General features: G+C 47.2%; 2 protein-coding genes across 3 annotated transcripts; one reads left to right on the forward strand and one right to left on the reverse strand.

Moving 5' to 3' along the window:
• Positions 1 to 3051: 3051 nt before the first annotated feature.
• Positions 3052 to 89343, forward strand: LOC122381914. Its single transcript, XM_043366700.1, has 12 exons — positions 3052 to 3490; positions 52022 to 52067; positions 55894 to 56071; positions 56210 to 56335; positions 56714 to 56859; positions 61928 to 62039; positions 62519 to 62740; positions 68769 to 68901; positions 81674 to 81821; positions 87059 to 87183; positions 87453 to 87623; positions 88237 to 89343. The coding sequence occupies exons 1-12, from the start codon at positions 3052 to 3054 to the stop codon at positions 88353 to 88355; spliced, it is 1965 nt and encodes a 654-aa protein (XP_043222635.1). The 3' UTR covers positions 88356 to 89343.
• Positions 58652 to 60778, reverse strand: LOC122381931 (uncharacterized protein K02A2.6-like). Of its 2 annotated transcripts, none has more exons than XM_043366721.1 (3): positions 59906 to 60778; positions 59409 to 59572; positions 58652 to 58774 (listed from the first exon to the last, which is right to left on the reverse strand). In XM_043366721.1, exons 1-3 carry the CDS (start codon positions 60579 to 60581, stop codon positions 58733 to 58735), a joined length of 882 nt encoding a protein of 293 aa, XP_043222656.1. In that variant the 5' UTR covers positions 60582 to 60778; the 3' UTR covers positions 58652 to 58732. The 2 variants fall into 2 exon arrangements, with proteins under 2 accessions (XP_043222656.1, XP_043222657.1); XM_043366722.1 differs by having other exon boundaries at positions 59409 to 59569; positions 59906 to 60774.
• Positions 89344 to 144179: the final 54836 nt, after the last annotated feature.

Raw genomic sequence — 144179 nt, forward strand, 5'->3', positions numbered from 1 at the left:
GAATTTCAAATCAAAGCACATCATCGGGTAGCCCATAAACCGTAGTAACTTTTCTTACAAACCGCTTTTCGATATGTGACCCCGTTTGACCTCGGCAGGTCAAAATGGGCAAATAAACGACACTCAATACGTCGTAGCCCGGATTCAGCCCAGATTCGGGTCACCTCCGATCAAGCTGAAACGCACACACAATGTAGGCCATGACATGCCCAATCCACAGTCTAAGTCATTCGGTGGCACTCCCAGCCGTTTGACCTACAGAGGTCAGCAAATGTCACGTGGCCCAAATTTGCACAGCAGATTGTGGCCCACCCAGTAGAGCTAGAGCGCTAAAAATGGCACCAATCGACTCGCCAGCATCTAATCTTACTTTCCCAACACTCATTTGACCTCTCAAGGTCATGCGATGACCTAAGGTCATTTGTGGGCTATGTCGAAAATACAATTGCACAGCAGTTTTCGAGTAGAGGGATTGACCGAATTCCAAATTAAAGCACATCATCGGGTAGCCCATAGGCCGTAGTAACTTTCCGTAAAAACCGCTTTTCGATATGTGACCCCGTTTGACCTCGGCAGGTCAAAATGTGCAAATAAACGACACTCAATACGTCGCAGCCCGGATTCAGCCCAGATTCGGGACACCTCTGATCAAGCTGAAACTCGCACACAATGTAGGCAATGACATGCCCCATCCACAGTCCAAGTCATTCGGTGGCACTCCCAGCCGTTTGACCTACAGAGGTCAGCAAAGGTCACGTGGCCCAAATTGGCACAGCAGATTGTGGCCCACCCAGTAGAGCTAGAGCGCTAAAAATGGCACCAATCGACTCGCCAGCATCTAATCTTACTTTCCCAACACTCATTTGACCTCTCAAGGTCATGCGATGACCTAAGGTCATTTGTGGGCTATGTGGAAAATACACTTGCACAGCAGTTTTCGAGTAGAGGGATTGACCGAATTCCAAATCAAAGCACATCATCGGGTAGCCCATAGGCCGTAGTAACTTTCCTTAAAAACCGCTTTTCGATATGTGACCCCGTTTGACCTCGGCAGGTCAAAATGTGCAAATAAACGACACTCAATACGTCGCAGCCCGGATTCAGCCCAGATTCGGGACACCTCCGATCAAGCTGAAACTCGCACACAATGTAAGCCATGACATGCCCAATCCACAGTCCAAGTCATTCGGTGGCACTCCCAGCCGTTTGACCTACAGAGGTCAGCAAAGGTCACGTGGCCCAAATTTGCACAACAGATTGTGGCCCACCCAGTAGAGCTAGAGCGCTAAAAATGGCACCAATCGACTCGCCAGCATCTAATCTTACTTTCCCAACACTCATTTGACCTCTCAAGGTCATGCGATGACCTAAGGTCATTTGTGGGCTATGTCGAAAATACAGGGTGTAACGAAATTATCCGGACATCTTTCTTCGCGCTGTAATTAAGAAGCAAGACAATCTGATATTTTCTCTTTTGAATTATTATATAGCCACTTTTCATAAGAGCGCAGGTACAAATTTCTGGAGCATTCCAGCCACTGGGTTTTCCAGCACAGTGGGTTTCATGTAGAGCAGCGCCTTGCTAGCCTGTGCCCACAGTTGGGCGGCGCTGGTGGCGGGTGTCCCTTCATTCATCTCCTGCTGGACAATAGTCCATAAGATATCGATGGAATTGGGATGGGAACTATTTCCAAGCCATAGCCCGTTAGCCCAGAAGAAAAATAGGTCCTCTCGGCATCGCTTCTCATTCTGCTAGGGGACTTGAAGGTGGTGCGCCGCCCCGCATGAAGACTGCGCGGCTTGAATCAGGCATCAGTACGCGTTCAGAAACAGAGCCCTCCTGCGCCGTCTGGTTGAGTGGCTCCAACCAATCGCTAGCCAGGATGTTGCGCCGGTAATACTCGTCACTGATGTGGTTTCCTGTGGCGTCATGAACAGCTTGAATATTGCACAGCAGCTGAACATGCTCCAGGTTTGGATTTTGACCGGATGCTTGACGCCGGCGACGGCCGGCATGTTCGAGCTGCTGGCAGCCCACACATGACCGATTTGACGGTTCAACGGACATCGCAGCTCGAACAGCTTCCCATCCGACCAGGCCATCTCATTCATGTCTTCCTTCGACCAGTGGTCACGCCCTGGCCTGAGGCCAAAGGTGGTGGACTGGTTCTTTTCCCGTCAGTTTCATTGTCTTTTTCAGTTTGAAGGGCAGTAAAACCAAGCTAAAGAGCGGGTAACGGTGAATTATGATGTGGGACCTCTTATTAACTGCCTTGGTAAGAATTCGAGTCAGTTTGCGGATTAATTGGTGCCGTTTCCTTGTCGCTATCTTGACAACTCTCCTCACCACTTGGCAAAGGGCGCCTTCTGCGATCGAGGCCGGGCTGAGTCTGCCACCAAGTCCCAGCTTATTATGCCTGAGGCAGATGTGCTACTGGCTGCTGCTGATGTCCATCTGCTGACAGACCAGCTTCTGGCTCATGCCACCATGCCACCAACACGTAGCCTTACTACGAAACGAGAGACTGTACTCCCTTCTCTCCACTGCCTTAAACGAAAACTGTCAAATGAACCTGTCGGCGACTCGACTCTTACTCAGAACAAGAGTCATTTCGCAAGGTCAGAGGCCGCTTGCACCAAACTACCTAGCTAGGTAAAATCGAAAAACCGGTTTCAGAATAAGCTAATCTAAAGGTGGTAAATTTGTTTGCAATAACCCAATACATAACCCTACATGTGCTTGCTAAATTTCGCACGCAAATTGTTACATTTGAGACTTGGACTGGGTATACGATGCAAAATAATCCAAGCATTGATGCAAGAGGATTTTGGTGCAAGAGGCCTCAGGTCACTGCTGAGTTGAGAGCAGATACCAGAGGTATGCATTCATCCAATTTTCCAGCTTCTAACATTAAAAAAGAAACTTTGCGAGCAGATATGGCGAAAAAATAGATGTCCGGATAATTTCGTTACACCCTGTACAATTGCACAGCAGTTTTCGAGTAGAGGGATTGACCGAATTTCAAATCAAAGCACATCATCGGGTAAACCATGACACCAAACCTGCTTCCCGAACCACCAACAAATGACTCAGCACGAGAACATCAAAAGCCTGCCACTGACGCCCTGGCCCGTCGGATCCTCGGGAAATGTGCAGATGGCGACATTCGGGCGGCCCTAAGGCTACTGACCTCAGACGATACAGTTGCCGAGCCTGACGCCGAAGTAATCGCCGAGATAATGCTGAAACACCCAGCAGCTCCCAAGGACGAGCTTCTGCCGCCACCGCCCGCCCCATCAGACCCAGGGCCGCTCACGGTGACGCCGGAGGAGGTGGAGGCCGCTATCAACTCGATGCCTCCGGGATCATCAGCAGGCCTAGACGGCATCAGGCCGCTACATCTACGCCAGCTTATCTCCAGGGAGGCGGCTGAGAGCGGCCGCCGTCTTTTGCACTCCTTGACGGCACTCACCAACCTGGTGCTGGCCGGTGAGGTGCCGGATTGTGCCAGGGACGCCCTTTTCAGCGCCTCACTATGCGCACTCAGGAAGAAGAGCGGCGGATTGCGGCCCATTGCAGTCGGGAGCGTCTACCGACGCCTGCCATCCCGCATCGGAGCACGCTTCGTGGCAGACAGCCTTGGTGCCGAACTCCGTCCTGTCCAGCTCGGGGTAGGAACGCCCCTGGGCTGCGAGGCGGCGGTCCATGCAACACGCAGTTTCATTGAAGCCAGCCGACAGTCAGCTGCTCCACACGTGCTGGTCAAACTTGACGTGTCAAATGCTTTTAACACGGTGCGGCGCGACGTCTTCTTGACCCGCATTAGGGAGCGATGTCCGGAGGTGTACTAGTTACCTAGCCTACCAGGCCCACGGCTCACCCAGCCCACTCATCATCGGAGGGCAGACCCGACCCCCACCGGACACGATTTGGTAGCCGAGGTCTGTGACGTCAGCCGGGCGTGAAGTTTTCCCTTCACCATAGGCTTCACACACAAGCTGGCCGAAGTTCATGCCAGGATAGCCCGGCTTGAAAGTGCAAAAATGATTAAATTTTGCCCTCAATAGATTCATTGCTTCATTTTATAACTAAAAACGTCCGTTATTAGGCCTCAATGAAGGTAAGAAGTACTCAAAATCGAAGTTGAAGAAGATGCTGTCCGAGCACAATCTGGTAACATCACGTGACCTCTCTTAAGCAGAATGTATATAATTCAAGGATGTTATTACACGATTGCTGCCTAAAACATCATAAATAATACGCTTGTAACATTTATTGCTTCTGTTTAAGTCATAACATTGCAAAACGCAAAGTTTATCATGGCAGTCACGTGACCAAAGGTATAGCAGGGGTTGGGACAAGCACTCAAAGGATTTCAAGTTTTTTAATTAAATTATATAAGTTTCATGATGAAATTGAAAGAATGTATTTTTTTCCTAATGAAATACAAATTTTCGTATGTAAAATATTTTCCTTATGGGCGAAATTCTCCATATAAGAAATGTCAGTGACGTCACCAGGGCTTTACTCAAAACATCCGACCTACCTGTTTCTTATAGGTATCTTGGGCAGACCATCGCTTCGGCCTGCGGTGTCCTGCAAGGCGACCCGCTCGGACCGGCCGCGTTTGCTATCGCCTAAAAACTTTATATGCTTCAACTCACAATCAACCAACAAACATTTTGGCTATCTCGGATTTTCAACTTTTGACTCTCGTCGATCCGCATCGAAACATATGTACGTTGACCTCGAAAGGTCGATAGGTCAAAAGTTGACCTTAGGTCACGTGACCTAAGGATGTCAATAAGGATCAACAATGCATGTTTTTTTATAAGGCCAGTAATTTGTTGTTGTTTTTTTTTGGGGGGGGGGGCGTGGTAGCATGCCGGTATCCCATAAAATTTTTGTGGGACGGGGTGATGCCGGTAGCAGCCTTTGTGAGAAATTTTGCAACTCTTGTCATTAACATCCCAATAAATTTCATTTTAACTAGGTAAAAATGAAATACTTTCTCTTTTTGAAAATGGTTTCACCGGCAGGGTGACCGAAAATGTCCGATTTTTGGGGGGCCTGACCACCGATGACCGAATCGGTCAGCACATCTTTTCGGTAACCGATTGACACCACTAGTACTTATGGTGTGCCAATTTTTCTGGAGCTTGGGAGGGCACATTAATCTCGCGGGCGCAATAAGGGTACTCTCCCCTTGAGGTTGACATGGTCTCCAAGAGGGGTGTTTTTTGGTCTTGTTTTTAGCATCCCGTAGACGGTGATTAAAGGTAGTGTGCCAGCTTTCTTGGACCGTATGGAGTTAATGGCCCAGATAAGGAGAACCGGATTTTTAGAGCTTATCCATACCTTCAAAACTCATGGAAACGTCTTAAATTCTTCAAATTTTGAGTACCCCAGTGCGAAATTCGCCCCGACGGGTTGTCGGTCGTACCCCAACCACATTTCACACCACTATGAACAATAAATGCACACACTGAAATCGCTATTACCGATATGTTCATCCAATCAAGTTTCGATAAACCCGTTCATCATAATCTCCTGCGGTTTCGAACACGCCTGTTAGGTGGCTTCTGATGCTCGTCGAGGTCGGAATTTCCAAATACGCGTGGTGCGTCGGGCCGCGCGCTCTGACTTCGGCCAAGAAAAATGCGTCAGCTGATCATTGTCATTTCTGCCACTTGCGTGTGGTGAAATGGGGTCATAACTTATAAGACGGCTTTTTCATATCAATTATTTTACATAAAATCATATTTCAAACCATAAATAATGTTCGACAGCCAAATAAAAGAAACAATACCAATACGGGCTTACAGTTTAAGGCTCGACATTGTGTTGTCTACGATTAGACAGCTGATAACTCATTCCCGTACGTCGTATGGTCGTAACACTATAATGACCTTTGCTTATTGTCACAAGTGCGCCGCATTCGCGATTGTTGCCCGACGCCTGTTTGCAGGTGAGCCCACTACAGTTGTTATACATATCTAAAAACCGAAAAACTTTTAGGCGAAAAAGGCACTATTCCAGGCCCATTTTTGATTTTTTTGCGATATTAGGTAAAAACAGAAGCTTCTTATCCTAGGAAAAATAAAATGGGAAATCTTTCAAAGGTGGCACATTACCTTTAAGTCTTTTGCGGACTCTCCTTTTTTATTCACCTATGTAAAGCCGCTGTCATACCAAAAATGTTGTATATAAAAATACATGTAACCTGTGTGATGAGAAACCCCCTGTGTACATATACCAATCATGCCAATCACTCTGCATAGGTAGGTTTTGCATTTTCGCGAGTTTGACGTGCTGCGCAAACCTGTGTTACTTTTAGGTATTGTGTAGCATTGACAATATTTATCCAATTGTTATTCAGTGATACTGGAGCATTCTATTGTACGCTGTTAAAATTTATTATAGATATGACCTGACTGTAATTTGTTAGCCAGAGATCTCACAAAAATGTTGCACGCTATTTTGAAAGGATTTGAATTTGCTCGTCGACAATTCCGAAAATGTACATTCTGAAGACGACGCAAGTTGAAATATATCATAATACTTTTAGGACTTATTTTACTTCGTATATGAAGTAAGATAAAAACACCAAAACCACCCAACGTTTCGTGTTATTCACTTTTTCAAGGGTGATATTTATTTTACTATCAAGTCATTGCATCACGAGCATAAGGTCATTTTCTAACATCATAATAAGGTTTTATTACTGTTAAAGAGTTAACAATGGCTAGATCTGGGACAGACTGACAACAAGACGACAGATACTCAGACTGACACTCTACCACAAAATCAGCACAACAGAAAACCTTCCGAACTACATTGCAGCTTTACTTCCAATTTCCAAACACCAGAGCACAAGACACGGATAGAAGTCTCAGAAACGCTACTGCGCACACCACATCTCCCATCCAATTGCACACTTCATCCCAAGAGGCCCTAAAACATAAGGTTGTACGAAGTTTTCGACCAAAAATGTACTAGAAAAGCGCACGAGTCAAAGCTATTTCCGTTGTTTCTTTACAAATATGTCGCAAATAAGCTTTTTTTCTGTAATAAATCATTATTTTGAAGTTAAGCGTCCAGTTACTATTAATTCCATAAGCAAATACTTATTTTTATATAAAAGCCTAGCTTATATAGTCCAACTCTAGTTAAATAATCAAGTAGCTAATAAATTTTCCAGATGTGACACATATTGCGCACTTCAGACAAATGCCTTGCTAGGGCGTTGCTAAGGACTCTTTCGCATGTTTTGCTGCCAGGTTTTTGTTATGAAGTGAGGGAAGTGAGATATGGATAGGCTCTTTGATTTTTTCTGGTTTTCTAGGACCGTCTCAAAACTCTCAATTATTTAACTTGAAATACTTTTCTTGCTTTTTTATCCGAGGCTTTTTCAATAATTGGTAGATTCTAGCGTGGAAATAAAAGGGCGAGCAGGCCACAGGGGTAAATGCAAGTCGACTGATAGCGAAATAAAAGGTAGAAGTGTCTGTTCCATTATAAATTTAATGTGATGTGATGGAACATGAAGCAACAGGATCAGACGCAAGAACCACCAATTAACCTTCGCCCCAGTGGGGGGGGGGCATATGTTACCACCCTGTCGCGTTTTTTGCGTGTGAATAAAAAACCGCGGCGCGTAGCGCCGCGCCGCTTGGGGTAGCTTTTGGTACATCAATTTTGGACAATGTGTGAAATTTTTGACCCCAGGTCATGTCAGGTCAGGTCACCAGGTCAAGTTAACTGACCAAGCCTAAAAAAAGTTTGCAGTCATGTCCAGCCTGAAGTGTTTGTCAGAAAGGTTTCAAACTTGGTGGATTGCATGCTGTTATGGGCGCCTACAATTTGTATATCTCGGATTTTTTATATCCGTGACCTAAGGTCAGGTCAGTGGCGAAACCTTTCCATTACAAGTCAATGGAGAAAAATGAAAATGCCTCTAGATCCGTGTGTACGCATCGGAACAGTCCAAATATTTCAGAATCACAATGATTTAGTCCACTCGTGATGACCAAGGTGTCATTTTTGCTGATAGCCTCTAGACAGGTCATCCGAGGTCACTTGAGGCTACAAACAGTTTTTTGCCAATAACTCGCGATTGGAAAGAGATAGAACGCTGGGGATGGTCTCATTGTGTTTGCCTTGTTGAGACGCATCGACTGATATGCAGCACGACCTTTTCCGGTAAGGTCATGACCTTGACCTGAGGTCAAATTTTCAACTTGACCTTTCAAGGTCAAATTATAGTTCATTCGACGCGTCTCGGCGAGAGGAACACGATTCTGGCAATAGAAATGTCGTGGCTTTTTGTAGTCGAAAGTTATTGTCGAAAAACACTTTTCGTAAAAACAGCTATTTTTGGACTTTTTGCCCTCTGGAGGCCAAACCGTTGACCTGAGGTCAATATTGATAATGACCTTTTCAAAAGAAGAGTTCAAAAGCTATCGATTGCTTTTCCCTGCGTTATTCTAGCTACCATAGTTCCTGAGATAGCGGCATGTTTTCTGAAAAATATAATGACAATTGGCAAATTTTGACCTTTGATGACCTCTGGTGACCCCAATATTGCTCTAAGGTGAAAAATGACTGAAATACTTTCAAACGTACGCATTGAGAGCTATCGACTGCTTTTTACCGCGTCTTTCTAGCCCTCTTAGTTTTTGAGTTAGAGGTGGGTGGTAACATATGCCCCCCCTCACTAGGGCGAAGTTGGCTGAGACCGCCACTGGGGCGCGGGTTAAGAACCCAGAACCAGCAAGCGCCATGCAATCAAGAGCAGCCATGGTAACGTTTGATTATAAGCTTTCAGAAAACCTTAGAAGACGCCAGCAGACGGTGAGCAATCAAGAGATTTTACAAGACCATTAGTTACTTGAAAACGAGAGCCGCCAGGAAAATCGGTAGATTCTTCAATGGCAACACATTTCAACATCTATCTAGCAATGATTTGCACCAGCGAGGTGCTACCATTGTGTTTTGTGTCTGTATCCCTATAAACTGCTAAAGAAATATTTGTGAATAAATAAACAAACAAACAACCAACAAATAATGCGTCTTTTTCTACTGAAAGTAAGTCCTCCAAGTGGCAGGGGATGAATAATAGAAGGTACCTACCTAATTAATTGTCATCTATTCATTCAATTCATAGGCAATTCAGGGCATCGATCGGCAGCGCCCTTACTGCATGGTACTGCGGATCGTCAATGGGTTTCTTGATGACTCCGACTCTGACTCAGACTTTCAAAAATCAACTGACTTTGATATCAAATGTCGGCTCTGACCGACTCCGACTCCACAGCCCTAGCAAATCTGCGGAGGCAATGTATTTTTGGTGACTCTGACTCCGACTCTGGCTTTCAAAATCGACTCTGACTCTGACTCTGGTCAGAACTGTCGACTCGACCGACTACAACTCCGACTACGGAACCCTGAAAGGTCTGCGGAGTGGATCGAATTTCGGTGACTGACTCAGACTCCAGCTTTTAAAATCGACTCTGACTCCGACTCGACGACTCAGGTCAGAACTGTCAACTCCGACCGACTTCATGACTCCGACTCCGGAGCCCTACTGGCAGCTATCACGCCAGGAAGCTGCAAATCGTATGTTCCGTGGCGGTTTATGGCATTAAAGTCGATAATGCGGCTGAATCGCATTATGAAACACCCTTATTGGCTGCAAGAACCATGAAAGTTAGCGCATCACCACTGGAAAACGTGACAAGTTATCCATTAATTGGCCCTGGATCTGGATAAATAACATTGATGATCATATTAGCACATATTTACATCATCATCTATCTCAAGGCTGCCCTTCAGGCGGCTCTAAACTATGGCAATTTCCCTATCTTCAACATGTAAATGCCCTCGGGCGTCCTCGTGGTGACGTACAGGGTATATAGCAGACATGTGCTTGGATCCGAGAGCTGGATCTATGATCTCAGTGGATCTCTCGACAAAATAGAGGGGTTGGATCTATGATCCGAGTGGATCTCTCGACAAAATTCAGGGGTTGGATCTATGATCTGAATGGATCTCTCGACAAAATTTAGGGGTCGGATCTATGATCTCTGTGGATCCAGCGGGCAAAAATTTGTGGAGGACCTATGATCTGTATGGATCTCACGACAACATGTAGCCAATGAAACCCTTATCCTACATAATTGTACGCCTTACAGTGCAATACAATTGAGAATTATCACTTGTGGACATGGTTATTGGTTAAGACCACTTGTGATCATTAGGTATCATCATCAAATTTGAATTTAAATAAACAACATTTGTACTACATTTAAAATAAACCAAGTACATGCATATTGCTACTTTTTGTGACCAATTGTAACTTTTTCATGACAGCACTGATGACAATCTTATCAACAAGCTACAGCCACTTTAATTCAAAGAACAAACAGTACAGACAGATGCAGTGGCAGCAGGGCACTGCAGATTTTCATTTTGGTCCCATTCTTTCTGCAACGCCAGTAGGGCTAGTGCTAAAATGCCAAAATCTATGGGGGGCACTGTACCCTGGTGCCACCCCCCACCCCTGTTCTGCCGCCTATGGACAGATGTTAGGAAATCAAACCTGGAAGCCAAATAGGTCAGTTTTGTTAAAAATAATCCAGCAATCCACTTCTTCCAGGTATGAAATCCCAATCCAGAATGTTCATATGAGCTATTAGTATGTGCAACACAATTTCGATTTAGTAAAAATAGCAACCAACCTCTAATACTTTCCTAATAAAATTACAAGTTCAAAAATGGCATCAACTTCTTCAGATTACCTACTTTTGGCCACTTTTGGCATCGTGCCACACGTGTGGTGCCATGCTGTGCTTTTGTTATGAGAGAGCCTCCCAAAAAAAGACAAACGAAATTCACAGCTCACGTTTTGGTAATATGGTTTTATTGCGTCATTATCGTTTGACCAATGAAAAATCTTAATTTGACCAAGCCCGTCATGATTCCAAAAGATTCCCCGTAATAGGCCCTTTTAACTAATGACGTAAGATATTGTTATTCTTTTGAAAAATGAATAAAATAAAGATGCAAGGCGCACACCGCTCAGGGCCATATAATACCGTTTCAGCTTACGTTTACGTCATTAAATTCAACGCTACAAAGATGATATTCACAAACAATCGTATCGTAAAATTATGTGAGGCAGAAAAAATGAACATTCTTTAAAAAAAAGCACTTTTGAACTTCCAGTTTGATTTTTTATTTATTTTCATTCTCGAAGGTAGAACGCCTAGCTCATTTGTTATTTGAAATGACGTCACGAGTTCAATTTAGATACTGAATATTCATTTTACGGTAAATATCCAAGGCCATTACAATTGTTATTTCGCTTCCCATCGCTTCCGCAGGCTGTTGAATATTTTTATACTTTTGTTTGTTTATATCTCAGTTTATTTTATCAAATATTTCTTTCAATAGATTGAAATACCTTTACCTAACCAAGCCACATGTGTCAGTATCATCTTTTATTGTTTATCAATCAATTGTGGTAGCTGGGAACTGGAAAGTCTCATGGTTGTCTAATGCAAGATCAACGAGATTGTCTTATCAATATCATTATGTAGAACATGAATTGTGATGTGGTAGGTACCTAGTTATATATTGCTCATTAGTCATTACTTTGACTTACCTCTATGTTAATTGTTAATGCAAACTTTTCTGTTGGTATGTGAACTGTGAACAATCTTCATGTCACTCAATTCTCTTAACCCTCGCATGTGTGCGGCGTTTGCCAGCTTCTAATGTGTAGGGGGGGGGGGGGGGTCGGTTGGACCCCCCCCTTGCCGTTTGGCCCCTGATCGAGCTAGAGCTTCGCGGAAAAAACGAGCGTGTTGCCCGTGACGAGAGGAAGCCGATGATACCCAATTTTAAGGTCCTAGGTCATTGGTTGACCTTCCAGGTCAGGTCAATGACCCAAAGTCGGGAAAATCGGGACCTGTTATAAAGTCGTAAAGTGTGGCTGCTTAGGGGTTTTTCGGGGTGCTGATCACGAATATCGTGTTAGTTTTGATCACAGATGATGTCTTGAAGCATTTAGACCAGGTCGGGTCAGGTCAGGTCAGGTCAACCAGTAGGCGTCGTGACGGGTATTCGTAGTACGTGTCAACCGCCTCTGACAGCTTCGTAACATGTTACGAAGTCACCAAAACTACTTCGTAAATGTTCAAATGGTTGCTAAATTCGAATTCAGCTCCAAAAACTAGCCTAGAAACATGTAAAACTCGAAAAAGTGACCCGAGGTCACCCGAGGTCACCAAAGGTCAATGACCTGACCTGACCTTCAGGTGACCTTGACACACACGGGAGTAACATCAAATCACATGTTTGAACGTTTGAAACCACGAAAAGCTTGCAAACACGCGGCTAGTGCGAGCCGACATACGCGAAATCGCGATTCCGGCCAAACATGGTCTCGGAAAAGAGGTCACAGGTCAAAGGTCATTTGGGTCAGGGTCATGAAATTTTCAGGGTAGGTGTAAAATTGATCAATGTGAGGGTACTGAAAGTTTCGTCGCGATCGGCCGCTTTTTACGCGAGTTATTCGCGAAAAACCATGGGGGGGGGGTCCATCCGACCCCCCCCCCCCCCCCCTACACATGCGAGGGTTAAGTTGTGACCATCATGACTCATGAGCCTCCTTTATTTTGTATTCTGTATAATGTAACTGGATGCCTTTACTAATATGGTCTTTGTATAAGATTGTTTCTAACCATACTTTGGTATTCATAACTTCTTATGAAAGAAAGTTGTTAACATTTTGAGCACCTATGAGCTATGATCCCAATGGATCTCACGACAAAATTGGGGAGCCAGATCTATGATCCGAGTGGATCTAGCGACAAAATTGAAGGGTCAGATCTATGATCCCAGTAGATCTCTCGACAAAATTGAGGGGTTGGATCTATGATCTGAATGGATCTCGGATCGGGATCCATGGGATCGGATCTCAGATCCATTTTTCCGGATCCAAGCACATGTCTGGTATATAGAACAACGGGTACACCAACGACGCGGAAAGCGCCCATTTTACCTGGATGAGTTACATGGTAGGTGATATATTTTTTGAATATGGAAAAAATAGTGTATTCTATTCTGAAGAATAAAGCCAAATTCATAAAGCAGTTATTTTTAACCCGCGCCCTGGTGGGGTCTGTTTATAACGCGACCTGGTGGGGGGGGGGGGGCTATTTTTTGCCCCCCCCCTCGTATCTCCGAAACTACTGGACGGATCCGTAAAATTCAAACGGCGTTCGAAAGGCCTGTCAAATTTGTCGCGGAAAACCAAATTTCATTGACCTCGGGGTCACCGATGACGTCACAGGTCAGGTCAAAGATGAAATGTTTCACCGTTCACGGGTCATCTAGGAAATGCGCTATAACACCGAAGAAAACGCATTTTGTCGAGAATCAGCGATAGGGCGTCAGTTGCCTAGTACATATGTTGCTATAAGAGGTCACTGACATTACCAGGTCAGGTCACAGGTCAGGTCACCAAGGGTCACAGGTCAGGTCACATGAACCTAAACTAACTAAGGCTGTGCGACGCATGTTTTATGGCCAATTTTTCATTTCCAACTCAATGGTGTTGGTTATAAGACTATCAGGTACGGCTTAGGTCACTTTCTGGTGGAGGTCAGGTCAAGGTCAGGTCAAAAAAGGTCAAATTTCAAAATTGGTATTTTTGCATAAAATGGGTATTGATTCGATGCAGCTCGTCACGGGGAGTCTAATGGTGGTCTTTGTTTTGCGCTACGAGGTCTAGAATTGCTAAAAATTGATTTTGAAAATTTGACGTCATCAATTTTGAACAGTTTTTTCGCTATAACTTGGCCAAAAAAAGAGGTATTGATCTCAAATTTGGTATGTAGATAGAAGGCGGTAGGGACTATCACATATATTCCGGTTTTTTCGAAACTCAAAAAACTTTTTGGATTTTTCGGCTATTATAATCAAAAAATCTATTTTTTGATTTTTGGAGGTCAAAATCCAAAAATTTCAAAAATCCGAGATAGCAGTTTTGTAGCCCTGTCAATTCTACAGCTTTTATGTCCTAATCGTTTTTCTGTATTTGCAAAGCTATAGGCATGACAGCTCTTCCCGCGAAACCCTTTTTTCGGTCGAAAACGGCAGAACATGACGTCACTCTGACGTCATTTCCGGCCAATCTATCATAGCCTTTGGAAAAATTTTTGGTCACAGTGTGTAAAATTGATGTCCGGGAGGGTACTGAAAGTTTGGTGACGATCGGCGCAGCGGTTCTGGAGATATATCGAAAAGTCTGGAGGGGGGGCAAAAAATAGCCCCCCCCCCCACCAGGGCGCGGGTTAAGTTATATGTACCAGAAATAACATACTAACCATAGTTTAAAACTTAGTCTATAGTTAGTTGAAAAGCGTATAGTTGATACTAAGATGGAAGGAATCTATGGAGGACGGAAATGGCGCAGCGGTTTCATTCTTAAAACGTGTTCGCAAGCAGGATTTACGTAATGCTAGCGGCATCTATTAATGTAATCGGGGACGCTGATTGGCTGATCGAGTCCGTGAGCAGTATCACTAGTTTGAGCCAGTACAGGGTTGAGGCAATGTGCGCATGCGCAGGAACTTGTGCTCTCATGGAGGGGCTTTTGGTACCTCGGGCAGCGCCCAATGCTTTTTGGACCTGTTATGGCCTCTGCATCGAAAAACGCTAGATAAAAAGGTTGTAGAGGAAGCTTGAGGCTACCTTTCCCTACAATAATTTTGGCACTTTATCCTTTAGCTTACGTGTGAGGCTCGCTTGAAAAAGGTCGATTTAACATGGAAACCCTATGGGGTAGTAGTTTTTGAGCGCCCATTTGGCCTAATGCTACCAACTGTTACTGGCTACCCCTGGTGACGTAGGCATGGGAGTGCCAGGTTGGTAGGAACTAGACTTCGACGCCCCCTGCTTCATCCTATAAAGGGTCATTTTTGCCAACCACAACTTGACAATGGAACATACCTATTAAGAGATGACATCCAGCAACTCTCAAACAGCCACTTCAAAAAGGACATACGCCAGCAGCTGGGGGCTCCAGATCCACTAAAATTTTACAGAATTGGTTCCAAAGCGGGCAACACTTTCCACTCCATACTTCGTATGAATATGTCTCACTTAAATGCCCATCTCTTCACAATTCAAAAAGTGGACTCACCAAAATGTGATTGCGGGAATGGCAATGAAAACACTGATAATTTCATCTTCCATTGCTCAAAATACACATCCGAACGTAACGATCTATTTAATTAATCTATCCCAAACACTAAAATCAGACTTTAGACGACTCTGCAAAGCAGCAACATGACATTCTAATTTACGGCAGCGATCTCAACAGCTGTGACGGTATGGCAGTGGCCCTAAGTTTTCAAAACTTTTTAATTGCATCAAAGAGATTCGCTCAAGTGTAAATTTTTCACATTTTCCTCGGCCTGTAGCTTCTATTTCGGTCTCCGGAGAGGAACGGCGGGCGAGCGGCGACTTTAACTGCTGGTGAGCTGTGCCTTGGCGGCGGCCGCAGCCGTGTTTACATTTGTTTATGTATGTCATTCGACAACGCGCTTTGAGTTAAGCTTTTGCTTTTGCGCCTGTCTTATATTTTGTACATTATCAGCCCATATTTTTTGTTTAATAAACTTGGTTATGATGATGATGATGATGATGATGATCTGCGCTGACGTCACAAAGTCAAAGGGGGCAATCGAATGCATTAGCCTTTCTGAGTTCGAGTGCTTCAGACTTTGAAGTTAAATATTTCGAGTGGAGGCATTGCTCGATGTTGTGAGTACCCAAACCGGTAATAACTACACTCAGAAACAGTTAAGAACATTATGTAACGGAAGTTGGCACAGATTCAGCACAGATTCAGCACAGCACAGATTCGGTAGGGGAAAAAAGGCCCCGGTAGAGGGAAACCTTTATGACCCGTTTTCCCCTAGAAATGACGTCACAAAGAGGTAAAAATGGGTATCAATCGAAAGCTCTCGTTTACCCAGACACAGTCCTGCAGGAAAATTCCACTTTTTCCCCATAGGAAAGTTTGTACGGGAAAATCAAAATTTTGGGTCAATGGGGGGTCCCCCCCGATTTCGTTCAAAATCGGCACACAGGTGCCCCACCACCACCCGAGAAACTTTCCCCAAAACGGTCCCCGTTGCATTGACGTTTAAGGCCCGTAAAGCCCCCTAGACTCGTAAAATATACGTAAAATCGCCTTTGTACGGACAAAAAAGTGGTGCTATGGTAAAAATGGGTATCAATCGAAAGCTCTCGTTTACCCAGACACAGTCCTGCAGGAAAATTCCACTTTTTCCCCATAGGAAAGTTTGTACGGGAAAATCAAAATTTTGGGTCAATGGGGGGTCCCCCCCCGATTTCGTTCAAAATCGGCACACAGGTGCCCCAGCACCACCCGAGAAACTTTCCCCAAAACGGTCCCCGTTGCATTGACGTTTAAGGCCCGTAAAGCCCCCTAGACTCGTAAAATATCCGTAAAATCGCCTTTGTACGGACAAAAAAGTGGTGCTATGGTAAAAATGGGTATCAATCGAAAGCTCTTGTTTACCCAGACACAGTCCTGCAGGAAAATTCCACTTTTTCCCCATAGGAAAGTTTGTACGGGAAAATAAAAATTTTGGGTCAATGGGGGGTCCCCCCCGATTTCGTTCAAAATCGGCACACAGGTGCCCCACCACCACCCGAGAAACTTTCCCCAAAACGGTCCCCGTTGCATTGACGTTTAAGGCCCGTAAAGCCCCCTAGACTCGTAAAATATCCGTAAAATCGCCTTTGTACGGACAAAAAAGTGGTGCTATGGTAAAAATGAGTATCAATCGAAAGCTCTCGTTTACCCAGACACAGTCCTGCAGGAAAATTCCACTTTTTCCCCCATAGGAAAGTTTTTACGGGAAAATCAAAATTTTGGGTCAATGGGGGGTCCCCCCCCCGATTTCGTTCAAAAACGGCACACAGGTGCCCCACCACCAGCCGAGAAACATTCCCCAAAACGGTCCCCGTTGCATTGACGTTTAAGGCCCGTAAAGCCCCCTAGACTCGTAAAATATCCGTAAAATCGCCTTTGTACGGACAAAAAAGTGGTGCTATGGTAAAAATGGGTATCAATCGAAAGCTCTCGTTTACCCAGACACAGTCCTGCAGGAAAATTCCACTTTTTCCCCATAGGAAAGTTTTTACGGGAAAATCAAAATTTTGGGTCAATGGGGGGGGCCCCCCGATTTCGTTCAAAATCGGCACACAGGTGCCCCACCACCACCCGAGAAACTTTCCCCAAAACGGTCCCCGTTGCATTGACGTTTAAGGCCCGTAAAGCCCCCTAGACTCGTAAAATATCCGTAAAATCGCCTTTGTACGGACAAAAAAGTGGTGCTATGGTAAAAATGGGTATCAATCGAAAGCTCTCGTTTACACAGACACAGTCCTGCAGGAAAATTCCACTTTTTCCCCATAGGAAAGTTTTTACGGGAAAATCAAAATTTTGGGTCAATGGGGGGTCCCCCCCGATTTCGTTCAAAATCGGCACATAGGTGCCCCACCACCAGCCGAGAAACATTCCCCAAAACGGTCCCGTTGCATTGACGTTTAAGGCCCGTAAAGCCCCCTAGACTCGTAAAATATCCGTAAAATCGCCTTTGTACGGACAAAAAAGTGGTGCTATGGTAAAAATGGGTATCAATCGAAAGCTCTCGTTTACCCAGACACAGTCCTGCAGGAAAATTCCACTTTTTCCCCATAGGAAAGTTTGTACGGGAAAATCAAAATTTTGGGTCAATGGGGGGTCCCCCCCGATTTCGTTCAAAATCGGCACACAGGTGCCCCACCACCACCCGAGAAACTTTCCCTAAAACGGTCCCCGTTGCATTGACGTTTAAGGCCCGTAAAGCCCCCTAGACTCGTAAAATATCCGTAAAATCGCCTTTGTACGGACAAAAAAGTGGTGCTATGGTAAAAATGGGTATCAATCGAAAGCTCTCGTTTACCCAGACACAGTCCTACAGGAAAATTCCACTTTTTCCCCATAGGAAAGTTTGTACGGGAAAATCAAAATTTTGGGTCAATGGGGGGTCCCCCCCGATTTCGTTCAAAATCGGCACACAGGTGCCCCACCACCACCCGAGAAACTTTCCCCAAAACGGTCCCCGTTGCATTGACGTTTAAGGCCCGTAAAGCCCCCTAGACTCGTAAAATGTCCGTAAAATCGCCTTTGTACGGACAAAAAAGTGGTGCTATGGTAAAAATGGGTATCAATCGAAAGCTCTCGTTTACCCAGACACAGTCCTGCAGGAAAATTCCACTTTTTCCCCATAGGAAAGTTTGTACGGGAAAATCAAAATTTTGGGTCAATGGGGGGTCCCCCCCGATTTCGTTCAAAATCGTCACACAGGTGCCCCACCACCACCCGAGAAACTTTCCCCAAAACGGTCCCCGTTGCATTGACGTTTAAGGCCCGTAAAGCCCCCTAGACTCGTAAAATATCCGTAAAATCGCCTTTGTACGGACAAAAAAAGTGGTGCTATGGTAAAAATGGGTATCAATCGAAAGCTCTCGTTTACCCAGACACAGTCCTGCAGGAAAATTCCACTTTTTCCCCATAGGAAAGTTTTTACGGGAAAATCAAAATTTTGGGTCAATGGGGGGTCCCCCCCCGATTTCGTTCAAAATCGGCACACAGGTGCCCCACCACCAGCCGAGAAACATTCCCCAAAACGGTCCCCGTTGCATTGACGTTTAAGGCCCGTAAAGCCCCCTAGACTCGTAAAATATCCGTAAAATCGCCTTTGTACGGACAAAAAAGTGGTGCTATGGTAAAAATGGGTATCAATCGAAAGCCCTCGTTTACCCAGACACAGTCCTGCAGGAAAATTCCACTTTTTCCCCATAGGAAAGTTTGTACGGGAAAATCAAAATTTTGGGTCAATGGGGGGGTCCCCCCCGATTTCGTTCAAAATCGGCACACAGGTGCCCCACCACCACCCGAGAAACTTTCCCCAAAACGGTCCCCGTTGCATTGACGTTTAAGGCCCGTAAAGCCCCCTAGACTCGTAAAATATCCGTAAAATCGCCTTTGTACGGACAAAAAAGTGGTGCTATGGTAAAAATGGGTATCAATCGAAAGCTCTCGTTTACCCAGACACAGTCCTGCAGGAAAATTCCACTTTTTCCCCATAGGAAAGTTTTTACGGGAAAATCAAAATTTTGGGTCAATGGGGGGTCCCCCCCGATTTCGTTCAAAATCGGCACACAGGTGCCCCACCACCAGCCGAGAAACATTCCCCAAAACGGTCCCCGTTGCATTGACGTTTAAGGCCCGTAAAGCCCCCTAGACTCGTAAAATATCCGTAAAATCGCCTTTGTACGGACAAAAAAGTGGTGCTATGGTAAAAATGGGTATCAATCGAAAGCTCTCGTTTACCCAGACACAGTCCTGCAGGAAAATTCCACTTTTTCCCCATAGGAAAGTTTGTACGGGAAAATCAAAATTTTGGGTCAATGGGGGGTCCCCCCCGATTTCGTTCAAAATCGGCACACAGGTGCCCCACCACCACCCGAGAAACGTTCCCCAAAACGGTCCCCGTTGCATTGACGTTTAAGGCCCGTAAAGCCCCCTAGACTCGTAAAATATCCGTAAAATCGCCTTTGTACGGACAAAAAAGTGGTGCTATGGTAAAAATGGGTATCAATCGAAAGCTCTCGTTTACCCAGACACAGTCCTGCAGGAAAATTCCACTTTTTCCCCATAGGAAAGTTTGTACGGGAAAATCAAAATTTTGGGTCAATGGGGGGTCCCCCCCGATTTCGTTCAAAATCGGCACACAGGTGCCCCACCACCACCCGAGAAACTTTCCCCAAAACGGTCCCCGTTGCATTGACGTTTAAGGCCCGTAAAGCCCCCTAGACTCGTAAAATATCCGTAAAATCGCCTTTGTACGGACAAAAAAGTGGTGCTATGGTAAAAATGGGTATCAATCGAAAGCTCTCGTTTAACCAGACACAGTCCTGCAGGAAAATTCCACTTTTTCCCCATAGGAAAGTTTTTACGGGAAAATCAAAATTTTGGGTCAATGGGGGGTCCCCCCCGATTTCGTTCAAAATCGGCACACAGGTGCCCCACCACCAGCCGAGAAACATTCCCCAAAACGGTCCCCGTTGCATTGACGTTTAAGGCCCGTAAAGCCCCCTAGACTCGTAAAATATCCGTAAAATCGCCTTTGTACGGACAAAAAAGTGGTGCTATGGTAAAAATGGGTATCAATCGAAAGCTCTCGTTGACCCAGACACAGTCCTGCAGGAAAATTCCACTTTTTCCCCATAGGAAAGTTTGTACGGGAAAATCAAAATTTTGGGTCAATGGGGGGTCCCCCCCGATTTCGTTCAAAATCGGCACACAGGTGCCCCACCACCACCCGAGAAACTTTCCCCAAAACGGTCCCCGTTGCATTGACGTTTAAGGCCCGTTAAGCCCCCTAGACTCGTAAAATATCCGTAAAATCGCCTTTGTACGGACAAAAAAGTGGTGCTATGGTAAAAATGGGTATCAATCGAAAGCTCTCGTTTACCCAGACACAGTCCTGCAGGAAAATTCCACTTTTTCCCCATAGGAAAGTTTGTACGGGAAAATCAAAATTTTGGGTCAATGGGGAGTCCCCCCCGATTTCGTTCAAAATCGGCACACAGGTGCCCCACCACCACCCGAGAAACTTTCCCCAAAACGGTCCCCGTTGCATTGACGTTTAAGGCCCGTAAAGCCCCCTAGACTCGTAAAATATCCGTAAAATCGCCTTTGTACGGACAAAAAAGTGGTGCTATGGTAAAAATGGGTATCAATCGAAAGCTCTCGTTTACCCAGACACAGTCCTGCAGGAAAATTCCACTTTTTCCCCATAGGAAAGTTTGTACGGGAAAATCAAAATTTTGGGTCAATGGGGGTCCCCCCCGATTTTGTTCAAAATCGGCACACAGGTGCCCCACCACCACCCGAGAAACTTTCCCCAAAACGGTCCCCGTTGCATTGACGTTTAAGGCCCGTAAAGCCCCCTAGACTCGTAAAATATCCGTAAAATCGCCTTTGTACGGACAAAAAAGTGGTGCTATGGTAAAAATGGGTATCAATCGAAAGCTCTCGTTTACCCAGACACAGTCCTGCAGGAAAATTCCACTTTTTCCCCATAGGAGAGTTTGTACGGGAAAATCAAAATTTTGGGTCCAAAAGTCCATTTTTACCAAAGCACCACTTTTTTGTGCGTACAAAGGCGATTTTACGGATATTTTACGAGTCTAGGGGGCTTTACGGGCCTTAAACGTCAATGCAACGGGGACCGTTTTGGGGAAAGTTTCTCGGGTGGTGCTGGGGCACCTGTGTGCCGATTTTGAACGAAATCGGGGGGGGGGACCCCCATTGACCCAAAATTTTGATTTTCCCGTACAAACTTTCCTATGGGGAAAAAGTGGAATTTTCCTGCAGGACTGTGTCTGGGTAAACGAGAGCTTTCGATTGATACCCATTTTTACCATAGCACCACTTTTTTGTCCGTACAAAGGCGATTTTACGGATATTTTACGAGTCTAGGGGGCTTTACGGGCCTTAAACGTCAATGCAACGGGGACCGTTTTGGGGAAAGTTTCTCGGGTGGTGCTGGGGCACCTGTGTGCCGATTTTGAACGAAATCGGGGGGGACCCCCCATTGACCCAAAATTTTGATTTTCCCGTACAAACTTTCCTATGGGGAAAAAGTGGAATTTTCCTGCAGGAATGTGTCTGGGTAAACGAGAGCTTTCGATTGATACCCACTTTTACCATAGCACCACTTTTTTGTCCGTACAAAGGCGATTTTACGGATATTTTACGAGTCTAGGGGGCTTTACGGGCCTTAAACGTCAATGCAACGGGGACCGTTTTGGGGAAAGTTTCTCGGCTGGTGCTGGGGCACCTGTGTGCCGATTTTGAACGACATCGGGGGGGACCCCTCATTGACCCAAAATTTTGATTTTCCCGTACAAACTCTCCTATGGGGAAAAAGTGGAATTTTCCTGCAGGACTGTGTCTGGGTAAACGAGAGCTTTCGATTGATACCCTTTTTACCATAACATCACTTTTTTGTCCGTACAAAGGCGATTTTACGGATATTTTACGAGTCTAGGGGGCTTTACGGGCCTTAAACGTCAATGCAACGGGGACCGTTTTGGGGAAAGTTTCTCGGGTGGTGCTGGGGCACCTGTGTGCCGATTTTGAACGAAATCGGGGGGACCCCCCATTGACCCAAAATTTTGATTTTCCCGTACAAACTTTCCTATGGGGAAAAAGTGGAATTTTCCTGCAGGACTGTGTCTGGGTAAACGAGAGCTTTCGATTGATACCCATTTTTACCATAGCACCACTTTTTTGTCCGTACAAAGGCGATTTTACGGATATTTTACGAGTCTAGGGGGCTTTACGGGCCTTAAACGTCAATGCAACGGGGACCGTTTTGGGGAAAGTTTCTCGGGTGGTGGTGGGGCACCTGTGTGCCGATTTTGAACGAAATCGGGGGGGGACCCCCCATTGACCCAAAATTTTGATTTTCCCGTACAAACTTTCCTATGGGGAAAAAGTGGAATTTTCCTGCAGGACTGTGTCTGGGGAAACGAGAGCTTTCGATTGATACCCATTTTTACCTCTTTGTGACGTCATTTCTAGGGGAAAACGGGTCATAAAGGTTTCCCTCTACCGGGGCCTTTTTTCCCCCTACCGAATCTGTGCTGTGCTGAATTTGTGCTGAATCTGTGCCAACTTCCGTTACATAAGAACATTCCATGATTGGTTTACTCCGAAGTATCCGGCCAGTCTCAATTTCCGGTAAATGCTCTTGACACGGAGACATTAGATGCCGAAATTTCCAGAAAGCCAAGGTTTAGTATGCCGACTATCTCAATCAATCTCAACATCGATACAGCGACCTTCTTTGAGAAAACATTGGAAGTTTTTAATGGCCGTGCCCAGGGGGCGTCGAAGTCTAGTTCCTACCAACCTGGCACTCCCATGCCTACGTCACCACGAGGACGCCCGAGGGCATTTACATGTTGAAGATAGGGAAATTGCCATAGTTTAGAGCCGCCTGAAGGGCAACCTTGAGATAGATGATAATGTAAATGTGTGCTAATATGATCATCAACATGTTATTTATCCAAATCCAGGGCCAATTAATCGATAACTTGTCACGTTTTCCAGTGGTGATGCGCTAACTTTCGTGGTTCTTGCAGCCAATAAGGGTGTTTCATAGTGCGATTCAGCCGCATTATCGACTTTAATGCCATAAACCGCCACGGAACATACGATTTGCAGCTCCCTGGCGTGATAGCTGCCAGAAGGGCTCCGGAGTCGGAGTCATGAAGTCGGTCGGAGTTGACAGTTCTGACCTGAGTCGTCGAGTCGGAGTCAGAGTCGATTTTAAAAGTTGGAGTCTGAGTCAGTCACCGAAATTCGATCCCCTGCGCAGACCTTTCAGGGTTCCGTAGTCGGAGTTGTAGTCGGTCGGAGTCGACAGTTCTGACCAGAGTCAGTGTCAGAGTCGATTTTGAAAACCAGAGTCGGAGTCGGAGTCACTAAAATACATTGCCTCCGCAGACCTGCTAGGGCTGTGGAGTTGGAGTCGGTCAGAGCCGACATTTGAAATCAAAGTCAGAGCCGATTTTTGAGTCTGAGTCAGAGTCGGAGTCATCAAGAAACCCATCGACGATCCGCACTACCATGCAGTAAGGGCGCTGCCGATCGATGCCCTGAATTGCCTATGAATTCAAATTGAATGAATAGATGACAATTAATTAGATAGGTACCTTCTATTATTCATCCCCTGCCAATTGGAGGACTTACTTTCAGTAGAAAAAGACGCATTATTTGTTTTTTATTTATTGATAAATATTTTTTGAGCAGTTAGGGATACAGACACACAACACCATTGCTATTGCACCTCGCTGGTGCAAATCATCGCTATAGATGTTGAAATGTGTTGCCATTGAAGAATCTACTGATTTTCCTGGCGGCTCTCGTTTTCAAATAACTACTGGTCTTGTAAGATCTCTTGATTGTTTTCCGTTTGGCGTCTTCCATTCCAAGGTTTTTGAAAGCTAATCAAACGTTACCATGGCTGCTATTGATTGCATGGCGCCTGCTGGTTCTGGGTTCTTAATTGGTGGTTCTTGCGTCTGATCCTGTTGCTTCATGTTCCATCACATCACATTAAATATCTAATGGAACAGACACTTCTACCTTTTATTTCACTATCAGTCGACTTGCATTTACCCCTGTGGCCTGTCCGCCCTTTTACTTCCACGCTAGAATCTACCAATTATTGAAAAAGCCTCGGATAAAAAGCAAGAAAAGTAGGTATGTCAAGTTAGATAATTGAGACGGTCCTAGAAAACCAGAAAAAAAAATCAAAAAGCCTGTCCACCCCACTTCCCTCACTTCATAACAAAAACCAGGCAGCAAAACATGCGAAAGAGTCCTTAGCAACGCCCTAGCAACGCATTTGTCTGAAGTGCGCAATATGTGTCACATCTGGAAAATTTAGTAGCTACTTGATTATTCAACTAGAGTTGGACTATATCAACTAGGCTTTTATATAAAAAATAAGTGCTTGCTTATCGAATTTATAGCAACTAGTTACTTAACTTCGAAATAATAATTTATTACAGAATAAGCTTGTTTGCGACACATTTGTAAAGAAACAACGGAAATAGCTTTGACTCGTGCGCTATTCTAGTACATTTTTGGTAGAAAACTTCGTCCAACCTTATGTTTTAGGGCCTTGACCGTGCCGTTGTCCAGAAAACCCCCCCATGTGTCTCCATGAACGAATGTCTTGACGGTCCGCGGATTCGATCCACGCGCTGCACATCAAAAGAAATTCTTGCTAGCGATCCCCCGTCCAGGAGATTTCCCAACAACTGCGCATTTGAACGGCAAAATGCCATCAAAGGTGAACAAACATCCACTCTATCGCTGCACAGGGGAGCATTCATTCTGGCCAGGGCCCACAGTGGCCCTTTTTCAGAATTAGCACGCATTAATTCCCACATTACCTGAAAGTGGTGCAAGACATCACCACGTGATCAAGGACGTATTCCCTGCCAATGCAAAGACAAGAAAAGAAACGAACTGCCCAAGGAGATTCGGCCCAACAGCGACAGGCCGCTCGGCCCAAGATTTGGCGCACGTTCGCACGGCTCGCCCGCCGGCCCAGGCCGCTCCGAACGCAAGTGTGGCGAGCCCGCCAGCCGACCGCGCTGCACTGACCGCCAGGACGCCTCAGGGCGTCACGTGACCGCATCTGCAGCTGTTGCCAGCCACCGTTAATCGGCCCCGGCCGGGCAGCAACTAAGGTCAGCGCGACGCGAACAATACAAACACATAGGCGCTTTTGACGTTAGATCTTAAGCCGACCACGGGACTTGTGCGGCTTGGACATCAAACGCGACAAGAAATCGGACAGTTTTTCTTGAGCACAGCGTTATGCCTATATGACATTTCAATAAGCACATCTTATGGCAAAAGTCAAGCCACATTTAGGCGCCCACCAGGTGACACCAGCTTCGAGCCAGGTCAATGAGCTTAGTCGTATCGAATAGGAGCCACAGCCGCTCGCGGACTGAACTGGCTCACGTTATTCACCGTAGAAGCAAAATGGCGCAAAATGGCGCGATGCCCTTTGGTGGACATGGTCAGAAGAGATCGGCGATTCGAACGATGTATATTACGATATGTCCCAGAGTGTGTTACTTAACATAAAGCTTCATATGTATGCCGCCATCTCCAGTTAATAATTGTCCTGTTATTGTGTCCACAATATTCGGCAAAAGTGGTCTATTTGAGTTTATACAATGAAAATTGTGGTTTCTAGGGCTTCTACGTAAACTCAGCTTCACAGCCATGCCACTAATTTTTAATATTTTCTCACCGAAAGCCTTACAAATTGATGTTCATCTCACCCTACTTTTTAGGGTCCGCCGGTGGTGTCCGCGCGCCTCTCGACAAACTTCGATTTTGCGGTCAGTTTTACCAAAGATAATTATTTTTTAGGAGGTAAAAATGGCACCATCGGATAGTTTGGAATGTTTTGCACACGATTAGACTGCTTGTTTCTCAAAAGAAGAAAAAAAATATTTTGAATTTATGCGTGCTAATTCTGAAAAAGGGCCACTGTGCAGGGTTCATAATGTCCAGGGTACGATATGCCCAGTGTCGAATTGGCCAGTGCCATGAATGGGCCAGAGTTCATAATGTCCAGGGGTTGCATGGTCCAAATGCGGCCAACTGGCTGCAGATAGGGTATATTCAAAGAGGCCAGGGTTCATAATGTCCAGGGCACGATGTGTCTAGTGTTCGAAATGGCCAGGGTTCATAATGTCCAGGGCACGATGTGTCCAGTGTTCGAAATGGCCAGGGTTCATAATGTCCAGGGCACGATGTGTCCAGTGTTCGAAATGGCCAGGGTTCATAATGTCCAGGGCACGATGTGTCCAGTGTTCAAAATGGCCAGTGCCTTGAATGGGCCAGAGTTCATAATGTCCAGGGATTACATAGTCACTGAAAGTGACGTCATTATGTAAAAAACACGGAACCAGCTCAATGCGAAGCAGTGCAGTGCCGAAGGCAATGCCTTAGGAGAGATTACAGGCAATAGTAAATCAAATATTTTTAGGTTAAGTGGTTATGTATCTGGCTTCAGGCCGAAGGCCTGAAGCCTGATGCATAACCACTTAACCTAAAAATATTTGATTTACTATTGCTTGCAATCTATTCATGCGAGAAACTATTTCCTTATCCCTGGTAGGCAAACATCATTACCTTAGGTTAGGTTAGGTTAGGTTAGGTTAGGAAGTATCATTAGAATATATGACCTCCTCGGAAAATGACCAAATGAATGAAAATGATTATCTATTGATGAATAGATGATATTTCGGTCACAGACCTTCGTCTAAATCGAAGTCGTTAAATCGTACAAGGCAAAAGTAGCGAGTGAAATGCGCAACAATTGTCGATTGCCTGTAGAAAGTGAAAAATTCAAAATTCGTTTGTCTCGTGGTCGTCATGCAGGGCTAACATCACATTTCGAGGTTCGCATCGCTTTCGATCGTAAAAACGTATCGATATCAAATCGTACAACAATATCGAACAACAAAACATCAACAAAACATCTGATCATACACCCTAAAGATATCATGCACTTAAAAAGCAAAAATATAGCTACGCCCTAAAAGGTACACATGAGCAGAAGTTCGGTACAAACAGATTGGCAAAAGCATATTCATCTAAATACATGCTTGCTGGCAAGAGGGCGAAGCGCCGGCAAGACGGTGCAGCGCCTAGACCCACAGCGGGCCTCGTGATGGATAGGTCAGGCCCAGGCGGCTGGCGGGGGGGGGGGCGCGGCCGTCGCCGAGCAAAAGGTGTGCGTCATATATAGGTACACTGTACAACGTACATACATGTAATGAGGTACACATACATGGTGAAATATCAAAAAACCAGTAAAATATATATAACATCCACATCAAATCTAAAAATACAAAAATACAAAAATACAAAAATACAAAAAAGTCACACTACTCGCATGATAGGCCATGACGATCCCTGAATATTCAATGTCGGTGTCTCGCTCCTAATGAGTATGCTTTCAGCTATTTTCTGTCTGGATGATCCTGGGCTCTGTAAAGTATTCTAAGATGTAAGACATCTGAACCCGTATCAGTCAGTGAAACGTGCTCCTTCAGAAAGTGGTCACCGAATGGAGTGTTGGGGGTTCTATTGATAGCGTCACGTCGGTGTTCATTATATCGTAGACGGACTGGACGCATGGACTCCCCCACGTAAGTGGCATCTTTTCCCTCGCTTTTGCATATGCTACATTGAATTTTGTAAACAACATTCTTTTGTGTGCAATCTCCTTTGAAGTCAGACATGCACAAGTGACATCTCTGGCCCCCTGGACATTTGGGTTTGCATATGGCTGATTTTGTTAGGGCGTTTTTTAGTTTGTTTTCGTTTTTCCATGCTATATGTACGCGTAGGTTTGACTTTCTCACGATAGATTTGATTTTCCGTGATAGTTGCTCGTCAATGAACGGCAACGTTAAAAACCCGTCTATCTCGTCCGTCCCTTTCTTGTTTCCCCCTCCGCTCTTGTTCCGTGGCTCTCTACCCCTTCTTGACCTGGACCGTTCTACCTCTCTGAGAAGTCTCCTTAAAGGGATTATCAGGGTTTAAAAATTGAAAGGAATCGGCATAAATTTCCAATCAATGAACTCCCCAGACTCTGCCGATTCTAAAGATATGCATAAAATGTAAATCGGTACCAAAATTTGCGAGATATAGCCGTTTCAGAATTGACAAAATTGTACTTACTCACGCAAAACAAGTACTTGGGCGGCCAAGTTGGCCCATCGCTAAAATGTAAACAAAGAGCAGCCTTGGGAAATTTCGCCAAGGCCGCCGCACCGCACTGGCGATTTCCACAAGACTGTTTTGTTTTTGTCTGTTGTTTTTAGGGCCTTACAACAAGATTTCAGTGCTTGGCATTGGATTTGGATATGAACAAATTGAAGATTTGCTTTTCAATTAGACAGCAAGAGTTATCAACATTGCCAAAGTTATTATATGGGTGTGATTTGAATAGCTTGTTTGCTGATCATCAAAATCTTGATGTTAATATCATTTAAATGTCAACAATTTTCAAGGGTAAATTTGAGTGTTTTATTTCAATAAATTGAAATGTAAGTGCATCAGGCACAAGAGCTAAGTTTCAATCTGATTATTTTGTCAAGAGTGGTGAATCTAATGTAACGTCTTGCGAGAAAGCTTACCTAAGTGACTGAAGAAAGCGCTACAGTTTTTCAAAATCAATGTTGATCTTTTTTTCGAACAACAGGTTGTACAACATGATGTGACATGACCTCTGTGCTCTGTACGTCACCCCTGCTGCTGCAGCAGAGCCCCGGCTTCAACTATAGTTTGTTATGGGTGGGCTCTCCGTGAACGTCTTAGTGCGTTTCTACATATTGTTGTTGTGAAAGGACTGTACATGAAAAAATATGTAACTTGCATGTTTTTTATTGCTCTGGTACCTACTTAATGTATATTTTTGTTGTTTATGAGTGATAAATGAATATATTTTGAGGAAAATTGAGTCATTTCAGTTTTAGTTTGTGGAACAGAACAGAAGAAGCTGATGAGTGTGGATCATGCTTCAATTGAGAGAATCATCCTCAGTTATCTACATATAAGCATGCTTTGTAAGCTCCTTGCATTTTGCCAGCTTCTACTTGCTAGTCAAAGTTGTAAGAAGGGTTAGGGAGAACAATTGGTACACATGCCACTATGTGCAATCACCAAACGAATGAACGTGAGGGCCAAGTCCTTCACACAGCTTGGATACTTATAGGTACTGCACTAATGTATAATGTTCATTATGTTCATATTAGCAACTCACCCAGGCAGCCTGCCTTGTGGAGTATTTCTGAGTTTAAGATTTTGCAAGACTCACACTAATCAATAAGGTAAATTATATTGATATGTATGGATGAACAATGTGCAAAGGGGTCGCACGTGCCTGCTCAGTGCTCAGCCATGGATGCACGTGCCTTCTCAATAGAGGTCTGCACCGGCCGGCTGCAGCCGCGGCTGGCTGCAGCCCCACGGCTGTGGGCCGGGGCGGCTGCAAATATCTCCAAGAACACGGCTACGGCTGTGGCCACGGCTGTGAGATTTCAAGCTCAATCTTTAGTACTCAAATATAAAATTTTAAATCCTTAATCTTACATTCTGATAAGCAGTCTAGCCTGTAAAAATCATGCAAAGAATGCCCAGCAATATTGAAAGTGGTGAAGTCTTTGAAAACCTGTAATGGTTTTACCATTTGTTGTAGGAAAGTTTGCACTCTGGTACAGAATACTAATTATATGTAGGTACCAATTGTTCCTTCATCATCAAGAGCTTGACAGTTTCAGAAAATGCAACATGTTGCATTGTCACATCCCTCTCAAATCAATCTCACCTGGTCATTAGGAGAGCACCTTACAGCTATTGAAGACGAGCGCTCAGTAATTCTTTCAGTTAACCCGGCAGTTGCTGGGGTATTTCGCCACCCACCATTTGCTGGGGGGGGGGCGTTAAACGCCCCCAGCCGATAACTCGAGAACCAATAGGCGCAGCGAAACGCACGAGGCGGCAAACGAAAGAGCGCGACGAGACGCTTCAGATGAGTACTTTAAAGTTGAATTTTGAGGTCACAGGTCGGGTCAAGGTCAGGTCAAACACCTGAAATCGGGCTTTCAGTAGCATGGACTTCAGGGCTTCGCAATGGGCGCCTCTCGTCATAAACTCTGTCAAAACGGTGCACAATCCATCATATAAGGCCTACAAGAGTGTCAGCTCCATGTAGGGGTCAGTCAAGCATAGGTCAGGGTCAAGGTCAGGTCAACCGGGTAGGCACATATCCCCGAAAATCAAAGCTGATATTTGCAACCTGTGACACATGTTTTATAGGTAATTTGGGGCGCAGAACACGATGGTGACATTCATTTTATCATATGTGTACGTGTTTGCCTCAAAAAGTTGAATTTAAGAAATGCATGTATCATGGTCGTGAAGTAGTCACGAAAAATTGCCAAGATTCAGTTCAAGATTATGGAAAATGCGGAACGATAATCAATAATCGAAGATAGCCATTTGATTGATCATGGTATTGGCAGTCTAATGGCGTTTACGGCATGTCTGTATGTCTATTCTGTGATTTTATATGATTTTTTGAACATATGCCGTTTTTGGTCGAAAACTCAGAAATCATGACGTCACTAAAACCTCGATATCTCAAAAATTTTCCGACCGATTTTTTTGAAACTTTGTCACAATAAACTTCAATCAATTCCCTACAGGTACCCAAAATTTGGCGCGCCTGCGGCGCGCCGTTTTTATGCTATGGCCCGGCGAAAAAAGTGGGGGCGTTTAACGCCCCCCCCCAGCAACTCGCGGGTTAATATAAAAAGAAATCACGCCTAGGTAAAGGCAGGTAAAGGCTTCATAAAATATGATCTAAAATAACTCGTAGATGTATTTCTGGATTTTCGGCAAGTCCAATTACATAATATAAAACTGGCGCTTTATGTTCTAACTGGTGTGTGAATGACCGCTTACAGAAAATGCTGATCAACGAAGCCAATGGAATTAGATTACAAGTGAGCATGAACCTTACTTACGGTTAATTCACATGATGGTGAAAACCCTGAACACGTAATTCACATGACGGTGAGATCCCTGAACACAATATTTCGTACGCGAGCTGTTGACTTTACTAATGAAATGACGTCTTCTTCTAAAAATGTAAAAATTTGATGATTAATCTTTGTTTGAGAGCAAGTTTTTAATTTAATAGCATTATTATTTATTACTAATAAGTTTTATGGCTGGTTATTGTGACACAAAACAATTCATTGCCACTTCTTTGCTATTGACGTCATTAAAAACTCAAGTATGATTTTTGATTGAAAGAGGCAATTGTGGCTCGCATGTCCTTGGGGATTTGAGCGAAGATCATTATTTGGAAAAATTCAAAATAGATGAATGTTTTTCTTTCTTGGATGCTCACTAGTGTTTTGATGCCTTGCATATCAAATTAGTTTGAGACTTGCTCAGAAGGCTGCTTCAAGCCTGGCATATCACACCCCAGAAAATATGCAAGGTAAGAAAGAAGCAAGAGTTTTGACTAGACAATCACTGTTTGACAGTCCATAAACTTCAGTTTCATTTTCCATACCTAACATTCATAATGAAAAGCATCAGGGTCTGTTGTTCTACTTCTGTCCCACAAACAGGCTTCAGGATTTGGCATTAGATGTCTACACTGCTAGTGCTTCTATTCTGCTGGTTTGTTGTTTATGTTTTTCTGTTGATGTAGGTACCTACCTACCTACCTACCCATCTTTCTTAACCCCTTGCAAGGGCTTGTGTAGGCATGCGATGCGCATCAGGCTTCAGGCCTTCGGCCTAAAGCCAGATACACAACCGCTTAACCTATGATGCTTCATGAGTTTGAGAATCTATAGCCCATTGCAATGTGCTTTTGGCTATATGTTTCAACTAAAAACAACTTATTATATACTATTTGGTTGCATTTCATTGAAAGTATCCACGGCCGGCTGACGGCTGGCTGCCCACAGTTTGCCACGGCTGTGGGCGGCTGTGGCTGTGGAGCCACGGCTGCGGGGCGGCTAGGCTGTGGAAAATTGCAGCCGTGCAGAACTCTACTTCTCAACAATGGTCGTGCTTGCAGACATCTCCATGGACGAACAATGTGCAAAGGGGGGGCCGGGGGGCGAGTTTCCTTAGTGTGGAACTATATTTACTCACCCGTCGATTCTCGGGCTCTGATTGGTGACTTTGGTCGGGGGCTGACGCTTATAGCATGACGTCACTCACGTACTCGGCTGGACCAACGGCGCTGCGCAGACGCGCCGAGCCAATTCAGAGGCTCTCAAACTTAATTGTACAGATCCTGTGCATTGAATCGCGAAACTTCGGCGAGTTCGCCTGAGTTTGGAAGCCTCTGCCGGAGAACTGGAGAAGGCCGGATTATTCGCTGGACAGTGGAAAGCGCAGATGGCGATTGACGGTGCCGCGAAAAGATGATACGGAGAAAGGAGTTCAGCAGTGAATTATATGCCTGTGCTTGTGCATAGCTGAGTTTTTAATTGTAAAATGGTTAGGTAGGCTTGTAAGAAATGCAGCGTAGTTTAGCCGAACCAGGGTATTCTGCCGAGTGGCGGTTATGCAAGGCGGAAGGGTCGCAAGTCATTTGTTTCCATGAATGCACGAATTAAAATGTAAAGCGTAATGCTAAGTTGTTAATGCAGTGTGGTTGGCCATCTGCTCAATCTATTTCTTCTCTGCATAATGCATTCGCCACTAATTCCTTTTAAGAGGCACTGGGCTGCGCCGCCTGTTGATTCCGAAACACCAGTGAATTCATTTGCTGTCGTCACAACAATACGAATCGTGCAGTCATGCGCTGGGGGTCCGCCAAGTTTGAGTGTGCTGCAGAGTGCAGACTGGGCCGCCGAGAATATAACATTCCCGTCTCCCTGGGCGAGCGGCGCATTATAGCCGAAGGAAACTGCTTCAGTTTTGTTGTGGGGAGGATACCCATGTTTGAAAATTATGTTCGGGAATGATGCGATGTGGAAAAGGTTTGTTGAATGAATAGAGGGCTGTCAAGCAGATGCAGATTTTCTCATTTGCTTACCGATACAACGCGAAAAAGACGAAAATGTTGCAATTTTAAAGGGCTTAAAGGGAGATAATGACCTTTTTCCACAAAATCTGAGTCAGGATCATTTTCTGACAAAACACAACAAGTTATAATGTAAATTAAAACCATTTTGCTCAATGCGGTACCTTGCCGCAAATATCTCAACTTGAAGTCACGTTAGCGGGGAGCGCTGAAAATGACCGTTGAATAAGTACTTACATCACTTTTTGGTACTTGCATGTAATTTTGTAAAATGAGCGTATTCCTTACATTTGATCTTCATCACATCTAGTTAGTTAATGGTCGTCTATAGTGCCTTCAAAAGATATTCATGGTTTGGGGGTGGTTTATGTCTAAATTTACGCAACTATTTTTCCTGTTCATCATCTGAGGCCATATGCTGCTATTTTAGTAGCAACGACTCAATTTTGAATCGGTCCCGCCGACTGCACAATAAAAGAAGATAGATACAACACTTTTGCGGCATCACTGAAAAACTTATGCAGTACTGTTATCAAAATTCTCATAACACCGTTCGACAAACCTGAAGTCTTTTTGAAATAAATATGCTTGTATTTTTCTCTTCAGGCTCTGAGGCCAAAATAATGAATTTCGTAGTCGCAATCGCAAGATTTGGCTGCGTTTCTGGCGCATGCCGTTCATTTGTGGCGCAAAATAATACTTGGAAACAAAGAAGAGTAGGCACTATGTACGAATCTAATTAATTCTAAACCGAATTAACTCTAATTCAAATTAGAATCCTTACAACCAAGCAACGACAAGGCGATAACATAAACAAAAACCCAAGCGTCGCTGTTTGAAACAAAAGCGCCATATACTGCGACTTTTTTATAGAGAAGGACAAGAAGGACAACGCATTTCGGTGGGTGTTACAAGTACTGCAAGTACTGCTTCTTTTTTGCAAAAATAAAAACCTTTTTCACATACGAAAATGTGCTAGGAAATTTTCATATTTTATAGAAACTACAGTAGAAATAGTATAGATGTCGAGTAATTTTCATTAAAGAAAAAAGAAAGCTCATTATCTCCCTTTAAGTCTAATTAAAGATTAGGGACTTCGTGAATAATGCGTATTGACCGCGACCCAGTTATTTGCCATTGGGTAGGTAGGTACTATGTAGGGACCAACTCATTTGTGAACAGAACGTTCCACCACCACTCGCCAGAAATTCAATGAGCAGTTGCTTATCCTTAAACGTTTGAGTGCACCTAACAACCTTTACAAATGACGTCCTCCCTTTTAATGGTTTGCGCGAAGACACAAAGCCATAATCAACCAAGCAATGGCAGAATCCATTGAGCAGTGTGTCAGATATGCCCCCCCCCCCAATTCTCAATCCACTAGCATAGCATACACTAAATGTAGGTACACGCACCTACATATTAGGTATTTGAAGGACTTGATAGCTGATACACACGAAAGAAACGCAATGCGCTAAAATTAAACGCAATTAACTAGCTGCAGCAGAAGTATGGCGTCCGATGCCTCTTCGCCAAGTTAAGACCATGCCAATCTCGGCAAGTCTGCCGCCGCGCCGGCACTGGCCGTGGTGTGACGTCATTCGCTCGGCACGTCGCCTATAGTTCCACACTTGGGTAACTCGCGGCCGGGGGGGGCGTGCCTCCGCGGCCGCCTGTTGGCTCAGCCGCTGCTGCTGCTTGGCGCCGCTGCTGAGCGCTGCCGGAGACGCCGCTCGCTGCCGGAGCTGCCGGAACAGTCACCGGAGCTGCCGCCCGCTGCCGGAGCTGCGGGAGCCGGGCCCGCCGCCCATCTGTCAGGACCGCCGACGGCAGCACGCCCGTCTGTCAGGGTCTGTCAGTGCCGGCAGTGGACGCGCGCGGGTGCGGGCCGGGTACGGACGCGCGCGGGTGCGCGCCAGGTACAGTAGGTCTACTAAAAAAGTCCCCCGCTCCAGAGGCGGCCGGCCGGCCGAACCCCCGGATGCCAGCCCCGACTCTATTGCGCAGGCCACGGCAGCGACACGGGTCAGGTCGCGGCGCCCGGCGAGTGGGTCAGTTGGCGGCGGCCGGCCGTGGAGTGAGGACGCCGCGTGTGAGGCGCAGAGATGCCGCAGTGCAGAGGAGGTGAAGATAGTGACTGCACGATGCGGGAAATGATGCCTTCGTGATCTAAATTAAACACCTTCAGTGCATATCCTCCCTTGCCCCATTCCTATTTTATCATAATCCTTCAATAATCCGTAATGACCACTCAACGCAAGCAAGCAAACAAAACAACCCGTTTAGTGGCGACATCATCTCGGATAAAAAGGCGACAGTGATGATTGGAATAGACATAGCGCGAGGGAAAATCGAGGGGTATATATGTATCACATACCGAGTATCTTATTCCCATATAGCGAATTAAGATTGGGGATCTTGTCCAACAAGTCAGCGGCCGTTCTAGACACAGATAAATGCTTTGTTTTCGGTCGCATCATTATCTGCAATAATTCGAAGCGAGGTTTAACCCTCGCCGGCCGAGAAGAAGGGGTGGATGCCGCCACCATGCATTTTTTGCGGTAGCTCAAAGCACACTGATGATGGAAGGCTGACATTTCATATGCCTTACATTTGATTCAAGCCGGATCATTTGACATCAACCACGTTTTCAAGTCAGGTCACTTAACTATGACGTCTTAACCCTCGCCGGCCGAGGGGGGCGGGTGCCGCCCCCCCATAGGGTTTTTTTCGCGATAGCTCCAAACACGCTGGCGATAGAGATCTGAAACTTGGCATACCTGACCTTTGATTCAAGCCGGATCTTTTGACACCAACTGCATTTTCGGGTCAGGTCAGGTCACTGACCTATGACGTCATAAGTAAACCTCTTCACGGTCTTCAGATGTCGCAATTTCGCAACGCCCTCACTGCCAGAGGAGCTTTCACAGGGAAATGAAACTTGCAGGATCTAATCCATTACGAGTCCCACAACTTGTTTATCTCGCATTTTTCCTAAAGGTCATATGAGGTCAGGTCATTTTCGTGACCTCACCATTATAGGTAAGTCAATGGGGAAAAATGAAAATTGCTATTCTGGCGCCGGGAACGATCTCCAACTATCTCAAGCACACAGAATCGTGATTTGATGCACTTCTTGCAAGGTTAGATGCGTCACTTTTGCAATGTTGGCCTTGCGTGACGTCATTTATGACGTCATCAAGGTCATATTAGTTTTTCGTCAATAACTCCCGATCAAATTGAGCTAGCGAGTCGTGAAAGCCACCAATGGACTCAGGAAGACCTGCCAAATCGAATAATATGCGACATGACCTCTTTTGACCAACTTCGTGATCTGGGGGCGCTGACCTGACCGTGACCTGAAGTCAACACCCTAAGTTGACCTGACCCAAACAAAAAAGTATATCATTCGACGCGCCTGACCGAGGCGAACACGATGCTGCCAAAATCGGCGCTCTGCGGCCGTTTTTTGCGAAGTTATTCACCAAAAACTGAACCGTACCTTTGGGCACTTGACCTGACCTCAGAGGTCACCGGTTGACCTAGGACCTTAAGATCGGGCACCAATCTTTGCGTCTCGTAACGGCGCACACGCTCGTTTTTTCCGCGACGCGCTAGCTTCACCAGGGGCGAAACGGTGAGGGGGTGTCGTACTCGCCCCCCTCCCCCCTCGGCCGGCGCGTATGTAGAAAACCAATAGGTCCGGCGAGGGTTAAGTAAACCTCTGCATGATTGTCGGTTATAAAATGATGCAAATCCGCAATGCACTTAGTGTCATATAAGCATAATGGGGAAATATGGAAACTGTTAATTTGCCGTCGGAAATGATCTGAAACTATACCTCAAGCATATGAAATCGTGACTTCCTACATTATTGGCAAGGTCTAATGCTTCACTTTTGCATTGTGCACCCTGCGTGACGTCATTTATGACGTAACTAGGGTCATAGGAGTGTTTCGTCAATAACTACCGTTAAAAATGAGCTAGCCAGTCGGGACAGCCATCAATGGACTTGTAAGACTTGCCGAATCAAATGTTATGCAACATGTCCTCCTTTCAACAGCTTCGTGACCTGTGTTGCCCTAACATGACATTGACCTGAGGTAAACATTCTAAATTGCTTCACCTAAGCAAAAAAGCATATAAATCGACGCGTCTGAGAACAGAAAACACGATTGTATCGAAATGACGACAATGCGACCATTTTTGCGAAGCTATTTACCAAAAACCAATCCAATGCCTTGGGGCCCTTGGGCTTGACCTGCCCTAATAAGAGGTCACTGATATTTTAAAATGGGGTACCAGTTGCTGCGTCACCTAACGACGCTAGCGCTCGTTTTTTCCGCGAGGCTCTAGCAGCTAACTCAATTATAGGAGCTAAACATGGCGTTGGGGAATCGCTCCATTCTCACTCACTATTTGGCCGGGATAGTGTTTGCAATTATTGTTAAAATCTAGCATTTTAAGATTTCAAATGACCCATTTTTACCCTTCCAAGTCTTTCAATTCAAGGTCATAACACCAGGTCACGTCAAGTGACCTTACCTCAAGGAAAGTTCCTGTGCTCATCATTTCTATACCGACTAACCGATCGCTTTAGAACTTTCAGCGAATTCAATGGGCAATAGAATATGTATTTGAAACGTTTACTTTGTAAGTTTGACGACAGCAAGGCCGGGTCAATTTTGAGATCGCTCAAGTCAATGGGAGAAAATTGAACTGCGCTTTTTTGAACGGAACGCATAATAAACACTCTGAAAACATGTGGTGCTTGATGGGATACAATACTGAATGAGAAAATTGTTTGTTTTGTTGGAAGCCATCTTTTTCGGTCTGAAGAGGCCCTTGCAGGGCTATGACATAACTATGTTCTGGTGTAGTGGTTGGGTTGTGCGAGCCAGCGACAGTGATCTGCAGAAGCGAGACTGTTCCCGTGGGACCAGATTGACCTGTTGGGACGGTCCGGCCGTCTGCCAAACGGTCACCCGAAGAGGATTATGTGTCCTGGAATGGATCTGACATCAACTACAGGTTGGCTGGTGGGATGACCTGCAGTGCAGAGAGGGAAGCATGAAGACTAGGGGCGATGCGGATTGGTCTTTCCTTAGGATAGCGAGGACGGAAGGAATCCAGCACCCTTGACCCTTCCTTATACTGAGTGTATCTGTTAAATCTCCTAAGCGTTTTTCTCGACATCGTCAAGGTGTCATTAATAAAAATATGAAATCCGGGAGGATAAATTAATTGTAGAAATTGTGGCCAACAGAACATTATCAGTTGCGTTCAACATACTCGTAAGCATGATCACACACCCAGCTTACATACGAGCCATGTAATAATTATTTTTGATAGACATGCTTAAGTTATGAAATCTTCTGAAGTCTGAAGTGTTTGTAAAGTTCCACGATACGGATCGGATCTAATATCCTGCTATGCATCAATCATCATGACCATTTCTGGTCAGGTCATGTCTTTGAACATAGGCCAAATTTTTCAAATGACCTTTAAAGGGACCCTCCCACCTTAACATTAGATTTGAGTTGAGATAGCCAAAATGGGGTCCCTGGCTCACAATTACCGGTTTCGGCACTCACAACATCGAGAAATGCCTTAAGTCGGAAATATTGAATTTCAAAATTGCAGCATTTTGATTCAGAGGGGCTAATGCTTAGGAATACCCCTCTGAATGTGTGACGTCAGCGCAAATATCTAACGATTTTTAAATGTTTGACTAAAACGTTTTGTAGCACGCGGTGGTATATGCTATTTGCGCGCAACATCTGCCGCAAACGCCGCACTTCTAAAATAAAGTCGCTAGAAACAGCGGAGATCCCAAAAAAGTAAACAAAAGTAAAAGCCTAATATCTTGAAAACCGGTGAATATTTTTCGGTGAAATTTGGTAGATATTCGTTTTCGCTCTTTCTGAACCGAGCGACATCACTTTCATGCCAATTCATAAACTTTTTTGAAGGTGGGAGGGTCCCTTTAAAGATCAACTTTTGATTCATTCGAAGCGTTGTGATAAGGGGAAGACGAGGCTGGTAAAATTAATTTCATGCAAGTTTTAAGCTAAAAACTTTTACGTTATTATGGAGAAAACAATTGGTTTCCTCATAATACCGATGGTGGCAGTTGTTGTTATTTATATGCTAAGCCGTTGACCTTAATTAAATCTGACAATATTATTCAGACATAGCGGTAAACGAGCTGTTTGTTGTGTTAGCTTAGGCTCTTCCGTCGATTTCAGAGTGGGAAGGATGACAGGAATTAGGGGGAGACATGGGGCCTGGTGGGCCTCATGCTCCGCTGGGGCCGAGCCCATCACGTGGGTTGGAGTGCCCTGACACATGGATAGCCCTGGGCGGTGTTTCACGGCCCCACGCTGCAGCACGCTGCGCTGCGCTGCTGCATTGTTGCCGCGGTTGATATGAATTCGGCTCCACGCTAGCGTTGCGAGCTTCCGAGTCTGTTGATGCATCCATGGAAATTGGAAATCCAATGCAACGGTGCGCGCAACGCACCCTGTCCAAGCAAAATTTTACCATCGATGACCTCTGGTGACATGACCTCTGGCTCTGACCCGATCTAAAATTGGCTGAAGTATTTTTTTTTGCTACTTTTGACGCTACTTTGAATACCACTTAAATGCCCAAATCTGAGTTATAAGAATGATGCTCAATCCCCATTTCCCATCCAACAGGGCGTGAGAGTCTAGGCATTCCTGTGGGGCACGGGTTAACAATGACTATCTCATAAGCATTGTGGCCATGAACATCTACTGTCATTCTTTAACACCGGTTTCGCTGCGCTGAGCGGTGGCCGTCCCGTTTGTTGGATTCTACAGCTGGCTGGCGGAAAGCGTTACCGGCCGCCCGTCCACCGCCCGCGGGCCGGACCGAGCGGTCCCGCTGACCCTACCTGCCCTGAGCCCGGCGCGATATGGGACAGGCAGACGGGGGTTCGGCTCAGCGAAGGCAGCGCCCACTGGTGTGGGGGACTTTTTTAATAGACCTACTGTACGGGTGCGCGCCGGCTATGGACGCGCGCGGGTGCGCGCCGGCTATGGACGCGCGCGCGCTTGCGTGCCGACGATGGGCGCGCGCGCGCGCTTGCGTACCGACGATGGGCGCGCGCGCGTGTATGCCGACCATGGCTGCCGCCCGCTGCCGGAGCTGCGGGAGCCGGGCCCGCCGCCCATCTGTCAGGACCGCCGACGGCAGCACGCCCGTCGGTCAGGGTCTGTCAGTGCCGGCTGTGGACGCGCGCGGGTGCGTGCCGGGTACGGACGCGGCGTTCTCGCCGGGTAAGGACGCGGCGCGCGCGCCGGCTATGGGCGCGCGCGCCGGCTATGAACGCGCGCGCGCTTGCGTGCCGACGATGGGCGCGCGCGCGTGCATGCCGGCCATGGCCGCGCGTGTGCGCCCCAGCCATGGACGCGCGCTAATGCGCGCCGGCGATGGGCACGCACGTGCCTGCTCGGCAATGGATGAGCGACGAGCGTGCCTTCTCGGAAATGAGTATACATGCAGACATCTTCATGGATGGACGCTTTCAATATGTTCAATGTGTTGAGACGGATCTGAGTAAATTGGAGAGAAACTAGGATAGTTTTAGTCCTGCTCAACTGGTTCTGCCAATAAGTACAAACACCACCTTGCTGCCAACTGCTTACCAAATACCGCATCTGTTGTACCCTTGCATGATGCATATGTACATACAGAAACAATTACAGTCTGTTGAAATCTGAAAACATGCACTGCTGAGCACTGTGGATGAATCTGTATGAACCGTGTGGCCCAGCGAAACCTTCTGGACCAGGTTATAATTGACAGTGAATTAGTAATCAATCCTTGCGAAGAGAAAATAGATGATTGTGCCTTAGATGAGCATAATGAAGAAGCGTTCCTGAAGTTGAGTTAGTGGCTTTCCATCATCCATGCCAGATGGCCAAAACACACCATTTCAATACTGTCCCAAAAATATATTTCAAAACACTTATTGCATGGCTATACACACCAGCTTACTCGGTCACCACACTCAAACCAAGGCCATATAAGGGTAGTAGTATAGCAGGCGTCACACTTTTTTTTGCAACCATGAACGAACGAAGAGAGGCGCTGTAGGTTAGGTTGTAGGTAAGGTTAGGTTTGGTTAGGTTTGGTTCGGTAAGGTTGGATGACAAAGCAACTCTGGGTATAGCGCTTCTCCTTGGTTGCAAAAAGAAGTGTGACGCCTGCTTTATGACTACCCATATAAGTAGACTCAAACACAGTCTACTGATACAAACGTCACTGGTCTCAAGTCTGTGCTCAATGCACCAGCTGTACACTACTCACAATACGTAAGGACTCAACGTCAGCCACCAATTTTCTACATCAAATTCACATCAGGTTTTCAAAGTAACAATGTATGTGCCACTTCTGTACTTTGTGCTACAAACACAGAATAAATGATATCAGTCAGCAATGCATTGCTCATTGTCAGCCAGTCTGCAAAGTCAGTCCGCAGGCTTTGCAAGCAAGTGCAAAGTCTGCGGAGATCAGTTGCTTTACACACCACCAATATCATGCTGCAATGTGCTCAAAATATGCCCATACACCAACAACAAAGCACAACCATGAAGCACCACTGATAACACTTAACCTCAAAGCACACAACATGATAATTTATTTATTTTGAGTACCTACAGAAACAGAATGTCTCAAGGCCACTCGTGCTCACTCCGAAATCTGCCAGTCGCTCAGCCTTGAACATTGACATTATTTCATCTGAAATCTATTTCCTTCACTTGATCAAAGTTGATCTGCGTCATACATCTTACAACGGATGTCTCGAATTATTGGTAACGTTCAGCACTTAGCATTAACATTACAAATGATAGGTAACTTTGGTTCAACGTTCCATCCAAGCTTCTTCATTGCTGGAGCTATATCACTTTCAAGTTTAATTGCTTGAACTAAGACATTCTTGAATTACACTCGGGATGAGCTTAGTTTGAAAGCACACAACATAATTTTTTAATTATTTTGATTTTTGATAACCCACAGGATATCTAGAAGCTACACGCACTGGCTACAAAGCCCACAAGTCTTGAACATTCAAATATGAATAGGAACAGCTTTGTTTCGCACAGATTTCGCACATGGCGGGATGGCGCCATTCCGTCCAACTCATACAGCCTCAGAAATTACAACAACACACTCAACTTTCGGAATATCCGTCAAACAAATCTTATTTATGACGACACGAGCCAATGCTAACAACGTTTGCCAGTTGCGCTAGAGATATTGGAGTGGAGACGTCAGAGAAAAAAAGTCTTTAGATTTCTCCCATTTCCCCACGTAACGTTGAACGGCCGTTGCGGCCTTATCTGGTATGCGACGGCCTTATCTGGCATAAAAAATATCTCTAGAAGTCTCTAGCTAGTGTTAAGCCTATGGACTTATAGGGAAATGTATCCGAGTACTTGGTACTGCCTCCTCCAGGTACTGGCTGGCAGACGGATCAACTTTGGAGGCCCACCATTTGGAAATTAGGCAATTTTGAGACGAATGACTTCGGATTGGGGCCTCAGCCACCTTCTTCTACACGTTTCGCTCAGTAACTCCGAAATTTCGGAAAAAACCCTGATAATACCTTTAACAGTTTCGGAGGATATCCGTTCTCTAAAAGTAACTGCCAGATCTTGTTGACGCTTCTGACTTCTTTTTCCTTGCTGGAAGAGTTGTTAAATGCCCTATGAAACATGTTTCGAATAATGTTATGCTTAGTACTTTGAGGATGTGCCGATGAGGAGTGCAGAATGATACCAGAATTTGTTGGCTTGATGAAAAGTTCTGTTTCCAGCGTTGTTTTTGCACCACGGTTCTCTACGGTTGCGTAGGTGTCCAAGAAGGGCACCCCCACTCCATGACTACTGTGCTCCATAGTAAAGGATATGTTAGGATGTTGGTTGTTGAGGAACGCTAAAAAATCGTCCAATGCCTTTTGTCCGTGGTTCCAGATTCCCGCATAATCATCTATATACCGGGCTAGGAACGCTGGTTTCAAAGGGGAGTTCGCAAGGGCTTTGGTTTCAAAACGATCGAGGAATAAAATGGCCAGAGGCGGAGCGCAGGGGTTCCCCATAGCGATGCCTACGAGTACTTGGTACTGCCTCCTCCAGGTACTGGCTGGCAGACGGATCAACTTTGGAGGCCCACCATTTGGAAATTAGGCAATTTTGAGACGAATGACTTCGGATTGGGGCCTCAGCCACCTTCTTCTACACGTTTCGCTCAGTAACTCCGAAATTTCGGAAAAAACCCTGATAATACCTTTAACAGTTTCGGAGGATATCCGTTCTCTAAAAGTAACTGCCAGATCTTGTTGACGCTTCTGACTTCTTTTTCCTTGCTGGAAGAGTTGTTAAATGCCCTATGAAACATGTTTCGAATAATGTTATGCTTAGTACTTTGAGGATGTGCCGATGAGGAGTGCAGAATGATACCAGAATTTGTTGGCTTGATGAAAAGTTCTGTTTCCAGCGTTGTTCTTGCACCACGGTTCTCTACGGTTGCGTAGGTGTCCAAGAAGGGCACCCCCACTCCATGACTACTGTGCTCCATAGTAAAGGATATGTTAGGATGTTGGTTGTTGAGGAACGCTAAAAAATCGTCCAATGCCTTTTGTCCGTGGTTCCAGATTCCCGCATAATCATCTATATACCGGGCTAGGAACGCTGGTTTCAAAGGGGAGTTCGCAAGGGCTTTGGTTTCAAAACGATCGAGGAATAAAAGGGCCAGAGGCGGAGCGCAGGGGTTCCCCATAGCGATGCCTACTTTTTGTCGGAAGTAGTCATTGTTGAAGGAGAAGACGTTGTCTCCAAGGCTCTGTTCCAGCAGGCGGGAAATGTCATCTTTTGTCAACCCAAATGTGTCGATCTCATCTCCATGCTCGTCTTTTCTCTTACTGCGTCTATGGCCTCATTTATCGGTATACTTCCATATAGGTTAACAACATCAATCGAGAAGAAAATGCTTTCCGCCTTGGGTTCGTTATCCTTTAAATTTGTGGACAATTTCTCAAGAAAATCCTTTGTGTCCCACAGGTGTGTAGGAACGAACTCGAGGAGCTGTTTTAAAATACGCTCCAGCAGGCAAGATGTCTTTTCGGTGGGACCACCACATGCTGAGACGACTGGCCTGAGGGGCACTGACGGTTTGTGGTCCTTAGGCAGTCCATAAAAAACGGGCGTCCTACTGTGTCCCGGCGTCAATTCCTTGATAGTCTGGTCTGGGAGTTTACCTCTAGCTACATTGAGAAGCGTTTGCTTAGCTCTAGCCTCTACTTGGGGGGACGGGATTCTTGTTAAGCATGTCATAGTTGTTTCGATCATCCAATATGTTTTTGACTTTTGTAACATAGGCTGGCTTGTCTAGGATAACAAAACCCTTACATTTGTCGCTTTCTTTTATGACTATGCTGTCGTTGTGAGCAAGGTCCTTGATGAGTTAACGTTCACTTAAGTCTGTGTTATCATCTGTTACTTTATGGTTTTTGTATGTCCGCAAAATATCATTTTTGAGTTTTTGTAAACACGTTTCTGTTTGAGCGGTCGTTGGTTCAGGGAAGCTTTTCCCGGTATCAGGAAATCTGAAGGAGAGATTAGGCTTGCAGCCTCGCCTCTGACCGTCTCCGTCGCCGTTGTCGCTGTCGTCCCGGCCACGTGCCTCGTCCGGAGCGTCACCGGCGGTCGTGTCCCTCTGCTGGGTCGGCACAGTCCGGCTGCCTCCTGGGGTGCTGGCGTCAGGTTCGGTCGCTGGTGGCGTTCGTGCAGTCTTGCCGGCGCTTTGCCCTCTTGCCAGCAAGCATGTATTTAGATGAATATGCTTTTGCCAATCTGTTTGTACCGAACTTCTGCTCATGTGTACCTTTTAGGGCGTAGCTATATTTTTGCTTTTTAAGTGCATGATATCTTTAGGGCATAAGCGTAACTTTATATCTCTTTGTGGGTGCTCAAGCACCCCCAATCCTGAGCTCAGCACCCCCTGCCTTCTTAAAGCACCCCCAGCCCCTCAAAACATTCCCAGCTGACTCAAGGCCCTCAATAATCAGAATGTCCATCTCTTAGTACTGTAATGAGCCCAGTGAATCATGCAAATACTATGCTTACTCAATTCAGTGACTAAGAGAATATACATTGAATAAATCACCACAAATTAAGATGCATGATATTTGTGTTAACATTACATCTGATATTATCAGGGGCCCGCGAACGATTTTCAAGTTGGGGGGGGGGGGGGCGAGCCTAAAATACTTGACATGATGCATATGAAACAGTGGCATAGCTAGGGGTCTAAGGGGACACGTACCCCCTCCCCCCCATCGAGTTCAAAGGGACCCTCGGGTCCGAGAGGCCCTGCGGCGCCATTTGACCGCTGAGGGTTAACGATGACCATATTTCTACTCAGAAGGGCCCCGTGGGGCTCGTAAGAGCACCTCATGGGCCCTAAATAGCCACACTAAGGTCTCCATAAGGGCCCCACGCCGACTTCTGAGGGCCTCTTGCGGCTTTTAAGGACACCTCGGTGGTCTCCAAAGCCCCGTTAAGCCTGAAACAGACTCCGCAGTCAGGAAATCGCATGCGAGAGCCTATTCAAATACATGGAAGCACGCTCGCATCAATCGCACGCACCTCCCGCGAGCGATTGATGCGAGAGGAATTACAATGTAAATGAATACTGAATAGGCTCTCGCATGCAATTTCCTGAACGCGGAAAGAGTCTGCTTCAGCCTTTACTGGCCCCTGAGAGGTCTTACCGGCCTATGAGGGGACAGTTCTAGGGGCATTTCCCACCTGTGATGGTCCCACACTTATTTTTCTGAGGGCCCCATAACGGCAACTATGGGGCCCTCATCGGTGCCTATGAGGGCCCACACCGGTGTCTCTGAGGGTTTCACACCCCCAACTCTGAGTGCCTACACCAGTGCCTATTAAAGCCCTATATCGGCGGCTCTGAGGACCCACCCAACACCTGCGCATCTAAAGGCCACCCACTGATGACTTGAGGGCCCCACAACGGTGACCCTTAGGGCCCCACCGGCGTCTGACAGTACCATGCCGGTCTCTTAGGACCCCGCAGGACTTCTTCTGCCGGCCTAAGCCCGCTAAGGACCCCTTGCCGGTCACTGAGACCCCCTGCCGGCTTGTAGAGAGTTCGCTTCAGCAGCTCTAAAGGCCCCACACCCGCCTGTAACGGCTCTACACCAGCGTCTATGAGGGCTCGGAGCAACGCCTGTAAGGACCCTCATCGGCGCCTCTGAGAGAATCACACTAGCACCTCTGATCGTCCACACCGACACCTGCATGGCGGCCCCACACCGGTGCCTCCCTTACCGGCGGCTCTGAGGGCCCTACGCCGGTGATTCTGAGGGTGCCACCGATAACTGAAGGCATCACACAAGCCCTTAGTGTAGCTGAGCTTTAATCCCATACCGGCCCTCCGAGGGCGCCACGTCAGTGCACTCATTGCCCCACATCCCTTCCTCACACCCGGAGCGGGTAAACTGTGTTATACCTATAGCAACGATTTTACCACCGTTGTACGTTATGTATTTCTCAAAGTTGACTCAAAATGGTCCATTACAAAATCTGGCCTGCCAAACTTATGGCCAAGGTCAGGCCCAAACACGTTTTGGGCAATCAGTCTCAGTCCATGACTCCATTCTGCGGCAACTACGGTGCAAGGCCGATACTGTAGAAACTTGCAATTTGTACCCTTGACCTGACCTTGACCTTGACCTCAAACTTTAAATTAAGTAGGTACATGTTTTTAGTTATTCGTGATGAGATCCTTCGACTGGCGTTTGAATTTTCCAAATCGGACCATTAGTTCGGGAGATAACAGGGGGGTAAAATTTATCCCCCAACCCCGCGCGTTCGGCTGGAGACCCCAGCCCCGCGCGGGTTAAGCGGGTTAATGCATTGGGTGAGCCGAAATTGTTTTACAGTGGCGCTATTAAAACAAGCTCTCGAACCGATTTAACATCATTTCTTGCATGATGCCTGATGGCTACAGTAAAAAAGAACAGCTAAAAAAAACTACAAAAACTATGGCGTGCCTTTCTGAAAGCTATTGAGCACCCCCAATGATTTTTGGAAAACTACACCCATGCTTTAGGGTGTATGATCAGATGTTTTGTTGATGTTTTGTTGTTCGATATTGTTGTACGATTTGATATCGATACGTTTTTACGATCGAAAGCGATGCGAATCTCGAAATGTGATGTTAGCCCTGCATGACGACCACGAGACAAACGAATTTTGAATTTTTCACTTTCTACAGGCAGTCGACAATTGTTGCGCATTTCACTCGCTACTTTTGCCTTGTACGATTTAACGACTTCGATTTAGACGAAGGTCTGTGACCGAAATATCATCAATTCATCAATAAATAATCATTTTCATTCATTTGGTCATTTTCCGAGGAGGTCATATATTCTAGTGATACTTCCTACATTTATCATGCTCCTCGCAGCAGCTCTCAGCGATATAGGTTAGGTTAGGTTAGGTTAGGTTAGGTTAGGTTAGGTTTGGTTGGGTTGGGTTGACTATGTAATCCCTGGACATTATTAACTCTGGCCCATTCAAGGCACTGGTCATTTTAAACACTGGGCACATCGTGCCCTGGACATTATGAACACTGGCCATTTCGAACACTGGACACATCGTGCCCTGGAAATTATGAACCCTGGCCATTTCGAACACTGCACACATCGTGCCCTGGACATTATAAACCCTGGCCTCTTTGAATTTACCCTATCTGCATTCTGCAGCCAGTTGGCCACATTTGGACCATGTAATCCCTGGACAATGTGAACACTGGCCAATTCAGGGCACTGGCCATTTCGAGCACTGGACACATTGTGCCCTAGACATTATGAACCCTGGCCTAAATAATACGCACCCGCTGCACATCATCCACACTTGGCCAACGTCACCACAAACGCTGCCAATCTCTCTAAAAAAAAAAACACGACCGAAGTCGTTTATACGACAGCCTGTCAGCCGCCGCCGCCGCTGGTACAGAATGCCGTCTGTGGCCACTGCGACAAGGCGCCTCGGTAGCTCAATGGATAGAGTCAAGTTGCGGTTAATCAATCGAAAGATTGCCGGTTCGAATCCGGGCGCGCCACGACTTTTCTCATGTATACCAACGTATGGTCTCCAAAGAGACCAATGTACACCAGCGTATGGTCTCCAACGCATTATCTCCAAAGAGATAAAAATGTTGGTGGTTTAACTGAAGCTCAAATAAAAAAACAAAATTGTTTAAAAAAGGGTGGCTCTTTGCAAAGACGTGCCAGGTGCCTCAGAGCCAACCTAATGGGCTTTTCTGTTTCTGAGTGTAGCCATGGACCCCATTTTGACAGTCTCAAATCAAAACTAATGTTAACCTGCGCCCTGCTCCCTGCTATGCTTGAACTCCCCCTGTGGTTTTTCGCGAACATCTAAAAAAAAAACGGCGAAGCTCCGCGCCGTTTTTTTTTTCTCTCGACATTTCGCCGACATTTTTCTCTTCACGAAAGTCGATTTCTACTATCCCTCCGGGTCCGCCTATCGGCTTCTGTTCGTACAACCACTTTGGGGAAACTTCCGAGCAAAAGCTTCTCCAGTCCACGCTTGTTTGCCGTGAGATTCCCAGATTTGGCGTGGCAGCGCTGTTGCACCACCGCTTCTGCACGAATATGCTAATAAATTGCCATGCGTTGATGCGACTGCGTTCAAGAAAAGTCCCTTCTTTTGTTCGAGATGCTGAAGTTGCAAATGCGCCACCGCTTTGTCTTTCCTACTTGGGAGGTAAATGTGCACTGTGCAGCGCCACAGACCTCAGTCCTTAACAAACTTAACACTGGCTGTCGCACAAAGGACAAGTAACGGTTGGGGGAAGAACACCGTGCTCTCGAAAAAAATATGCATGGCGCGCTCCTCGTTTCTTCAAGTTCCAACTAGCTCGTACTCCTACCACTTGCACCCGCAGCAGTAGGAATCACCGGAATCACTCGACGCTGAAGCCATTATCGTAACGAAGTGACGAGCGCGGAAAGGCGCTGATCAAACAATGCTCAAACGGAAACGGAAGTTTCTGATTCAGAATTGCAGGGATCAATAAAAAGAAGTTTTTACGCAAGGTTTTTATACAGCTAAGGCGGAGAAAAATCGTAAGGTGGAATCCGCTTAATAAATCCACCTTGGTGACAAGTTGTTTTGGATTTATTAAGCGGTGGCTTTATTAACCGGAGTCAGTCATTTTCATTAAAAAATACGCCCGGTTATATATGGCAATATTTAACCGGTTTTTCCGCGACACAACGAGCGTTTTCTTTGGGGCGGCCCCGGATCCAGGCCGGCCTCTGCGAGCAGCTTCGGCGGCAGGCGGGCGGCCGCCTGCGCCCCCGGGCGGCAAGGTCGCTAAGGCGGCGGCCTCCTCTGATTGGTGGAGCGCAGGGTTGTGCTTGACTCATGAGTCGAGTCAGAAATTTGACTCAACTCTGACTCAAATGAGTCAAATTTAAGTCGAGTCGGATAAAATGTTGAGCTGTTGAGTTGAGTCAGAGTTGAGTCGGACAAAAATATTAAGGCGTTGAGTTGAGTCAGAGTTGAGTCAGTAAAATAACTTTTGACATTGAGTTGAGTCAAACATTTAGGAACATGAGTCAGCTGACTCAAATTTCTAGAAACAAGCTTTTCATCCCCCGCTTAACAACTTCGCCCTGGCCCTGCTGCCGGATTTTTTTTTTTCACCCCCGCCCCCGCCGAACAACTTTTTTATCTGAGTCAATTTTGAGTCAACTCACTTGACTCAACAAAAATTTGAGTCAAGTTTGAGTCGACTCATATTTTCATTGAGCCGCTTGAGTCATGAGTCGAGTCAAGGGAAAAAATCAGCTCCTTGTTTGAGTCAGAGTTGAGTCAGGGCTTTCTGAAGTTGAATGATGAGTCGAGTCGGCAAATTTTTTTGAGTCGAGCACAACCCTGGTGGAGCGACTCGTGTCACGTGACGGTGACGGCGCGGGGTTTGAGTGCATTTGCGCGGTCACTCTGTTCTAAGCCGCCCGGTCTGACGGGAGTCAGCAGTGTTCTCGCTCTGGAATGTTTTTGCGTTTCCCACCCACCCACCACCATTTTTGGGCCTTTTTTTACACGCACCACACTCTTAAATAAAAATGGGTTTTTCCACAACATGTGTTTTTTCCCCAGCTAGGTCCCCCGTTTTTTTTTTCAAGTTAGGACTTTTTCCGGGGAGGACACACACGACAGGGTTTCTAGTTTGGGTGGGGACTAGTGATGTCAATTTCAGAAATTTTGGAAACCAATACCAAACCGATACCGACCAAAACCACTGAGAGTATACCAAAACCGAACCGATTTTCAGAAATAGGGTGAAATACCGACTAGGTACCGAATTCAGGGAATCATGAAACAAATGCTTCAAAACTTTCTCAAAACAAATGATAAGCATTGAAAGGTACCTAATACTTTAGAATAAGGCAACAAAAACAAGTCAGGAAATCTCTAAATTATTTGCAATGCAAAAAATATAACTGTATTGTGTAACTATTAACAAATATTCAGGTCAGTTACCTGGGATGTGGATTCAAGTCATCTGGATGAGGTGATAGGACAAGAACTTGAACCCTGAATCTCATCCATCTGATCCATGCCTGAACCATCAAACGTCCTTTCAGTTCAAGTCATTCAATTTGAGTCCAGTCAAGACAGGGTTACATGTGGTATCATGATCCAAAAATGGTAACCAAATGACAGTGATGGGCTGGGCTACACCATTAATGTAAACAAAATCCATGATACCTACAGTTCAACTCAAGTAGCAATGGTGACGATAGTGACGCAGCCAATTTTTCATCATAAACAAACGTTTAACACAACAAATCTTGATAAATAATTACTTACGAGGCACACTGATAGATAGCAGACACCACTGTAATGATATCGCGATGAAAGCTAAGTAAAATGTCCATAATTTTACAGAATCATTGACACGTGTCACGTGGCATCTCTTCCACAATGGCAGCCTTGCAGGCGGCGGCCATACGAAACGCACGGAACTGCATAAAATAAAGTTTTCCTTTTTTACACTTCGTAGACTTAATTTAGAAATATGATGTTCATATTTTGGTATCTTAAAATTAATTCAAGAAAGATTGAAGGCCGCTATTGCTAAAAAGTGAAGAACCAGAAAAACAAATTTGCTCAATTATTTTCAATTAGTTGTTGAGCTACATCGGGTTTTGGCGCAGCTGCGACATTTAAAAGTTCTTAGATGTGTTCAGTTTTAAAACTGCTATTTGCGATTCAAGCCAACACCCAATTATATTTTAGAAATGCTTTTGATTACATTGCTAGCGATTTCTATCTGTTGAGGAGAGCAGGAAAGAGAACACTAATTAAAAGAAATAAATTATCCACAGGATCTTTTTGAAGTTGACTGCGAAGTTGAGAATTTGTGGAATGTTGCGAATGTGGGATGATGATGAAGTGATAAATGCTGCCTTCAATATTAGATGATAATGGTGAAGCTAGTGCTATAAAAAACAGGGTTTTGATTTTTGGATAATGTAACTGCATTGCAGTGAAATGGAGAGCAAGACAAGGTCAAGATCAATCACAGACTCCTCAAAACAAAGTCAAATTTGTTACTAATGAAAGCTTTGGAAATTTTGAGTACCTAAGGTAGTTAAAGTGTGTTTTCCAGTATACAGTGAGTTAAACATTGATACATGTTTATGTCTTGCACATTAGCTTTTTTGTAAAATAATTATCCTCATGGTGTTGGAATTTGCTAGTACTGATAAGTTGCCATTTAACATTCGTAGACTGATGTGTTTAATGTTACAGTTAATGTGTTTGTCCATTTGTTATGACATCATGCATTTGGGAGAAATGTGTCATGATTGTCCTTTTTCTTCATCCAATGTCATTTAGCAAATCAAATTTGAGTTCAGAAGGTTTATCAAAAATGTTTTCAATTTTTTTATGACAGTAGTTGACTTTCATAATACCGACAAAATACCAAATGCTTTTAGTATAAAATACCGAATACCGAATCGGTATTGGTTCGGTATCGGTATACCGAAATATTGGTAACCGATTGACACCACTAGTGGGGACACCATTGCGCCGCGCGAGGGGAGGGGTGGCGGCCCGTTGGCAGGGCAGTCTCGGTTGAGACATGTATACTTGCTAGTATGTTTGTGTCGTGTTCATTTGGGCTGAATATACCAATAGCCCCTTTTTGTACAGCTACAGTGTTTTCCTGGAGGGACTTGGTTGTGAGGTTTGCGCTGAGATTGGTTACGCATAGCATAGCTAATTGTCTATGTTTGCTGGCAGCTCGAAGGGGAAGCGGAAAATTGTACCGCAGCTGTACGTTCCGTTCCCCTGCAATACAAGCGTCCAGGCTAACATTCCTCATTGTCTCACTGGTATACCAATGAAAGTGCCCACGGGCTCCACCACATCGGTGGGGTCGCGGGGTCCGATCCCTAATAATTTGACTTCCGCAGTGCAGTCTAATGTATAACGGAAATATTTGATTTACTATTGCCTGTGAGCTATCCTGAGGCATTGCCTTCGGCACTGCACTGCTTCGCCGCGAGTTGGCCAAGAGTATTATTATGACGTCACTTTCACAATACAACTGAATAACATCTGTAATGTGTTTCATTCAACCTTGAACCCCAGTTCCCAGCAGTTCCCTTTTCTTTTCTTTTTTGTTATTATGAAGTCATTTTAATATTTTATTATTTTACCTTCCAACCCATGAACCCCGATTCCCAACAGTTCCCCAATTTCTAACCCTTTTCATCGTATTTCCCCCCCCCCACCCAATAACCCCGGCTCCCTACATTTCCCCTTTCTTGTTTTGCTCTTGTGATGTCATATTGATTTAACTCGACAGTTTAAATTAGTAAATTAATACTTTAAAACAATGGCAGCGCTGGATGTTTTCATTTTCTTCCTTTTATGCATGCGATTGTTGCGTGATGTCGGAAGGTGTACTTGCTGAGTGTTTTGGTGATAACTTTGTTCTTGCGAGACATGTATGCTTTTTGGATTCAGCATGTCAAATTAAACCACGCCCCAGTGGCGGTCTCAGCCAACTTCGCTATAGTGTGGGGGGGGGGGGCATATGTTACCACCCACCTCTAATTAAAAAACTAAGAGGGCTAGAAAGACGCAGTTAAAAGCAGTCGATAGCTCTCAATGCGTAAGTTTGAAAGTATTTCAGTCATTTTTTATCTTAGAGCAGTATTGGGGTCACCAGATATCATCAAAGGTCAAAATTTGCCAAAGGTTATATTTTTCAGAAAACATGACGTTATCTCAGGAACTATGATAGCTAGAAAAACGCATGGAAGATCAATCGATAGTTTTTAACTCTTCTTTTGATAAGGTCATCATCAAAATTGAACTCAGGTCAACGGTTAAGCCTCCATAGGTCAAACATGAAAAAACAGCTGTTTTTAAATACAACTTTTTTCACGAATAACTTGAACAAACAAAGATGAAGAATTGGTAATGGCACTATCGTGTTTCTCTCTTTCAGACGCTTCGAAAAAAATGCTTCAGGTCAAGGTCACTATGTGACCTTGACCTGAGATTGGTCACGTAGTGACAAATATTTTTTTTTTGTTCAGCAATATACGTTACATTTCGTCTTTTCCGGCGACCTAGCTCCGTGTCCCGCATATTCTCATTAACGTATCAATTTGTTGTTTCTGTCCTCGGGGCGTCAATCTGTTGTTTCTACCTATCGTCGTCCTCACTGCGCGACGCCCAACTACTGGCTGGACGGTCACCGGTGTGCGGCAAGAGCAGCTCCTAATCGTAATGAAGCAGGCTCCCATTCAGCAGGCTCCCATTCTGGGTGATCGTAAGCTCAGGTTGGTGGTCTGTCTCTGGGGACGGGAAAGACCAGTGTGGTCTACCAGAGGCCGGTGTGGGTCTAGAGGCTGGCATTGGCCCTCAGAGCAGCTCGGCACCTGACGCTCAGAATCCGCGGGACCCATCAGAAACCGATGTGGTCCGCAAAAAAATATATGCGTGCGGGCTCTCGGCATAAGGCCCACGGGAGCCGCCCGCCAGCCGGCGAAGGCCCACAGAGGGGGTTTGGGACACTCAGTAATCTTGGTACGTGGTACCTCAGATACCATGTCGTAGGAGACAGGTGCAAAGTCCTGTAGGGTCCTTACATGCCGGCATAGGCTCTCAGAGGTCAGCGTGATGCCCAAAAAGGTTAGTGTGGCTCTTCTCCGTCATCAACCTACGTGGGGCTCTGAAAGGCTCTGGAGACGGGGGTGTGTTTTGTTTTTGCAACCAAAGGAAGGCGCTATACCGATAATGCTCCGGGCAGCATGTTCCTTTGGTTGCGAAAGCGAAACACGTTGACCACCTATTTTGTTATTTTAAATAAAGGAGTTACTATTCTGAATTTTTGTGTATTCAGAGCTTACCTTAACCTCTACAAGTTGGAAACCACAAGTTCACTACTGGCGCACCCGTTTACCGTCCTCACTCGATCCTAGCCAACCCTAATTTTCCGTTTATTTTTAATGGGTTGTTTTAACCCCTCCTAGCCCTTCAACTCATGGCCTTAGGACCAACTCAGGATTGTTCCCAAAGGTAACCGACGAACAGTCTTACCGAACCATAACAACTTTTCTGCACTAGGTAAGTGTAAAAAGCTACAGCAAAACAAAATTATTTTTCCAGGCGTGGGCCAAAGTTGCCCTTGGTGGTCAAAATTGCACGAAACTACGTTGGCAATGCGCAACATGTCCCTGTTCGGATTGGAGGAGCTGACGGGTCTCGAGTGGTCATCCTTTGCTGACCGTCCCGAATGAGTGTTGAAGATAAACATATTTGCACACAGGCTGTTTGTTTCCGTTTTCCAGTGGAAGGGAGAAGGCCAGCAGTCTTCTCTCTCCGGTACCGTCATCCACCAGCGTGTGTGTGTGATGTGTAACGTACCACTGCATTCGCGCTTGTGTCGGGACTACAGATTCACACTCTTGATTATGAATTATCTTTGACTGTTGTGCCACCTGATGTGGTTTCAGCACTCATTACAAATTATTAGTAGGTATTCGCCGATTTTTTTCTTTTCAAAATCATAGGTTTATATTCCAAAAATATTTTACAAGGTGTCAGTCGTTTTGTTTCATAGGGATATATTCAAACATATAAACATCCAAAACTCGTAAAAAGTAGTTACTTGTTTTTCTCCTCTACCACGGCAGCAATTCTGAAAGGATTTGGCACAGCACTAACAAGAAAGAGAATATAAGTACCGGTTACAGTTCCCGTTTATTGATTTCAATTTTCAATATTGGGATCATTTATTTCACATTCATTAATGAAATGAACTTGAAGTGGTACTGTAGTCTGTACAGCTGTCGCCTGTCGCCATCATCCGTAAATATCTCAGACTTAACATAAAATAGGCATTGCTCCCTGTCTGTTGCCTACTCTGATAGCTTCCGTTTTGTATTTTCAGAATAATTCGCCTGTTCCGATATAAGGGTGTTGTGAAACAGTGGGCCTTCAACGGTGAAAAGGAAGGCAACATCAAAGGCAAAATAGAGTTTATACAGGAGTCTCCCTACACGATAACGAACACGGAGACGGACCTCACTGGACTGGACGGCGCTGCCGGAGGCTACCACGTCCATCTGGTAAGGACGCTTCCTATGTGCGCCACGGAGTGTGCTTCACTTAATAACCGTTGAACACACACAATCATGCAATATAATAACATAATATGCATTGGTAAGGCATGGGGCCGTGTGTTTCAATATGCCAATGACCTACAGGTGCCTGTACAGCTTAAAGACGAGTTTCCGTGCCATAACATCGCTATCGGTGGTCATTTCAATCCGTACGGGATCAACCCCAGGGCGTCCCCACCGCCAGGACACGGCTCCAGCGACCAGTACGAGGTGAGACGCAAACGATCAACACAGACGGTTGGGCTCAACGAATCAAATTGCCACAGCTCACAAGATTGTGGTGTTGATACGGTGACTCCTGTGCTGTTGGGTTGGCAATTGCTACAAAAGACTTCACAGAAAGCTTTCGTTGGTAGTTACAAGCGACTTTTTGAGCTTTGTTGTTCTTCTAGTCTGCTTAATCTAAACTCCTAAATTGCCCAGGGTGGATAAAATGGCCATTGGCCAGCGTCACTTCGCGAAGTATAGCAGTGTTGTCAATTATTAAAGCCTTGGATTCGAAAACTGAATGGTGTTTGGTCGTTGTTTTCGTGCTCTTCTTGCATTTCGTGCAATATGCTGATGGACGACGGCTGTTGTGGCCGGCAGTCTGGGGACCTCAGCGGCAAGTATGGCGAGCTGACTGGCAGGAGTGAGGTGCAGCGTGTCAGCAACGACACCAACCTGCAGCTGTTTGGGCCCGACACCATCCTGGGCCGCAGTGTGGTCATCCACCGGGCCGCTGACCAGTCACGGTAAACGGACCCACCCAGTGCCTCCGTGGGGCAAATAGTGTACAATGTAACTCTTCACTGGCAGCGCGTACCGTGGACTGTGTTGAATGATTATTCACGTACTCAGGAAACGGGGAAGAGAAAGACTTGCGTTGAAGACTTTTCTTTACTGTTATGTCTCGCGGCCCACCATCGACACACCACCGCTCGGTTCCGACTGACTGTATTGTAGCACGGTGGTGGGGACGACAGGAGGGTCGTCCCCTCAGGCAGTCCCTGACCTCGGCAGGGGCCGACCCAGGTATCACACACACAGTAGCAGGCAACTCACATATCGGCCACCGCCAATGCCCAGGCAGGGGTCTGCACAGGTGTGCACACGGCCCATTACATAACACCTCTCCACCCTATTTTCTTAGTATCGGCCTCGGCCTCAAGTTATAGCGACGCGGCGGATCATCAGGCTGCGGCTGAGTGGTACACTGAGCCGCAGACGGCGGCCGCGGCGGGGACGGCGGCGGCGTCTCGGCGTCCCCCGGCTGAGTGGTCCCTGGATCCGCAGACGGCGGCGGCGGGGGCAGCGGCGCCGCGGACGCGGCCCTGGTCCCCGGCGGCCCCCCGGCCGCGGGATCCCTCTCCGCTGGTGCGGCGAGTCGTCCTCTTCCCTCCTCGGAAAGCGGTGTCCCAGGCGGAAGCGGCTGCATCCAAACCGGCGGCATGGACGGCGTCGGCTCATCGGTCAGCTCCATCTGACGGCTAGAACCGCTGGGCACCACGAAGTCTAGGTGGCGCTGTATCACGCGGCCGTCCTCCAGACGAACAGTGATCTTGGATCCAGAGCGGCTCACGCAGTGTCCCGGGAGCCAGCGAGTTCCCCGTCCGACGCCGGCCAGTCCGGAGACCTGTGACACCCAGACACGCATTCCAGGGGTTAGAACACGATCCTGTGACCCACGGTCATATCTCTCCTTCATCTGCTGCTGTGCGGCTGACACACGGTCCTGTAGGTCAGGCAGTAAACAATCCATACGAGTCCGCAAACGTCGGCCCATCATCAGCTCCGCTGGAGTCTGCGCCGTTGTGCTGTGAGGAGAGGTACGGTAGGTAAACAGAAACCGGCAGATTTTCGTGTCCATGCTGCCATGTTTCTGCTTTCTCAGGCCCTGCTTCACCGTCTGCACACAACGCTCCGCTAGACCGTTACTTTTGGCCGACAGGGGTGCGGTCAGCAAGTGGCGCATGTCCAGCTGCTTGCAGAACGTCTCGAACGCTGGCGCTGTGAAACATGTTGCGTTATCACTGACCAGGGTCCGCGGGATTCCAAAATATGCAAATGACTTGCGCAGCAGCTCCATGGTATTCTCGGCTGTCGTGGAACGGGCCAAGTGCACGTCAATCCATTTTGAGTACGCATCGACAACAATCAAGAGCAAGTGGCCATCGAACTGGCAGTGATCAATATGCACTCGGTCCCAGGGATTTTTCGGCCAGGCCCACGGACTGAGTGGCGTCACGGGTGCCTGTCGGCGATACTGCTGACATGTCGGGCAGTGACGCACCAGTTCAGAGACTTCTCTGTCTATCCCAGGCCACCAGACATACATACGAGCGAAACTTTTCGTGTGACTCTCTCCCAGATGTCCCTCATGCAGCATAGACAGAATTCTAGGCCGAATCTTGGGGGGTACCACCACCCGTGACCCCCACAGCAAACATCCATCCTGAATGCTCAGCTCACCTTCCTTGCTTCGGTACTGTACCAGCTCTGGCATCACGAGGTCGCCCGACGGCCAGCCCTCCCTGGTGAAGCGCAGAACGGCACTCAGCACAGGATCCCTGGCGGTGAACAGACGGATGGACTCAGCGGTGACCGGTGACGAGTCGAAGAACTGCATCAGGTGCACCGTCTCAGCTGGAACGGGCAGCTGGGGCGATCCTGCAGACACAGGAAGTCGGCTCAATCCATCACAGTGTCCCTGCTTGATACCCGGTACATATTCCATCTTATACTTGTACCCCGAGAGCAGCATAGCCCATCGTGTCACCCGGGGAGAGGCCATCAGTGATACCGGCTTATTTCCTCCAAGCATACCCAGCAGCGGCTTATGATCTGTCCGGATCAAGAATTCACGACCTGCCAAGTAAAAATTGAACCTGGCCAGGCCAGCAATCACTGCCAGGCCCTCGCGATCGGTCTGGGAATACCGTCTCTCAGTCTCCGACAGAGACCGCGAGTAGAACGCAACTGGCCTCTCAACATGGTTCCTGTCCATGATACTTAGGACACATCCTACCCCCACCGGGCTGGCATCACAAGCCAAAATGACTGGAGCTGTCTCGTCAAAGTGCGCTAAAGTCAGGGTTGATTTCAGCATACCTTTCGTACTCTGAAACGCCTTCCTCTGAGCTGGGCCCCATTCCCACTTCTGCTCCTTTTTCAGCAGCTGATACAGCGGTGCCAGTTCTGTGGCGAGGTTTTTCAGGAACTTCGCGTAATAGTTGACCAGGCCGAGCCATGCCTGAAGCTCTTTCAAGTTTTTGGGCTCTGGGGCTTTTTCAATGGCACTGACCTTGTCTGCTGTTGGTTTGATACCATCTGCCGTGATGTGGTGTCCCAGATACACCACTTCTGATGCCGCGAACTGACACTTCTTCCGCTGCAGTCGCAGTCCTGCCTCCGACAGACGTCTCAGAACCTCCTCCAGCCGCTGCAGATGTTCCTGTTCGGATCCTGCTGAGACAATGACGTCATCGATCAGCACACCAACTCCTGGGATTCCAGCGAGCAGCGATTCCATGTATCTCTGGAAAATCGCCGGGGCTGAGGCATATCCAAAACCCAGCCTAGTCGGTACCAATATTCCCTTGTGCGTATTGATAGCCATGTACTTCCTGCTGTTTTTATCTAACTGAATCTGATTATATGCGCTTTTCAGATCTAGTTTCGTGAAAATTCTGGCACCCTGAAATAGCGTGAATAGCTCCTCAGTCTTGGGCATCGGGTACCTCTCTAGCGGCGTTACTTTGTTGACCGTTAACCGATAATCACCACAGAGACGGACCTCACCTGACGCCTTCAGTGCAGTGACGATCGGTGCAGCCCACGTGCAGTGTTTCACCGGTTCCAGCAGCCCGGCCTGGATCTGACGGTCCAGCTCGGCGTCGACAGCAGCACGGTACGCCAGCGGTACCGGCCTGGGCTTGTAGAATATGGGGCGTGTGTCTGGGTCAATCGGGATATCTACCACAATCCCCTTCGCACATCCCAACTCATCCGCAAACACATCAGAGTACTTATGCAGCACAGACTCAACTCCGCTTCCCAGCGTCTGCGTCGTCACCATGCAGATGGTTCTCCAGTCCAGTCTGATGCTCTCCAACCAGTTCCTGCCGAAGAGCAGCGGCCCTGTCCCATCAACTACTACCAGGGGCAGGCTAAACGACTCTCCGCGGTACACCACGTCCATCTGTACCTCACCTCGGACCTTCAAAGGCTCGCCTGAGAAGGTGTGTAGGATGAGGCTGCACGGCTGCAGACGGCGTTTCTTCTCCGGCCAGAGCTCTTGAAACCTGCTGAACGAACAGACGGATACAGATGCACCCGTGTCAAGCTCCATCCTGACATCGCGCCCATCCAGCGACATGTCCAGCATGATTGGAGGCCGGCTTTTCACCACATGAATCCGCTCCAGACACTGAAAAACCTCCCCGATAAAGTCAATTTCTTCAGTGTCTGCCTCCATCACACTCTGCTCTTCCCCAGATCCATCGCCCTCCTCCTGACGGACCACCTCCGACCCAACATGTTTCACCGTCCCTGCCCGGTGAGCGGCCGACGTATGCCCATACTTGGAACACTGGAAGCAGCGCTTACGTTTAAAGTAGCATTCGGATTCAGAGTGCGTTCTGTTCAAACAGCGCCAGCATCTCTCACCTTCATGCCGGGCTTGCTTACTGGCGTTGTGTCGCTCCTGGCTGGTCCGCTGTGAGGCTGACGGGCCCGTCCGGACACGGTTCACTGCCGTCTCCCCCGTAGCGGACACCACCGGCTGGCCAGCTCCCGTCAGCTCCTGTAGGTTTTGACCTGCTGTTTCCGTTGCCACAGCAATCTTGATTGCCTGCGGCAAAGTCAGCTCAGCTTCTGCCAGCAACCTGCGCTGAATGGGGTCAGAGTTAACTCCACACACCAGCCGGTCTCTGATCATTTGATCAAGAAACGATTCGAATTTGCAGTCCCGTGACAGCTGTCGCAGGCGCGCCACAAACTCCTGAACAGACTCTGACTGTACTCGACAACAGGAAAAGAACCGATATCTTGCGACAGTTACCGATGTGGGCGGACAAAATTGCTTGCTCAATGTTTCAACAATCATGGCATACGTCACCTCATTTTGTTTCTTCGGTGACAACAGCGATCTTACCGTACCGTATGTCCGAGCTCCCATGCTGCTGAGAAGAATGGCCCTCTTCTTAGCATCGTCCTGGATGTCATTAGCCACGAAGAATTGATCCAACCTTTCCGCGTACTCTTCCCAGTTATCTTGTCCTTGGTGAAATTCTTCAATCTTCCCCAACGGCATGGCTCCGTCCTCACTCCGCTCGTCGCCAATGTTATGTCTCGCGGCCCACCATCGACACACCACCGCTCGGTTCCGACTGACTGTATTGTAGCACGGTGGTGGGGACGACAGGAGGGTCGTCCCCTCAGGCAGTCCCTGACCTCGGCAGGGGCCGACCCAGGTATCACACACACAGTAGCAGGCAACTCACATATCGGCCACCGCCAATGCCCAGGCAGGGGTCTGCACAGGTGTGCACACGGCCCATTACATAACATTACTATTTTACTATTTGTCTTTTTTTTTACGTGTGCTTTTCATTAAGGTCGTTGCTTCTTCGTTGCCCTTCTTTGCTTTCGCCTTTGTCATTCGTCTGCGGGCCCTCGGTCGGTTTGCATGTTAACTTTTTTGGCCTCTACGGCCTAGTCTGAACATTTGTTTAGCATCTAATAACATTAATTAGATGACTTCAATATGCTTACCGGACAGGCCAAGCTGTTCACGCCGTGTGACCGATGGCTGCCTCTCAGGTGGATGTGCGGTAACATCCTGTGGGGCTACTCGCCGGCCGAGGCACGTCAGGTGACCGCCATCGCTTCGTTCCACCACCCACACGGCTACGCCTGGGGATACATCCGATTCGTAAGTGAAACGCCGCCCACGTAAGTTGAAGGTGCATTACTCGATGTAAGGCATGCAGTATTTTGTTTCCGCTCAAGCTTTAAGTGAGGATTCGCAATTATTAGGGATCACTTGATTTATCTGACACGAACACGTTTTAAGTACAATAGGTGTGCAGTTTTCTGCTGGTATGCTATGTTTGTAAGCCTTTGCCGCCAAATGTTTTAGAAACGTCGTGTCTGCCATTCCGTTGCGTCATTATGTTGTCGTGTTTACATACAATAAATAAGCGCCCTGCTCTACGCCATTCGTGCGGACACGGCAGATCCGAGATCGCGGCGCGGTATGTAACATCTTATATCCGCGGGGAAGTCGGCTGGTGTACTTAACGGGTGTACCGTCCGGCGTCCCTGGCTTAGTCCAATGGTAGTGATCTCGGCACGGAAATAATGCGGACAGTTAGGACGGGTATAACATTCTGCCGTTCACCGACCCGGCAGAGCCAGCTGGTGTACCACACGGGCGGCCGCAGCGAGACGGTGATCGAGCTGAACCTGCGCCACCCGGGCTCCAACGACCGCAACGTCACCTCGGGCCACAACTGGGCTATCTTCGTCAACCCGGTGGGCCACGACGCCGCCGTCAAGTTTTTCACGTCTCGCTGCACGGCCGGTGGCTACCGCTGGAACCCGGACTTCATCCACCTGGCCAATCCGAATGCGGTGAGCTGTTTGAACTCCCTGGTGCTTCCTCTCCGTCCGTCTGTGTTCGACAACGACCGATGGAATCGTTTAACAGTGATCGTACGTCCAGCTGTTTAGTTTAAACTGAAATTAAACCTAATAATTACTTATGGGACACTGCTGTTGTTGGGCCAAGCTGGCCGCTTTTTCTGGAAATACGGGGAACCCGATCCGTTAAGTGAAGACATTGACATTGTTGCGTTTACGCAGACGCAATGGGTATTGGGTTTAGCTGGCCCTGTCCGAGGCACACTGAGGTGGGCGGAGCTCAGCAAATTTCGACAGCCCGATTTTGCTATCTGGGTGTTCGCTTCAAACACCGATGAACCTCTTTCAAGTTGCAAAGCATCAATCGCTTCTGTGGGCGTATTTTTCCTCCAGTATTAATTATGGAAAAAAATCAGGCGTCTGTCTGACGGCTGTCGTCTTGGAGGTAAACAAATAGGATAGCTATACTAGCTTCGCCTTTTCTCCGCCTCATCGCACAATGATGTCCCAATTTTCTGACAAGGGTCACTAACGCACACCTTTTCCTGCTACAACCTTTTCGCTGCGCAAGCTTTGTGTATTGTCATCTCAAATACGTTTGCTACCTTTCTGCCCTGGCGGACCATGCTACAGGTACTGTGGCAGTGTTGTCAGTATACGAAGTTTTATGTCTGACAGTGCTTTGGATATATTTCACTTTCAGCTGCTCTAGCATTTTGTCATAAATTACGCCTTTTCACGTGCATCATCACCATCAATCGGAGGAAGGCCTCGAGTCAGCAGCGCTCGAGGCCTTCCTCCCGCCGACACTCGGCGCCTATCGCTCCGGGCGCGCCACCTGGTTGAACGTTGGACAAGTTGTCCACAAGGCCACCGAGGCATTCGAAGCCAGGGAACATGCCTTGATCGTCGGCTTGGACCTTCAGGACGCCTACAATCTCGTGTCGGTGCCCATCCTGGTCAGACGTCTGAGGAGTTTAGGTATCGACCCCTTCTTCGTCCGGTGGATCCTTCAAGCGCTCCAGGCCAGACGATGCGCGCTGAGGAGTGGCAGATGGCTCTCTGATTGGACGACCGTGACGATGGCGCTGCCGCAGGGCTCCCCGCTCTCCCCGGTGTGTTTCAACGCCTACACGCTCCCACTGGCCACCTTGCCGGTCCCTCCGAACTTCACAGTCTACACCTTCGCCGACGACATACTGCTGTGCGGAACCGGAGGATGTCTGCCAACAGTCGCGAATCAGATGCAGGAGGTCCTCGACGATGTGCGCGTAGCCTGCTGCGAAGCTAACATGGAGATAAACCCAGCGAAGGCGGCAGCATGCGTCTTGTCCCTCAGCAGAACGCCGCTGCCGGTCCCGGTCCTCCGATATGACGGTCAGCCCATTCGTGTTGACGCGACGATAACCCATTTGGGCATCACACTGGACAGGCGTTTAACCTTCAGCAAACATGTCGAGGAAACCACGGCCCGTTGCTTGCGATCACTCGGCGCCCTGAAAACCGCACAGAGGAAAGGTTTAAACCAGCAGCGCATGTTCACATTGTATCGATCCCTTATCTTCAGTCGGCTCTCATACGGCGGAGAGGTTGTGGCCGCCTGTCCCACCACATTGGAAAAGTTGGATCGCGTCCAGACGTCGGCCCTGCGCATCATCAATCGCCGCAATGTCAGTTTCTGTGCTACCTTGCAATTTTAATAGTTTTGATCGCAGAATGCCGGCGATTTATTCGCTTTTTTTCTAGAACATGTTGTCTCAGCTAGTATTTGTTTCTATAAGGTGATCCGAGCAATCAAAACCTTCATAACGCATTTACCCTCGTGTGCCGCCCCCCCCCCCCTCTTCGATGGCGCTCTTAACGGAGGTTGCAGGACTGCCGTACGAATCGTAGCGGGTCTCGGTTTCGTCACTGCAGTGAACACAGAAGGCTGCATCCGTTGCCTCGCCAGATGTTTACGGAATCATGTGTAAAGAAGCGATGCGGCTATATAACTGCAATGAAAACCCTAAGCCTCATGCTAATAATTGTATTCAAAATAGGGCCAAGAAAATAAATATACACTTCAATTAATAAATATATACAATAAATAAACGCTTCTGAGCCTGCTTGGCATGGCTCACCCACTGACTTACTCACTCACTCACTCACTTACCCATTCAATCATCCACTCATTCAACCACTCACTCGCTCACTCAATCACTCACTCATTCAATCACTTGCACACATGCTGCACAGTGCACACACACACACACACACACACACACACACACGCACGCACGCACGCACGCACATACACACATAGGATTTGCTAACCAATTTGCACACATATATAGGCTCTTTCATTCTACCATCTTTTCATTTATTTGTTCACATACCCGATTCCTACCATTCAAATAGACTGGGTTCATTCATGTTATCTACTGTCTGTCATTTGTTATAATCACTGCGAACGACCGTGTTTTTGCTTGTGAATCAAAGTGCGTGTATGTGTTAATATTTATAACTCACTGTATGTATGTATGCACCATTCCGCAACTAGGAGGAAGATCTATTCACTGACCAGGCTTTGTGTTACGTTTAAAAAACTGTGAAATGATTGTTTGCTTCAGACCTGACGATTTGCTATGCACGAAACAGTAGTCTTATTTTCTTGGTCCTATTTTGAATACAATTATTAGCATGAGGCTTAGGGTTTTCATTGCAGTTATATATATAATCATGAGCCTTAACCCGCGCCCTGCTGGGGGGGGGGGGGTGTTTGAACACCCCCCCTTGTGGTTTTTCGCGAATATCTCAAAAACGGCGGCGCTCCGTTTTTGGTACACCTTATCATACATCAATTCTACACATGTTGTGAAAATTTCACACCAAGGTCATTCAAGGTCAGGTCACCAGGTCACTTGAAGTGACCTCACCTCATAAAAAGCTTCAATGTCTGTCATAGCTACGCCGAGTGACCGATCGCTTTGAAACTTTCAGCGATTGCTAAGAGCAATAGCATGTACAAAATGTATATCTCAGAATTTTGATATCGATGACCTAAGGTCAGGTCAATTTTGCGACCTCCCCATTATAAGTCAATGGGAGAAAATTGAAATGCGCCTCTTTTGGACGAAAGACATTATAAACACTCCCAAACACCGAATTACAAGTGGTTTAGACACACAGAACATTAAAATGGTGTCCGTGACCCTTGTTTATGCCCTGAGGCAGACTTGTAAACGACTAAAATTTTTTTTGAGTCGATTCTTTGTTTGAGTCTGGAAATTTGAATCGATTCATCAAACGACTCATGATGTTAAATTTAATTGATTCGAATCAACTCATGACTCATCAAGTTCCTCGATAAAATGATTCGAATCAACTCATGACTCAAGCAACTAGCCAACGGAATGATTCGAATCAACTCATGACTCACACATTTTGATGAATCGATTCAAATCAACTCATGACTCACACGACATTTTTATTGAACTTATTTCATTCAACCCATGACTCACTATAGGCATTTGTTGATTATTTGACTCAAAGCTATGATAAAATGAATATGCCGCATACCACAATTGTATTAAGCAGCATAGTAGCCTTGATCAAAGATTCAAGCAGCTACCTAGTAGGACTAGGTACATAGGTACCTACCTTACACCTACCTATCTTCAACACTCAACAGTCAACAGTGCAATGTCAGATAAATTTGTAAGTAACTCTGAGAGACAATTATAATATAAGTAAGGACTAAGGAGTAGCATAGTAACCTATCTCTTATTATTACCTAGAAAGTCTTATTTGAAAATTCAAAAGCACAAGTTCCAAGAGGCATTCATGTTTTCTTTTAATCAAACTTTTTCTACATGATAATGAGACAAATGTTACTACTTCTTACTTATCAGATAAAATTATTCAAACAGTACAACCTCAAAAATAGGATTAATCCCACCTGTGAAACATTCAGCATCAACAGGGCTCCATGGGCCACGAGGAGTCCATGACCTTGCATGAGTGGCTCAGGCCTCAGAATCAGATATGATCTTGAGCAATTTTAGATTAAAAATGACGTCATTGAATATTAATCGATATCAGGAGCACCGGAGCACTGACCAAGTGGCTCTTTTGGTAAAAATAAATTGTCATTAATTCGGGCAACGTCATCCGGCCAATTTGTCACGAGATTCAGACGTGAAAGTTATCAACTGCGCCATTAATGTAGTTTTCTTAAAACTACTATGACTTTCACATTCTATTCTCGAATTCATGACGTCACTCGTAGTACATATTTTAGGCCAATGGAGATCGCTGATAAAATATTTCGAAGCCGCTCCTTTACATTATTCTGAAGATTCTATGATGTCATAAAACAAGTTTCTTTTTAAACTTCTATTTCATGGGAAAATGTGCATTTTGTGGTTTATTGGCAGTTGAGCATCGCAATTTTGTGGTTTATAGGTGAGTTTACTGTTTATTTATATTATAGCATAGCCTATAGGTAGTTTATAGGCTATAGGTAGTTTGGGCGTATTTGACTCAATAGACGCCCAAACTCTTATGCTGTTGATTGATTATTGGGACCAAATTGGGACTGGGAGAAGGGGAGGCAGCCGCAGGTGTCAATTCTGACTTCTGACATGTAAAATGTAGGTACCGGGTAGCAGGCACTTGGTTTGGTAAGACTAAGTACCTACCAACTGCCAAATGCTTTTGGCTCATTAGGCGGCTGTGCCTGAGCCTCTGAGGCTCTTGTAAGTCTGAAATATGGAGTTAAGTGATGGCTAAAGCTGAGGGGGTGATCTAGCATTGATTATTAGGGTGTTGATGGTGACTTGTAAACGACTCAAATTTTTTTTGAGTCGATTCTTTGTTTGAGTCTGAAAATTTGAATCGATTCATCAAATGACTCATGATGTTAAATTTAATTGATTCGAATCAACTCATGACTCATCAAGTTCCTCGATGAAGTGATTCGAATCAACTCATGACTCATCGAAAAACGGTTTGATTCTGAGTCGATTCACGAATCAACTCAGAGTCGTTTACAAGTCTGCCCTGAGGTCATCTTAGGTCACGAATGGTATCTAACAGTTTTTCGCAAATAACTTTTGATAGAGGCATGCTAGAGCGATGAAAACGCCTTAGATGTGTTCAGCTCGACGATTCGGATCGACTGATATGCAACATGACCCTTTCCGGTCAGGTCATGACCTTGACCTGAGGTCAAATTTTCAAGTTGACCTTCCAAGGTCAAGTTATAGTTCATTCGATGCGTCTTGACGAGAGGAACACGATGCTGGTAAAAGTAAGCTCGTACAAGGCTTGGGTCAAAAGTTATTGCAGAAAAACTGTTTCCGAAAAAATGGGCTATTTTTGCAGTTTTTGCCCCCTGCAGGCAAAACCGTTGACGTTAGGTCAAATCTGAGAGGATTACTCAGAAAGGGCGTTAATAGGGCTATCGAATGCGCTTTTCCGAGACGCTGTAGCTCTATTGGTTCCCGAGTTATGCGTTGGCTTCTTGGAAATTTTCGACATTCGACCTGGAAATCGGCGAAATTTTGCCTTCAATGACCTCTGGTGACCTGACCTTTGACCTGACCAAAAAATTGACTGAAGTGATTTCGTCATTATTTTTGACTCTCTTTCGAACGCCGCCTTCCGCGTATCGCTACGTGGCCCAGGAGCCGAGTTAGAAGGGGGGGGGGGGTGTTCAAACACCCCCCCCCCCAGCAGGGCGTGGAAATCCAGGACCCCCAGCCGGGCGCGGGTTAAAACCGCGCTTTCTTTAATCAAGCGATGCGGCATTCAAGTAACATTCTCATTTTCTCATTTGCTCCCAATAATGCGTCTTAAATGTCGCTTCCTTTTTTAGCTGGATGGCGATTACGCGCTTCACAAGAAGACGGATTGCGGTTTAGTGCTAATTCCCTCTAGCTGTCGGCCTGATGCGCAATTTCGAGATGGGAATGCTGTTTTATGACCTGTGGCCAGTGCCGACTGTGTTCCAGTAACGACCCACTCCTGTCCACAGCACGACTTTTACAACGAGCAGTGCAGTCCGGAGACGCCGCTGCGGTGTGAGATTGGCGACCTCAGCGGCCGGCTGGGCACCATCGACCTCGGCCAGAAGCGGGTGGTCATGTCCGACCCGAACCTGCCGCTCGGTGAGTCGCCACGCACGCCGGCCCTGAGCTGGTCACTGCTCAGCGTGGCCGGCTCCAGGGCAGGGGTCGCTCTTAGGATGGCTGAATGGGAAGACAGGGACGCCCGCCCGGGCTGGATCCCGAAATTGATGCGCGGTTGGTGCCGCATGTTATGCTGCCCCTCTCGAATGCTCCCGAAACAAATGCAATTTTACCGGCTTTGGCACCACTGACACCTTGCTGGTCTTACGATCACGTGAACCAAGCGGCTAACCCGACCTCCGCCGGTAGTGGGCGCGAGAGGCCACTCTCGTCCAGACAGGCAACGTGGAGAAACTGCATATCACCAAAAGTGAAAAGGCACAAGCTAGGGTGTCCCAGAATTGATGGCGGTCTTCGAAAAGTTCGTTGATCTCAAGTTGAATATTTTGCAGTGATGTATTTTTCAAAAAATCATGTGCAGTGGCATGAGTGCTTATTGTTGCACGTGCTGACCTACTTTCTAGCATATAAAAAATCGTCGAGATGTCTCTATTAAGGATTTCTAAAAATAAATGTCGAAAGCCCTGAAGAGGTGTCCAGCATGCGCCGGGAGCACTCTTTGGCAGTGCGCTTCCGGACCGCTGGCATGGTTACCGGCGGCATGAAGCCATTGCAAGTCGCCCAAGACCTGGTGATTCCAAAGCGGTCGCTGAAACGTTGGCTTGCCCTCACCGTGCTGGCAAAGGGCTGGAGAATCATGAAGGACGTGGTCGCAAGTCCACCATCACACGCATTGCCAAAATCGTCATCGCGAAGTCCGCCTTCAAGCGGGGGCACTTAACTAGAAAACTGTCCAACAAGCTTTCACAGCGAGGTTATCCGGTATCAAAGTCCTCTGTACACCGTTATTTGAGGACCTGTCTTGGTCTTGGTCTCAAGCCTCTCAAGCCGCAGCTGCAGCCTAAGCTGTCCCCGGAACAGAGGTGCTGACGTCTGGTTCGCCAAACAGCACTCCACCTGGACATTGACGACTAGAGACGGGTCATGTTCAGCGACGAGTCGCCCTACTAGCTACACCACCCACTCAACCGCCAAAACGACCGAGTTTGGGCCCATGGCTCTTTTGACGTCCCAACGGAAACTGTCAAGCACCCGACAAAGGTCATGGTGTGGGGCGCGATGAGCTTCCGAGGGCTGTCTGATCTGCACGTGGTTCCTCCGCGGTCAGACTGTCAACGCCAGCTACTACCAGGACAACACCCTTTAGACGGCCCTGAAGTCGGCGCTGAGCAGAACCCGTGAGAACTGCCCTCCGACAAAGGTCAAACTCCACCCTGACATGTCCAAGGTCATCTTCCAGCAAGATGGCGCCCCGGCTGCGAGTTACCTAAGTGTGGAACTACCCAGCGCCGAGCCGGCCGGATGACGTCACACCACGGCCAGTGCCGGCGCAGCGGCAGACTGGCCGAGATTGGCATGGTCTTAACTTGGCGAAGAGGCATCGAACGCCAAACTTCTGCTGCAGCTATAAATCACATTTCATGTGTTTCTTCCATGTGTATGAGGTATTAAGTCCTTCGAATACCTAATGTGTAAGTGAGCGTACCTGCATTTAGCAGTGTGTGCTATGCTATGTGGATTGAAAACTGGGGGCACATCCGACACACTGCGCAATGGATTCCGATATTGCTTGGCTGATTCTGGCTTTGTGTCTTCGCACGAACCATCGAAAGGGAGGACGTCATTTTTAAAGGTTGTCAGGTGCACTCAAACGTTTTAATAAGCAACTGCTGATTGAATTTCTGGCGAGGGGTGGTGGAACGTTCTGTTCACAAATGAGTATCTACCTACCTAGTGCCTACCTGCATTGGCAAATAACTTGGTCGCGGTCAATTAGGCATGATTCACGAAGTCCCTTATCTTTTATTAGACTTATTAAAGGGACCCTCCCACCTTAACATTAGTTTTGAGTTGAGATAGCCAAATTGGTGGCCATGGCCTGAAAATACCGGTTTGGGCACTCACAACATCGAAAAATGCTTTAATTCGGAGATATGGAATTTCAAACTTGCAGTTTTCGGATTCTAAGGGGCTAGTGCATTGGAATGCCCCCTTAGGATTTGTGACGTCAGCGGAGATCTAACGATTTTTTTAATCTTTTACTAAAACGTTTGGTAGCACGCGGTGGTATATGCTGCTTTGCGCGCAACAAATGCCGCACTTTCAAATAAAGTCGCCAGGAACAGCGGAGATCCCAAAAAGTAAACAAAAGTAAAAGTCTAATATCTTGAAAACCGGTGAATATTTTTATTTTTCGATGAAATTTGGTAGATATTCGTTTTCACTCTTTCTGAACCGAGCGACATCACTTTCATGCCAATTCATTAACTTTTTTGAAGGTGGGAGGGTCCCTTTAAGCCCAATGTGCAACATTTGCGTCTTTTCGCGTTGCATCGGGTAGCAAATGAGAAAATCTGCCTCTTCTCCACAGCCCTCAATTCAAGAAACCGTCCTTTTCCTTATCACACCATTCCATAACATAATTTTCAAACATGGGTATCCTCCCCACAAAAAAAACTGAAGCAGTTTCCTTCGGCTCCAATGCGCCGCTCGCCCAGGGAGACGGAAGTGTTATATTCTCTGCGGTCCAGTCTGCATTCTGCAGCACAATTAAACTTGGCGGACCCCCAGCGCACGACTGAACGATTCGTATTGTTGTGAGTGACTGTGACGACAGCAAATGAATTCACTGGTGGTTTCGGAATAATTAACAGGCGGCGCAGCCCAGTGCCTCTTACAATGAATTACAGTGGCGAATGCACTATTGCAGAGAAGAAATGGATTGAGCAGATGCCCAACCTCGCTGTATTATCAACTAAACATTAGATACGCTTTACATTTTAATCAGGCAATCATGGAAACAAACGACTTGCGAGTTGCGACCCTTCCGCCTTACATAACTCGGCAGAATGCCCCTGAGTCGGCTAAACTACACTGCATCTCTTCAAACCCTAAGCATTTTACAATTTACCACTCAGCTATGCAACAGGCTTATAATTCACTGCTAAAGTCTCAACTCCTTTTCCCCTATATCATCTTTTTGGCACCGTCAATCGCCATCTGCGCTTCCCACTGTCCAGCAAATAATCCGGCCGTCTCCAGTCCTCTGGCAGGAGCTTCCAAACTAAAGCGAACTCGCCGAAGTTTCGCCATTCAATGCGCAGAATCTGTACAATTGAGTTTGAGAGCCTCTGGGTTGGCTCGGCGCGCCTGCGCTGCGCCGTTGGTCCGGCCAAGTACGCGAGTGACGTCATGCTATAAGCGTCATCCCCCGACCAAAGTCACCAATCAGAGCCCTAGAATCGACTTGTAGTTCCACACTTAGGTAACTCGCGCCCCGGCTCACACCGCCGGCACGAGCCAGCAGTGGTGCGAGGAGCACCTCCCGGACTTCTGGCGGAGGGATCGAGCTTATCACGCCAGGAAGACCCAGGACTGGTACCGAGCGAGGCTCCCAAGCCTCTGGGAGAAGGGGACATGTCTGACAACAGTCTGGACCTGTCTCCGATCCAAACTATCTGGACGATCGTAAGAAAAGAGCTAAGCAAGCTTCCACCGGCTAGCTCAGAGAAGAGGCTGTTCAGAACTTATAAACGACATGGCGTAGTTTCAAAGAAGCAGACTTGTGACAGCTCAAGAAAAAAGTGAGCTCGCTCAGCTCAACTCCGTCTTATCCGCTCCCGTTCAGCTCCCGCTCAGTTTAACGCGGCTCAGCTCAGCTCACGTTCCGCTCAAACCGGCTGCGCTCCGCTCACGCTCAGCTCAGCTCAGCTCAGTTTCCGCTCAGCTCAGCTCAGCTCAGTTTCCGCTCAGCTCAGCTCAGCTCAGTTTCCGCTCAGCTCAGTTCAGTTTCCGCTCAGCTCAGCTCAGTTTTCGCTCAGCTAAGCTCAGCTCAGCTCAGTTTCCGCTCAGCTCAGCTCAACTCAGTTCCCGTTCAGCTCAGCTCAGTTTCCGCTCAATTCAGAGGGGTGTTCACGGGCACCGCACACTGCTGCGTGCGGTGTGTGCGGTGCGTCCAGCAGGCGTGGGGGTAGGGGATGGGTAGGCGGCTCTGACGTCACGGCTGCGTGCGGTGGACGGTCCGCTGTGGCCAGTCCCGACCGGCCACAGCGGTCGCTGTGTGCGGTGACGGAAGGCTGACGTAGGGACGCAGTGGGCGGAGCTTGGAGGCTGTGTGCGGTCCGACCGCACACAGGGCCCGTGAACAGCCCTCTGCTCAGCTCAGTTTCCGCTCAGAAAAAAAATGTACCGACGAAAAAAATGCACGGACGAAAAAATGCGAGACAAAAAGTCGGACGAAAATCTGCGGACGAAAAATTTTCCGACGAAAATCTGCTAGACGAAAAAAACGTCATGGAATCATCTCAACTAGACGGTGTTTCACGGCCGAGAGCAGCACGCCCACGCCGCCATCCGCTCTTGACAACCTGCCAGGAGCTAACGTTAGGTACATTTTGGGGTAGCGTTGTAACTTGAAGATAAGAGTTTGTTTATATCTCCATGGAAACCCCATTTGACACGTGTGATAGCAGCGTGCTGTTATCAGTGAAACCCAGGGGGGCGACACGGCTATTCGCGCAATGTATCAATTTATGGGCCGCGCGGGGCCTCGCGATGACGCGGCTGGAGGCAACTGCTCAGCGCGCTAGGATACTTCTGGCGGGGCCGGGCGCTGAACGGTGTGCAATGAATGGGTTATGGTCGGGCAGACAGAGATGAGGTATTGAATTTGAATTGACATCAGCAATCGGGTGGGGAAGGAGAACGTTTCTAATCGAGCTTGGGATGAGGAAAGCCGAAAATATCACGATCGGCTCATAGCTCAGACAGGGCCGGGTGCCGTACCATGTGTTGTATATTTAGGCGGGCAGACAGAGATGAGTTATTGGATTTAAATTCACCTTACCATCGGTTTCTGGTGGGGTTTGAAGACATTTTTAGTCAAGCTCGGAGTGGGGCAACCCACTGGCGGATCCAGGGGAAGGCATTTGAGGCAAATGCCTTCCCCCACATTGGCAGCGCCCGAAATCGCTTTTCGAGAATAAAAGAAAACTTCACAACTTTTCTGAGGAAATGTTGGTTAATCACACTGCACAGCAGTGCGCAAGGAATCGAAATCCGAGTTTTTTTAAATTAATTCCGAGAAACCTTTTTGGGGTAAGCCCCCGCAGTGTCCAAGACCGCTTCCTGGATCCGCCAGTTGTGAATAAGTCACGGTCGATACCGAGCTTCGGCGGGACCAGGCGCTGTATACAGTTGTTCTTTCAATGAAGAGGTGGACAGACACCTAGCCCCACATCCTACTGCTATACCCGTGCTTCTGTGGGTGAAGCACTAAAGCATCACGGAATCCCACAGGACCTGCGATTCGACGAGGTGGCCGCTTTGACCGCCGGGTACTGCAGCTCCCTGGAGTTGCCTGGGACCGATGGCAAAACAACAGCTCCGGCGGTGCCCGTATGGGCCGTAGTGATTAGTGAATTCCCGTAATGTAGAGATCATATCCTCAATGATCTCCATTACCATTTTATATTCCTAAACAGTATATAGAACAATTATGCTTGCCTACGTTCAGGCATTACCTCTGATGGTCATACGCCCAGTACAACATGTGTTGTCTGTCAAACAACAATCGACGACGGGATCCCTTCTCATCATCTCTTAAGCCATCGGTTGTCAATTCACCCACCCCGTTTCCCTAAAAATAGACGGTCAGATTCGGCCTGGGTCCTTACGACCCTTCTAGATTCGCCAGAGACGGGATCGAATCGCCGTCATTGCACCCGTCTTAGTGTCTTTAATACTATGACAGCTTCGACCACGGACGTTGGACGGGGTGATCGTTCCACCAATGTACGCACCATCCAGGCCTAGGATGCATCGAGGTTTAAAAGAATGCAGTCTGTAGATCAATCAACACAAAATTGGTGGTATGCAACCACATTAAAATATCTCCCCGGCTCCCGCAACGTTCCAACGCCCCTCCGTTATGCATTCGCCTTGTGTGTCCGCCGAGCCGGCTTGCCTCCAATGACGTCATCGGCCGGCCGGCGGCGTTCAAGGTCAAACGGCTGGTGTCCTTACCTGGAGTTCTATAGCCTTGGTGAAACCTATAACACCACCCTGATCTCAACCAAGGCAATGTCAACACTATTAGAATTCATAGTCGGCGTGTGAATAAGGGAGCTTTTCCCATATAATGGACATCAGAAGGTGAGAGTTCCAGGCGCCTCTGCCCCACCCCACTTTCAATAGGATATGGTTGCTTAGCCCACATTCAACCAACGAAGAGGATTTTTATTTGCTAATTCCTAATTGTAAATATTTTATGCAGAGGTAAGAACCCTTATTGATAAAATTAATTTAAATAACTGCTTAAACAACAAAGTGAAGAATGCTGAATTGTACATTGCGGAGCAGCGCGTCAAGGCGAGGCATCAAAGCCTGACAGTAGGTATTCATCTTGCAGTCAGACTTGAAACTTGAGACTGGCTGTATTAGCCTGTAAATTGGCCAAGACCTTGGTCTTCCAATTTCCATGCAATATGGATGAAAGAAATTAAGCTTGATTAGTGATTTCTTTAGAGTTTTGATATTTTTAAGTGCGATCACGAAGGCAGTGTAATTGCTCACTCCATAGCTAGCTCATAGCTGAAGCATCAAAGCCTGAGTTAATTTCCAAGCATGAACTGAAAAGAATTAGAACTGGACCAGCTCAGCTCAGCTAAATCAGCTCAGCTCAATCAGCTCAGCTCAATCAGCTCAGCTCAGCTCGCTCAGCTCAGCTCAGCTCGGCTCAATCAGCTCAGCTCAGCTCGCTCAGCTCAATCAGCTCAGCTCAACTCGCTCAGCTCAGCTCAGCTCAGCTCAATCAGCTCAGCTCAATCAGCTCAGCTCAAGCTCATTCAGCTCAGCTCAAGCTCATTCAGCTCAGCTCAGACAGCAGCTCAGCTCAATGCATTACTGAGCCGGCTCAGCTCACAGCTCAACAATTTGGCAAAATGTTGAGCCGGCTCATGAGCTGAGCTGATTTTTGAGCCGGCTCAACTGAGCTGATCACAAGTCTGCAAAGAAGAGACTCTTGACAACCTGCAACGTGACACGCTAGAGTGCAATAGGCCGTGCAGGGGGGAATGGGGTAATTTGGCCAGTAATATAATTTGGCCCCCCCCCCCCACCTTTACGATATCTGACAAAAGTGAATGAAAAAAGTCTAGCCTCTATCAATGCGTCATTGGTGGAACTAATCCGTGGAAAATTTTCCAAGCTCTCCCCCTCGTAATTTTCTTCAAAATCAATAAAACTGAATTTCATTAGAAATGATAACTTTTAGTTCCATTTAACCCGCGAGTTGCTGGGGGGGGGGCGTTAAACGCCCCCACTTTTTTCGCCGGGCCATAGCATAAAAACGGCGCGCCGCAGGCGCGCCAAATTTTGGGTACCTGTAGGGAATTGATTGAAGTTTATTATGACAAAGTTTCAAAAATATCGGTCGGAAAAAAATTTGAGATATCGAGGTTTTAGTGACGTCATGATTTCCGAGTTTTCGACCAAAACGGCATATGTTCAAAAAATCATATAAAATCACAGAATAAACATGCAGACATGCCGTAAACGCCATTAGACTGCCAATACTATGATCAATCAAATGGCTATCTTCGATTATTGATTATCGTTCCGCATTTTCCATAATCTTGAACTGAATCTTGGCAATTTTTCGTGACTACTTCACGACCATGATACATGAATTTCTTAAATTGAACTTTTTGAGCCAAACACGTACACATATGATAAAATGAATGTCACCATCGTGTTCTACGCCCCAAATTACCTATTCAACATGTGTCACAGGCTGCGAATATCAGTTTTGATTTTCGGGGATATATGCCTACCCGGTTGACCTGACCTTGACCCTGACCTATGCTTGACTGACCCCTACATGGAGCTGACACTCTTATAGGCCTTATAAGATGGATTGTGCACCGTTTTGACAGAGTTTATGGCGAGAGGCACCCATTGCGAAGTCCTGAAGTCCATGCTACTGAAAGCCCGATTTCAGGTGTTTGACATGATCTTGACCCGACCTGTGACCTCAAAATTCAACTTTAAAGTACTCATCTGAAGCGTCTCGTCGCGCTCTTTCGTTTGCCGTCTCGTGCGTTTCGCTGCGCCTATTGGTTCTCGAGTTATCGGCTGGGGGCGTTTAACGCCCCCCCCCCCCCAGCAAACGGTGGGTGGCGAAATACCCCAGCAACTGCCGGGTTAAAAATTGTACAGCGTGTAGTATTTAGGCTGTAAACGAATTCCGACAATGTGGCGCTATTCTTGGGGGTGTTTCGCGTTTCCAAGAGCAATTTCACCTATTTCCGTAAAACCGTAACGACTTTAGACATTTTTTTTCAGAATGGCAATGCGGGGTTATTTGGCCGGGGCTAGTGGAGCAGCTTTTCCGGTGCTCTCAGGATCGCTATGCTGGGACAGCCGAGTTTCTAACCTCGCATGGTGCCGAGCTGGTTGGGTTCACAGCCGCCGGCGGTGGCATTGCGGCACAGTCTGCCTTCTAGGGGCTGGTTAAGACACTGCACAACGCATTACGAATAAGAAGCCAGGGATTTGCTCAAACCAAACTGTTAGTCGCATCTCCAGTTCGCAAAAAGTATCGAACACGGGTTTGCGGACATGGGAAGGCTACAAGATGTGAGAGTTTGTTTCTGAGTTGAGTTATTACGGAGCGAGCGAAGCGAGCGTAGTCTTTCCTTAGATTAACGGAAATTTCTGAGTATGAGGGCCGGCCGGCCGGCCGCTCATACTCAGGCTTTAGGCACGGTTAACCCATGGCACGTTTAGGCTGCGAACAAGATGTCTCGATTCGCTGCCAAGAATGCAAAACATAGCCGGGTGAACGAACTGTGAAGGACTGCTCCGGTTGTTTTTCAATAGAGAAACACAATTCTAACGATTAGTGTTTGTCTAATGAAGAAACAACCAGATAACTAATAACCCAAGCCAAAAAACAGGACACACCCTTAGGAGACCATTTCCGTCACCCACAAACGACCGGCAACCTCACACACATAGATGTTGAAGTTTTATACCGGGCAAGAGACCATCCTGACCTCAAAATAGCGGAATCACTACTCATCAGGCCGCTTATCCCAAGGCTAAACTCAAATGTGTCCTCATGGCCTATCATGTAGAATAAATGCGGGTGAATGAAGATTTGGATATATATGATGTGTGAAATGTCTAATGATTCCTTATGGCCTATTTTGTGCTGTTAAATTTAGGCTGGAGACTTCCAGTTTGCGGTTAACTCGCGTTTATTTTGGTGGCTAACTTCCTTACACGCGTGTAGCTGCCCACCAACTTTTACCCGGGGACTTCCATCCGCGGTTAACTGGTGGGTAGCTACACGCGTGTAAATATTTAAATGCCGACTTACACGCCAGTTTAAAGGGCTTCCCGATCAGCTGATCGGGATGCGGCGATCAGCTGGTCCAATGAACAAGTGCGAAATTCCGTTATTTATGGGACCGGTGGCCCCCAATCAGCGTTTTTACACATGCAATGAGTACAGCCGTAACAATGGGATGTGGTGATGCATTAACCTAACCAGAACAGCGTTTGAAGCCGTGCCAATCAGCATCAGTAATGCTAATCGCCTTGTGTTATTTCACTCTGTATGGCCGACCGCCAGTCTACTGCATGATCTTGCAACAGCCGTATCTCAGATTACTCGTCTGCCCTCGTCGGTTCGTCTCCGTCACCCCCCGTCCTCACCCCCGCCCCGTCACTTCACCGGTGAGGCCATGTCCATGTCCATGTGCTATAATGCTGGCCTGCCGCCAGAAGCGATATCGGCCGATTTGTGATGTCTCGGCGTGTATTGGCGGACGTGGCGTCGGGAGCATGTTCTTTTGGTGGGTTTCTGGAGCATTTCGTTTTTTCTTCTTCTTCTTCTTCTTCTTCTTCTTTTCTTTCCTTTCTTCTTGAGCCGCTTGAGCTTCTTGAGTCCGGTCGGTGGCGGACTGCACCCTTTGACGGCAGCCTCACGAGCAACAGGTCCTTTTTTTGGCCTTTTCTCTTTTTTTCTTTCTTTTTCTAATATTTTTTGGCCTCTTTTTTTTCTTTTTACATAAAGTCATGACATGCACGAGTTTTGGAACCGGTGAGGCGTCGTCGGTGTCCAATTCAATGCCACACAAAGGACGATTATGAGTGATCAGTTTAATATGTGCGTGTCGCGGGGGTGGCTGACGTTCCAACGGCGCAGGATCCGGTCCACCACCAATGCCCATTTGCTGCCGTTTAAACCGCTAATGGTTCTTTTTGGCCGTCCTTTTCATATCTCTCCAGAGCTGTGTCAGCTGTTTCTAGTCCCATTTTTCTTCTGACTTTGCATTACAGGCTGTAACAATGTTCTTCCAAGACCGTTTTCGTTCTTCATTACTCCTTCCATCGTGTCGCTTATTTTCGATGATTTTTACTTCAGTCTTCATGACATCGGCTAACAAATGCATGTCTCTACTACTGAAATTTCTGCTCCTCTTCTTCCTGTCCATGGTTGTTGACCGGACACTCGTATTGCTTCCACTGAGCTGGTCCTCGCCCCACTGACACGTAACGCGAAGTGCGACGACAGGGGCCCGACACTAGCCGGCTGGCTCGACGATCACATTATTTCGGATGCGATACGAATCCCATCTCACTATCCCGAAGATTACGAAATAGCAGCTGGTGGCAAGGAGATAGGTGCGATGGAAATAGACTAATGCCTCCGTATTTGAAAATTTGAGTCCTACATCCTCAATTCTGTCAACTCAAATATTGCTCTGATTACTCATGTATGACTTGTTGAAAACATCTGGATACCTACTTGCAGTGATGAAATACGTAATTTGTAACCCCTCAACAAGCACAGAGGGCAGTTTAACCAACAGAAAAATAGCCGCCTGGCATAATTTTTTGCCTAAAGACCGTTTCACATACGTAGTGTAAACGCGATAAGCACGTAAGCGGATAGGGCTTTACCGCTCTCGATCCGTATGTGAATCGGCCTTTAGGCGAAAAATTCCGCCAGGCGGCTATTTTTCTGTTGGTAAAACTGGCCTCAGTACTATGAAAAGGTGACCTCAAATTCGTCTAATCTTAGCAGCCGAACGGCTAGGCCGAACTGGCTGAAAAAGCCAGAACTAGATGATTGCACTATGGTCTATCACTTGCACATAAAATTTGCACAGAAATAAACTTTTAAAACCCCCTAAGGACCAAAAAAAGCACCACCGAAAAGATACCCGCGAACTTAATACATGGGGTGGCTCGCGTGTAAGTTTGGTCGCTAACTTAGCGAACAAACTATTTACCCGCAGATGGAAGTCTCCGGGCAAAGTTACCCGCCGACTTAAACGCGAGATAAACGCCAACTTACCCGCAAACCACTTACACGCGACTTACCCGCGTGTGGAAGTCTCCAGCCTTATAATGCATTTTACTGGACATGTGGATAGTCAGTGCGAATGAAGATCTGTATATACCGTAAGGTGGGGCTATTTGAGACAGTGGGGCTATTTGAGACAGTATTTAAAATTGCTATAAAATAAAAACCACTTAAAATTTATGCTTACTTTTTTGCTCAGGCGATTTACTGCTCGATTCCACACCTCCCTGAGCTAAAATATCACACAAAAATCAAACGATCTTCATTTTATAGCGATTTTAAATACTGTCTCAAATAGCCCCACTGTCTCAAATAGCCCCACTTTACGGTATTTCAATTCACGTGTCCATGAAGGGTTGCAGGTGCTGCTGCACGTGCGCACGTGCAGAGGTCATTTTCAGATCTCTAGAACGGCTGGACTGATGGCGCTCAAATTTGGTACATGGTTAGGGACCAGTTAGTAGGGTACCGTGCACAAGTCAGTTGGGATCCATTTTTCACGAGCGCACGTGCAGGGTGACGCTTCCAGATCTCCAAAAATGCGTATAGGACACACGTCATTGCTGACGCTGACTCGCCTGTTACATAAAACCCAGACGTCAAATTAACACCGGCCAAATTGCCCCACCCCACCGGCCAAATAACCCTGCTAGCGGGGTAATTAGGCCGCTTTGCAGACCTTTGTAAACCGTCAAAATTTAAGTACAAGTAGTTAATCTATCATTTTCAGTTTATTGTACGGCAAAGTAAAATGAATGTGACACCTGCCAGCGTTGAGAGAGTGCAGAAATATGTCTCCAATTTTGAAATACAACGCTTTCTGAAAAAGCGGCCAAGCCCAAGTTGCCCCATCCTCCCCTATGCGACTGAATGGGGACTATGATAACATATAAACCGTGAATAAATTGAAGCAACTTACAAGTTATTGAGGATAAAACAACCGCGCATCAATTTAGGGGCACCCTGTACGCTGACAACATACCCTGGTGTGACAAGCCCCTGATGTCTGTCTGTCTGTCTGTCTGTATGCATGTATGGATGCCCCTGTCGGCCCCCCCCCCCCCTCTCTCTCTCTCTCTCTCTCTCTCTCTCTCTCTCTTTCTCTCTTTCTCTCTTTCTCTCTTTCTCTCTTTCTCTCTCTCTCTCTCTCTCTCTCTCTCTATCCCTCTGTCTCTCTCTCTGTCTCTCTCTCTCTCTCTCTCTCTCTCTCTCTCTCTCTCTCTCTCTCTCTCTCTCTCTCTCTCTCTCTCTCTCTCTCTCTCTCTCTCTCTCTCTTATGTTCGTGTGTATTGTTACGTTTTCTGTATGCCCCAGATGGAGATTTCTGGCACAGCGCAATCGGAAAGTCAGTTATCATATTTGAGGCCAACGGAGGCTCAAATAGGTTCGCCTGCGCTAACATCGAGCCTGACTACGACATAATCAAGAGGGTGTCCATCCGCAAGCTGCCAAAATTTGTCGCGTAAGTGTTGCGGGGTGAAAATTAGACAAAACGTGAGAAACTTGGATAAATTTGTAAGCTAGCTGGCATACAGGGCCTGCCTCGTCTAAGGAATTTTCACTGGGGAGGGGCAGAGGGGGACTGGCTTTTCCCGTAGCCATGAACAGTAATTGAACAAAATATGTAATGTTTCTCGTTAAATCCATGTAAGACTCCTAAAAAAAACATACCTATTGCAGAGAAGGTAATTTTGTGGGAAGTTCACGTTTTGACTGGGGGGCAATGTTCGCCACGGGGGGGGGGGGGGGGGCAATCCGCTCGACTGGGGAGACAATTGTCCCCCCCCCCCCAGTTAACCCGCGCCCCGTAGGGGGGCCGAAACGGCCCCCCTGTCCTTTTCCGTCGATATCTCCTAAACGGCTGGAGATATCGCCACCAAATTTCAGGACCCCTCCGGGCATCAATTTTACACTTTGTGACCAAAATTTTTTCCAGAGGCTATGATAGGTTAGCCACAAATGACGTCAGAATGACGTCATGTTCTGCCATTTTTGACCTAAAAAGTCCTTCGCAAGAAGACCTGTCAGGCCTACAGCTTTGAAGATACAGAAAAATGATCAAAACATAAAAGATGTAGAATTGCAGGGCTACAAAACTGCTATCACGGATTTTTGAAATTTGAGTTTTGACCCCCAAAAATCAAAAAAGTATTTTTTTATATATTAGCCAAAACATCCAAAAAGTTTTTTGAGTTTCGAAAAAAGGAATATATGTGATAGGTAGCACCTACCGTCTTCTATCTACATACCAAATTTCAGATCGATATCTCGTTTTTTGGCCAAGTTAGAGCGAAACAAACCGTTCAAAAATGATGACGTCAAATTTTCAAACTCAATTTTTGGCAATTCTAGACCACGTAGGGCAAAAAAAGACCACCATTAGACTCCCCGTGACGAGTTGCATCGAATCAATACCCATTTTATGCAAAATATCAACTTTGAAATTTGACCTAATTTGACCTGACCTTGACCTGACCTTCACCAAAACGTAACCTAAGCTGGCCCCAAAGGCTGCCTGACCCACATAATCGCATTTGCCATGTAAAATTGGCCATAAAACATGTATCACACGACACTTTCATATTGTGACCCCCGGTGACCTGACCTCTGTGACCTGACCTGGTATCAGTGACATCAGATAGCAAAGTATGTGTTTGACGAACAATGTACCATCGATGGTTTTACAGTAACTTACCAATTTACTCGATTTTACAACACATTTCTTGAAATGTCTGTGAACAGGGGTCCACGTCAAAACAGCTAGTGACAATTGAGCTACTGACTTTTGAGCTAGCACAAAAGAGCTAGTGCCTCAAAACAGCTAGTGACAAAATAGCAAGCGTCAAAATGGCTAGTGAAGCGAAATATTTAGTAGATCAAAGTAACTAGCTAGCGCCTACGAAGTGCGAGCAGCCAGTATGAATTCTTTCCCCACGAGTCCTGAAGATTGTGACATGAACAATTGAGAGGTGCAGGCGGTCATGACGCCGAAACATAAGAACATTACATTAACCCGCGCCCTGCTGGGGGTCCTGGATTTCCACGCCCTGCTGGGGGGGGGTGGTGTTTGAACACCCCCCCTTGTAACTCGGCTCCTGGGCCACGTAGCGATACGCGGAAGGCGGCGTTCGAAAGAGCGTCAAAAATAATGACGAAATCACTTCGGTCAATTTTTTGGTCAGGTCAAAGGTCAGGTCACCAGAGGTCATTGAAGGCAAAATTTCGCCGATTTCCAGGTCGAATGTCGAAAATTTCCAAGAAGCCAACGCATAACTCGGGAACCAATAGAGCTACAGCGCCGCGGAAAAGCGCATTCGATAGCCCTATTAACGCCCTTTCTGAGTAATGCTCTCAGATTTGACCTAACGTCAACGGTTTTGCCTGCAGGGGGCAAAAACTGCAAAAATAGCCGATTTTTTTGAAAACAGTTTTTCTGCAATAACTTTTGACCCAAGCCTTGTACGAGCTTACTTTTACCGGCATCGTGTTCCTCTCGTCAAGACGCATCGAATGAACTATAACTTGACCTTGAAAGGTCAACTTGAAAATTTGACCTCAGGTCAAGGTCATGACCTGACCGGAAAGGGTCATGTTGCATATCAGTCGATCCGTATCGTCGAGCTGAACACATCTAAGGCGTTTTCATCGCTCTAGCATGCCTCTATCAAAAGTTATTTGCGAAAAACTGTTAGATACCATTCGTGACCTAAGATGACCTCAGGGCATAAACAATGGTCACGGACACCATTTTTAAGTTCAGTGTGTCTAAACCACTTGTAATTCGGTGTTTGGGAGTGTTTATAATGTCTTTCATCCAAAAGAGGCGCATTTCAATTTTCTCCCATTGACTTATAATGGGGAGGTCGCAAAATTGACCTTACCTTAGGTCATCGATATCAAAATTCTGAGATATACATTTTGTACATGCTATTACTCTTAGCAATCGCTGAAAGTTTCAAAGCGATCGGTCACTCGGTGTAGCTATGACAGACATTGAAAGTTTTTATGAGGTGAGGTCACTTCAAGTGACCTGGTGACCTGACCTTGAATGACCTTGGTCTGAAATTTTCACAACATGTGTAGAATTGATGTATGATAAGGTGTACAAAAAACGGCGGCGCTCCGCGCCGCGGTTTTTGAGATATTCGCGAAAAACCACAAGGGGGGGTGTTCAAACACCCCCCCCCCCCCAGCAGGGCGCGGGTTAAGGCTCCGAAGGAAAAGAAGGCTCGAAGGCTGTGCATCAGAACCGTCTACTAGGGCAGGAATACACATTCCAGGAAAAAAAGAATTGTTGGGCATGGAGCTAAGCAGGTGTAAGTACGCTTTTTGTGATACGGCAACGCCGAAAACGAAGCAGATGACAAACGACCTAACTACCGAATCATAGTTTTGGCCGAAAAATGACAACGTACCGAAAATCTTCGAAATTCTGAAGTAATTTACAACCACGTTCGTGTGTTATTGACTTTGAATTATCGGTCAATAGGACGGCCGCGATGCCTTCCCTAACGTCTCATAGAGGGATGTTTTTTCACTTGACTTGACTCAAGCTATTCTGCCACTAGCTATTTTACTTCCCTAGCTATTCCGACGCTAGCGATTTTGTCACTAGCTGTTTTGAAGCACTAGCTGTTTTGTACTAGCTGAAAAGTCACTAGCTCAAATGTCACTAGCTATTCTGACGTGCACCCGTGAACGGTGAAAATCCGACCTTTGACCTGACCTGTGACGTCATCGGTTTGACCTAGGTCAATGAAATTTGGTCACAAGGTAGTTCTTGGTGGGGGTATCGAATGCCGTTTAAATTTTGAAAATCGGCCGGTAAATTTCCGAGATCTTAGGGGGGGGGGGGGGCCGGAACGCCCCCCCCCCCACGGGTGGTAGGGTCCGCCGATAGCCCTACGGGGCGCGGGTTAACATCTTCACCTTCAATTAAGGGGGGGGGGGGCACTGCCGACTTTTGGTCCCATTCTTTCCATGCAACGCCCATAGGGCTTATGTTAAAATGCCAAAATCAAAGGGGGCACGGTGCCCCGGCGGCGTATTCGCCAATTGTATTACACGAATCGGCCAACCAATAGCTTGCCTCCTGAGTGACGTCAGCGTGGCGTCATACTTTCGGTCCTCGCCCTGGTGGCGTCTATTGAAGCTAGGTTTTAAGTTATTGACATTTAAGCTACATGGGGTACATTATCGCCGTGGCGAAGTGGTTAGAGTATCGGACTGGTGATTCAGAGGTAGGTGGTTCGAATCCACTCGGCGACTTCGATTTTCGTGTCATCTGTCATTGTGCGTTTTTTATACATTTGTAACGGCGTGCACCTAAGAAATCAGACGTAGGCATTCTTCTAATGAATATGTTGCATAAGATAGATATTTGCAGTCCAACCGATTGGTTCGGTTTCGGTATTTTCCAATGGTCTTTGTTTGTATTTGGTTTGGTAGCGGTGTTCTGATTTTCTGTGATTGACATCACTAATGCATAGTGCATACTATGCGAACGTAGCCAATGGAAAGACAAATGGTGCTGGGCGATGGCCATTCATTGATCAATATTTGATATTTGTCACTGCCAATGGGTGATAGCACGCAGCATTGACAGGGGCGGCGCTGACCTTTTGAAAGTAGGTGGGCACTTGGCAAGGTAAAGTACCTAAAAGTAGCGAAACCTAAGATGAAAAGTAAAAATCGCACGCTGGTAAGCAGGCTATTAGATAGCTTTTCGTGTAAGAATCACCATGCACAAAAAAAGTTCGGCATAGCTGTTAGCGTAATCACGGGACGAGATAATCAGTTTCCAGCCGTCAGAGCGTCATCTATAGGAGCTATGCCCTAACTATAACTTTTACATTTCAGCCGCCAGGGGGATACCTAAGTCCTCTTACTTGGAATCTAGTTAAAGTCAGAAGATTTATATTAGACGTTTATGAAGATAACTTGGGACTGGTTGTTAAGTTGCATGCTCACGGCGGGCTGTCATCAATTTATCTCTATACATGTCTTATCTGATCGATGAAATAATACAGGAATCCGTTGTCATTCGAGTGTGTTTCATAATAGCTCTTCCGACTTTGACGAATATCGACAGTGCCGTAACAAAATTGGTAGTTCAGGTATAGACTGCAACTGCAGTTCTTTTGCAACTTATTCCTTAATCAGATGAACACTTGTCAGAGATTTATTGGGCGTACGATATTGGCGTGCGAACGTAGTGGCCAAATATGCGCGTCTACGACCGACTTCTTTTTAAGAGAAAAGAACCGCTGAAGCAAGATTCGATCCACCGACCTATCGTCCATCACACCGAGACCCTAACCACTCGGCTACGGCGACACGTACATGTCTGATAGCCATATACAATGCAAAAATAGTCTCAACTGAAATCTAGCCTCAATGCATGCATTGTCGCGGAGGATGACTATGACGTCGCACTAGAGATGTCGCTAGTTGATGGGCCGATTCGTGTAATACAATTGGCGAATACGCGCCCCGGCGCCCTCCCCGTTCCGCCGCCTATGCCTGCTGGCATAGGTTTCACCAAAAATTAGGCCCAGGAGTACGTCAAATTTGGACTGCGAATTTATTTCTGATAGATGCGACTACAAACTAAGTAGGTACTTTAATCATAATTGCCAGTGACGACTCCAACAAGCGCATGCAACCAGTCTTAATGTTGCCGCTCTGCCTTTGCCGCAGGTCGCAGTTCATTGACACAGTTCGAAAGGTGATGCAGGCGCCCGAGTGGTTTGTCTTTATTGACGAACAAGAAACACTGGAGATCAACTTCGGTAGATGCGTTCAGTTCACAGTCCACTTCAGAGGTGAGTTCAGCCAAGTCACAGTCTAACATTGAGTTTGCAGGACCCTCTGAGAGGGAGAAGGAAGCTGTCTGGGTTCAGCTTACAAAGGTGCATGTTTAATTGTTTATGTTTAACGATATTCAGATCGGACCCTTCAAACAGACCTATTCCATAATTCATTTTATACAACGTCAATGATGAAGCACTTGGCCAGTAAACCTTACCCCCAAGTCAGGGCCAACTACAGCCGATTTAGCTGACCGGGCCGCCGACTACGTGCCCTCCCTCAGGGCCCAAGGCGCAGAAGCTGCAGTACGACTTTGACCGGCTCTTCTCGTTTGGGAGCGTGGACGGGCCCGCCATTTTCATCCCAGGCTACTTCAACTCGGCCCGCAAGAACTCGGTGCCGTACGAGCTGTGCGGTGCCCTCGACCCGGAGGACGCCGATAAATACATTGAAAGTAAGATAGCAGCCGGATGTAATCACGTATAAATGGACTGTTGAGTCTCTGTTGAGTATCCATGACAGGTTGGGTGATGATGTAAATAATAAACAAATTATTACAAATGCATTCAAATATATTCAAAAAGACACACAAAGCTTTCGGTTCATGGAACAGCACAGTGATCAAGGTTCCATGAACCGAAAGCTCTGTGGCTCTTTTTGAATATATTTGAATGCATTTGTAATAATTTGTTTACTATTTACGTCATCATCCAAACTGTTGAGTCTGTTACAGAGCTGCTGAAGTGTGAAAGACGATGTTTTTAAATGTTCAATTTTCACGTCTTGTGTCATCTTCACTGATTTTTCTAAAACTTTCGTGTAATTGTTATTTATGGTATACATAGTAGTATCCATAGGTTTCCAGTATACAATCGTAAAGTGATCGTCAAGTCAATAATCTTAAAATAAAATTAACAGCGGTAGAAATATATCTTCATTGATCTACTGACAAATTTCGTGGGATTTGAATAACGATGGAATTGTGCACAACACTGGTTGCCAAACGTGATAATTCCAAGTACACAACATTTCGTCTGATCACGAAATTTGTATTCAATCTGTTTCAGACATCCAGGGCGGTTCGTTCGAGTTCCCGGACTTCCTGAATTTCTCATCAGGACAGCACGTGCTGCCGTCCCTGCTACTCAGCCTAGCGGCAGCTGTGTTATGTCGTTTGCTGGTGTGACCGGTGCCGCTGTGTGAGACTCGTGTGAGCGTCCCGAGGGTGAGGCCGCCGGAGATGCGGGGAGCATGGCCCGGCGTGGTTCAGCGCTGCCCTCTCGGGTCATATTGGCCAGCGAGTCTCGTCGGAGCGCCGAAACGATGACGGCGACCGTGCCCGCGTCAACCGGTCTTGGGTAGATACTGGCAGCGGTCGCCCGGCGCGATGGCAGCCTTGAGCCTACCACCGACCGCGGGTCACCGAGCAAAGGGCTTTGTCAGCACGCCGCGCCCCTTCGCACCATGCCGCGATTGACTCGGCACTGTGATGACCCTACGACATCGCACCATTTTATTGATAACAATGGCTCACGGGTACGGTTACGTCTAGTACTTGCGTCAATTAGTCGAGTTTACTTGTCCGTTAGGCGGCACGGGCGGACATCGATAGCAGCGCCTCTATCGGTCACTAGGGAAAGCTGGGCTGTAGGCGATGAAATACCGGCTGAGTTGTCACACGTTGAATAGGTTTATAGCCATCCGTCTTGTGAAAAAGTTGAACTTTTGCCTTTAATATTTCTACAGGCAATTTTTGAAGTGTCTTCACATGGATTACAAAACCGTTTAGATTATTGTATTCACTTCAAGCCTTCCCTATTGTTCTTGATGATGCGGGAACTATTTCTAATTAGTAGGGCTTAGTAAAAGAACATACTGTGCAAACGATGAAAAAAACATAAATGGAAGATTTTAAATGCAATTTTCTCTAACAATTAATGGTAAATTCTCTACTTATCAAGGAAAAGGTGCATGCTAACTGATAATTTAAAGTTCTTGTGGGCCAGTTGTTTTCTTCTTTTCTTACGTCGCCCCAATGGCCGCGAATACACTTGTGATAACGCCTATCGCTACGAACAGCAGCATGTCTCCCAAGTATGAACCGACTAACGTGAAAGGTCTGTGATGATAAAGATGATCGATGTTTTTTTTTTAAATAAAATTGGACAATGTTATATCCTGTGTTGTGTTCAGTGGACAAAATATGACCAGTGAAACAACTCGACACCTACCGAAATTAGAACGTTTTTCTAAAATATGATTTTTAGTACTTATATTTGCACCGTATAAGTCTTAGTATATAAGACATAAGTCTGTTTTCTTTTATTCTGTTAACCTGCAACTTGCAAGAAGGGGAGGGAGTGGAGGTTAACGCCCCCACCTTTCGCCGCCCTTTAGCTAAAACACGTGCAGGTGCCAAAATTTGAGTACCCACAGCGAGTATGATACTTCGACAAAAGAAAAAAAAAACGGCAGCCGTACAAAAAAACCGTCTCATACTAAGGTTTATTTGACGTCGTAACATCGCAGCTCCATCAATGGAAGGAGATCTATCACAGGTAGATGAAACCAAGGCCCTAAATACCAGGGGGGTGACACGGCTATTCGCGCAATGTATTAATTTATGGGCCGCGCGGGGCCTCGCTATGACGCGGCTGGAGGCAACTGTTCAGCGCGCTAGGATACTTCTGGCGGGGCGGGGCGCTGAACGGTGTGCAATGAATGGGTTATGGTCGGGCAGACAGAGATGAGGTATTGAATTTGAATTGACATCAGCAATCGGGTGGGGAAGGAGAACGTTTCTAATCGAGCTTGGGATGGGGAAAGCCAAAAATATCGCGATCGGCTCATAGCTCAGGGCCGGGTGCCGTACCAACTACCATGTGTTGTATATTTAGGCGGGCAGACAGAGATGAGTTATTGGATTTAAATTCACCTTACCATCGGTTTCTGGTGGGGTTTGAAGACGTTTTTAGTCAAGCTCGGAGTGGGGCAACCCACTGGCGGATCCAGGGGAAGGCATTTGGGGCAAATGTCTTCCCCCACATTGGCAGCGCCCGAAATCGCTTTTCGAGAATCAAAGAAAACTTCACAACTTTTCTGAGGAAATGTTGGTTAATCACACCGCACAGCAGTGCGCAAGGAATCGAAATCAGAATTTTTTAAATTAATTCCGAGAAACCTTTTTGGGGTAAGCCCCCGCAGTGTCCAAGACCGCTTCCTGGATCCGCCAGTTGTGAATAAGTCACGGTCGATACCGAGCTTCGGCGGGACCAGGCGCTGTATACGTTGTTCTTTCAATGAAGAGGTGGACAGACACCTAGCCCCACATCCTACTGCTATGCCCGTGCTTCTGTGGGTGAAGCACTAAAGCATCACGGAATCCCACAGGACCTGCGAGTCGACGAGGTGGCCGCTTTGGCCGCCGGGTACTGCAGCTCCCTGGAGAAATAGACCGGCTTGCCGAGCCGGCTTGCCTAAAAATAGACGGTCAGATTCGGCCTGGGTCCTTACGACCCCTCTAGATTCGCCAGAGACGGGATCGGATCGCCGTTATTGCACCCGTCTTAGTGTCTTTAATACTATGACAGCTTCGACCACGGACGTCGGACGGGGTGATCGTACTCCACGAATGTACGCACCATCCAGGCCTAGGATGCATCGAGGTTTAAAAGAATGCAGTCTGTAGATCAATCAACATAACAATGGTGGTATGCAACCACATTAAAATATCTCCCCGGCTCCCGCAACGTTCCAACGCCCCTCCGTTATGCATTCGCCTTGTGTGTCCGCCGAGCCGGCTTGCCTCCAATGACGTCATCGGCCGGCCGGCGGCGTTCAAGGTCAAACGGCTGGTGTCCTTACCTGGAGTTCTATAGCCTTGCTAAATACAAGGTTGCACGGACTAATTTCTACTAAACCTACCAGAATATAGTTTCACGGTTGGATATTTTAATAACTATCGAATCAAAACTTCTTTATTATTTTCTCGTTATCATTTATAAGCAATTTTGTAAATTGACTTTCAATTTGATTGCCTTTTACTGGCAAAATAACTTTCTAGTATTGGGTCAACATAGTTGTGTTGCAGTAGGAACCATATCTGGCAAAACCCCAATGCCTACATACAGCAGAAAAGCAGCCACCAGGTGTCGCCACAGTCGCCACTTGGTCGCCACACAGATGTCGCGCGCGTCGCCAATCGCCACACTACCGATTTCCATAAGGACGCATATGTACGAATATGTATAGGAAAGTCGCCCTTAAGGATTACGCTTACATCCTTTGCTTATGAGGTCGGTGGTTGGAAATTGGGAGAGGCTCAGCTATTTTCGACCACGGATATGGCTTTATCACATGATGAGGAACATGCTGATAAGCGTTTTATGTGTCTTAACAGCACAAAAGTATTTTTAATCATTTTTCAAAAATAGCCGTTCTGCCGTATCTTTCAGTGCAAGGTGCCGTCGGTCATCCCCGACGTTACGTCACGCCGGGGATTGCCAGATTTTCATACTAGACTTCGACGCCCCCTGGATGAAACTTACAGAACTTATCAAACTTCGTGACCGTGCAGAGGTTCACTTATGACGTCATAGGTCAGTGACCTGACCTGACCTGAAAATGAGGTTGGTGCCACAAATTCCGGCTTGAATCAAAGGTCAGGTATGCCAAGTTACAACTCTCCATCACCAGCGCGGTCACCCCTACTTAACTTTGCAGCCATGGTATGCCGCACATTATGAACGATAAAAGTTTTGGTCTGGCCGAGATTCGAACACAGGAACTTCCGATGTATCAAAAACATGGGGTCATATTTGGACGAATATCTCGAAAACGGTTGGATGGGCTTGAACTTTTCATCCCAAAAATGGAAATAAAAATGTTGTAGCTATCTTTTAATATACTTTGTGTGTGGATGCCCACACTACGAGACCTTGAAAACCGAGTGCGAAAAGTCGCATTTTAACACGCAACCCTATGGGCTAGTAGGAAAAGTCACGCCCATGCTGCCATATGACTTTGGAGGGGGCTGCTTCAACCAAACGTGGGGTTGCCAGAAACCAATTAGAGCGAGCTATCTTGAACTCATCAAATCAGGTAAAAGAGAGGCGTGGTATTGACAAAGAAACAGCTGCGCCATTTCTGCCTTCCATTGATTCCTTCCATCTTAGTATCAACTATACGCTTTTCAACTACCTTTAGACTATGTTTTAACTATGGTTAGTAGGGGAGACCCGGGAGGTATGGGCCGGTTTTGTGAAAAGGCAATTTTCTTCCAGTGGGCAGTGGCTACACCCGGTTTTTCACTCTGTGCACGTGAAATTGCCTTTCGCCTGCAAAGTGTGCCTGATATTAGGCATCTGGGACCAACTATTTTGTCTCGAGATAACTTAATAAATCGTGCGCTTTTTCGATCCATCAAAATGCACCGGGAGGTATGGACCATCGGGCAGCCCCCGTTCACGAGCTCCAGAATCCCTTTACCGTGACGTCACCACGGCGGCAGAATCTCCCTTCACCCATAGGCATGCATGCAAATTTCATCATCTTTCGGGCGAGCTGGAGAAAAAATCAAGGCTTATATGTCATCAAAAGATGTACCAATGTATCAATGAATTGGCCTCATTACGATAAATGGGACTGAAACTAAAAAAGTAGGCCTATATCGAGCCAAAATCAGCAATTCAAATCACCCCTTCATTTGAATGTGAAGGCTTTCCTCTGATGACGTCACCACGGCGCCTTTATTTCCCTAGTGAACCAACCCGAGTAGTAAAGGAATCTTGATCGGGCCATGGCCCGGGAGGTATGGGCCGGTGCCATGTTTCATATCTTTTTCTCGACGTGAGAACAATGCTCGTAGCTGGTATCTACCTTGATCTCTCTTAGAGCCCAGGAACCGCATAAGCGGCGAACAGCTTACTTCATATTGCAGGTCACTTGGGCACATACGTATTTTGGTAAACTCAATCATGCACCATGAAATAAAATATATAATATTTTTCTGTTCGAATGAAATTTAAAGCTAAGTTTTCAACCTTGCGCGACAAAAATAAAACTTATTGAAGATGACAATCAATGAAAGCATCTTTTTATTGATTTAGGATCAACAGGGGTGGGTGGCCCGAACCTCCCGGTTAGGACGCCAGAATTTGCCTAGCATCTTAGCTCATAATCTTGCAAGAAAGCTTCATATTGTCTCTCCAGCCTTAATTGGCATGCTTTAAACTTAAAGGAAAAGGGCCACCTTTAACATGGGGATTGAAACTGAGATAGCCATCTTGTAGCCCGTGTCCGAAAACCTATCTGTCTACCCCCTTACGGCACCTATCCGTGCTTCTATCCTCAGGATACTGAAATCCTTCTCCTCCACGCCACAACCCCCTTCCGGGCTGGACAGGCAACTTTATCTCATGCGGGCTGCTCCCCTGGAGCGGCACCGCTGCTCCCGAGGGAGCTGCACCCCGTAGCCGGGTGCAGAGAGTGCTTGGGGGGCTGGTCGGCCTGTCCTATGGACGGGCTCAGCCCCGGCGACTCTCTAGGGTGCCTGCCCAGACCAATGTCTCCCCCTAATTCCTATCATCCTCCCGGCTCTGCAATGGTCTTGTCGACCGAAAGGGCCTAACCCAACAAAACAACAACAACAACCCTTACGGCCGATTTCGGCCTCCATTCGTAGTCATCGGCAATTTTAAAAGAAAATACGCCCAGGGACGTAGCCAAGGGGGGGGGCGGAGGGGGCGCCCGCCCCTCCCTTGGGGTTTTCAGGAGGCCCCCCGAAAGGATTCAGGCCAACGTGGGCCTTCGGCCCACGTTGGCCTGAATCCTTTCGGCCTGAATCCAACGTGGGCCCACGTTGGCCAAAATCACGTCGGAGGCGAACGAAATTCACCCGGGAATCTAAAAAATGACGTCAGAACAATCAGGGCCCTCTGACCAGCCTGACAAGTGACAGCTAGGGCCCTTCTCATCTCCTGTGAATAACCACTAGTGTCTGTGTCTGACCGCTAGGGCCCGTCTGACTCCTCAGTAGAGAGGAGGCCCTCTGTGGGTAGGAGGCCCTGTGTAGAGAGGAGGCCCCCTTAGAGAGGAGACCGGCCCCTGTAGAGAGGAGGCCCTCTGCAAAAAGGAGGCACTCTGTAAAAAGGAGGCCCTCTGTAGAGAGGAGATCGTTTGAAGAGAGGAGGCCCTCTGTAGAGGAGGACTCCCTCAGTAGAAAGGAGGTCCTCTGTAGGTAGGAGGCCCTCAGTAGAGTGAAGGCCCTCTGAAGAGAGGAGGCCCTTTGCAGAGATGAGGTCCTCGGTATAGAGCAGGTCCTGTGTAGAGACGAGACTCTGAAGAGAGGAGGCCCTACATAGATAGGAAGTCCTCTGTAGAGAGGGGGTCCCTGTAGAGACTAGAGAGGACGAGGAGGCCCTCTGTAGAGAAGATGCCCTCTGTAAAGGAGGCCCTCTGGAGAGAAAGACACCCTCAGCAGAGAGGAGGCCCTCTGTAGATAAGAGGCAATCTGTAGAGAGGAAGCCCTCTGTGGCTGTGTTGGTATTTTTACGATGGATGCAATTACCCAAACCATTTATCAGACCGTGGTGATATTCCCATAGCCATGCTTCGCACAACTCATAATAATTTATTTGACCGGGAAATTAATATATACCTATCCATCGATTGTTTGTTTCATCTATGGCGTAAATGAAGCAAACCACCTGGACCTAGGAAAATTTACTAACGAAACCATGTTTTACTTACATACAGCAAGTAGGTAAACGTGGCATCATTCACACAGGAAAAATTGATAACCGTATATGTAGTTTCAATCTTGCAGACGTCAGTCAGGTCAGAATCGTGACAAGCCTATTGGAAAATATAATGAACTGTGTCCTGCTTCGAGAAAACGAGTCAAAACCACCCAATTCTTTCTGAATTAAGTCAGATTATCTGATCATTAAGCACCCAGGTGGCATTTAGGTACTGACAGGGGCACCGGGAAGGATCATCTGAGGTGAGGTGAGGTCATCAACAGTTTTTAGCCAATAAATCACGACATGATGGGGCTAAATAGTTGTTAGTGTAACAAACCGTTCGCCTGGTCATGACGCGCCGATTGGTACCTACCCAGCGTGACCTTCCTAGGTCAGATTTTGAAGTTGACCTATCTGTATAGGTCGTTATAAACCATGTTATTTGTTATGACCTCTGGTGACCTCAATATTGACCTGACCCAAACAAGTTGTTTACAAAAGTTGTAAGTCGTTCAACGAACTATCAAACGCCGTTGCCGTTTGTCGCTACGATTCGTGCTTTTCGAGTTCTGACGGGGGCCAAAAAGGCCCCCGCCCGATTCAGAGTCTTTCAGAGCCCGCCCGGAATACGGTTAAGCGCTTGAACGATATATGATAATACACCAAGTGTTACTCTCACCGTCATCCAGTATCCACCCATTCCTCGCAGATCCTCCCCCTCCTGCTGCGGTCCGGCCGCCGCCGCCGCCGCCGCCGGCGGCGCCAGAGTTTTTTTTTTTTTTGCCAGTTACCATGCCACTCGGAGACTCGTGATATGCGTATGTTTCTTAACATACCAGTGCGCTGGCCATATGAAAGCTGAACAAAAGTCTGCATTATGTTGTATATGTACCTAATTATGTAGGCATGAGACCCTCTGTAGAAAGGAGGCCCCTTTAGGGAGGAGGCCCTCTGTAGAAAGGAGGCCCCTTTAGGGAGGAGGCCCTCTGTAGAAATGAGGCCTCCGGGATTCCTCCGCCCCTCCCTTGGTCAAATCCTAGCTACGTGCCTGAATACGCCAGGAATGCGTCCTTATCCCAGGAATGCGTTCTTATCCGACAATACAGCCACCCGCGGCGAGGCTTTGGTTTTTTACCAATCAGCTCCAACCAGCTCAGCTTTAACCAATCAGCTTATCTGACACAATCCGACGAGTCTGTCTTCTGAACGCTGATTGGCTTGAGTGTGACGTCATCGCTATGCCATCATACAGTAGGTGCCGTAGAGAGTATCAACATAGTACCAATATGTTAAATAGTTTTAAATACTTTTTCGCGAATTGTGCACTTCTGGCACCAGTTTTAAAAAGAAAATGAAAAATAATAATGTCAAAATGAAAAACAACGATATCTTCATATTTCACGAAGGTGGCCCTTTTCCTTTAATGTTAGCATTGGTCTGACATCATAAAACGAGCCTGGTTCAAATTTATCACGAATTTTCTGTATGTACAGTATTTTACTCGAAGAGGGCAAAAACGCTTTATCACCGCCCACTGCCAGAGAAGACTGAGGAAGATTTTGAAAATCACGTAGGTTGTATAACGGAATGGTTGCTACCAGTTTGGTCAAATGTGTAAAACACGGAACACTTCTTCAAAACTGTGATGGCCCATACCTCCAGGGGGCCCATACCTCCCGGGTCTCCCCTATATTATTTCTGGTATATATAATTTAAAAATAACTGTTTTATGAATTTGGCTTTACTCGTCAGAATGGAATACTCTATTCCATATTCAAAAAGTATATCACCGACCATGTAACTCATCCAGGTAAAATGGGCGCTTACCGCGTCGTTGGTGTACCCGTTCTATATACCCTGGCCTCAAGCTTCCTCCACAACCTTTTTATCTAGCGTTTTTCGATGCGGAGGCCATAACAGGTCCAAAAAGCTTTGGGCGCTGCACGAGGTACCAAAAGCCCCTCCATGAGAGCACAAGTTCCTGCGCATGCGCACATCGCCTCAACCCTGTACTAGCGTAAATCGCTGATACTGCTCACGGACTTGATCAGCCAATCAGCGTCCCCGATTACATAAATAGATGTCGCTAGCATCACGTAAATCCTGGTTGCGAACATATTTTAAGAATGAAACAGCTGCGCCATTTTTGCCTTCCGATGATTCCTTCCATCTTGTATGAACTATACGCTTTTCAACGAACTTTATACAAGTTTTATGGTTATGGTTAGTAGGTTATTTCTGGTACATGTAATTTAAAAGAGAGAGAGAGAGAGAGAGAGAGAGAGAGAGAGAGAGAGAGAGAGAGAGAGAGAGAGAGAGAGACAGAGACAGAGACAGAGACAGAGACAGAGACCCGCGCGGGGCTGGGGGGGCTAAATTTTACCCCCCCCCCCCCTCGCGAATTTTTGCAATATCTCAAAAACGCTTTCAGTACCTTTTCTTACATCAATTTGACACGTTCCCTGAAAATTTGAGCGAAATCCGTCGGAAATTTTTTGAGAAATTGACGTTTTAGTGACGGCATGTTCGCCATTTTCGCCTCAAAAACGGCATAATTTCAAACGCCGCTATAAAGGAATCAAGACGTAACTTAAAAGGTTATACGTAATTCTACTTTGTCTATCAAATGACTATCTCGTTTTTTTAAATTTTGGTTTTTGGCCCAAATTAAAAAAAACTGACTTGGGAAAATAATTATAAAATCCAAAATTTAGAGCGTATAAAAAAACAGAACATGTCAGAGAAGTGGTCTTTTTGCTCCTACATACCAATTTTTAGAAAAATCGGTTCAAAAATGTGGGAGTTATAAAAAATATATGACGTCACGACACAAATTTTTGAAAAATGATTTTTTTCGGCACTTTTAGACCTCGTACGGAAACAAAAATGGCACCATTCGATTCGCCGTGAAAAACTGCATCAGACAGACACCTTTTTTAACAACCTACTTCAAAATTTGACCTCACTTGACCTGACCTTGACCTGACCTCGACCTGAAATTCATCCAGAGGTGGTCCATATCACTTATTGAGTGTGCCTATTGAATTCTATGAGTAAAATGACCCATATAACTTGTGTCGCACATGCCCTTTTCTAAAGGGTAACAACTAAAAATCTGGACACAGTTTGGACTGCTGTATTTCGGTACAGGAATCACGTACAACCATCAAACTTACGTCATCGTAACCGTCAGCATCTCCACTTTTCCTCTTTACAGGCGGAGCAGCTCGCTATGGCCGTGGTCAGCCACACGCCGCACGTTCGTCTTGACGTGTGCCATGAGCCTTTGGCACTCTCCCGGTGTAAAGTGTTTTAACTTTTGGGTGATTCTGGCACGAAGCTGAGTGTCATTTTCAGCTTTCCATCCACCTTCGTACACTTTAGCCTTCAGCTGTGCCCAGAACTTCTCTATCGGCCTTAGCTGGGGGACTGCGGGCGGATTTTCGGCACGTGCAACGACCGGTATTTTAAGCCTTTTCAGCTCCTCCTGAACGGACTTTTCGTAGTGCGCCGTAGCCAGATCGGGCCAAAAGATCGCGTCATCAGCACTGTGGTACCTTTCTATAAACTCTTTGAGTCTTGGGAGGCACTCTTTCCTGTATGTAGCCCCATTCATGGCGGTCTGATAGGCCATAAAACAGCGGCTTACCCCAGACGCAGAAATCGCGACCCAGACCATAACCTTCTTCGGGAACTTCTCTTTTCTAAGGTACCGAACGTTCGGATCTGCGTTTTCTTTGTTCTCTGTATAGAACCCCTTGTTGGCCTGAACCTCTAAACAGTCGAATGGAAAATAGCTTTCATCACCCATCACAATAACCGTGTTTTTACCAGGTTTCAGGGCCCCATCCCTAAGCTTCCGGCACCTCTTCTTTTGTTTCAGCTTTTGTTCCTCCGTGACACCGGAGACCTTTTGTCGGAGGCAATACTTCAAGCAGCCCCCTCCAAAGTCATATGGCAGCATGGGCGTGACTTTTCCTACTAGCCCATAGGGTTGCGTGTTAAAATGCGAGTTTTCGCGCTCGGTTTTCAAGGTTTCGTAGTGTGGGCATCCACATACAAAGTATGTCAAAAGATAGCTACATTTTTATTTCCATTTTTGGGATGAAAAGTTCAAGCCCATCCAACCGTTTTCGAGATATTCGTCCATAAATGACCCCATGTTTTTGATACATCGGAAGGTCCTGTGTTCGAATCTCGGACAGACCAAAACTTTTATCGTTAATGTGCGGCAAACCATTGCTGCAAAGTAAAGTAGGGGTGAGCGCGCTGGTGATGGAGGGTTGTAAGTTGGCATACCTGACCTTTGATTCAAGCCGGATTTTGTGACACCAACCTCATTTTCAGGTCAGGTCAGGTCACTGACCTATGACGTCATAAGTGAACCTCTGCACGGTCTCAAAAACGTCGTAACATAGCAACTCCATCAATTCAAGGAGATCTATCACAGGTAGATGAAACTTACAGAACTTATCAAACTCCCTTATTCTCAAAAGTCGTTAACTTCGGATTTCTCCTAAGGGTCACCTAACGTCAGGTCGGTCAGGTGATCTGGCCATTATAAGCCGATGGGGGGGGGGGATATAGAGACAGTTATTTTGGCGCTGACAGTGATCTTAGACGGAAAAGACACAAATAGACTCAGAAAGACCTGCCAAATTGAATAACGTGCAACTTGACCTCATCATGAGGTAATGACCTGACCTGACCTTGGACGGAGGTCAACATCCTAAATTGACCTCACCCATACAAAAAGCATATCATTCGACGTGGCTGAGCATGACGAACACGATGGTGTCAAAATTGCAGCTCTGATACCATTTTAGGCGACCACCGAACAATGCACTTCCTGGTATGCCAATGCTTTTATTATCTAAAGACGATGAACACTGAACATTCTCATATATGCAAACATGCCACTTTGGGTTACAGAGTAAGTGGTTCCCAATCGTACATACTATACGTTCCACACATCACACTACCGCTCGTAATTGCAATGCAAACAAGCTTTGGCTCGTTGGAAATAAACTTTGGCATTGGAAGATGTCACGGTGTTACACTAAACATTGACCACAATTAGATATCAGGTATCAATATCAGTAACATTCAGCTCATCCTCAACACATAACAATCAGACGGAGAACACTACCTACAGTAAACTCAAAGAGGTTTTGGCCATGGTAGGCAATGAGGCATAGGTGCGAGCAAGATCTTCGATCTGAGAAAACATGAAGATGAAATTACATGCATCACACTTGCAATAAAAACAACTCAAGTGATACTTATCTTTGAAAAATCAGGATGAAAGAACATGAACCTATTTGAAAACATAACAAGCATTATCAGAGGAATAATGCATGGTTATTTAAAAGACCTGTTAAAATTAAGGTAGTGGACAGGATCTTAGAATGGTCGATGGATGTTACCTTCAGAAGGGTTTCCTTTCGTGGTCACACATTATTGATGTTAACAAATGAACACCGGGTGGTGCACACCCTGAAAGTCACATTGTCTATGTTGAAAACTAGGCGTCCTTCCTCAGGGAGACACCGGTTGGTCACGTGACTCGGAAACAAAAATCAGCTGATAGAGTGGCGGAATCGCCGTAATCAAACACGAATAATTCCGGACGATAGAGCGGCAGTATATGAGTTTTCTTCACGATAGGCAAACATTGCAATGTTTTATCATTTTATGATCAAGAAACGTTCATAAACCATATATTTCTTCGATGATTACTGCCGCAACCGACGCGCTCATATCGTAGCCAGCGCATTAACCCGCGCACCGACGGGGGTCTGCGCCAACTTAGTACCGACGGGGGGGGGGGGGCGGATGACCGCCCCCCCCCCCTGAGATCTCGAGAACGAAGCAAGGTAGCGACAAGCGGTAAACGGCATCGGATACGCACGGACAAGGTCTACAATTTTTACAAAGGTCATTTTCAGGTCAGGTCAAAGATGACGTCACAGGGGTCGAAAAAGTCAAAATGGCGGCGCTAGATATGGAGAGGGTTTTTCTCAAATAACTTTCGAAGTAGTCAAGATAGGAACAAACTAAGGGCATCATCGTGATCCTCTCGTCAATCCGCATCGAATGATATATATGTTGACCTCGAAAGGTCAAGGTCAAAGGTTGACCTCAGGTCACGTGACCTCGAGGTCATCATGTATATCATTCGATGCGTCTTGACGAGCTGAACACAATGAGACCATCCGCGCGGCTGTATCTTGTTCCTGTAAGGAGTTATTGGCAAAAAACCTTTGGTGACCTTTGATGACGTCACATGACCTTACAGCTGCCCAACAGCAAAACAGACCTCAAGGTAGTAAAGGTTGATCGTATGTGAAGTCATGTATGGTATATGGGGCCATTCCGACCCGTTTTAGTGGTAAAAACAGGGAGTTGATTTTTCCCCCATTGACTTATAATGGGGAGGTCGCGAAATTGACCTGACCTTAGGTCACCGACATCAAAATTCCGAGATATACAAATTGTAGCTACTAATGACCTAATAACATCCTGCGACTTTCAAAGGCCTCCGACATCTACTGTAGCTCTGGCACGGTGACAAAGTTGCAAAAAAGTGACTTGAGGTTGGGTCATTCAAAGTGACCTGGTGACCTGACCTTAAAAGTTAGGAGGTTCAAACTTGCACACCATGTGTAAAATTGATGAGAGAATAGTCATACCAAATTTCGCGGCGCTACGCGCCGCGGTTTTCTCGCTATCCGCGAAAAACCTCAGGGGGGGGGGGCGGATATCCGCCCCCCCCCCGTCGGTGCGCGGGTTAAGCTGTGCTTTGCGATATTAAATGTAAAGAAAAACATTCTATATCTTGCTTCAACCTTCTACTCACGCTTTTATATATTACGACAGCGACACCATACGGCCTCACCGTTCCGTGCTTCTATCCTCAGGATACTGAAATCCCTCTCCTCCACGCCGCAACCCCCCTCCGGGCTGGACAGGCAACTTTATCTCATGCGGGCTGTTCCCTTGGAGCGGCACCGCTGCTCCCGAGGGAGCGTACCCCGTAGCCGGGTGCAGTGAGTGCCTTGGGGCTGGGTGGCCTGTCCTCTGGACGGGCTCAGCCCCGGCGACTCACTAGGGTGCCTGCCCAGACCAATGTCTCCCCCTATATCCTATTATCCTCCCGGCTCTGAAATGGTCGCATTGGACCGAAAGGGCCTAACCCAACCAAGGTATATAAAAACACTAGGTAACACCGAAAAATTCCTTCAACATGAAGGCAACGGGTTCAGGTCTTGACAACTAGTGCTAGCATGATTTGCAAGATACTTGCTACGTAACTACTTTACAGATTTTCCTAATACTTTGCTATTACTTATGTTTCGCGATTTAATAAAGACATATTTTTAGTTATCCTCATTAAAATTCGTTCTTGCCAAGAAATTTGTAATTTCACGGTATGACATCATGCCTTCAGGAAGCCTCGGATATCTCAGTATCTAGGCAGTGAACCTACTTAATTCTGATGTTTTTAGAAATGAAATTGATTTTTGCATTCTCTTGATATGAACTTTTTGGAAAACAACAGAAAAACATTAAATTATCGCTTTTCAAAGTGCCATTTTGTGCTTGATAAGAAGTGATGGCCCTTAGACAGAGCGTTCCTATAAAAAATCTAGAGTGAGCTGGCCTCTATAAAAATTAAAATTAGCACCAGTATTTAATTGTCTGTTAGATGTTAATTTTCATTAAGCTTAAGGTTCTACGGAAAAAGGCGAAATTCGCCCCTAAAGGCTTCAATGTCTGAATGAAAAAAGGCACTATGGTAAAGAGGTAGTTGAAAAATGGGAGGGAGCTGGCCTCTACAAGTTGTTGATTGAGATAGATTAGCGTATTGACTTTCGATTGATATACCTCATTAAGCATATGGTTTTACGGAAAATGGCTAAATTTGTCGAAAACTATCTCGTTTTTGTTATAAACCGTATATTAGAAATGGCGACGTGCGCCACTTCCGTCGCCGACGCCATTTGGACGCCATGTTGCCCGAGATTTGAGCGCTTGTACGCCTTGGCTTCTAAATTTCAAGATGAATATTGAAGGCAGAAGACGGCGTTGTGCATATGGGGGGCACGCACTGATTTCAAGTGAGTCGGAAGTGCCAAAATTGAACAAGATTGGTTCCAAGTACGTTTCGAAGTCCGTCATTCAGGCCCTGGGAATGGGTGACCCTGGCAAGCTTGCTGGACGATACCTGTGTCATAAGTGTATTTCCTATGGCAGGTCGCAGATGAAAATTGTTCAGGTGAGATTACTTGACTGATGTGTTGGCTCATAGCTGGGCTCTCCATTGATGTTTGCAGTGTGAATTTACTCTTGTGCTGTGCAGATTCACAGGAATTTGTATCAGTCTGGGAGGTTTGGTCAATCAGTCATTTTTATCATATGCTATTTTTGTCACATGTGCTAAAAATGACAACGATTCTGCTATTTTTGGGAGCGATCCAGTCTGCAAAACGTGGCAGGGTTCGACAAGATCTGGTTGGGGCAGACACATGCTGCGTTCGGATGGGCGGTTTCGTTTTTTCATCGGGGATCAGGTACTCTCTTTGCAGACGTCACCCGAGCTGCCATATCTATGTCTCACTTGCGCAACAATTGTCTTTTCATGGTTAAATATATAACAAAACATATCTAACCTGACCTTACCTTACCTACAACCTACAACCTAACCTACCAACCTACAACCTAACCTACCAACCTACAACCTACCAACCTACCTAACTGGATATGGCAGCTCGGGTGATGTCTGCTAAGAGAATCCCAGGGAATATTCCTCAGACCGTTTGGGCAGGCTTCTACGGAGAGTGCGCAAAAACTGTAGCCACTAGGTATATCTCACTCTGCATTATATCTCACTCTGCATCACGCAAAGCCCTTTGTCCTGGTATTGTATCTAGCCTTGAAATTTATTTTAATTTGATTGTTTTAATACGTCTCGCCCGAATGTGTAGCTTACTACATATCTGGGTTGTGTATATAAGTACTTTGACGGCATTTTTTCTATCCTTAAACAATAAACATTCATGGTTTACTCGTAATGAAGACATTGGTCTTTTTTATATATATTAAGTGTTACCCACTCACACTCACCTCTTTTGTGTTATAATAGACTTTAATTACCTCACTCTGATAAACTATGTTTTGTTTCACTTCTTTGATTTCACTGGGTGACCCGGTAATGGTAAAAAACAATAAATATTAGACCTGTTGTCACAGTGGTTAAGTTATACCCCGCACCTTTAATGCCCACCTAATCGACTTTTTTTTAGGTATTTTACCAACCACTGTTTCTATTTCAGTTGAGAGGCATGGGTGCGGCGAACACCAACCCCACGGCAGTGGAGGCCAAGAACCGCCTCCGCCTGCTCCTCATAGGAGCTGCGCCGACAGTGGCCGCCGCAACCCACGATGACCCGCGCGAGTCCGGGGCCTCAGTACTGCTGGAGGAGAAGGAGCCGACTTACCTGAGCGCCACGACGCTGGACCTGGACCACGAGCCGCCAGTGGAGCCAGAGGTGCCGGACGCGGACGTCACCGCGGTGGAGAACCTGGTGACCGCCCGCCAGCCGTGTCCGGGACCCGCAGCCAGCGCCGGCGCCGCCCCGCCACCTGCAAGCCTTCCCTCTGGAGCAACCGGTGTCGCCAGTCTCTCCAGGCAGGCGCTGGCGTACGTCGCGGGGTACGTGGCCGCTAAGTGCGCCACAGTGGACAGCACGCTCGGCAAGATCACGTCCGATGCCAGCGAGGTACCCCGTGACGAGCGCTACGCCTGGATTGACACCCTCAGCCGCGGCGGCCTCACGGTGCCCAGCGCGCGGTGGCTCGATGAGGTTGAGCAGCTGGAGGTGCTGTTCACCACGATGCACGGAGGAGATGTCGACCGCGGCCCCGGCGTCGTTAGGCGACTTGCCGAGGCTGCTGCGCTGAAGTTCCCGCAGCTGCATCCATACGTACTGAGGAAGTACGCTATGACTAGGACGCAGCTGCGGGTACGTGAGATCCGGCGCCTCATCGGCGACAGAGAACGTCTCCGAAAGGAGCAGCCTACCTGCAGCCGGGAGGCCAAGCGTGCGCGCCTGTACGTGCATCCTGGTGATTAGACTTCAGCGTGGCCCTGCTTTGTGTGCCGCGCCGGCTGTGGCGGAAGCCGGCGGCGGCGTGCCACAAGACTTTAGCGTGGCCTCGCTTTGTGTGCTGCGCCGCTGCGCTGGCTGTGGTTGGAGCCGGCGGCGGCGTGCCGCAAGACTTTAGCGTGGCCTCGCTTTGTGTGCTGCGCCGCTGCGCTGACTGTGGCGGGAGCCGGCGGCGGCGTGCCGCAAGACTTTAGCGTGGCCTCGCTTTGTGTGCTGCGCCGCTGCGCTGGCTGTGGTTGGAGCCGGCGGTGGCGTGCCGCAAGACTTTAGCGTGGCCCTGCTTTGTGTGCTGCGCCGCTGTGCTGGCTGTGGTTGGAGCCGGCGGCGGCGTGCCGCAAGACTTTAGCGTGGTCTCGCTTTGTGTGCTGCGCCGCTGTGCTGGCTGTGGCGGGAGCCGGCGGCGGCGTGCCGCAAGACTTTAGCGTGGCCTCGCTTTGTGTGCTGCGCCGCTGCGCTGGCTGTGGCGGGAGCCGGCGGCGGCGTGCCGCAAGACTTTAGCGTGGCCTCGCTTTGTGTGCTGCGCCCCTGCGCTGGCTGTGGCGGGAGCCGGCGGCGGCGTGCCGCAAGACTTTTATGGTATTGGTGATCAATGATCATTCACATTCGTGATCGTGGTAACCTCGGTTATTTGCCGTTTGTGAGACTGTTTGGCGCGGTGAGAACTGATATTTGCAGAGCTGAGTTCGGACCGAGCATGTTGGTTCTGCGCTGTTGGTTACTACTCTGTGCTCGTGGTAAATTCACATTATCATTTATACAATTAATGACAGCTCAAGTTTCGCCTCAGTTTTGCGTGTGAGTGGTGAAGCTTGTTTCCGTTTTAAAGTCGTTAATGTGTGTTTTGTGCGCATATTTTTAACCCGGACTTCTTGAAGCATTGAGATGAATATACGAATCGCTGGGAGGGATGCAGATTTTTGGCTCCTCATCAAACTTCCGAATGGATGGTCGAGACAGATTTTTTTGGTGCATTCTCCATCAGTAGGTCAACAAGTCACGTCGATGTCAGGTTAAGTCTGAGACAAGTCACTGCATTGGGTTTAGAGACCAGCTAACGTCATTCAATATTGGAGCGTCCGAGTTCTTAAATGTATGTGGAAACCACTGAACTCTAATGGTGGAAACCGATTTCGCTGCGTGTGGTGGGAGGGTGCTAGCAGCGGCCGTGAAACGTCGCTCACGACGACGTACAGTACGCCGGGATGTCATATAATTAAAACTTTCAGAAAGCGCGTTCTCTCGGCCTTCATTTACACTGGAGATAATAGGTGGACAACCAGCACCATTTCAGAGTTATTTTATTTACAGAAGCGGTTTTGCATCAAAGTCCCTGCCGTAAGTGTTGTGTCTATGCCTGCCGCTGGATATTCGGCATCAGGGATATATAGTTGCGGATGTAAAATAAGAAGCGATGCCAAAATTAGATCAACCAGGAAAGCGACTCTGCTAAATTCAATTCTATCCATTTTCTCACAAATACGCCTATGCTTTACTACGCGGATAATATGCTATTTCTATTTACTGGTAAAGACTCAATTTATAATTTAAGCCTTTTGATAGCTACTTGATTATACATTGAATAACACATTATAATGATTATATTTTGACACAATGTAATAATATAAAGTGTCAATTTATAATAATAGAATTTGAAACATTGGTTAATTTTTAATGTGAACGATATGTACCGTACGCAACTGTTCAAAAGCAGCACACGCATCAATCAGCTGACGCCACATTCCCGGTGGCGCTGCTCACGGTGCACGCCTGAACCCAACAAAACAAAAACAAAAACATACGGCCTATCGACGCTATGCAACTCCATGGAGTGTCCGGCCGCACTCTTCCGAGTGTGCCGAGATCAGAGGCGGACCATCCGCGGCACGTCCAGCTGCACTGCCCGGTCGCTGGGAGGGCGACACCTAGCGCCGCTCTGGCCGCTCGCTTCCGCGCACAACTAAGCTACCTGGCTACGCCTGTGGGAGGGGAGGAGCAAAACCAACAACAGTCTGATGAGCCAATGGAGTCTGCGAGCCGCGCCAATCAGCGCCCTTCCGCGCGCAGACGGGAGCTAGAGCTATTCATCTCCTTTCCAGTTTTCGCTGGTCCGCCAGTCACCAGCACCGTTCCGTACTCTCGATCGTAGCCATTCAGCCGTGTTGTCCTATACAACAACAGTCAGCAGCCTCGGATCGCGCCAGTCGGCCGCCAGAGAATCTATATTATTTATTTGCCGTACAGCATTGCAAGCGTTACAGTGTTTGCAGCCGGGTGTAATCAGTAGTTGACACATTTATGTTTTGTATCACAAAATTTAAAAATTCATTGAAATATATTCACTTTAATTTGCATACAGCTTTTGATTCTTGACGCAGATTGTTAGCCCTTGCTACATCAAACAGCCAACATCCATATTTCTATTTCCAGAGCTGCAGTGCTGGACACCGAAAGTACATTATGTTCTAATAATTCAATCCAAAGGCACATAGATTTCACGACAAACTTCTAGGTTCCAGAGCAAGTATTTTCTCGCCAGAAGCGCGCGATTTAATGCAGCTGGCGCGCTCACAATAACTAATATCGCGCTCGCCAAAACCTGCCGGTTACAGCCACTCACACCTTACTTCCAACCTCCGTCCCATTTATCATTTATTAGCATATCGAGACAGAATGAGACTACGACATAATCGTCAAATTACATAACACAAATTGCGGGACGTCATCGGAGAGCCCGTTAAAATACCAACCTCAATCTCGGCCAACACCGTTGGGACGGGGCGGGGGGGGGGGGGTGCGGGAAGGGCTTGAAGCTGGAAGACGTATCGGCGTATCCTTCATAGACACGGGTGTTTCGCAACGCTGGAGCGTCGAGCCGAATTCGTCTCAATCGCCGCACTAACACAGCAGCGCTGCGTAGCGCCCTGCAGTACGCTGCCGTGAAACAGGGCCCAGGAGTCGGATGGTCTCGGCGGCGGCGGCAGCGGTGACGGCGCTTGTCACCGTGGAGCCCTTGAACGACGCCGTCAGCTCGAGCACCGGCGACTAGTGACCTGTAACAGAGCGAGTCGCGTCTCGTCACGTCGTCACCTTTCAGTCGCGACGGCCGTTATATAAACAGTTACTGAGAACATCACGTACCAGCCACGGCGACCGTCACATTACAGTCACGGTGATCGTCACACAGCAGTCACGGCGACCGTCACAGGTCACGACGGTCATCAAATACCAGCCACGGCGAGTATGACTCATAGTCACAACGTCTTCTGTCGCACACTCAGTCATAATTACAGTACATTAGCCTGTGCATTAACATCTCATCCAAGAAGTCCAAGCCCGATTATTACCCGCGTGGGGCTGCGGTTTGGTGGCGTGCGGCGACCGGCCCGACGGTTCAACGCCGGTGCTTACAGCGGGTCGATCCTGACCAGTTCAACTGGCAGCTCACCGACACGGACTGGACACCTGTGTTAAAGCAGCAGAGACCTACGGAGAAGTGGGAGGAATTTCGCAGGATTTTCCTATCACAACTCGACACAGTGGCCCAGGCGTCCACAACTCGACACAGTGGTGACCAAGGCGCAGCTGCCACAAGTTAAAAATCAATTTAAAGTTTTGTTGGGTTGCCTTTCAAGTTTTGGCCCAAAAAGACTACAGAGTTGGAGGAATGATAGGAATTAGGGGGAGCTATTGGTATGGGCAAACACCCTGGTACAAGTCATTGGGGCTGAGCCCATCCAGTGAACAGGGCACCCTGTCCCTGACACTGCACCTGGCTCCGTGTATGCTCCTAGGGGAGCTTCCCACATGGGATGAAAGTGTCCGCCCAGCCCAGAACAGGGGGTTGAGGCATAGAGAAGGATTTCTGGTATTCATATAGCAGGCATCTCACATGCTGCCACCCATTTGTGAAGTCGCTAGACTCTCCAGTTCTTGAGACATTTACACAAAATTCGCTTTTAAATCTAATCAAATACCCACTTAGTCTAACAGAACAAAACATTATCTAACCTGACCTAACCTTACCTACTAAACTACAACCTACGGTTTATGGTAAAGCTGGCGTCACCGTCAGTTGGTAGGGTGTAGGGTATAGGTTAGTATGTTAATAGCCAATAGGTAAGGTTAGGTAAGGTTAGATTGTTTTTAAATTTCAGCTTCCTTTTATCTACACATTTACTGGCTAGCGCTGAAGGTGACTCCAGCTTTATTGACACCCCGTCAAGTTCGTCACCAGGGTGGTGTTTCACCGGTGATAGCAGCACGCTGCTATTCTGCTGACGTCACACTTGTGGTTGTGTTGGAGCAATGTGAGTGGGGCTTGTTGATGTCTCCATGGAAACCTAATTTGACACATGAAATAGCAGCGTGCTGCTATCACTATCACCAGTGAAACACCACCCAGGCCAAACTCGCACCACGCTACACTAAATCTGCGCTGCACGAGGCCAAATCCGCAACGCACCAAACCCACACCAGCTGAACAGCCCCACGAGCCACAATGACAACATCTCGTCGAAATTGCCATGCTTCGTCAACTGGCCGTTGGGGTAGAGCATACTTGGTAGGATAATTACCACAACTACAAGACAAATCAATCAAAACATCAACTACCTTTGGCCTTGGCCTAGTTACCTTTTACCTATTTTGATTTGAATCTCAACTGAACCACAGAATTCAGAAAAGGATCTAAAACACAAAATCACCCAGCCTGACAGGCAAAATCTCAGGGAAAAAAATAAGTTTTAAAAAGAAGGTACCAAACCAACACCTACCTTCCATTATTTATAGTCACAGTGCCTTCCATCTTTACCTAACAATCAAATCAAATAACAGACCCCAATAGAGTTCAGTGCAAGTTCAGTGTAACAGACAAAACAAATAACATAACCGATGACAAAATACAAATTAAAATAAAGGTGTTCTCCATCAGCAAACGAAATGCCGTTCAACCAATCAAATGCAAAGACATGCGTATGCTAGCGACAGAGGTATATTAGCAGCATTTACAGTACAGTGGACAAAGCACAACTGAGGGTGGTCTGCGGTTTTCAATACCGAAATTCGTAAATTTCCCAAGTTCATCTTGTTTTATGACTCATATCAAAAGATAGAGAATTCTTTTATGTTAATTATTAAGCTTGAACTAGACACCGACATTGTCTTGTTTTTTAGTAATATTCCATTAATTGTCATAGTGTTACCTTCAGCAGAATGGAAGATCATTCATTCTAGACCAAAAAATACACCTTACATCTTCGAAACTGCAATGAGATATGCGGACTTTTAAAGAAAATTGAATTCTCATTTTGATATAGACGTTTTAAGAGCATATGCCTAACAAGTTTACCAAATACAGATGTTTTTGCTCAGGAATAATCGGTTCCAAAAAATATAAGTTCGAGATTCATAAATACATTTCTAAAATTTCCCAAGATCATAGCGCTTCAACATTTTGATAGTTAGTAGCGTTAACAATTTTGTAATTTTTGGTAAATGTTTTAGACACCGACATAGTCTAGTTTTAGAAAAATATTACATTTAGTGGAACAGGGTGACCAAGGACACCAATGGCGGTGGTGCATTCAACATCAACTAAATGCAGTTTCCAATGCTTAAAAAGCAACAAAACTGACATAATCTGAAAGAAAATTTAATTTTGATATTTATTGACCATGATTGAAGCCCCACATCACTGAAATTACTCGACAATTCAGGGTAGAGCATTGGCAGGTCCGGTAGGCTGAACAGCTCAGAACCATGATAATTTCGAAATTGAATGAAAGAGTGTCGGCCTTTGATATTACTTTTTGTCCTTCAATTTTAATTTTTGATTGTGAAAAATTAATTTTGTCCATGAGCAAGCTTTGCGTTTTAAGATATATAATTTTTTAAATGGCGAAGATACCCAACAATTTATTTTCGTTAATGCTTCACAGGTTCATACATGACGTGCTCTGTGATCATAAATCAAAAATATATATACAAATCGTAAAACTCATCGAAATTTGTTGCTTAGTTCTCTTTTTTAGACTTAAAAGGTCAGCTGAAAATAGTGGTCAAAATACCTTAGTGTTGTAATTTCGAACCGGTTTTACCTAGTTCTCTATATACCGTGTCCTTCCTGTTCAGATTAAGACAGTTGATGGCACCTTTGGTTAGCTTTGTTCAAGGAAGCATTCATTTTGCCAGTGTCGGTAGGGCAACCTTGCTACATATAGGAATCTTGAGCCAGGCACAGCATATGTAGTAGTGCATGTCTTGTCCTGAAAAAGGATCAGAGATATATGGCTAAGGAAGTCATGAATGGAATTGACTCAGGCTGCTATGAGGATGATTGACCACAAAGACATGGCTATTGTGAAAGCCCTAAAATAACTTATGAACTGGTGTGTTTTGAGTGAAGTGGAATATCAAGAACAGCATTAAAAATGAAAAAGTAAAAATTGACCTAAAAATTATTTTCCATGTTTAGTTTCAATCACCTAAATCTTACGCGATTTCATACAAACTTAAAATACCAAGAAGTTGCACAATTATCACTAACATGTGGCAACAAATGCTTCTTTCTACTTACTATCCACTTTCATGGATGCAGGATGCATATGTTTTGATTTCATTATCACAGCAACACAGTTGTACGAGATGCTTACACAAAGTATTATGCTATATGTTGATGTTATTCAGCTGGAGCCTGGGACAGTGATATTGTATTGTTGAGTTTGTTCAAAACCAATTTCCCAAAATTTGCCAGTTTTGGGTGGGAAGTGACATCCAACTGAAATCAATTTTCCACTTTCATCTCCAATTTTCAAGAACAATTTTTCACTCTGAAATAAAATTTTGGGACACTGTCCACTGTTCATAACACCAGCTTCATTTCTTAGTAATGATAGCTTTCAGAAGACTTCAGTCATCCTTCATCAGCCTGTCAGGGCTCTAAAAATACATACAAACGAGTAGCGACCAACATAGAAAAGACAATACACAAATGTCGTACGAAAGCTGCCATTGCAAATAGATAAAGCCGGTGTACGCAATCTTTGCAATACGATTATACCAAATATGCTCACAGATCAGTCGAAAGGTGTCGCCATGCATCACAATTGATAAAATTCCTTGAAACTTCTTTTTTAACACATTGCTACGCAACAGTGAAAGAGTGAGAAAGCATGAGGCTGGCCCACCACCCAGTCAAGTACAGCAGTTTGCAAATTTGTACACAGTTACTCAGGAAGGCCTTTGTTCACACAATTCCATGCATAATGAAGAGCCAATTTTTAATGCACACGATAGTTATTAAATACTTAGCCAGCACAATTTGTAAGTCTTTAAATGTAGGGAGAACACCACGGAACCGCGTGAAACCACAGGCCGCCTTGTTGTTGTTGTTGTTGTTGTGGTTTAGGGCGCTTAGCGGCGAGGCTCTTGCGTCCAACGTCTTGATTTGTGAAGTTCACATACTTGCACTCATCTTCGTTGGGAAGATTGGGAGACTAAGCAGGGTAAACTAAGCGGTGAAAGGGATAAAGGATGGTTATCGCAGGGTAGGAATTTCAGCAGGGACAGGTGATAGGCGAGGACAGTAGACGTTTAAGTTAGTTTGGTTAATCATCAACAGTATTCTAAGCTATCTACGCCTCCAGACTTCTGTAAAAAAAAAAACTTTGTTAGTGAAAGCATCTACATGATCAAGTGATACTTATAAGGTATATGCTAAGTTGGGGTAGCCAACCATACCGTGGCATCTAGACAACAATCGGGGGAAAACATGTGGAACAAGACATGATAAGCAATAGTGCATGGTGACAACTCGTCGATCACAACATCGTAAACAGGCGACAATCCTTAAGATATTGGAACACTGCATCGAGTAGCGCTGGCGTTTTATCACCCAACAGCGACCGAACATCCATTCTCACGTCATGTAGCAAGCAAGCTGTAGCTAGCTGTTGTCGTTCTCGACGATACTTAGGACACACTATCAAAAAATGCGTGACATCAAGTTCACAGTGGCATAGGTCACAGAGTGGAGGTCGATCTCGATCAATTAGGTAACGATGAGTAAGCAGCGTGTGACCCGTTCGCAATCTACACAGCACTTTTTCTTCTCGTCGATCCGCCCGAGCCACCGATTCCCAACACCCAGTGTCTGGCTTGACCGTTTTTAAAAATGTGGGGCGATAATCGTGCCAAAGTCGTGCAAAATGACTCAACGTGCATTGTCTAACCACAGAAGTGAACTCACGATGTCCGACATTAACTCTCAATATTGTCGGTTTCCTGTGCGACATTCTAGCCCCATGATCTGCCAGCACGTTCCCGGCAATGCTGCGGTGTCCAGGAATCCAGAGGAACAGGCAAACACAGTTGTTGCAAGCAAGACGATACAGCAACTCAGATATCTCAATGAGGACACCATGTGTACGATGATGTGCAGAAATTGCCAGTATAGCCGATTTAGAATCAGAGCATATCATCACCTTCTCAATTCGGTGGTTCATCGCATACTGTAAAGCCTCCCGAATCGCTACCAACTCTGCAGTGAACACTGATAAGCAAGAGTCCAGTTTGTGGGAAAAGAAAGCATTATTCACAGTGTAAGCACAGCCAGTAGATCCACCCATCTTAGAGCCATCCGTGTAAAGTCTCCGAAAATCACTGAATTTCGCAATATGATCTTGAAACGCCTCACGTACATCAGTTTCAGACACGTTCCTCTTGTCACGGATCAGCATGTGCCATGAAACATCAGGCAATATCCAAGGGGGTATTACTCCTCGAGGGGACAACACATCCTGTGGCAGCTGAAATCTCAATTCTCTACATATATCAAACAGTCTATGATAAATGGGAAAGCCGGAAACCCGCCGGAGATATTTCTCAGACAGACCTCGTGTCACATGCCGGTTGCCATCAATCTCAACGAGATTGCGACAAGGATGTCTAAGGTCCCCCTTGACCTTCAGCAAATAGCGTAATGTCAACTCCTGTCGACGGACCGAGAGAGGTACAACATGGGTCTCAACCTGCAGGGATTGTACTGGGCAGGTTCGCAAAGCTCCCGAGGCTATACGCAAAGCAGTGTTCTGTACACATTCAAGTGACTGTACCATACGACTCCCGGACCCGTCTAAAATCACTGCTGCATAATCCAGTATGGGACGAATGAGGGACTTGTACATCCGTAGCAGTATGGTTCGATCTGCGCCAAAATCCTTCCCTGACACACATTTCAGTACAGCCATGCGTTGTAAGGCCTTGGCTTTGGTGTATTGAACATGAGTGGTAAGACTGAGTTTGTTATCTAACCACACACCTAGGTATTTAACTCTGTCTGCAAACTGAATCGGTGCATCGTTAATTACCAAGGTAGGGCAAAGCGCAGCTTCCACACGCCTCAGACTACGCCGAAAAAGCACGGCAGTAGATTTCTCTGCTGAGAAATAGAAACCGTTATCTCGTGCCCAATCTCCCACAATGTGTAAGGCCTGTTGAGCTTCGGCAAAAAGTCTTTCAACCTGTCTCCCTTGAGTCCAAATGGTAACATCGTCAGCGTACATGGCATATGAGATCCCAGCAGGAATGGCATCAAACATAGAGTTTATCGCAACATTGAACAAAAGGGGGGACAAAACTCCTCCCTGGACGAGTCCAATATCTTGTGGGAAAGTGTCGGACAGCACACCACATCGCACCTGGAATGTACGGTTACTAAGATATGCTCTCAGAAAGTGCATCAAGTGTCCACGAAAGCCTAAAGAATACAACCGATGCATCAGTAAGTTCGGTGATACCGTGTTGTAGGCCGATTTGATGTCGAGGAAAACAGCAAGGGTCGAGCAGTGATGAACAAATCCATCTCTGATGTGTGATTCCAAGCGTATCAGCTGATCCATAGTGCTGCGGTTCTCCCGAAATGCGCACTGATACTTCGATATAAGGTTAAATTGTTCAAGGCACCACCCTAGTCTCTTTCCGATCATCCGTTCCATGATTTTACACAATACCGATGTGAGCTGGATTGGGCGGTATGCATTCACCTTATTACAATCCTTGCCAGGTTTCAGTATCGGTATAATATATGAATGTGTCCAGGTCTGTGGGAATTGATCATTTGTCCAGATGAAATTAAAAAATTCCAATAGTTCTCTTAAGTTCACTTCACCCAAGTGCCTGAAAAACTCATAATGAACTTTATCGGGCCCAACAGAGTTCGAGCCTGATCTAGAGATGGCTGTTGTAAGCTCGCGGTAGGAGAACTCCCTGTTATAGTCAAGATTGTCGTGATCGTCGAAGTCAGGCATCGTGTCAGCAAGCAATCTCTCTCGTTCAAGGAAAGCCTCAGTATGGATGGTACGAGCACTCAAGCTAGCAAAGAAGCGCCCGAACGCGTTGGCTACCTCTAAAGGCTCGTCGATGACATCTCCATTATCAAAGAGAACTGGAAATCTCCGCGTTATCCGTCCCTTGCATGTGAACTTTCGCAAAATGTCCCACAGTTTGTTCATGGGTGTGCGATGATTAAAAACAGAGATCAGTTCCCTCCATGAGAAAACCTGAGCCTCTCGAGTTATACGTCGAGCCCTGGCTTTGGCGCGTCGATACTCTATTCTTAAGAAGTCTGAGTAGGGGTTGCGTCTCATTCGGTTCTGAGCTCTCCTCTCCAGTAAAGCCTCTTTACAATGACCGTTCCACCATGGACAATGATATTTAGAGTTACCCTGTCTCGTGGGGACATATTTCTCTGCACATGTCACAATGGCATTCACCATGGCATCACAGTTGTCAACGCCAAGATCAGGCCATGCAGTCAACGCCATGCAGGCCGCCTTGTGTATAAATATGAAGCGCAATGTATTGAAACACGAGCGCCAGCTGCGCCGCGCTTCAGCGCAGCCATATCCTAGGATAATTTTCGGTATATAGTAAAAATCTCCCAGTTCTAGCTGTTTTTCTGGATGATATAGTATAATTCTAGTATATACTAGGAAAAACTTTGGAGTACCCGACTCTTTAGTGCCCTGACTTCAAGGGTGTCTTCTCCCGGAGTATTTTTGACACGTATTGCTGTGAAATTTTAAATTTTTCCGCAGCGCGTGACTGGGAGCGTCCAATTTTTTCTGTCATGTACTTTTTTAAAACATGCACCCTATCAGAGGGCATTATCACCCTTGGGCGGCCACTTCCAGTCTTTCTCGCCAAAGGGATCCCTTCATCGCACTTCCGCATCACCGCATATAAGGTACTTTTTGCAACACCCATGGCTAGGAAGTGCCTGGCAGTGTATGTTTTGCCTTTATGCCAGTTGCTCCTATAAAATTCGCCAATAACGTTTCTTCTCCGCTCTTCGGATAACTGCTTTAGCGACGACATTTTGGACGCGAATGAAATTACACAGCTTTTATTGAAACAACAATTACATTATTGTCACGTGCTTAAAGAATCATGTGCTTGCAACCTCTGAGCCGGAAAATATAGCAGTTCGAACTTTGTCCAGATTTTTAGTTGTTACCCTTTATATTTTGTTTTTGGTGACCTGACCTGACCTGACCTGATCTGACCTTGACCTTGACCTCTGAATGATATTGTATGCAACGAATATTGTCTTGGTAGCCTAAGGACACGTTTTGGGCAATCAGTCTCGGTCCATGACTCCATTCTTCGGCAACTACGGTGCAAGGCCGAAACTGTAGGAACTTGCAATTTGTACCATTGACCTGACCTTGACCTTGACCTCAAACTTTAAATTAAGTACATGTTTTTAGTTGTTCGTGATGAGATCTTTCGAGTGGCGTTTGAATTTTCCAAATCGGACCATTAGTTCGGGAGATAAAGGGGGGTAAAATTTACCCCCCCCAGCCCCGCGCGTACGGCTGGAGACCCCAGCCCCGCGCGGGTTAACATAGAAGCACGGTAAGAGTGCCACAAATACACACAACTGACACTTGAACAGAATGAGGAATACAAAAAACGTTTTACATCATATGAACACATCTTATAAGTGAGTTAGACCAACAGCATAACAGCCTATACTGGTGGCGCAGTTCCGGATCATCCGACTTCGAGCAAGAGTTCGAAATGTGGTAGCCAAGGATTTCTTGCGATGAAACAGTATATCTTGATCACTAGCATAGTCAGCACAAATAGCGAGAATTTTTTTTGCAATCCTTGAGAGGTTGGTGACATAAGAACAATATCATCCGCATAACACAGATGGTTAAAGGGACTATCCCACCTTCTAAAATGTTGTTAAAACCAGTTAAATTGTGCCCAACTTTATAGATTGGATGACCAGGAACACGGTTCTGGCATTTATTTTTCATTAAACATGTTAGGCTTCCCATATTCCAAACACAAACTTTCAAATATGTGACGTCACAGCCCAAAATTACCTCCTTCCCCAGGCCACATTACTGTCATAAATCTGTTTCTTTTTACTCTGTAAGCACCACAACAAAGTTCAGACCAAGTTTTAAGCGATTTTTCAACGAACAAACCCATTTAAAGGAAATAGTTCACTTTTAACATGGGATTTTGAACTGGAATAGCAGTTTCGTAGCTTGAGCTGAGACTAGCACAAATCAGGAGTTTTTACGGCTCAACGATCACCCTAGGCAAAGATATTCCATTTCTCGTTCCGAAAAGAGTGCCTTGCAGAGGAATGTGTGCCCTGCACAGGAATGCAGCCACGTCATCGTCAGCCAATCAGCATGCTGCTTACAGCTAATGCAGCATGCGTAGGTTTGAACTACGCAATATGATTGGTCAACGCGTAATAAGCTTCCGCGTCAAACATTATTTTACATAGAATATAGTTCGTCCTATATTAAAATATAGAAAATAATTGTTTTTACAAAATGGTTTTATTTTATTTTCTGATCATTTTGAGCATAAAAAATCGTAAATCCATAGCAAAATACTAATTTCAGGAAAGTGAACTGTTTCCTTTAAATCAGAATGACTAAACGAGGTGACGTCACACTAACGGTCGCTCCATGTTGAAGATAGGGCCTTGTACAAGGCCCATTTTTAAATGAAGGGAACGAATTTTTTCAACACCAAGAGGCCGCGGGGGTTGCAACCTAGATAGATAGTGGTTTCTGAACCTCGCCGCAAACTTGGCTATCTCAATTCAAACCCCATGTTAAAGGTGGGATAGTCCCTTTAAAAAGAGCATAAATAGCGGCATCCTGCACCACTCATCCAAACGTTCAGAGAGCTCATCAACATGGGTCCACGTCAAAACAGCTAGTGACTATTGAGCTAGTGACTTTTGTCCAAACCATCACTACCCGCACTGTTCAAAATATCAGCAAAATGATTTTATCACATGGTGGCGATGTTGCTCTCACCGCTCACACCACCAACAGGTTGAGCCAGGGGTGGATCACTATTCAACTTGCGCACTTCTTTCCAAAATAAAGACGAGGGTTACGCGCAAATTTGTCAGCCAAAGCCTTGGCTCTCAAGTCCATATCATTTTTTTTTTAGACAAAAACGGAGAGCATATTTGAACTGTAACCTGGCGATTCTCAATTGGTCTTGTGTAACCCTGACGGGGCTTGCCTACCAAGCCCAAAGAGAGTAAACGCCCCTAAGCAGAATATGTCTCTCAAGTCTCAACATAATCAGTCCATCCTGGAATAATTCGCTTGCTACGGTCACGCATCCGCTTAGCTATGCAGGAGCGGGAGGCATTTCTAATACAATCAATTATGTTCATGATAAGCATTGATAGCGTCTCGGTGTACATGACAATCATCAACACGACAGTGAGCAGTCATATGGCACAATGATATTAGATAAATTATCTTCAATCGCAGCGGCATATTCACCAATGCTGTTATCATCAAGTGCATTCCAATCAACTACCCACCTATCACATTCAAACCAGGGGGATGTCGTCCCGGTTCTTCCCATGTATTATTCGCCAATCAGCTTAACACTACCGATGACGTCACTGGTGGACCGCCAATCGGGGCCGGCCGGCCGGGCCCGTAGAAGGCCAAACGCAGACGGAGTTTTGCTGTGATTCGGCTCTCCAAGAGTGCGTCAGGGTACCAGGAACCGGACAAAGGTCATAGTGAACCGGCATCTGATAAAATCCGCTCACCACTTAGCAACCGACTTCGACCCCTCAACCTCGTAAAACACAAGAGCTTGCCGGTCATCAATCCATCTGCTTACTACCTATGTATATTGACCAGTTACTGCAGCCGTTTTGGAGCGGCTCACGCAAGGCCATCTATAGAAGGTAGTCACTCCCCCGCCGACCAATCAGAGACAGATCCTGAGTGACGTCACCCCTGATGCTCGAAAGGGGTACTCCATTCCTTTACAACGTAAAAATGACTAACTTCATTTGAAGATTGTTGGTGACACTCTACTTATTTCACTCAACCATTGATGTAATTGGAAAGTCAAACTAATTTTCTAGCGATAAAAAAGAGCAGCAATATGCTAAGAAATGGCCGGTTTTGAAGATATGGACGATTTAAAAACCCTCTGCAGTTGCAGGAAAGCAACGTAAAAATGCATCGAGATTATATTCTTACTATGAATAATTCATTTTTCAGTAAGTTTTTAGATATGGTATCAATTTATTCAACAACTTTATTACAATATTTTTATTACTTGGAACTTTATTTCAAAATAATGTTTTCAAAAATGGCAACTGTTGGCAAGTAGCTTTGAAGCGATTGTGGCGCGCCGCGCCATTATTGTCCTGAGGCCCCCATATGATGTCATCAAAAGTGGAGTGACATGGGCCTGGGCTCACGGCCGATAACACACCGGGCGTGCGCTAGCCGCCGGTGCTTAGTGCTAACCACTAAGTGCGCGTGGCCGACTGCCACCCCGATGGCGCTGGCCCCCGGCACCGGCGTGGCGCTGCTGACCCATGGGGGGGGGGGGCTGATAATTAGTTGAGCGTGAATTGGGATAGAAACCGGTATGGGATTGGTATAGAAGCTCAGCGAGACTAAGGGATTGTGTGCAGGGCCTCATGTGTGGTGCCTTCGGTACGTCCCTCAAAATCACCCGTGTAGGGCCCTCAGGGCCGTCGGTTATGAAGCCTTTGGAGGCACTGGTGTGGGCCCTCACAGGTACCGGTGTGATGCTCCCAGAGGCATTGGTGCGGGGCCCCCAGAGGTGCCGCTGTGGGCCCTCAGAGGCGCCGGTGAGGGTCCTCACAGTTGCCGTCGTGGGCCTTCAGAGACACTGCAGTGTGGGGTTGTCACATTCGGGTGTGGGACCCTTAGAGCTGCTGGCTCGAACCCTTTACAGGCCGACAGGGGCTCTCAGAGACCGACAAGGGGCTCTCCAGAGGTCTGCGGTGCCTTCGGGAGCCCTGTGGAGTCCTTAGAGACCAGCAAGGTACACTCAGACGCCAGTGAGGCCCTCAGAGTCGTCGGTGTGGGGCCCTCAAAAGTCACCGGCGAGTGGCCGTCCGATGCGGCTCCGGCGTTGAGCCCCCAGAGCCGCCGATGTATGGCCTTAAGAAGCACTGGTTTCGGGACCTCATTCAGGGGTGCCGGTTGCACTCAGGTGGCAGTGTTGGGCCCTCAGCTAGGCACCGGTATGGGGCATTTACAGCCGCCGGTGAGGGCCCTCGCAGGCGCCGTTGTGGGGGCCTTCAACCATTGGCTAAGCGGGTCATCGCAGGCGTGTGTGGAACTCTTAGAGCCGCTGGTCCCTGATAGGCCGGTAAGGGCCCTCAGAGGCCGGCAAGTAGCCCTCAGGTCGCCAATAGGCCCTGAGAAGCCGGCGAGGGGCCCTCAAAGGCCGACAAGGGACACTAAAAGCCGGTGTGGGGCTCTAATGGAGAGAAGTGTGGCTCTTCGGAGCACATAGGTGTTTTTCCGAGCCCTGTGGGGCCCTTCTGAGTCGAAAGATGCCAGCGTGGACCCTCAGCCGCCAATTGGCGTCACAAGGCCCCTCTGGCCCGAGAGGCCCCCTGATCCGATGGGGGCACGTGCCCCCTGCTTCCCCTCCCCCCCGGGTGCAGATGGAGAATGCAATCGGCGGTGCGGAACACAACAATTGCAATCGTTCCTCCTCCCTTCGCGAGGTCGCCCATCCGACCCATATCCCATCATTGTCAACCCTGGGGCTCGGGTCGGCAAGGTACCGGCAAGGAAATCAGCTTTAGGTAAGTAAAAAAGTTATTAAGAGTCATAAGTTGTCGTTACGTTCGTCGTTTAGTAATAACAACTAACTATACGGTGCCAAATGTACTCGACGTAGGTACAGCTTGGACCCGGGCGCCGCCCGGTCTCCACCAGTGACGTCACGCTAATGCTTAGCGACCGGTCCATTGGAAATCGCGAGATGATTCTACCTCTCTTATACGGCCTTGATTCAAACATAGTACGCTGACCAGAGGAATCACTAGGTGACAACAGCTGTAGCTTCATGGACAAAGGAAAGTGATCTGAGCTTACATTTGAAATATCAATACGCACATCACAAAGAAAAGGAAAAATACCATTAGTATTTAGTACACACAATGTGATCAACCCATGATTCCGTATCTCTACCTTCCTTAACATGGGTGACTGAATTCGATGGCAGGTGCAGAACATCAGCAATTTTCAAGCACGCATCTTCACAAAAAGACCCGAGTTCTTTGCCAAAGTCAGACTGTCTCAGGATATCTGCATTGAAATCTCCCAAAACACAAGCGTAAGGAGAATCGAAATCATCAATGATGGATTTTAACCAGGGCTGCGGAGTCGGAGTCGGTCGGAGTCGACAGTTGTGACCGGAGTCGGAGTCGGAGTCGATTTTAGAAACCCGAGCCGGAGTCGGAGTCACCGAAAATCTGTCGACTCCGCAGCCCTGCTAGGTCTGCGGAGTCGGAGTCGGGAGTTGGAGTCGGTCGGAGTCGACAATTCTGCCCGGAGTCGGAGTCGGAGCTGGTTTTTTACAGTCGGAGTCGGAGTTGGAGTCGGAGTCGCCGAAAATCCATCGACTCCGCAGCCCTGATTTTAACTGTCCCAAATAATACACATACTGATCAAATTTCTGCTTCGAGTCACAGGGAAGGTAAACGCCCAAAAGAAGTATCTTATGATCACCCATGTGACATTCTAATCCCACAATCCGGTGATCGTCAATGGAAATGCGCTTGACACATTGAGAAAGGCTATTTCTCCATAAAACGGCAACCAAGATACCTATAAGAAACAGGTAGGTCGGATGTTTTGAGTAAAGCCCTGGTGACGTCACTGACATTTCTTACATGGAGAATTTCGCCCATAAGGAAAATATTTTACATACGAAAATTTGTATTTCATTAGGAAAAAATTCAATTTTCAATTTCATCATGAAACGTATATAATTTAATTAAAAAACTTGAAATCCTTTGAGTGTTTGTCCCAACCCCTACTATACCTTTGGTCACGTGACTGCCATGATAAACTTTGCGTTTTGCAATGTTATGGCTTAAACAGAAGCAATAAATGTTACAAGCGTATTATTTATGATGTTTTAGGCAGCAATCGTGTAATACCATCCTTGAATTATATACATTATGCTGAAAAGAGGTCACGTGATGTTACCAGATTGTGCTCGGACAGCATCTACTTGAACTTCGATTTTGAGTACTTTATACCTTCATTGAGGCCTAATAATGGACGTTTTTAGTTGTAAAATGAAGCAATGAATCTATTGAGGGCAAAATTTAATCATTTTTGCACTTTCAAGCCGGGCTATCCTGGCATGAACTTCGGCCAGTTTGTGTGTGAAGCCTATGGTGAAGGGAAAACTTCACGCCCGGCTGACGTCACAGACCTCGGCTACCAAATCGTGTCCGGTGGGGGCCGACGGCAACATCCCAAAACGGCCTTCCAACAAGAATGCGATCAGAGGGATCGATTAATGAGATGCGTAAGACATAAAATCACTGTGATATTTAGAAGAGAAAGATCCGAGGGAAAGAGCCAATGTTCCTGTAGAAATACAATGTCTGAATAATCACATACCCGGTTAATGCCAGCGACATTACGCTTAGCAGGCAATTATAAGAGCTGACACGAAGCATGGATTAAAGAATAGTTTGGATGAACATGCATGCGTCAAACATAGCTGCTTAGTTAGCATCGTGTCCCGCTCGCGGAGGAATCGCCACAGTCACTGCCGGACGACTGTTATTTGACTCTTGTCTCGAAAAGAAGCGTCGAAACACCAGCCCCTGAGCCCATAGCTCCGAATCCAGGACATCTCCACAAGAAGCATTGACGATACCTAATCGATATGACTCATAGCTGTCATACCTTGTCTGGATTTGACCGCAGTCACATCCTCCGCGCCTGTCTGCTCCTTGACTTACTCCTTCACGGCTTCCTCACCAGTGCCGGGAGGCAGCCGTGGCATAAACACCGAGAAGCGTTTCATCGCGGCAACAGCCTAAAGTAATTGCTTTGTGAAATTGGCTTTTCTCGTCAGAATGGAATACTCTATTTTTTCCATATTCTAAAAATATATTCACCTACCATGTAACTCATCCACGTTAAATGGGCGCTTTCCGCGTCGTTGGTGTACCCGTTGTTCTATATACCCTGCGTCCAGCTGCGATGCCCGGTCGCTAGGAGGGGGACGCCTATAGTTCGTTTTTTTCGCTTATAATTCGTTTTCGAAAGCAGCGACCGGGACGGCGACGATGGCGGCTTTGATGGCGGCGGCCATCACACTGGCACCATTTTGTTCCTCAGTTCACTCACTTTGAGCCAAGCTGCTCCTGAAGAGCGTCCTGGCAGGATCGCCGCCAGCTCCCCGACGTCGCGGAACGTTCTTCAGGAATTCGCCGCGAAGTCGGCGACTACCGCCAGCTCCTCGGCCCTCCACCACGACCGCTTCTTTGTCGGCCATGGTGTCAAGGCGGAGTTGTCGGCTGGCCCCACGGTCGGGGCGTCTCCAGCTGGCGCCGCGTTCGGGACGTAGACGGTAGGGTTGATGGCTTCCGCTTCCGGGGCGTCAACCGTTCTCTCTCGCCCCACATCGGCCTGGAAGAAATCAAGTATGAATGGGCATACATTTTGAAGGCACCGTAACCATCGATAACTGTTAGTAAAAGGGTGTCCCAAAAGTTCGTTGACACAGTGGCACCATGTTTTTTTTCTGTATTTTGGAAGCAATCGATAATTCCCAGAAGAATATTTTTTCGCTTCGCCTTTTCCCTGCCGCACGCTGTAGTTTCAGCATTCGATGACGGCCCAGTTAGAATTGAAGGCTATTAGCTATCTCCCATGCGAACCTGAGCTTCGAGGTGTAGCACTACAAAGCTTGTGTCAGGGGCGATGGGCGATCATGCCCCTGGTTAAGCCGCGCCCCACCGGGTGTCGGAAAAAAAATATTGGGGAGACACCCGCCCCCCTCCCCTCGGCCGGCGAGGGCTAAGATTTATTGGGCGCAATACTCACCTCCATCGCGCGTCGGACCTCGAGTTGGGTCCTTGCCTTTCGCGCTGTGGCTGCCATAGCGCGGTAGACCTTTTGGCGCACTTGAGGGCTGTGCCTTTGCATCTCTGCCAGGTCCTCAACGGTGGCTTGTAGGTGACCATCCATTTGCTTTTCGTTGGTCTGAAACAGACCATAAAAGACGTTGAGACGTGGCGCGTCCTTAACTCCCAACAAACAAACAAAGACAGGGCTTCGTCTAACATGTTAACTGGATGGGCAATTGCCTCCCCAGTCGAGCGGAATGCCCCCCCCCCCGTGGATAACATTTGCCCCTTCCAGTCAAAAAGTGAGCTTCTCACAAAATTACCTTCGTTTCGTTTCCTTTATTTAGGGCTTGTCCACAAGTGGCTATTACGGCCCAGTCAATACATGATACACACACACACACACACACATATGCATGCATACAATATACACGTCAAAATAAAGCAACACCCGCAAAAGCATGCTTAAAATATCTAAAATCAGTCATGTCCTCTGCAATACGTTTTTGTTGAGAGTCTTACATCGATTAAACGAGAAACATTAAGCAATTTGTTCTAAAGGCAGTTCATGGCTACGGGAAAAGCCAGAGTTTTGTGATATTCAGAACTGAGAGCGCCAAGAAGTAAATTTTCAGTTGGCAACTGGCCACTGGCCAGTGACCCAACTCGTGTTTGCCCCCCCCCCACACACACACATACACTCAGTCAGTCAAACGCCCAACACGGATAAGTATGTTTATCACTGTCTGGTGGGACAATGTGAGGGGGTATGACACAACACCTCCTATTTTTGTTGTCGCGCCGATACATTGCTTGCCGGTGTAGGTATATATATTTTTGGCTTAACGGGTTTGAATAAAAATAACATTTAGAAGCATTAGACCGAAAGCAATACACAAAACGCGAGGGGATAGGATAGCCCTCCACTCCGTGGACTAGAAGTCCCTCGGTCCCCTCCCCTATGACCCCGCCCTTGCCTAGCGGTTTCTGACCAGTCCGAATTTCATGAGCTGATGAAGTGCTTGAGGTCTGGTTTGTATACGATCGAACTAAGCAGCATCAGCATTCTTTTAAAGAAGCTTTATTTCTGTTTACCTAGCTCCATTGTGAATAACCGCTGCAAATAGCAACTTTTAAAACATTCATGAGGGATTTTTTGGAGAGGACGCCCCCTCCAGATCACTCGACTTGGGGGGGGGGGGGGAAGGCGCATCCCCCCGTCCCTCCGCTTTCGACGCCCATGGTAAACGCAACGACGGCATGGCACGTTGAGTCAGTTTCCGCCACACCACTCCCCGCTGGGACAGACACGAGCACAGCTACACATTTCTTACATAACGACTCGCCGATACCAGCGCCCACTCCAGAAGCGGACAAGGGCCTCTGGGGAGAGGTGGACCATGTCGCTACTATACGAGGAACGCCGTATGGGGTGCGATCCTCCTCATCCGAGCGGCCGCTTAGTGCCGTTTCCACATCGATAAACGCGGCATCGAGCTGGGAGGCTAGTAATTAATGGGTGGATGACAGCTCCCGGCACAGCGTGAGCCCCTCGGATGAAATGTAGCACGGGGGATGACGCTCAGGATCGTCGGTACTGTATCCTTGGTTGAGTTTGGTGACCTCGATGACCATGGTCACTGCTTTCTTACATGACCTTAAGATATTTTCGCGTTGATCAGGGCCATTGACCCATTGAGGTTACCCTTCACAGCGTTTGCACCGAGCGATACCGCTGCCGCCGATACTTTTTTGTCGTGGTTGCTGACAGCAGCGCCCAACAACCAGCGACAGTCTTCTACGAGATGCGCAGACGGCACAGGGCCACCGCGCGTGGTGCCGCCGATAAGGGCCTCGGTGCGCAACTATAGGTTGCTGAGGTTCATCGCCGTCGGCCGGCTCACCTCGCCCAGCCGGCGGGCATTGCTGCCGCTGAGCCTGAGCCCACCGAAGCCAGCTGTTCAGCCAGGTCCGTAATTCGGATCCGGGGTTTTGCGTCATCCAGTTTCTGAAGCTTTCCGGGTGTTGCCGATATCTTTGGTCTTCCCGGTCGGGGTTCGTCCCTCAACGTTGCTTTAAAATATGGTCCATTCCGTCACGACACCACAGCAGAACATACAACCATTAGGGGAATCAGAAATAGCCATTTTGTAGAGAATTTTCGTAGTTTCACGCGTTTTTTTCATGTTTGCTCCTCGACAACACTTATGGGAGATGCGAGCGATTTTGATCGTATTTATTGAACATCCTAGTAGATGAACATTTTCTGACATCGCCAAGATCATCGCATTCTCCCAAAATCGCACGGAAATTTGCGTAGCGGAGCCTGGGTTTTACTCAACGACTCTTCATTCTTGCCCTTCCTTGAACGATCTGTTCTTGGGTATCTGGGCACAGGCTCGGATTTTCAGTCAGTAGGTGACGGAGCAGATTTTGATGTACATCGATTTCTGTCCTGGCCTCGTCAGACCTCATTCATAACGACTGAAAACTCCACTTCCCCCATCGAAAACGAGAAAACGAGGCTAACTGCCAGAGGCGAACTTCAGGGGAGTGGTGGGTATCATATATATACCGCGTCATGGCGGCTAGACTCGTTCGGGCGCCCTGACTTGTCTGATGCACCCCATCCGATGAAAAAAAGAACCGATTAGCTCTCACTTCGCATCGTTCGGCCAATGACTTAGCCCTTGCCCCTTTTCTCGAACTCCACCGAAGCCGCCTCCACTTTCTCTCGTATATCGAGGTTCAGGCTTTTCAGAAACGCCTCGTGCTCTGGGATGCATGGAAGTGGGAAGATGCCTAAGACCATTGCGCACAAGTTCGGATTTTCGGCCAGTGGGTGACGCAGCAGATTTTCACGTGCATTGAGTTCTGTCCTGGCCTCGCCGTCAGACCTGCATCCACAACGACTAAAAACTCCACTTCCCCCAGGGGGATGTCGTCCCGGTTCTCCCCATGTATTATTCGCCAACCGGCTTAACACTACCAGTGACGTCACTGGTGGACTGCCAATCGGGGCCGGCCGGCCGGCCGGGCCCGTGGAAGGCCAAACACAGACGTTTTCAGAAAAGCGTAAGCCGTATAGATACAGTCGTGGATGGAGTTTTGCTGTAATTCGGCTATCCAAGAGTGCGTCAGGGTACCAGGACCCGGATAAAGGTCATAGTGAACCGGCATCTGAAAAACCCGCTCACGGCTTAGCAGCCGACTTCGACCCTTCGCCCTCGTAAAGCACAAAGGCTTGCCGGTCATCAATCCACCTGCATCTCCTCATCTGCTTACTGCCTATATCGACCAGTTACTGCAGCCGTTTTGGAGCGGCTCACGGCCCATAACACGCCGGGCGTGCGCTAGCCGCCGGTGCTAAGCGCTAACCATTGAGTGCGCGTGGCCGACTGCCGCCCCGATGGCACTGGCCCCCGGCACCGACACGGGCGCGGCGCCGCTGACCCATGAGGGGGGGGGGCTGCTAATTAGTTGAGCCGGAATTGGGATAGAAGCCGGTATGTGATTGGGATAGCAACTCAGCGAGACTAAGGGATTGTGTTGTGCCTTCGGTAGGCCCCCAAAATCACTGGTGTAGTGCCCTCAGGGCCGCCGGTTATGAAGCCTTTGGAGGCACTGGTGTGGGCACTCACAGGTTGAGGTACCGGTGTGAGGCCCTCAGAGGCATTGGTGCGGGGCCCCCGAGGTGCCGCTGTAGGCCCTCTGAGGTGCTAGTGTGTGGCCTTCAGAGGCGCCGGTGAGGGTCCTCACAGTTGCCATTGTGGGCCCTCAGAGACACTGCAGTGTGGGGTTATTACAATCGGGTGTGGGACCCTTAGAGCTGCTTGCTCGAACCCTTTATAAGCCGACAGGGGCTCTCACAGACCGACAAGGGGCCCTCAAGAGGTCTGCGGTGTCTTCAGGAGCCCTGTGGAGTCCTCAGAGACCAGCAAGGTACTCTCAGACGCCGGTGGGGGCCCTCAGAGTCGTCGGTGTGGGGCCCTCAAAAGTCACCGGTGAGTGGCCACTGGCCGTCCGATGCGAAGGTCCCGTCTGGGGCCGTCAGAGGCTCCGGCGTTGAGCCCTCAGAGCCGCCGATATATGGCCTTAAGAAGCACTGGTTTGGGCCTTTGGGACTTCATTCAGGGGTGCCGGTTGAACTCAGAGGTGGCAGTGTGGGGCCCTCAGCTGGGCAACGGTTTGGGGCTTTCACAGCCGCCGGTGAGGGCCCTCGCAGGCGCCGTTGTGGGGGCCTTCAACCATTGGTTTATGGGGTCATCACAGGCGTGTGTGGAACCCTTAGAGCTGCTGGTCCCTGATAGGCCGGTAAGGGTCCTCAGAGGTCGCCAATGGGCCCTGAGAGGCCGGCAAGGGGCCCTCAAATGCCGACAAAGGACAATAAAAAGCCGGTGTGTGACTCTTATGGAGAGAAGTGTGGCTATTCGGAGCACATAAGGTGTTCTTTCGAGCCCTGTGGGGCCCTTCTGAGTCGAAAATGCCAGCGTGGACCCTCAGCCGCCAATTGGCGTCGCAGGGCCCCTCGGGCCCGAGAGGCCCCCTGATCCGATGGGGGCATGTGCCCCTGCCCCCTCCGGGTGCAGAAAGAGAATGCAATCGGCGGTGCGGGACACAACAATTGCAATCGTTCCTTCTCCCTTCGCGAGGTCGCCCATCCGACCCATATCCCAAGATTGATTATCAGGGTGTTTTAGGTCTCCTGGAAAATATTAAAATCCACAAAGCATGTGGACCTGATGGTATTTGTGGAACCATTCTTAAAGGCTGTGCTAAGGTAGCTGCTATGTTCCTAACATTTATATTTAAACAGTCTCTAAATATAGGAGATATACCAAATGACTGGCGTCAAGCTCTGGTTCATCCCGTTTTTAAAGGGGGTAATGCAAACCAAGCAGAAAACTATCGTCCTATTTCGCTAACATGCATTTGCTGCAAGATGATGGAAAGAATATTAGGATCCTCAATTGTAACCTACCTAGAAGACTTAACCCTCGCCCATGCAGGGGGGGTTGGTGCAACCCCCCCCCCCTGAGGTTTTTCTTAGCTACACGCCGAATCGTTTCAGATAGCCTGCTCAAATTTTCAGTACCCTTTGGGGCATCCTTTGCGCAACTTTTGGTAATTTTTTTTGTCAAGGTCATGTCAGGTCACGGAGTTATGACGTCATAAAGGGAACAACCTCCGGCCAGATTTACACTAAATTGGAGATTGCTTCACATTGGTATAAATGCCGACTGACCTGACACACTGATGGATTGTTTTAGAATCACAACTGGCTGATTTGACATTGGCACAATGTCCGTTGACATTTTGAAGGTTACTAAAGGTCAAGGTAAGGTCAGTGACCTCGGTTGACCTGTAATGACTTCTTGCACTTGTATGCCTTTTCGGGGTATTTTGATGCCCTGAATTCGAATTTGCTATCCATTTCAGGCATCGTCGGTTGTTTCTTGTAGTTCATTTTGGGTCAGGGTCAGGTCAGTGACGTCACACGCCTGACGTGACCCAATGCACAAATGACCTTGCAGACTTCCGATGCTCCCAACGCATCATTTTTAGAGTTATGACATCGAAATATACACCAAACGATAGAGAATTGATCAAGGTTCACGATAGTGAAGGTTTCAAGTCGATATCTTACCGTTTTGCCGCAATCGGCGCGGTAATCTGAAAAAGTTAGATTTTTCCGAAAATTTGACCTTTGACCGGTCATAAGTAGGTCAAATGTTGACCTAGGACCAAAAAATATACCACCTATCGCGAGATCACGTTGAGAACAATCCGTTGGTTTTTTCCGCTAAGCTCTACGACGCTCCGTTTTCAAACGCCAGGGGGGGTCGCACCAACCCCCCCCCCCCCTGCATGGGCGAAGGTGGCTAAACACCGTTTACGGGCGAGGGTTAAACCTCTTTTCAGAGAGTCAGCATGGATTTAGAAAACATTTGTCTTGCGAGTCTCAGTTGATAATGCTTTGCCAAGACACCATATCTTCCATTGATAAAAGAAACAGTATAGATCTTGTTTCCATTGACTTTAGCAAGGCTTTCGATAAGGTGCCACATAAGCATCTCATAAACAAACTCAAAATGTACAGCTTAGATGAGAAAGTAATAGGATGGATACAGGCTTTTCTTACCAATAGATCTCAAAAAGTCATGTGGAAAATTCATACTCAGATGAATTACGTGTCACATCTGGAGTCCCGCAGGGCAGCGTCTTGGGCCCAATTTTTGTATACCTATTAACGACCTCCCTGACATAATGAAATGCAAGGTAAGAATGTATGCAGATGACGTAGTCCTGTACACGGAGGTCAGGAGTGATCAGATATCTAGCGACACCTTACAGACAGATTTAGATGAATTGTCACGATGGTGCAAAAACTGGAATATGACTATTAATGTTAAAAAGTGTGCTATAATGCGAATGTCCAGACAAAAATGTGCAAAAACACCGAAATATTATCTAAATGGTTTAGAAGTCCAGGTAGTTAAAGAATATAAGTACTTAGGCGTTCACCTTTCGAGTACATGTAGCTGGCAAAAACATATGCAATATGTTACAAGTAAAGGAAATCAAATGTTGAGATTTGTCAAAAGAAATTTTAGAGGCTGCCCGCAGGCTGTTAAGGAAAGCGTCTATTTGACCTTAGTCAGGCCACTGTTAGAATATTCAAGCTGTGTCTGGGATCCAAGTGCAGAGGGAACGAAGCATGAACTAGAAATGATACAAAGACGTGCTGTAAGATTTGTTTTAGATGATTATTCGAGGGATAGTAGTGTTAGCAGGATGTTGTCTGATATTGGCTGGAAAAATCTAGAGGCCCGACGCCGAGCTGCTAGATTATGCTTGATGTTTAAATTATGCAGTGGCTTTAGCAGATTAGATGTCAGTGGCATCCTCATACAACCTGATTACATAGGAAGAAATGATCACAGCAAAAAGGTTAGACGACTTCAATCACGACTTTTGTCCTATCACAACTCATTTTCCTCGAACTATCCGTGACTGGAACAACTTGCCTGCGAGGCTCATAGAAGCAGAAAGTGCTGCAGCTTTCCCAAAATATGTCTTAGAAGAAAATAACAATTAGTTTTTATTAACAATAGTAGTCCCCTTGCGAACAACAAATGCTTGAAATCAATTGTATGTCGACTATTTTCACAATACATAACTTATGCTCTGTGTACTTTGTGCCTATCATTGTAAAAATGTCAAAATGTGCATGGAACGAACGTGTGCGATTGTCTTGTTAGAAATGAGAGAACAACCTGAATGTGATTGCGTATGACTATTAGATGGATGGATGCTGGTCATCGTTATCGTCATGCGTTTTAGCAAACATCACCAAGGCCATTCTTTGGCAACTGTGATTGTGTCGCATGAATATAATATAATGACTTCTTGTCAACCCTGGAGCTCGGGTCGGCAATGTATCGGCAAGGAAATCAGCTTTAGGTGGGTAAAAAAGTTATTAAGAGTCATTAGTTGTCGTTACGTTCAATAATAACAACGATAAAGTGCCAAATGTACCCGACATACGGCTTGGAGCCGGGCGCCGCGCGGTCTCCACCAGTGACGTCACGATAATGCTTAGCGACCTGTCCATTGGAAATTGCGGGATGATTCTACCTCTCTTATACGGCCTTGACTTCCCCCATCGAAAACGAGACCAGAAAGAGTTGAAAAATAGTATGGAATAATAACCTTATGCTCATTCTTTGAAGTTTTTTTGGTTGATAATCAATGATTAAACTAATTCATTAGTATATTTCAGCTTGCGCCATCTTCAGAATGTACAAAAAACAAACAATTGTCGACACAAGCAAACAGAATTCGATTCCATGAATCAATAAATCGTGCAGCATTTCAATAAGCTCCTTGATCCCAGAATAATTACACACATGTATACACATTGCTCTCGGATTAACGATGCGCTATCAATGACACAATCTGCAATCTACAATATAGGTACAATCTGTAATACACAATATACAATATATACTACAGTATACATTAAGCAATATACAATATAAATTTACAATCTCAATCAAATGTTATGCATGCAATTTCGTGTGTCTTGCACAGCCTAGAATTCTATGAATGACACAATATACAATCTACAATATAGGTACCATCTATAATACACAATATACAATAAATACTACGATATACATTAAGCAATATACAATATGCAATTTACACTATACAATCTCAATCTAATGCTATGTATGAAACTTCGTGTATCTTGCACGCCTAAAATACAAGATCATTCATTTGTTAAAATCAATTTATGGATATGTACTCACAAGTTATGTAGGGGTGTACGATGGGCGCTGCAGAAGTGGCCAATATGAGGTTTGGGTGTTCAAACATGGTTTTTGGTTCCTTCCCAGTAAACATGCCGACGTCGGCCCGACGTCGGCCGACGTCGGGGTGACGTCGGCAACTCGGCATCGGCATGCCGACGTCGGCCCGACGTCGGTCCAACCTCGGCACGACGTCGGCTGGATGTCGGATATGCCCGCATGTTCCGACGTCCAGCCGAGGTCCAGTCGACGTCGGACCGACATCGGCCGCTGTTTTGACCGTTAAAATAATATAAAATACATGTTTCGTGTTCATAAAGAGCTTCTGTATTCAAAATATCCTCAGGAAACTCAAATATTCTTCCTCCACGCCGCAACCCCCTGATCCGGACTGGACGGGAAACTTTATCCCATTTGGGATTGCCCGTAAGCAGAGCTTGCCCGTAGCCGGGTGCGGTGAGTGCTTGGGGGCTGCTCGGCCTATCCTTTGGTCAGGCTCAGCCCCGGCAACTCGCCAGGGCCGGGCCCAGTTCATATAGAAAGGCCAGTCGGCAAGTGTCACTTTGCCAAAGTGCCTCTTATCAACGGGACACTTTGGGAAACCTTGGTGCAGGTGTGTAAGAGTGGCTATATGAATCCATTGTGGGGTCGCCCTTTTCAATAAGTGTCACGTAACAGCAATGGGACCAGGGACTCTATATGAACTGGACCCAGGGTGCTCGCCAAGAAGACCAATGTCTCCATCCTATGATCCTTCCGGCTCCGAAATGGTCTTGTCAGACCGAAAGGGCATAACCCAACAAAACAAACCAAATTCGTTAGCTGGCTGCGTGGTGTAGTGGTTAGCGCACTTACCTCGCGTTCGAGTGGCACGAGGTTCGAATCTCATCGCCGGCTGATGCTTTTGGCGTGTTGTCCCAGTAAACATGCCGACGTCGGCGACTGGGGGGCTCGAATCCCGCCGACGGTTGATATTTTTGGCGCGTTGTCCCAATAAACATGCCGACGTCGGCCCCGTCGGTCCAACGACAAACGATCTCGTCAACCTCGGCAAACGATCTCGGCCCGACGTCGGCTCGACGTCGGCTGGACTTCGGCTGGACGTCGGAACATGCGGGCATATCCGACGTCCAGCCGATGTCGGGCCGAGGTTGAACCGACGTTGGGCCGACGTCGGGCCGAGCCTCGGCCCGACGTCGGGCCGACGTCGTCATGTTTACTGGGTTATTTCTACGGATTTGGATATTTTTAAATCAGCGACGTCTTTGCACACTCTTTCAATGGAAATACTGAATGTCGATGATGTGATGGTGCATGATGGATGCCTTTGGGAAACATGGTCTCCAAGAGGGGTGTTTTTCGCCTTGTTCTTTGCATCACGAATGTGCTCATTAAATCTGCCACGGACGCGTCTTTTGGTTTCGCCAATGTAAATCGCAGCTTTATCGTCACAAAGGTAACATGAAATTTTGTAGACGGCATTTTTGATGTGGCAGCGGCCTGGAACCCCTGATTTGCATGTGGCACAGCGTTTGGCGCCAGCAGGGCAAGGGGGGCTTTCTAACGCTGATCTCACGATGTGTTTGGCCACCGTCTTCCCACTGGTCCACGCGATTCGTGCCTATACGCCACACGAGCGCACTACCCCGTTGACTCGTCGTGCAAGGGTCTCGTCTATGTAGGGGAGAGATATGTAAGTCCAGGGGGCGTCGAAGTCTAGTAGGAAAATCTGGCAATCCCCGGCGTGACGTAACGTCGGGGATGACCGACGGCACTTATCACTGAAGGATACGGCGAAACGGCTATTTTTGAAAAATGATTAAAAATACTTATGTGCGGTTCTGACTCATAAAACGCATATCAGCGTGTTCCTCGGCATGTGGTTAACTCATATCCGGGGTCGAAAAATGCTGAACACCTCCTGATTTCCAATTATGGATCTTATAAGCAAGGCATGTAAGTGTGGTTCTTAAGGGCGACTTTCCGTTACACATAACCTCATATACGTCCTTATGGATGTTGGCAGTGTGGTGAGTGGCGACGCGCGCGACATCTGTGCGACAGCTGTAGCGACACCTAGTGATGGCGTTACTGCTCTATGTATGTATGTGCTAAGCAGCTGCCGAACACATACACATTACACATACCTGCAGCTGCCTGCGGTCGCACATTGGTAGCCTTGAACAGGACTGAGGAGTCCATGGATTTTCGGCGACTCCGACTCTAACTCCGGCTTGCAAACACCAACTCCTACTTAGACTCCGGGCAGAGCTGTCGACTCCAACTCTTACTGCGACTCCGCAGACCTGCAGAGCCGAGGTATTTTCGGTGTGTTACTTGTTGTCAGCGACTCAGCCCCTGTTGTTAGATGTAAGCGCGCCCGCTATTCTGGCCGCCGCTCGTGACGTCACTCACTGACCGGGCGGTCAGGCGGCCCGGGCGGTGTGTGCCGGCCGGCCGATAGCCCGGGGCGCGGCCCAGCCGACATCGGAGGCGGCCGCGCCGGACGGAGACCAGTCGCGCTCGGAACGCCACCCCGTAGGTACGGCCTAGATTGCCGACCCTTGCACGCGGGCTCTGACGGGACGACGCGTCTCTGGTGACGGGTGGGTTCGGACTCGCTGCCGACTCAGTGCACCCCGACACCACACCAGACGGAGTCATCCGCGGGTGACTCCATTGCACTCTGGTGTCCGTCCGAATTAACTTGTCCCCCACAAACTTATAACTCTGGGCATATCGAACATATCTGGGCATATCGATCTTGATTATTGGGCATTATAGTTCCTCGTTGTGCATTGTTAATTTTTGGCACCGTATATCTTGTTCTTCTCTACCGTTGTGCTCACGGTGAATACAATTAACTCGTGTCATATTGCATCTGGGAGAGGGCCTCGACCGGCCTAGCGGCCGTCATACCATATCTATTATCTAACGTAATTCGGCCAACGTTTTTTCAGACACAGTAGGTACACATACAGTCCACTTACCAGCCAGAATATCTCAACATAGTCCTCCTGGGGCCGGATAACTGTATCCTATGGTTTAGCTTTGTCTTATCGGCTATCGTTTTCTCCTATTACCAATTGCGTAGCATTTCAAATCCTTTGGTCTAGGTTTTTTGTTTCGATTATCATTTTCCATTACCATATCGAATAGCGGAGCCATGTCGGAGGCACAAAAGGTCGAGACGTTGAAACAAAATCGGTCCAGAGAGCGAGCCAAGGCGACCAAAGGTCTTCATAAGCTGAAAGCCGCGTACCAGGCGTCTGATGTTGATTCTGACGACCTTGCTTACCTGATACACCTAGGCGAGAAACAGCTATCGACGCTGGAGCAGCTAGGAGAGGCCTTACAACAGTATGAGGTCCCCGATGACTCTAGCCACGTTTCTGAGCTTGAAGAAGCGATCTTCAAATCCAAAAGGCGTCTGGAAAGACTGGATAAGACAGACACACCTCAGCCCAGTGTGGATCAGCGCGGCAGTTTCAAACTTGACCTACACCTCCCTAAATACAGCGGCGACCTGCTTGCCTGGCCTGAATTCTGGGAGCTCTATGCATCTGCGGTCCACCGCAATGCTAGCTATTCCAACATTGAAAAGTTCGTCTTTCTGAGAGGACACTTGACGGGAGAAGCCGCCAGGTCCATTCAGGGACTCGCCACAACCGACAAAAACTACCAGGTAGCTATTGACATTCTCAGAGACCGATTCGGAAAGGACGGTATCAGAAAAGACACACTGATGGCAAATTTGCTTGCTCTGCCTGCCGTGTCCAATCCTGATGACCTGAGAGGGTTGCGGCGTCTCATAGACGACCTCACCGCAAACGTTCGAGCACTGGACGCCCTCGACACGCCCTCCGATTCTTATGGCGAGCTGCTACTACCGGTGATGAAGGGCAAAATCCCTGAGACATGGAGGATGCAGTGGGCCAGATCTCGTAAAACAGCCCCTACTGAGGAGGGGTCATCAGAGTTCTCCCGCTTCATGATCTACCTCCACGAGGAGATGAAGAGGCCTCCCAGGTCCCATGTCAGAGGGGAAAGCCAAACCATGCAGAAAGTTCTCACCAGTCACCCACTAAGTCAGCTACTAGCACGCTGAGTTCTCAACGGGTTCAGATGGTGACTAAGCCTAAATGGAGGTGCCAAGCGTGTGGACAGGGACAACATGGCCTTGCAAAATGCGACCAGTACCACCGAATGACACCAGAGGATCGATGGAGCGTCGTGAAGAGGGCTGTCCACTGTGTCAGGAGCATCATCACTCATCTCTACATCGCGGGGAACGGGAGACATCAACAGCACCTTCGGCATCGGGGATAGCTCCCTATGCATTCCCGTCTCCACCTCAAATCCCAAAGAGTGTAACGGGGATAGCTCCCCATGCATTCCCGTCTTCATCTCCTCAGCCATCAATGGTTGCAACCAGCCCAACAGTCGACTCAGCTCAAAGGACTGACCTGAACTCAACACCACGAAGCTGTCGCTACAATGCCATCAGCCGGCACAACAATCAGTTCTTCCAAACCGCCCTGGTAGAAGCTTCAGGCCCGAAAGGACACCGGCTGGTACGAGTGCTATTGGATGGCGGATCAGACACCTCTTATGTGAGGACATCTCTGGCAGAGGATCTCGGTCTTCCGATCCTGAGAACTGACACATTCGCATGTGTAGGCTTTCAGGAAAAGCTGGAAGAGCCTCGGCCATACCATCGAGTCCAGATCAACCTGCAAAGCCGATTTTGAGATGACCCAGTACAACTTGAGCTATACAGTACAGATCGGCTCTGCTCAGCGCTGTCATCCAGCAGCGACTATCCCGACTCTCTTCAGCTACCCGAAAAGATGGCTGATGACTTCAGAAGTGGACCAGTCGACATACTCATCGGCATTGACCAACTGTACGACGTTGTCCTCTGGGATCAGATCGAACTTGACGAAAGACTTCGAGCCATCGACACTGTCTTTGGTTACGTGCTGCACGGCCACCAGCGAGACCACCGCACAGACCAGTCAGACCATCACACCTACCATGGTCTCTGCATGGAGAAGATGTGGGATCTTGAAACCATCGGAATCATACCAGAGAAAGACGCCGTCGCAGAACCTGATCTACCCAAGCCGACGTGGAACGAATCAGAAGGACGGTACCAGATGGGGCTGACGTGGAGGTCAGATGCCAGACCAATCTCCAACTTTGACGCTACAAAGGCGCGCACATCCCGTATGAAGGACAGACTAGGTGAAGAGGCTGTTGTCCAGTACCAGACCCAACTCACTGACTTGTTGGCAAGTTCTATCATTGAACCCATACCACCATTCGATTACAGTTCCTATGAGGTGCCACCCAGGAACAACTGTCACGGTGGGGAGCCCACAGTGAGTCCACCTGAGTCCCAAGGCGACTCAGAAGAAGAGTCCAACACTCACAGTCAATCCTTTGGCACTGTGTGTGAGAAGAGTCGTGACCGGGTGGCTACAACAGCACCAGCGGGCCCAAACCAGCCTGGGGCTGGCGACGGGATAGTCCCCGCGCCGACCCAAGCGTTGAAGACTGAAAACGACCCTTCGCACGCATTTTACCTTCCACATCGTGGACTCCACCGCAATGGGAAGCTTCGGATAGTCTTTGATGGCTCGGCAAAGGACGGCACGGGGATCAGTCTTAATGACTACTTGGACGCCGGAGAAAACCTCCTCCTAAAGCTGCCCGCAGTAGTACTGAATTTTCGAGCAGGAATAGTCGGGTGCCAGTGCGATATTCAGGCCGCGTTCCATCAAGTGTTAGTGGAGCCTGAGGATCGCAAGTACCTCCAGTTTTTCTGGACCGATCTGCAACTGAGGTTTGCAAGAGTTCCATTCGGGCTTTCCTGCTCTCCCTACATGCTGTTGAAGACCATTGACACACACCTGGACAGCTACAAAACGTCAGACCCTGAGCTGTGCAGCAAAATCCGATTAGGAATGTACATGGATGACATCTGCACGACCTTCTCATCGCGGCAAGAAGCTGAGGCTGGAATGCAGAGATTGACTGAAGTTTTCAAAGACGCTAACATGCAACTCCACAAAACTCGCCTCTCTGTGGACCGCACTTCCCATAACAAGGTTCTGGGAATGACCTGGAGCACTGAAACCGATCAGCTTTCGGTAACCGTGCACCAGACCAAGTGTCCCACGACAAAAAGGGAGCTCCTATCAGTCATATCAAAGACATTTGACCCTCTGGGTGTTCTCACGCCTTGGGTGATTCAGGGAAAAATCATCTTTCAAAGGACTTGGCGAGGATCACGGGACTATCAGTGGGATGATCCGCTCCCTGAAGATCTCAAACGAGAGGTGAAGGCATGGTGGAGTGGAGCACACAACCAAGTTGTCTCTTTCCCTCGCTCTATCTGGCTCAGTGAAGGAGACAGAGTATACCATGTCTTCTGCGATGCATCCGAGCAGGCGTACTGCGCGGCGATCTACCTGGTCAGCAACGGAGAATCCAGGCTGGTGATCGCTAAGAGCAGACTGGCGCCTCTCAGCCCCAAACTTACCATACCTAGATTGGAGCTGATGGCCGCCTTGATTGGCGCTCGTCTGATGTTCGTTCAAAAAGCGCTGAAAATTCAGGAGCCAAACGTCGTCTTCTGGACCGACTCCACCGATGTTCTGTTCTGGATCACGAACAACAAGCCTCGTAAGATATTCGTGGAGAATCGAGTTGCGACGATCCTTCAGCTGACCAGTCCCAAGCAGTGGAGACACGTTAAGGGTGTAGACAACCCTGCTGACCTCGGCACGAGGGGTGTAGGGATCTCCACTGTCATCACCAGCGAGAAGTGGTGGACAGGCCCCCCACACATCCTCCAAAACCACTCAGCAGACACTGAAAAGGGGGAACTTCCTGAGCCGTCACCCGAAGCGCAGAAAGAAAACAAACCACAGACACCCAGCGACAAGGCGACAAAGTCCGCCAATGTGGCATCAACTGTTGACAAGCAGGATCGTTTGTTCGACATCACAAGACACTCAAAGCTCAAACAAGTTGTCGAGACGACCGCTTGGGTGAAGCGCTTCGTCAACAACGCCAGCCTTCCAGCGGAAAGGAGGACTAACGGGCTGTTGACCCCGGTGGAGCGCCGACAAGCGTTGGATTTTTGGATTCGAGAGGCTCAAAGGAGCGCCTACCATGAGGAACTGGATCGTGTTCTTCGCGGAGAACTACTACCGTCTGGCTCCCCTCCGGAGAAAATGAGACCTCAGTTGAATAGGGATGGAATTCTGTGCGCAACTCCTCGCACAAATGAACCACCGCTTCCGATCCTGCCAGAACTGTCTCATATCACAACACTGGTCATCGATGAAGCCCATCGACGTAGCTTCCATCAAGGCACGAGAGCGACGCTGGCTCTGCTGTCCTCTGATTACCTTGTCAGAAGAAGAAGCGTGAAGCGGATCGTTGATACGTGCACCTCGTGCAGGAGATACAAGGGACTGAACTACCAGTCCGAGGACGGTGGTCTGCCTTCCTTCCGGACAGAGCCTAGTCGACCCTTCTCCAAAGTTGGCGTCGATTTCTTCGGGCCCCTCTACGTCGACGAGGGAACCAAAGTCTGGACTTTGTTGTTCACGTGTGCAACAAGTAGAGCAGTTCACCTGGAGCTGGTAAGGTCTCAAGGCCTTGAAGACGTGAAAAGGGCTTTGAGACGGTTCTTCGCTCTGCGCTCCACACCCGAGCTTATCTACAGCGACAATGCCAAGACGTTTCACGCCCTCCTTGCTCAAATGCTCACTTACCACGATCTGTGACATGGAGATTCATCCCTGAAGCTACCCCTTGGTGGGGAGGCTTTTGGGAAAGGATGATAGGGATCACTAAAAAATGTCTGAAAATTACGCTACATCAATGCCATCTTTCCTTCGAAGAGCTGGCAGTTACTCTATACGAGTTAGCGTTCCATCTGAACCTTCGCCCCCTTACCTCCAGTGATGAAGAGCCATTGACTCCGGCACACTTACTCTTTGGTGTGACTTCAATCCGGGGCGTCGTGTCCAGCTCTGGCTGTCTCATGGATTGTGTGGACAGAGCCTGGCGCCACAGACGTCGCGTCTGTGATCACCTGATCAGACGATGGACCAGAGAGTACATAGCTGCACTGCGGTGCTGGACTGTCTCGCCCCGCGGACGTCCTTCACGCCTCCCAGCCGTCGGTGATGTTGTGCTTGTGCACGGCGAAGGTCCTCGCGGCCGCTGGCCGTTGGCCAGGGTCGAGTCACTCATTACTGGTGCCGATGGCAAGTGCAGAGCCGCTGTCATCTACATGCGTGGCAAGAGAACCCGCAGACCGATGACTAAGCTATTTCAGTTGGAGGCCGCCCCTCAATCAAACTGAGCTCGAGCTGCAGCGTGCCCTCATAGGCTTACGGTCCGGCGCCTGACGCTGTTGTAATCCATACACTGAGCAAATGGCAGCGAGAGGTGGAGTGACTCGAGACGGAGATAGCTCTCCGCTTATGCAAATCACAGCTATTTGAAATATGCCGCTCTCAGAACTTATATTGCCCACTTATATGACTCACATCGTTGCCTTTACAGTTCGGCATCGCTGCCGACTAGCGTTACCGATTTTCCCTTACAAATGCCCATGGATTAACATTTGTCTGATGCCCACTGTCGCACATCTTACAGAGTGTTTTGTTTGCTTGACCCACCTGTGTCACACAGCTGACAGAGTGTTTTGTTTGCCATCAGACTCTGACCACTTCGCCATGTCAGTTCTGGAGCTGGTGGGGAGGCCACCGCTGCCCACCATCTGGAGCGGACACTCCTCAAGGCCCAGCTGGACCCGGTCGCCCGTGTCTTGCCACTGGGGCGGGCCTTAACCCGCAAGATGGGGCGCAAACGCCGTGGCCTTATGGGCTGCGACCGGTGGTACCAGCCAGACGGCATCCATTTAAATCGGGACGGCTATGAAAAAGTGGCGGACGCTGGATCATTCCCGGTGTGGCTGACGCTAAAACCAGAGGCGTAAGCGACACCGACGTCAGTGCGAGCGTGATGGCGATGGACCCACGTACGGATAAACCGAGTGGTAGTGGGATGTGATACGATGGGGAGTGCCTGACTTCTCTTTTGAGTACCTATGAGAAGATGATGTTTAATTTTGTTTGTGTGAAAGTTGTTGAAATGCAGCGTGCATTTCAAGATGGGGAGAATGTTACTTGTTGTCAGCGACTCAGCCCCTGTTGTTAGATGTAAGCGCGCCCGCTATTCTGGCCGCCGCTCGTGACGTCACTCACTGACCGGGCGGTCAGGCGGCCCGGGCGGTGTGTGCCGGCCGGCCGATAGCCCGGGGCGCGGCCCAGCCGACATCGGAGGCGGCCGCGCCGGACGGAGACCAGTCGCGCTCGGAACGCCACCCCGTAGGTACGGCCTAGATTGCCGACCCTTGCACGCGGGCTCTGACGGGACGACGCGTCTCTGGTGACGGGTGGGTTCGGACTCGCTGCCGACTCAGTGCACCCCGACACCACACCAGACGGAGTCATCCGCGGGTGACTCCATTGCACTCTGGTGTCCGTCCGAATTAACTTGTCCCCCACAAACTTATAACTCTGGGCATATCGAACATATCTGGGCATATCGATCTTGATTATTGGGCATTATAGTTCCTCGTTGTGCATTGTTAATTTTTGGCACCGTATATCTTGTTCTTCTCTACCGTTGTGCTCACGGTGAATACAATTAACTCGTGTCATATTGCATCTGGGAGAGGGCCTCGACCGGCCTAGCGGCCGTCATACCATATCTATTATCTAACGTAATTCGGCCAACGTTTTTTCAGACACAGTAGGTACACATACAGTCCACTTACCAGCCAGAATATCTCAACACGGTGACTCCAACTCCGACCCCGGTTTCCTAAGTCGACTCCGACTCCGACTCCGGTCACAACTGTCGACTCCGCAGCCCTAATCTTAAACATTGCCGCGACCTGCCTGCGGATTTCATTGATGATTAAAGGTATTATCAGGGTTTTTTCCAAAATTTCGGACTTACTCAGTGAAACGTGTAGAAGAAGGTGACTGAAGCCCCAATCCAAAGTCATTCGTCTCAAAATTGCCTAATTTTCCAATGGTGGGCCTCCAAAGTTTTCGCGGCTGCCAGCCGCGTAAACTTGCGAGTACTTGGTGGTCCATCTCTAAACGCCCATAGGGTTTACACTAGCGGAGACTTTTCTAAAAATTTCTAGGGAAAATATAATGGATCTAGGGAAAATAGAATGGATCTAGGGAAAATATAATGGATTATATGCTCCATTATATTTTCCCCAGACAAAATAGGGAAATATAGCATAGGTCCGTAACACAACGAACACAACCTTCTTCTCATTCTTCTCAGCTTCTCATTCTAGATATCCTGTGGGTTATCAAAATAATTCAAATTAAAAAATTGTGTTGTGTGCGTTCAAACTAAGCTCATCCCGAGTGTAATTCAAGAATGTCTTAGTTCAAGTAATTAAACTTGAAAGTGATATAGCTCAAGCAATGAAGAAGCTTGGATGGAACTAGTGTTGAATCAAAGTTACCTATCATTTTTAATGCTAAGTGCTGAACGATACCAATAATTCGAGACATCCGTTGTAAGATGTATGACGCAGATCAACTTTGATCAAGTGAAGAAAATAGATTTCAGATGAAATAATGTCAATGTTCAAGGCTGAGCGACTGGCAGATTTCGGAGTGAGCACGAGTGGCCTTGAGACATTCTGTTTCTGTAGGTACTCAAAATAAATAAATTATCATGTTGTGTGCTTTGAGGTTAAGTGTTATCAGTGGTGCTTCATGGTTGTGCTTTGTTGTTGGTGTATAGGCATGTTTTGAGCACATTGCAGCATGATATTGGTGGTGTGTAAAGCAACTGATCTCCGCAGACTTTGCACTTACTTGCAAAGCCTGCGGACTGACTTTGCAGACTTTGGCTGACAATGAGCAATGCATTGCTGACTGATATCATTTATTCTGTGTTTGTAGCACAAAGTACAGAAGTGGCACATACATTGTTACTTTGAAAACCTGATGTGAATTTTGATGTAGAAAATTGGTGGCTGACGTTGAGTCCTGACGTATTGTGAGTAGTGTACATCTGGTGCATTGAGCGCAGACTTGAGACCAGTGACGTTTGTATCAGTAGACTGTGTTTGAGTCTACTTATATGGGTAGTCATAAAGCAGGCGTCACACTTCTTTTTGCAACCAAGGAGATGCGCTATACCCAGAGATGCTTTCTCACCAAACCTTACCAAACCAAACCTAACCTACAGCGCCTCTCTTCGTTCGTTCATGGT

This window comes from Amphibalanus amphitrite, unplaced genomic scaffold (genome assembly GCF_019059575.1).
Source record: "Amphibalanus amphitrite isolate SeventyFive unplaced genomic scaffold, NRLGWU_Aamphi_draft 000130F_arrow, whole genome shotgun sequence".
Classification (NCBI taxonomy): Eukaryota; Metazoa; Arthropoda; class Thecostraca; order Balanomorpha; family Balanidae; genus Amphibalanus; species Amphibalanus amphitrite.

What these genes read in the sequence shown, in the direction of transcription:
- LOC122381931 (XM_043366721.1), bottom strand. Translation starts at nt 60,581, where the DNA reads ATGGAGGCAGACACTGAAGAAATTGACTTTATCGGGGAGGTTTTTCAG. An exon ending in CACTGCACTGAAGGCGTCAG is followed by an intron (nt 59,573 to 59,905) that starts GTGAGGTCCGTC and finishes TCATTGTCTCAG; the next exon opens with CAGGATCCGAACAGGAACAT. An exon ending in TCAAACCAACAGCAGACAAG is followed by an intron (nt 58,775 to 59,408) that starts GTCAGTGCCATT and finishes CTGTGTCTGCAG; the next exon opens with GATCGCCCCAGCTGCCCGTT.
- LOC122381914 (XM_043366700.1), top strand. Translation starts at nt 3,052, where the DNA reads ATGACACCAAACCTGCTTCCCGAACCACCAACAAATGACTCAGCACGA. An exon ending in AAGCTGCCAAAATTTGTCGC is followed by an intron (nt 81,822 to 87,058) that starts GTAAGTGTTGCG and finishes CCTTTGCCGCAG; the next exon opens with GTCGCAGTTCATTGACACAG. An exon ending in GTTCACAGTCCACTTCAGAG is followed by an intron (nt 87,184 to 87,452) that starts GTGAGTTCAGCC and finishes GCCCTCCCTCAG; the next exon opens with GGCCCAAGGCGCAGAAGCTG.